General features: G+C 52.7%; 1 protein-coding gene, 2 long non-coding RNA genes and 1 other non-coding gene across 7 annotated transcripts; 3 read left to right on the forward strand and 1 right to left on the reverse strand.

Annotated features, from left to right (window-relative positions):
* The first annotated feature begins 6,411 nt into the window (after window positions 1-6,411).
* On the forward strand, window positions 6,412-6,517 carry LOC115936320 (U6 spliceosomal RNA). The gene has a single exon (XR_004071822.1). It is a non-coding gene; the product is annotated as a U6 spliceosomal RNA (small nuclear RNA).
* A 4,537-nt stretch (window positions 6,518-11,054) lies between these two features.
* Window positions 11,055-79,427, reverse strand: NECTIN1 (nectin cell adhesion molecule 1). Of its 2 annotated transcripts, none has more exons than XM_031016186.3 (6): window positions 78,576-79,427; window positions 28,531-28,881; window positions 27,671-27,973; window positions 27,218-27,335; window positions 25,272-25,423; window positions 11,055-15,377 (listed from the first exon to the last, which is right to left on the reverse strand). In XM_031016186.3, the coding sequence occupies exons 1-6, from the start codon at window positions 78,652-78,654 to the stop codon at window positions 14,830-14,832; spliced, it is 1,551 nt and encodes a 516-aa protein (XP_030872046.1). In that variant the 5' UTR covers window positions 78,655-79,427; the 3' UTR covers window positions 11,055-14,829. The 2 variants fall into 2 exon arrangements, with proteins under 2 accessions (XP_030872046.1, XP_030872048.1); XM_031016188.3 differs by lacking the exon at window positions 11,055-15,377 and adding an exon at window positions 19,524-24,760.
* On the forward strand, window positions 55,170-56,849 carry LOC129525309 (uncharacterized). 2 transcript variants are annotated; one of them, XR_008669528.2, is made up of 4 exons: window positions 55,170-55,544; window positions 55,770-55,949; window positions 56,272-56,349; window positions 56,696-56,848. It is a non-coding gene; the product is annotated as an uncharacterized lncRNA (long non-coding RNA). The 2 variants fall into 2 exon arrangements; XR_010129206.1 differs by lacking the exon at window positions 55,170-55,544 and having other exon boundaries at window positions 55,551-55,949; window positions 56,696-56,849.
* A 221-nt stretch (window positions 79,428-79,648) lies between the features above and the next one.
* On the forward strand, window positions 79,649-96,896 carry LOC101145504 (uncharacterized). Of its 2 annotated transcripts, XR_175866.4 has the most exons (5): window positions 79,649-79,907; window positions 83,816-83,909; window positions 86,971-87,082; window positions 89,694-89,951; window positions 96,371-96,896. It is a non-coding gene; the product is annotated as an uncharacterized lncRNA (long non-coding RNA). The 2 variants fall into 2 exon arrangements; XR_008669601.2 differs by lacking the exon at window positions 79,649-79,907 and having other exon boundaries at window positions 82,387-83,909.
* The last annotated feature ends 44,322 nt before the right edge of the window (window positions 96,897-141,218 follow it).

Genomic DNA, 141,218 nt, shown 5'->3' on the forward strand with positions numbered 1-141,218 from the left:
GCTTTGTGTGAGTAACAAGGCTGTTTATTTCACCTGGGTGCAGGAGGGCTGAGTCCAAAAAGAGAGTCAGTGAAGGGAGATAGGGGTGGGGCCATTTTATAAGATTTGGGTAGATAAAGGAACATTACAGTCAAAGGGCGTTGTTCTCTGGCAGGCAAGAGTGGGGGTCACAAGGTACTCAGTGGGGGAGCTTTTGAGCCAGGATGAGCCAGGAGAAGGAATTTCACAAGACAATGTCATCAGTTAAGGCAGGAACAGGCCATTTTCACTTCTTTTGTGGTGGAATGTCATCAGTTAAGGCAGGAACCGGCCATCTGGATGTGTACGTGCAGGTCACAGGGGATATGATGGCTTAGCTTGGGCTCAGAGGCTTGACAGAGGTCTGTGCTCCTTCCCAGTGCTGTGTATTCTACAACTTCTCCAGATCACTTCTGTTCTACTAAATCATCTTCCATAGCATCTTTTCCAGGAAGTCTTTCCTCATGAGCCCGGCCTGCCTCTGATGACGCCATTTGATACCAAACACCGTTCCCACGAGCTCAGGTTTCACCCTACCTGGGGCATTTGCTGATTCATGGGTGTACAAAAACTTGTATGGGGCCTGGGATCCCCTGTGGAGTTAGGCTGGTGCAGTCTCCTTCCTCCTTCCCTGATGCCAGGGCATATATGGCTCTGCCCTTCACAGTTTCTATGGCAGCAGGCAGAGGGTAGGGTTGCAGAGTGGTTAGAGACACGGATTCTGGGGCCAGACTGCCTAGGTTTAAAGCCCAGCTCCTCAGTGGCTAACTGCGGGACTTTGGGAAACTCTCTTCATGTCTTCATGTCCCTGTGTTGGGAATGATAGTAAGAGTAATAATACCTACCTCCAGGGCTGGAGGTGAGGATTCAGTGTTATAAAGTATATTGAACACTGCCTGGCACTTAGGGAGTGATATTGTTAGTCTTAGCTGTTTTTAAAATATCCTGAGTCACTTTGTAATTTCCAAACATCATATAAATGTAAAGAATTCTTACTGTTGTTAGGCTCCTGGGACTCAATTTCCCCATTTGAGAGTTGGGGAGAATGATCTTTGAGGTTCCATCAGGTTCCAAAGGCCTGTAATTCTTGGATAGGTAGTTAGACTTCTTGCTTGGGGTTTGCATGAGTTGAATTACAGGGACAAAAGAATAGGGCGTGGAATAGGACACCCATGAGCCCAGGCTTTGGAAGGGAGAATTTGACCTCTGGGAGGTAACAGCAGAAAACAAGAGGAGGCAGAGTGTTTCAGAGGGAGAGCCTTCCCAGTCAGGGAACTTTGGGTACTGTTCTTATCCCAGAGCCTGCAGGAAGGCCAACACCAGCCAGCTGGGGGCTCCAATTCCCATTGGGGCTTGGGTGTGTCTTCAGAAAGAGTATCATGTGAGAGACCTATGGTTTTCATTGATCAAGCCCCCAGATCTTCTTAGGGTGAACAGATACTTCTGTGGAGGAAATCCTGGAGACGGACAGCCCCAATCTTTCCTGGGGGGGGGTCTGTCCTCGCCACCCCATACTCCTTAAGTGGGCTGTCGGAGGAGACATGGGGAGCCTGGTCCTACCGTGGTTTTCCCTGGAGCCCCTTCTCTGCTCCCCTCTCGTGGGGGCTTGGATTGTTTATTTCGTTAGCAGGGGAGCTCCTTCGCTTCTCTGCAGGGAGGGCAGAGTGGGTCACTCTCACAGTGAGGGATGAGACCATGCCCACCCCAATCCCCCCATTCCCACTGCAGCTGCCGCACACCAGGCTTCTCTGGAAGCTGCCCTTGGCCACTATCACCCCAGGCACCTGGGCTCAGGATCAATTGCAGTAGATCACGGAGATGGAGTGGGGTGCGGTGATTCATCACTGTCAGGGCTGTCTAAGAGCTCTGGGGCGGACCTGCTACCCAGCCCTGCTGCTTTGTCTTCAGGAGCAACTTGGGAGAGGCAACTAGGCGCCCATCTTCCATTGCCCAGGCTCTTTGTTCCACATGCAGAGAGCGGTCATGGAATCAGAGAGGCAAAGGGCCTTGCTCAAGGTCACCTGGTGAGAAGTGGCAGAGCTGGTTGCAGAGCCCAGCCCCCTGCCTCCTAGTCCAGGCCTCTCGCCAGCATATTACCTCCCTCCCGTCGGCTGCCATCCAGCCCTGACTGCCTGCCCTTCTCTTCCTACCCATTATAGTCAACAGGGAAAATCCCATTTGGTGTGCCTTGCTGTCCCTGTCCTTCTTGTCATTAATGCCCCAGGAAATTTCCATTGCTTAGGGTCAATTGTGGGGACCAGAGGAAGGTTTTCCAGTGAACCCCACCCGGTGTGGTCACCATGACACCTCGCGGCCTCATGCCAATCACTCTGTTGTGCCCCACGACTCCTGTTCCCTGATGGCTGGCTTGTCCTTCCTATTCTTCTGGGAATCCCCCAGAGCACATCTCCTCCCCCTCCTCCTCTGGCTTCACCCATCCTGTCCCAGCCTCTCCAGTGCCTCCTAGGCCACTGGAACAGGGATTTCTTCTAGGAGGGCCCCCACCTGGCAGACCAGATACACACCAACCCTTCCTCTTGAGCTCCAGGGAATGTATGACAATAGGCCTTCAAACATTCTCTTTTAAAAGCCTTGGAAACTTTCAAAATCCTACATCTCTGATAGTCATATGGAAAAGTGCTCAACATCCTTAGTCATGGGGAAATGCAAACCGAATCATAGTAACATACCACTGTGCCCTTGCCAGAAAGACTAAAAGATAAAAGGACGGATGGCACCAAGAGTGGGCGAGAAGCAGAGCCATGGGAACTCCCATACGCTGTTGGTGGGAGCGACATTGGCACAACCACTCTGGAACACTGATTGTATCTACTAACCCTAGTTCCACTCCCAGCAGAAATGAGGGTGGTGGGCCCCAAAGTTACATACAAGAATGTCTGTAGCAACTTTAATTGTCCCAAACTGGAGACTGCTCACATCCCCACTGATGGTACAAGAGAGAGGCACACTGTGGCCTTTTCACACTTTGGGATAATAATACACAGCAATGGACAACAGACCTCACGGGTGAGGCTCACAGACATCATGTTGACTGAAAGAGCTGCAAAAATAGTATACTCGATTCTATTCTATGAATAGAATAGACTAGGTATGACTCCATTTCTGTGAAGTTCCAGAATGGGGGTCATGCCTGGGAGGGCGCATGAATGACTCACAGTCTTGATCCGGGGGTGGTGACATGGGTGTGTACAAATGGAGCTGAACCCCTAAGATCTACGCACTTTACTGTTGTTACCGTATTCCTCAATAAAAAAGCTTGGAAATGAAAAATAACAAAGTACCAAAACCTTACACAGGATCCCGGTAAGTAAAAATGATCATGGTTGAGACCTATCCTCTCGCTTCCCATGTCAGGCGGCTCCTGGGGCATTTCTGTGGATTAAACTGTAGAAGGCACTGGAAGCCTTTGCTCCAGGGTGAATGTGGCCTCACGTTCCTGCAGCTGGCCTCAGTGTCCCCTGCAGGACGGTGGCCCAGTGCGGGGATCCCAACCCAGCCCTGCCCTGAGGGACACATCCCCGTTCCTCCAGACCCGCGCCCCTCCAACAGTCTGGTGGGTCGTGGTGCGAGACGACGTCAATCAGAGAGAAAATAAGGGAGTGGTGCTCACCACGTAGCCAGGAAGGCACAGAGCTGGGATCCTACCTGGAACTTGGCAAGTGTCTTACTTCTTGATGTTGTTTCCATGACGAGTTCTGTTTCCCTGCTTAGGGCAGATACCCAGTGGTGAAAATAACAATAAGTAAGAATACTATCCTAGTTCAATGCAGCTGAGCACTCAGTCTGTTCTAGGTGTTCTGTTGAGTGCTTTACAAGGAGTCAATTCTCCTTTAATCCTTATAGCCGTCGGTGGCAAGTATCCCTATTACCTGTTTTACAAATACCTTACTCCATATATGAACTATCTTTATTCATCCCAGCAGTCTACTCACGTAGATCGAGAAATAAAATTCAGGGAAGGCAGGCACCTTGCTGAAGGTCTGCAGAGCTGATAGGTGGTGGAACAAGGGATTGATCAAGGTCAATTTGACTCTAAAGCCCTGTCTCTTTCCTTTCACCAGGTTTTCTATAAATGTCTGCCGTGGACTGAACTGATGGAATAAGCATCCAAAAGGAATGCCACAGGCTGAAATGCTGACCCTCATCACCAAGATAAAACATTGCAGAGATGCATGAAAATTACATTTGGGGAGTAAATAGGCAGCCCAAGTACAGAGTGAAGAAGACCTGCTTAGAGGTGGCACACATGAAAACAACTCAAAGGTTTACTTGCCCATCCAAATATCCATCCATCCATCCATCCATCCATCCATCCATCCATCCACATATCCATCCATCCATCCATCCAACCATCCAACCCCCTCTTGCCCTCAGAAGTTTAACCACCAAGATTGAGCCCTTCTGTGTGTGTCCCATGCCAACCTCCTAAGGTCAGATGGGTTGGCTGTGCCCACTGTGTAAGAGGGGGTAGGCCAGGTTCAGGGAGGACACACAGACAATTCCTCACCCCTCCACCCCCATTCCCTGCTGGTCAGACCAGTTCCAGGGATCAGTATTTAATACCTGGCCCTCAGAATGGGAGGGAGATGGCAATGTGTGTGTGTGTGTGTGTGTGTTTCTTCAGGAACACCTTTTTTTTTTTTTTTTTTTTTTGAGATGGAATCTCGCTCAGTCGCCCATGCTGGAGTGCAGTGGCACAATCTCAGCTCACTGCAACCTCCGCCTCCCCAGTTCAAGCAATTCTCCTGCCTCAGCCTCCTGAGTAGCTGGGACTATAGGTGCCCACCACTATGCCCAGCTAATTTTTGTATTTTTAGTAGAGATGGGGTTTCCCATATTGGCCAGGCTGGTCTCAAACTCCTGACCTTGTGATCTGCCCACCTTGGCCTCCGAAAGTGCTGGGATTACAGGTGTGAGCCACTGTGCCCGGCCCAGGGACTTTTCTTTAAAAATAGACTTACATTTATTTTTTATTTTTTATTTTATTTTTGAGATGAGGTTTTACTCTTGTTGCCAAGGCTGGAGTGTAATGGTGCGACCTCGGTCCACTGCAACCTCTGCCTCCTGGGATCTAGCGATTCTCCGGCCTCAGCCTCCTGAATAGCTGGGATTACAGGCGCCCACCACCACGCCTGGCTAATTTTTTGTATTTTTAGTGGAGATGGGGTTTCACCATGTTGGCCAGTCTGGTCTCGAACTCCTGACCTCAGGTGATCCGCCCACCTCGGCCTCCCAACGTGCTGGGATTACAGGCGTGAGCCACCATGACTGGGTAACAGACTTTTTTTAAAGAGCAATTTTAGGCTCACAATCAGATTGAGTGGAAGGTACAGACAGTCTATGGGAAATAGACTCCCTACCTCCACATAGGTATGGCCTCTCCCACTATCAAAAATCCCATACTAAAAATAAAAGAAAAAACATTCTACACCAGAGGCGTCCATTTGTGGTAGTTGGTGAACACACACTGACATACTGCGACTGGTCCGTAGGTAAGTGGGGTTGTTTGATGTTGGTGTGAGGGCTTGCTCTGAGCTGGCCATTGTGACAATGCTTTCCCACAGCTACTGATCAATGGACTCAAGACTTGAAACCGGGTTTGCCTGACTCTGAAGCCCAGGCTCCTAACAGCTGTGTTGCTAAGTGGCCTGATGACGATAGCATAGGTTTAAATATCTGAAAAAGTGGTTTGATGAGGAGTAGCCATCTTCCAATATTTGAAGGACTATCCCAAGAAGGCTAGATGGAGTTATTCTGTGTAGCTTCCCAGGGAAATACCTAGACCAATGGGTGAAGCGTAGGGAAGGGAAATTTTGTCCGCATAGAAGGGTAGCCCTGTGGCATCAGGGCTTACTTTGAGAGGTAATGAATTGCCCAGCACCAGAGGCTGGGCACATTTGAAGGAAAACCCCTGTCTTGGGGAAGGTTGGGCTTCACCACCTGAAAGGTCTCTTTTATTTTGATTTATTTATTTTAAAACACAAGATCTCACTCTGTCGCTTATCCTGGGGTGCAATGGTACAATTAGAGCTCACTGCAGCCTCCAACTCCTGGGCTCAAGCGATCCTCCCACCTCAGCCTTCCAAGTAGCTGGGACCACATGTGTTCACCACACCTGGATAATTTTTTAATTCTTTGTAGAGATGCAAGTCTTGCTATGTCACTCAGGCTAGTTTCAAACTCCCGGTCTCAAGCGATCCTCCCACCTCAGGTCCCCAAAGTGTTGGGATTACAGGCAGGAGCCACCACGCCCAGCTAAAAGGCCTCTTTTGACTCTCATTTTGATCAGTTCAATTTGGTTCAGCCTCTGTTGAGCACCCACTCTTTGCTAGCTCTGGGCTGGGTACTGGGGATGAGTAACACATGATCCCAGTGCTTGCTTCGGCAGCACATGTACTAAAATTGCAACGATACAGAGACGATTAGCATGGCCCTGTGCAAAGATGACATGCAAATTTGTGAAGCATCACATTAAAAAAGAAAAAGACAAGATCTCAGTCCTCAAGGGGCTGCCAGCCTAGGTTGGAAGGCAGCTTGTGCCGTTCTGTTACTTGCTGTCCCTTTTTGCCCTGGATGCCATGGGGGCTTTCAGGGATGAGGGTCCCAGGAGTGTTGCAAAATGAAAAGAAGCTGGCTACTGAGGGGATGGTGGGCGTGAGCAGGAGGTCAGGCTGGGGGACCCTGGCCAGCTAGTCTCTGGGTCAGTCATCCCCAAGGAGGTCTTTACTCACTGTGGAATGGAAGAGGCCTTTGTTAGGGATCTTCAGGCCCATACTCAGGCAGAGAGCGGAGGACTCAAAGAGCACAGGCCCTGCCACCCTCCCCTTCCGCCTCTCTCTGAGGGTCCTCCCTCATCTGCCTAACGGGGATATAGGGGAACTGCCGCCTTCCTTCATGAAGCACACTCACTTCTCCTAGGTTGACAGCAACATGGAGCCAGGAGCTCCACTCAGAGAGGGCTATGGGACCTCCAGCCTGGGCTCTTTCATAATCCCTCTTCCCCTTCTGACAGGTGCCCAGGGAACAAGCGCCTATAGGTGGTCTAAACCCCAAAAACCTGCTTCACGAGGATTACGGGTGTGGCTCCGACCTGCCCCCTACTTGCCTCAGGTGGTGACCTCCATTGCAGTCATTGTCATCCGGGATCCCAAGTCTCACAGGTGACGATGATGATGAATACGAAAGTGATGGATGACAACAATAAATAGCATTGTTCGGCACTCAAACCCTATGTGTGTTAACTCACGGAATAACCCAACTTCCCACCCCTTCAGTCCTATTTTCCTGTCTCAAGACCCACCTCTTCCTCATGACTGACACCAGGGGCGGCCTCTGCCTCCACGCTGGCTGTCTATTGGAATCTCCTGGGTAGCTTATTAAAAATACGCCTGTTAGGGCCAGGTGCGGTGACTTACGCCTATAATCCCAGCACTTTGGAAGGCCGAGGTGGGTGGATCACAAGTTCAGGAGGTCGAGACCATCCTGGCCAACATGGTGAAACCCTGTCTTTACTAAAAATATAAAAAATTAGCTGGGTGTGGTGGCACGTGCCTGTAGTCCCAGCTATTGGGGAGCCCGAGGCAGGAGAATCACTTAAACCAGGGAGTCAGAGGTTGCAGTGAGCCGAAATTGCACCACTGCACTCTAGCCTGGTGATAGAGTGAGACTTCGTCTTAAAAAAAAAAAAAAAAAAAAAAAAGCCTGTTACGGGGCTCACACCTATAATCCTAGCACTTTGGGAGGATTGCTTGAGGCCAGAAGTTTGAGACTAGCCTGGGTAACATAGGGAGACCCCTGTCTCTATAAAATAATAATAATAATAATAAGACTAGCTGGGCATGGTGGCAGGTACCCATAGCCTACTTGGGAGGCTGAGGCAAGAGGATTGCTTGAGCCCAGGAGGTCGAGGCTGCAGTGAGCCGTGATTGTACCACTGCACTCCAGCCTGGGTGACAAACCAAGACCCCGTCTCAAAAAAAAAAAAAAAAAAAAAGTCTGTCTAGGCCCCATTCCCAATCCCAGAGGCTCTGACCCTATTGGCGTGGGGCAGGGCCTGATTTTTAAAAATCCCCAGATGATTCTGGAGCGTAGCCTGGGTTAAGTTCTCTGCGCTCAATGGGGCCTGTGATGTATGTTGATGATGCCCTGTGGCTGGTTCTCAAGCCGAGCGGCCAGCTATGTGCTTTTCTCCATGGAGCTCAAGATGAGCTTGGATGCAGAGTTGCCAGAGGGGCCAGCATAGATGAGGCCCCAGCTCCTGGAGTGTGTATGTGCTGTGTGTGTGCTGTGGGAGGTATGCTTGGCAGAGGGGAGGCTGGGGTAAGGACACTGACTGCAGTGCCTCATCTGGGAGTAGTTCTGGGGATAGGGAGTGGAACCGCAGTCCCCCATAGAGCAGGACTTGGCCTGGCTCTGCCATCAAGCCGGTAAACCTGGGGAGAGAATAGGGTCTGGGGTCCAAGAAGCCAACAACTAGGTAGAACCCAAGGACTGCTCTGCATCGTGCTGCTCGGCATAGTGTCTGGAGGATGTGGGGACAGAGCCTCCAGCTGTGGGCACCGGTACAGAGGTGGTTTCAGAAGCAGGTCTAGCTGGCACTGCCCTCAAGCGTTCAGAGGGCTTTCCTCCTCCAACTTTCCCACTCAGTCCATGTCCTTCTCATTCTTCAAACCATGTCAGATAGCACCTTTTCCAGGAAGTCTTCCCCGATGAGCCCCATCTGACTCCGACAACTCCACTTAACACCAAATATGGATCCTGCAAACTCAGTTTATATCCCATTGGGGGTTCTTGCTACTTTGTAAGGGAACAGAAGTTTGTACCAGATCTAGCATCCCCCCAGGAGTCAGGCCGGTGTCACCCCTTCCCCTGGGTTCCTCCCCTCCTGCTGCTCTCAGGATGTGACTGTGCCCTTGAGCGTGATTGGCGCATGCATGGGCCAAATCATAGTTTCCTCTCTAGATTTTCGTTCTCCATGTGCAGAATGAGTGTATTGGGGTAGGATGATCTCTTTTAGAACAACTACTGTAAGATGGTAAATTCTCAAGGCTGCCCGAAATACTCTTAACAGATCTCTGTCTGGAGAACTCCTGCACATCCTTCAAGGCCCAGGTGAAATGTCACTTCAGATCCTCTCAAACACAATGACCCACTCCCGTCCTGTGCTACCCCAGCGCTTTACACACAGCTCTGCGACAGCCTGTGGCCATTTTGGAATCGGGGATACCCAGCATTCGGAATTCCTTAGAGCTGGGATGCTGGGTGTGGCTGTCACAGCATTGCAGTGCCAGAGTGGCCAAAAATGTGTTGTAAGTGAATAAATGAATTCCTCAATTCATCAAGTTTATCTCCTTAACCATCTGCAACCAGGAGTGGGTAGGATTGGGAACGGAGAGAAAGGCCTCCACAGTCTCCAGAGAGGAGAGGGATATGGTGGGCACATCCCGGGGGGGGGGACCTTAGACACTCAGACAGGTGCTGCTTCCAGGCCTTTGGTCCTCTGCTCTGCTGAGGGTGGTGCGGGATGGAGGCAAGGGTTGTGGTTTGGGCAGAAGGAGCCACAGCCTGGCAGATAGTTCTTCCAAGGCCCAACTGGACTAGAAGACTGAGTATGCCCTTGGACTCCCAGTATCCTTTGGGCCGGGATGTCTGTAAGGGGACATCCTGGCACCAAGGCCTGGGGAAGGGACTGAGTCTGGCTTCTCCAGCCCAAAGCTCTGTCCAGAGGGGTTGTGCCTGAGACTAATTGGCTTGCCCTCCTTCCGCTGCTGGAGAAAGTCTTGGCTAATTTGCCGGAACGCTCTAGTTAAATGCCAATTAGGACGTTCTGTCCACTGCTCTCTTCCAATATATTAATAATGTAATTACGCATTTATTGCCTGCACAAATTAAAAATTAACTTAAACGGACAGCCTGGAAAACTGAGGAAGTGACCGCTTAAACAACCAATTTGCATCTCATTCGAATATCAACATCTAAACACAGCCCCTTCTAGGATGCTGGGTTTGGCCTTCCAGCGGGGGGCTCAGCCAGCTGCCAACAGCTGCTGGCTTCTCCTTCTGCACGCCTTCTTCTGCCCGTCCAGCCCCAATCCTGGGTGTGGAGGATGTGGCCCTGCCCACAATGGGCAGGAGGGTTTTCCGCTAAGCAGCCATCTTGGCTCTATCGTTTCTACCCCCTCCCTTTCCCAGGGGTCGTTGGTGTGGATTTCAGTGAAAGGAGATGCTACTGGGTGCGGGGGGTGACGGAGGGATGGCTGGGATGGGGCAGTCTCTGAAGCCCCTGCCACTCCCACCCCCAGGATCGATTTGTCCTGCATTCCAGCCCAGGAGATGGGAAGCAGATGGTGCTGGTGGGGAGAGTGGGGAGGTAACCAGGGAACAAGAAGACCTTCTCTCCAAACAACCAGCCCCCTGGAGAGAAATGGGGGGCACAGGAGGGGTGGGTCACAGGGAGAGCTTGCAGGCGATGGGGCGGGGCAGTATCTTCAAAATAGAAGATGAAAGGATAAAGCTCTCAGCTCTTCTCCGTCCCCAGGGACCTAACACGGCAGGCGTGACACTGCTGGTTTTCTTCTCCAAACAGCCACAGGAGGGGACGTGGCAGGAACAGGACAGCAGGAGTGGGTGATAGGGGAACTGGAGTCTGGGGCAGGAGGCACCCGTACCCCCAGGAGGGCACCAGCCGGCACAGGGCTTTCCCTCTCTGCTGTGTGCAACCCCAGCCCTCTCAGGCCTTACTTTCTTAAAGGCCTCCCTCCTGTGTCTGTGGACACCCACTCCTCCCTCTGCGATGCTGTCGTCAAAGTCCACGGTCTTCTCACTTGCATGGAAGATGGTTCCGGGGCAGCCTGTGAGCAGTCTCCCTCAGGGCTCCTGCTCCTCTGGAACCCTGGAACCTGGACATGGGGTGGGGGGGTCCCTTCCCCTCACTATCCCTCTGTGCCATCCCCTCCAGCTCCACGCCTTCCCCGCCCCCACTGCCATGGAGCAGGGCAGTGATGGGATGCAAGCCAGTTTGTTTTAAACACTTTATTTATAAAAAAGTACATTTTTAATCCTCAGTATATTTTCAACCCATCATTTTTTTTAATACAAGTAAAAGGGGGTGATGCAAACACCCCCAGGTCAGAACCAGGAGGATCTGCTGGGCTGTCCCTGGACCAAAGGCGGAAAGGGCGACAAGACGCCGAAGCAAGGTAGCGCATCACGCTGGGAGGGGAGGGTGGCAGCTTCTCCTGGATTCTTTTCATTTATACAAAAAGGGAAAACCAATTTTTTCGACCAAGAATCCCATTCCTCACAGCAGGGGTCAGAAGAGCAGCAGCACCGAGTGGGACAGGGGCTCCTCCTGGCCTCACAAGCTGGGCAGTGTTGGCAGCAGTGGCAGGAGCAGAGGCCTGGGCACCCTCACCACCTGGGCCGCAGCAGAGGGGCCTGCCTCCTGGCATCCCCGGTACTGGGCAGTGTGTGAAGCCTCCCTGTGGGTGTGGGGACCTGGGGCGCACCCACCTGCCCCTCACTAGGAGAGGGTTTCTGTTGGCAGTCAGGCTTTGGGGGTCTCTGTCTGGACTCCTGAGGCCTGGGAGCACTACCCTCCTCCCAGAAGAGGGGACACCCGTGTCTGCTTGGCTCAGCAGAGCTGCCCACACCCACCTAACACAATTCCCAATTTCTCTGCTCTGAGGAAGGCAGAAAAGTTATTGCACCAGTGACTTGGGCAAGTGGGGGTTGGCTGGCAGAGGAAGCGCATGCCCAGGAAACAGGGTCCCTATAAGGCTCTCTTGCAGCCCGGGCACTGGGAAATCTTCGTTTCTCCTTAACGGCTTTCAGCAGGATCAGACCATTCCCTCTGCCACATCTGTGCTGAGTGGCCATCTGGCTGTGCATGCATGCGTGTGTACATGCGTGTACACATGCCTGCACGTGGGTGTGTTGGAGGTGTGAGTGTGTCCACTGTGGGCACACGTACTGGGTCTGAGGTGGTCGCACTTGCAGGCCTGTGTTCACCTACTCTGTGCTGCTGCTTTTCAGACCCTTCTGATAAAAGGGGACTCGGCTGGTTCTATTACACATTAGAACAATATCAAAATCTGTAAGGAAACAGGGGCATGGGTTTGGGGTGGGGGGCAAGGACAGGGAGGGCAACAAGAGGCAGGATGACAACTGGGGAGGCCTTGGCACAATTCATACCAAGTTTATTTCATTTCCAGCAAAGCACAAGCTCAGCTCATGCTGTGGGCATGAAGGAGAAGCAAAATGTCCTCATCTCTCTGCTGGGCTAGACCTCCCTTTTGCCAGCTGGCTGTGTCTGTGGGCCCAGCAGTAGTGCCCACCTTCCCACAAACTTGGGGCACAGAAAACCTCACATCCCTAGGTCCAAGTGCTGACCCCTGCCTCATGCTGGCAGCTGCTCGGTGGGTATGCTGAGGCTGGGCCCCTGGCAAGTCAGGAGCCTCCTACGTGGCCCATGCTACATGGACCCCAAAATTTGTGCTTTGCTTGTGGGGAGGGTGTGGAGGTGTCTTAAGGGGGAACTCAGTGCTTTGGCTGGGCTTGGGGCCTTCAAAGTCCATCACAGAATGGGGAATAGAGGGTGGCAGTGCAGGATAAAGGAGATGCAGGAGGAGACAGGGACAGGAAATGCCTCTATCAGGCAGGCCCCTGGGATTGCCTCCTGCCTGGGGGAAAAGGGGACCAAGCAGAGGGGCCAGAGTGTTGTAAGGTGAGATGGGGCAGTGATGTAATGTGGAAAAGGTCCCCTGTCCTGGGGGACACTAATACTGCTGGGAAAAGCAGCCCAGCTCCTCCACCTCCCTCTGCCCTGTGGCTGGAAAGACTCCACAATTTTCTCCCCTAACTTCACCCTATCCAGTACCCCAAATGTGTAGAGGGGAGAGCCGCACCAGGGCTGGCATGGCTTCAGACTTCTGCTACGTGGCTACTGGGCAGCCTGGGCTGGGGCCAGGGCAGTGAGGGCCAGACAACGATGACCCACCTGCTGGGCCCAGGGTTGCCGGGGCAGAAATGGAGCTGGCTGGGGGTTCAATAGCAGCACCAGGGAGGGGAGGGGAGGGGTTGGGGGGCTCCCTTAGGAAGCCTATGGCAGGGTGGGTCAGTGCCCGTGGGGCACAGAGTGGTCTGCCTCCCTCCTCCCCAACACTTGCCATCCTGCAGAGCCCCTGACACCCTGGGGTGAGTTAACTGAAATCCCAGTGGGCAGGCATGAAGGGCCGCGAAGCCTGCCTCTCCATCCCAGGGTCCTTCCCATGGGCATGCCTGTCTAGAGTGCCAGGGGATCTGGGAGCAGATGGAGGAACTGAGGCACTTTGAGCTGGGGGACTGAGAGAGGGCTGGGAGGGGTCTTCCTCCATTATATACATGGGAAGACCCAGTCTGGGGTGGCTGATAGGAACTCAATGTCCCATTCAAGAAGGGAATCTGCACTGAAAGGGAGGGCTTCTCCCAGGCCCTCCCCTCATCCCAGAATGAGGACCAGGGGTGGCTGAGCAGGAGGTGGCCTAGCGGCCCCACCCCCCTCACTTTCTGCCAGGCCCGAGGCTTTGACAATGGCCTTTGTGTGTGAGGCATTGTATGGACTCCTCAGTCCCTCGGACTGTGTTTGCAGAGCTTCTGCCATGTGGGCTTCCTTCTCCACTACCCTCCCTGTGGATGCTTCTTTACCTCTGACTCCTGCAGGTGGATCCCCCTGGGATCCCAGCCCTGACTAGCCAAAAGAACCAAGTGTTGCTAGATAAGGGAGAAATCAGAGAAACCTCCACGCTGTAAGAAGCAGTTTGGGGTAGGCCTGAGATCCTAGGGTGGAGGCACCGGGGACCCAGTCTCAGCTGTCTCTGGAAGCTTCTATAGGCAGACCCCATTCTCAGCTTAAAGGGGGAATGAGGTGGAAATAGACGGGTGGGCCTTGGGCAGTGTCTGGATGGGGCAGGGCATGGGACTCCAGGGGAAAGCAGGCAGAGAGGAGCAGTGTGTGCATGTGTGTGTGTGTGCACGTGTCAGCAGAGGCAGAGAGCAAGTGTGGGCTGGAGCCCACCTGGAGCCCCTAATGGAGGGGGCACATTGGGGATAAAGAGGGGACGCGTCAGAGCTAGGCCAACTCCACTCTCTGTGGGCCAATGAGGAAAAAAAATGTAAAACCACCCTCAGCAGGAAAACACTGCCCAAGGCCCCGCTTAACAAACAAGACTCCCTGGGAACTGGGGAGAAGCCGCACCCCTCCCCCTACCTCTTGGGCACACCGGCTGTCTAGACCCAAGGTCCAAACTCCCAGCTGCATCAGCTTTCACTGGTGGGTGTTGGGTTCCCTCTAGCCGGGAGGAGGAGCAGCATCTGGGGGTGTGGGGAGCTTTTCCCTCTTAGAGCCCCTTGAGCCCTCCACCCCCAGTGAAGAAACACAAACAAATTCCAGTGTTGGGGGGCGGGGGAGGCTGGCTCCCCAAACCCTGGAGGGATGCCCAGGTACACAAGACGAGAACAGGGCTCCCTACACAGAGGGCAGGCAGGTGGGGCCCGTAAAGGGAAGATACAGTAACACTAAAGCCACAGTCGAACACCACACCATGGGGAAGGGCGGAGGAGAGGGAGGAAATAAAACACAAAGCCAAGTCGTGGCTGCCCTGGGCTCCCCTGGCCCCCTAGGAGTTCGGGGCTGGCTTTGGGCAGCTGGGCAAGTCTCTGTTCAGCTCCTGGAGTGGGAGGTGGGGGGCGGGCAGGGGGCGTGCGGGGAGGGGCTGGGGAGGAGCGGTCACAGACAGAGGCTCTGGAAGGGGGGCTACACGTACCACTCCTTCTTGGAAATGAAAGACCCGTCGTTCTGAGAAACCATGTTCTCAGCCAAGTCCAGCTGCTCAGGGTCGTACTGGTAGCCCAGAGTCCGGTCCCCGTAGCCGTCCTGACGGGCCTCGGCCTCATCCACGGTGAAGTAGGGCCGCTTGGCGTCCTCGTCATATTTGGGATGGGGGCCGCCCACCTTGCGCTCGCCCCCTCCACCGCCCTCCTCCTCCTCCTCCTCCTCATAGCTGCTTCCACCCAGTGGGCCGGCCTTCTTCTCGTCGTCTGAGTCGTCGGGGTACTGCAGGTTCTGTGCCATTGGTGGGTGGTGCTGGGGGATGCCTGCCTTGCTGTAGCCGTTGCCATACACGTGCTTCTTGGTGCTGTAGTCACCCTTGAAGGTGTGCCGGCGCCGACGCAGGGCGACCACGATCCCGCCGACCACAATCAACACCAGCAGGATGCTCCCCGCCACGCCCCCAATGATGGCCGTGGGCACCGGCCCGGCGCGCCGCCCATGTTCGGGAGGAGACGGGGTGTAGGGGAATTCTGGGTGAGGAAAAGAGATGGAGGGGACAGCATCAGCGTGTGCTCCTGGGGTGTAGAGGGGGTGGGAGGGAGGCAGGGAAAGGAGAGGCCAGGAAGGAGAGGCTGTCTGCACCCCAGGTTTGAGCAGCTCCAGTTTGAGGCCCCGCAGCACCCCACCCATCCTGGAGCCCTAACATGCCGCAGCGTTGGTAGCTGGAGTGAGAGACAGGCAAGAGGAGAGGCAGAAGGCAGTACCCACAGCACCAGGGTCTTCCATCCCCACTGTCCTTGGTGTGGTGCTGGCCCAGCTCAACCCCTATTCATGGTGCAGTGAGACACGTGTGCCAGTTCCAGCTGCAGCACACTGTCTACTCCATGCCATTCACAGCCACAACCCTGAGGAGGTATGCCATTCATTCTCATTGGATATCTGAGGAGCTGAGGCTTGCAGAGGTTAAAGAACTTGCCTGAGGCCACCCAGCAATGATGCAACGTTGCTTCTCCTGCACATAGAACATGTGCAAATGTCACTGATACCCCTCTGCCAGACACCTGGCAGTCACTCTGCCCCAACACTATCAACTTGGCTTCCAAGACCCAGAACCAGGAGCCACCTAGGTGTTCTGCACCTGATTTTGTCTGCCTGCAGGGCACAGGGAAAACAGGTTCCCAGGCACTGGCTCAGGAGATGCCCCGTGAGTGCCAATCAGCTGCCAAGGTGCCAGAAACCAGGGCTGTGGTTCTTGGCTGTGGTCTGGGCCTGCAGGGCAAGGTGGGGGCCTGGCAGTGCTGCCAGCCTGGGTTATAAGTGTAAGACACCAGCATGGCAGGGCACAAGCACAGGGCAAGGACGGCAGAAATGGGGGTGAAAGCATGTGCGTGTGTGCATGCATGGCAATGTCGAGTACACACAAGTGGGCACATGCACAGGCACACACGCTTGCCGTCATAGCAAGCCTGCCACTCAGAGAGCACATGCTGGGAGGGCCTGCATGCCTGTGCCGACATGATGAACATGAGTGTGCAAATCTGTATGCTCCGTGGACACAGCCGAAATGAGGAGGCAGGAAAGGTGAAAAGAAGGGAAAGGAAGCAGGTGGGACAGGAGAGAAGGCTGGGTGGGTGGCTTTCTGTGCCAGTGGGGCCGGGCCACAGTACTGTTCTTTGGCCAACACTGCCCCTTCCCTTGCCTTACAGGGCCTGGGAAGGTGGCTGAAACCAGGGCCATGCCACGGGCCAGAGGCCCTAAGGTGAAGCTAAGGGAAATGGTTCCAGGCACCACCACAGGGTGGCACCGGAGACCACAGCTGGCCTCGGTCAGAGGCACTAGGCCGTGGGTCTAGGGCAAGCCCAGAAGGCTGACCTCAGCCGCTCAGGCCCTCCTTGCTCCAGGCCCACGTAAAGGGCCAGTTTGCCCGTATACTGTTTGCCTGTATACTGCTGTATACTGTTTGCCTGTATACTGCTGCCGGCTCACTCTCTGATTCAGTATCTCTCACTCCATGGGAATCATGCTCCTCCCTGAGCCCACTCCCTCCTCCTGGGGCGTGTGTGAGGTGCTGTCCCACTCGGCAGGCTGCAGCAGGGTGGAGATTCTAGGAAAGAGGAAAGGCCTTCCAGGAATTTGGGCGGGAAGGGCTGACGAAAACACAGGGCCCAAGGAAGGGGAGGCCACTCACTCATCCAAGGTCACGCGGCTGAGCAGGGACCGCCCAGGGGCTCCTATACACGTGGGCACTGGCAGAGGAGCACCGCCATGGAGGACCCCACTCCCCACCTGCCACCACCATCCTTGGTGCAGGTCAGCCAGCAGCTGCCCAGTACATATTCACGGGATCTTTGTCCTGACCACCTGTCTCCGCAGCAGCCTCCCTGGAACCTCAAGCATCTCCCGGCTCACCAGGTCTCATTTGTTTACCGCCCTCAAAAGGGCCCCACAACTGCTCCCCACAAGATGGGAGCAGCCTCCACCAGGGGTACCCCAGAGGCAGCTGGGAAGAACCTAGCCTCCTCTGTACTCAGCCTGCCTGCCCCCCTCCTCAGTTCTCACCCAGATCTGAATGATCTCTCCTGTCTACACCTGCCTTCCTCTCTTCATCCATCCCTCCCATCAGCAAACATACTGAGCATCTATCCTGCTAGTCACAGGATATGAGAAACTCACAGCCTCCCCGGGGAAGCAAAGGACACTCAGAGACAGCACATGCAGATGTTAAGGGAACTGGCAGGGAAGTGCAGGGTGCAGGGGAACGGGGTGGTGTGTCTTGGCATTAGAGAAGGCTTCTTGAAGGAGGCCGGACTTGGAGAGGCCAGGAGGATAAGGAGGGATCCAGATGGAGGGAGCTGCCATTTTTCTGAAACATGTCCCTTGCCTTCCCATACAAGATTCCGTGGTTCTCGGCTTTCCTCTCTGAGTGCTATCTCCAGCTGTGTTGCTCCTTTTCTCTGTTCCAGCTGTCTCGCTGGACGCTTTGTCCTGGGACCCTCAGCCTTGACCCTCTGCTTTCTTTCCTAGTGACAGACTAGTATCAACTTCTGTAGTCACCCTTATCCTGCTGGCTGTCCAAATTATTTAGGGTATATAGTTCTTGCCCAACTCTGGGACTGTATCTCCACAGCATCTCCCAAACTGTGGCCCATGGAATCTCAAACCATTGGCTCAAAGGGTCAGCAAAAATAGGGGGGTCGAAATGTTGGCTTAGATAAAAGCATCAGAGCCTGTTACCTTCTCGTGCACACTGTAAACTATTAGAGGGACACGTCAAATGCCATATTTCCCAACATACTGGAACATGAACCCCATACCTCCTGCCTCCAAGACAGTCTCACATAACTGATATCTAGGTGGACACATTAGAAAAACTGACCTCTAGCACATCCTCATTTGGAATTCTCACCACCACTTCAAAACCCATCTGTACCAACCTGGTTTGCCATCTTCCTTCTAAACCCTCTCCATTCGATACAACTTCCTGTCGCCACTGTCATCACCATGGAACTTATGCCAGGTTTTACTGCTGTGGTCGATTCCTAAATCTTCCACTTTCCTTTTGCCTCTGCCTGCCTTGAATCACCCCACCCGCAGTCACCAGGTTAATCTTCACTGTGTAGACACAACCATTCGCTTTCTCAAAGACCAGCAATGGCTCCCCAGTTGCCCGTTGGGCTGTGCAGTCTGGCCTTCAAAGCTTCCATCATGCAACTGTATCTTGGGTTTGGTCAACTCACCTTCCTTGCTGTCCTTGTTATCCAAGTTGATTCCTTACTGCAAGCCTTTACACATGCAGTTTGCCCCGCCAGGAGTGCCTTTCCTCATCCTCCCTCCCCACCGCTTGCACTTCTCCAGCCCCTTCTTCAGGAGCCTTCTCTTCTCCAGTTTACCGTGATCTTTTTCTCTTTCGAATTTTTATGTACTAATGGTCTGCACCTCTCATTCTGGTTGCGACAATTGCTAAGGTCATTCCATTAATCACATACTGACATAGCATAGTAAAGCCTGTATAAATTGCAAATAAATGCAAATTAGAAGTTACCATGGCTGGCTCTGGTCCTTCTGCCAGTTTTCAAATGGCTAAAGTTCTTCTCTTCTGCAGGAATGAGGACAGGGTTTGAGGAAGTGGCAGCCTCATGATCATTTGGGATTGACTCATTTCAGTGTGTTGCAGTAGTCTATAAGCTCACTATTGTTACTTTTGTGCTTTCTTCAACAGCAGAGACCCAATAAAAAATAAAGCTCTTCTACATTTTCCTCAACTAGGTTGAATTTTCTGGACCTCTCAAGCCACATCATTGCAGTATGGTAGAGTGTACAGTCTTATCTGTTTCACAGGAATGACTGGTGTCCCAACTAGTTTGTAAGTTATAATTGAAAATGCAGGCTGGGCACAGTGGCTCATGCCTGTAATCCCAGCACTTTGGGAGGCCGAGGCGGATGGATCACCTAAGGTCAGGAGTTCAAGACCAGCCTTACCAACATGGTGAAACCTCGTCTCTACTAAAAATACAAAAATTAGCCAGGTGTAGTGATGGGTGCCTGTAATCCCAGCTACTTGGGAGGCTGAGGCAGGAGAATTGCTTGAGCCTGGGAGGTGGAGGTTGCAGTGAGCCAAGTTTGTGCCATTGCACTCCAGCCTGGGCAACAGTGCAAGACTCCGTCTCAAAAAAAAAAAAAAAATGCACCTTGAACCTGATCTCTTCTCACCATCTCCATCACTACCACCCTGATCCAAGATACTCTCATCTTTCATCTGGATTATTGATTGCAATAGCTGCCTAACTGCTTTCCTGATTCCACCCTTTCCCTCTGTGGACTGTTTTCCACACAGCAGCCAGACAAATCCTGTTGAAGTGTAAGTCATATCTGCTCAGAGCCCTCCAATGACTCTCCCTAGAGCCTTAACATGCTCTGCGTGCCCTACGCCCCGCCCCACCTCTGAAGACATCTGTTCCCGCTTTCCTGCAGGCTTGCCCTACTCCTGGCACACACTGCATGGGCTGCCCTGCCCCCTGGAAGCCACTTCCCCAGGGGCCCCAGGTTCACTCCTTTACCCTCTTTGGGACACAGCTCAAATAGCCCCTTCTCATCAAGACCTTCCCCAACTACCCTATTTAAAACTGCAGCTCATAAGCCCACTCCACCTGTGTGGTCCCCAGTACTTGGGATCCCCTTACTCTCTTTTTTTTCCTCCTCAATGTCACCTTCAAAATTACTACTTTTTTTTTTTTTTTTTGAGATGGAGTCTTGCTCTGTCGCCCAGGCTGGAGCACAGTGGCACCATCTTGGCTCACTGCAACCTCCGCCTCCCGGGTTCAAGCGATTCTCCTGCCTCAGCCTCCTGAGTAGCTGGGATTACAGGCATGTGCCACCACGCCTGGCTAATTTTTGTAATTTCAGTAGAGACGGGGGTTTCACCATGTTGGCCAGGCTGATCTCAAACTCCTGACCTCAGATGATCCACCCGCCTCAGCCTCCCAAAGTGCTGGGATTACAGGTGTGGGCCACCGCGCCCAGCCTACATATTTTTTAAAAATGTATTTTATCTATTGTCTTTCCTCCTATGCGAAAACGTAAGCTCCACAAGGATAGGGACTTTTTGTCTGTTTTGCTCATGGATTTATACCAAGCACCTAGACTGCTTGTCATGTGGCCAATGTTCAAGAAATATCTGTTGAACGACAGAATGAATTCTACAATGGCAAGATTATGTCTTAGAGATAAGCCTTGTTCTAGGCAGAGCAAGTATTATAAGGAGAGACTCGAATAAACCTGCATGGGGCCCACTGGGACCTTGTTTCTCTGGAGTGGGTGACAGGAGGAGTGGTGTGGTGGCTTGGGACCAGATGACACTAGGCTTTTTTTCTCCTCCAGGCCTTCTGTTTAATTTTTTTCCTAAGTCCTTTTTTTTTTTTTTGAGACAGAGTCTCGCTCCATCGCCTGGGCTGGAGTGCAGTGGCACAATCTCGGCTCACTGCAACCTCCGCCTCCCAGGCTCAAGCAATTCTTATGCCTCAGCCACCTGAGTAGTTGGGACTACAGGCACGCACTGCCACACCCGGCTAATATTTTGTAGAGACGGGGTTTCACAATGTTGGCCAGGCTGGTCTCGAACTCCTGATCTCAAGTGGTCTGCCACCTTGGCCTCCCAAAGTGCTGGGATTACAGGTGTGAGCCACCACACCTAGCCAACTTTTTTCCTTAAGTCCTAAGGAGGTTTACTCTTTCCTGGGGATCTTTTGGGACCAAAGAACCCTGGTTATTTTGTTTAGGGCTGGGCCTGTGTAGTAGCAGCAGAATGGCTGGGATGACCTTCCAGCATCAAAGACTTTCGAGTGAGGATACTGAGTGAGGGAGAGAAGAAAGGAGAAGCATGGGGATCTAACTCATTTGCAAGCAGAAGGGGCTGTCTGGCGTGGAGTGGAGCATCCTCCCCTCCCCCTCCATCCCTCCAGCTGTTACACTCAGCCAGTAGCTCCTGTCTCTGTGCCAGGAGCAGAGCTGCAAGGGCCGCAGCTGGGAGGAGAGAGAAGAGCCAGGCCACAGGGTCATTTGTGTTTGCTGGCAGGGGCCCAGCCAGCCTCCCTCACATCCTCTTACAAAGGGAGCAGCTTGTCCCTATTCCTGAAGGGTTGTAACCTCTCTTCTGGGGTCCCTGGCTGGCCAGGACAGTGGGGAAGTGGGGGCTCTGCATGCCTTTGGGGTCCTGGTTCTCTGACTGAGGTGGGTGGGCTGGTGCTGGGGGCTTTGGATAGATCTGAGGTGGAGTGAAGTGTTAGGGCTTACAGTCTGGATCTAGGATCTGGAGGTTTGGGGTCAAAGAGAATGTTTGGGTTTGCCTCCAAAACCAATGCCTGGCGCTTCCTCAGGCAGGAAATGCTCCGGCATCAGATTAGGCCTGGAAGCTGCAAGAACTACACCTCCCAGCATGCAGTGCAGCCAGCCACAGGGAGAGTGGGGAGGCCTGGGGTCCACCTCTGGGAAGCCCTTCTGTCCATCTGCAGCTGCAGCAGCTGTGCCTCGTGTCAGACCATCAGGCAGGGCCTCGGCAAGCTGGGGGAGAACCGAATCCTCCCAGAGGCACAGATGCAGCTGCCTTCTCAGACCTCCCAACACACTGCCATTCGCTGGCTCAGAGAATGGCACGTTGCCACGGCACAGCCACGGGCTCCCACATGCACACTCAGCATGCTGACGGAGCCTGCTCACACTGGTTCACATTTACATGCCCAGAGACACATGTCCATACCATGGCTGGGCATGCATACTTGCAGGCTCACACCTGCCTCCCTTCCAGGACACTGGCCTTCAAGGCCCGCAACTCTGGGTCTGAAGAACTCCAGGACTGATGGGCAGACTGTGACCCTCACCCGCAAGGGATGAGCCTGGGCTTCACTGGAAATGTGAGTTGGGACAGACGCCTTGCACCCTGGGATAGGAGTGGGAATGGACATCCTACACCCTGGCAGCCTCCCTGTCCTGCTCTTGGGAGTGGCGAGAGGCTGGGTCCCAGCTGGAGAGGCCTGGCCTGTCTCCTCCCGACACCCACAGGGATAGAGGCTGCCTCATTTGTTTTTTTTCAGTCTGGTGGAGGCTGCACCCTGGGCCTCTCCTCACCTTGTCTTACCCCAGAGGGAGAAGGGAGGAAGCTTCATTTTGTGACCACTGGGCCCACCCCATGAAACTGCTCCTCTGTGTAAGGGCCTCTGAAAGGGGTTCTCTGGGGCCTGTGCCCATGAAGCACACAGATTCTGTCTGGTCCATCTCCTCGGTGCCCCCATCGCCACAGCCACGGCCTGGGCCTGTTGTTTCCCACTAGGGACTCACTCATGGTGGCAGCTCCTAACGGGTGTCCCGGTGCCATCCACACAGCCCCCTGAGTGCTCAGTCTAACCCACACACCTCGCCACGGTGCTTCCTGGCTGAGAGCCCTTCAGAGAATCCCTGTGGCCAACAGAGAGAAGGCCTTGCTCCTTCCTCCCTGCCCACTCTGCTCCAGCCATTTTCCTTCCCATGCTTCCCTGGCCTGGGCATCCCGCCCTCTAGCCCTGCCTACTCACTCATCTCCCAGCAACCACTCAGTGCTCCTTCCTCAGGGGCCCAGGTCCCCAAGAAGCCATGCCAAAGCGAGTCTGCGCAGGTGTGCAGTGGCCCAGCACACACGTGTTCTGCATATGCGTGTCCCTCCAGCACACCCCCTGCTGCCCACCTTCTGCCCTGCCCCAGTCACTCCTCATTTCCCTTTCCAGATGTGCCCAGGGCAAAGTTATTACCCGAACGAATGCCCAGAATGAAAAATTAAATTTCCACTTATCCCTCTCGCTCATGCATTCCCTCCGGACCAGTGGGGCTTAGAGCAAGGGCATGGCTGTGCCCTGCAGGGTGGGCTTCCCAGAGAATGTGGCAGGCACGGGCCGACGTGGGATGGAGGGTGGTGAGGTCAGCTGCTGCTTGGAAATTGCCTGAGAGCACAAGAACAAACAGCCCTGAGAAGGCTCAGGCCAACTCCCTGAGTCCTCTGGAGGGGGCTGAGAGTCCCTTCCGAGAGAGGCCAGCCGCTCAGCGCCTGGGCCTATCAATGATTCAGTAAGTGCCATGCGTCCCTGGCTCCTGCCTAATGGGGCTGCCAGCGAGAGCCATGTTGTGTCCCTCTTCCAGCTGGGACCCTAGGTGGCCCAGCCCTCCTGCCCCCAGCCCACACCCCTCACACGTTGATAGCCCACCATCAGGGGAAGGTATCACCGCACAGGGAGTACTGCATGATCGTAAGAAGCCTGAGACAAGTGTGAGTATCCCCATATCAGAGGTTAGGAAGCCAAGGCTCAGAGAGGTGAAGCACTTGCTCAAGGCCACACAGCTAGGAAGAGCCAGTGTGTGAACACTTAGGCCGGGTCTGTGCTGTCCCCCATGTGACAGTGCCTCCCTGAGGGGTGGTCATGTTCCCTATGGCCACTCCACATGGAACACAGGCCCTGCCCTTCCCACCTCCCCCTTGACTCCCCCAGTATCTCAGAGCTGGAGCTTGGGTAACCATGAGGCTCATTTCGAGCTCTACTTGGACCTTCCCCGCTGGGGAGAAGTGTGTGACACCGGCCCCTTCCACCTGCCAACCCGTGGAAACCCCCCAGCTTTCCCCAGGCTCCAACCCTGATGCTCCTCCTCCTATGACCAGTCTCGGGACCAAGTCCAGAGATTGCAGACAACAGCAGGTGGCTCCACACTCCCGCCCCTGGGTGAGAGACGTGACAGAACGGCTCTGAGGACAGGTAGGCGCAGACCCTGGACAACTTCACATGGCTCTTTCTGCAGCTGTGTCCTAAATATACCCACAAATGAGGTCTCCCACTCCCGAGACACTGGCTCAGAGCTCATGAATCCTCGTGGCTTGCAGGTGTGCAGTGGCTTTGTGGCCGGAGCCCAGCAACTGCCGACCAGTCTTCTGTGTCCCTGAGCATGTTACTTCCTATATCTCAGTCACAGTGGGACACCACTTCCTTTTTTAAGACACTCGGTCACCTTGTCACCCTGCAGATAGCTCAGGTCCACTGTAAAAGATGCTCCCCCTGTGAAGTTGTGATGGCAGTTTACCCCTGTGTGGACTTGTTTTGATGCTTCCATTAATAATAATGATAATGATGGAGGTCAGGGTAATAATCACGGAGCATTGGCCATTTATTGACAGACTGATCTGTGCTAGGTGCTTGACCTACATCACGTAGAATTCTGACAACAGCCCTTCAAGGTACATCATACTGTCCCCGTTTTACAGATTGGAGGTGGGGGGGCCCTGTCCAGGGTCACAGCTGTCTGACATCAAGCCCATGCTCCTTTCACGTCCCAGGTGAAGCCTCTCCTCAGAACATCCTAGCTCTTGTCCTCCCTTTGCCCGGATAGATAAGTTGACAGAAAGCTGCAGGGAAAGCTCAGTTGCAGGGCACACAAAGCACTATGGCTTTGGGCTACATCTTCGCTTTCTCTCCAGTCTCCCTGCTTGAGGTAAGCCTCACTTTCTGGCCCATGAAGAGGTCCTCAACCACAGGTGCAGAGCTTGGAGGAGATGAGCTCCACCTGCAAACCTATCCCCACCATGCCAGCATCCCACAGCGTGTTCTGCTGGCAGATCCACAGGCAGGCTCTATTGGCCCCCAAAACAGCATTGCTGTAAACAGCACTTCCTTCTTCCCTCTCGGAGCCTTCCTCCTGCCCCTCTCTGATTGGGGGTCACCCTGACTGTCTCATTTGCACCCTTTAATGAAAGAAAGAGAAAAGCAAAGCAAAACCGATGGCCAGAGCTCAAGGGAGAACTAGAGAAGCAGGAAAAGGAGATAATCTTCCTGCAGTGGCATTGCTCAAAGGTGAGGGATGCAGGTGGCGAAGGAACCCGTGGGTGCGGAGAGGCTGGGGAGGATGCAGCTTCCTACCTGTGATATTGACCTCCACCTGGCCTGAGCGTGTGCCGATGGGGTTGGTGGCCTCACAGATGTAGGTCCCTGCCAGGCTGTAGTTGATGGGTCCCTTGAAGAAGAGGGTTCTGTTCTGGGCCTCCACACCCTTGGGGAGAGAGCCATTCAGCCTGTGGGAAGTGGGAGACACAGCGTAGGGTTATGACTCTCCAGCCTCAAGAAGCTGTTCCTGGGTCACCCACTTGGCTCCAGGCACCCTAGACCTTTTGCTGAGCTTGTGTGGTAGAGTCTGTCTTTGAAGGAAGAAAAATAATAATAATAATCTCTTTCACTTGGTAGTTTTATATTATTCAGCTTTTCATATTTGATCATAATATGGGAATATAGGCAGGCTAGGTAGGTGCCGGTCCCACTTAATAGATGAAACCTGAGGTTCAAGGCCAGGGAACCACAGCTAGCAGGCAGCAGCATGGGAGCTCCAGCCAAATCTCGGGACTCCTGGTAAAGTGCTCTTTCTACTTTCTATTCACGTCTCATGGTTGTTGGTCCTTGGTCTCCTGGGCAGCTGGTTAATAATACAGATGCCAGCCGGGTGTGGTGGCTCACGCCTGTAATCCCAGCACTTTGGGAGGCCGAGGCAGGCGGATCACACGGTCAGGAGTTTGAGACCAGCTTGGCCAATATGGTGAAACCCCATCTCTACTAAAAGTACAAAAATTAGCTGGGCGTGGTGGTGCACGCCTGTAGTCCCAGTTACTCGGGAGGGTGAGGCAGAAGAACTGCTTGAACCTGGGAGGCGGAGGTTGCAGTGAGCCGAGATTGCGCCATTGCACTCCAGCCTGGGTGACAGAGTGAAAATCCGTCTCAAAGAAAAAAAAAAAAAAATAATAATACAGATGCCTTGGTTCTAACCCCAGATCTCCTGAAATAGAACCACTGGGGCAAAGACCTGGGAATCTGTATTTGACAAGCCACTCAGGTAACGAGATAGGAAGTATGTTCCATTCCACTACTTTGTGTTTTTGCTGGGAATGTCACAGGACCTTTTCATGTGGGAAGTGACTTGCAAATTTGCCAAGGATAAAGGATCTTCTTCCTTCCTCCTGACCCTCAAAGGCCACAAAGCTATTCTGTTGAACCTAGCAGCTCCTGGGTCCGCAGAGCTGAAACCAGCCAGCAGGCTCTGCCCACTCACACCTTCAGAAGCACTTTTTATTCCAGGAAGTGGAGGATCATAGGTAGGGCATACCAGTGCCCTCTGCTCCCCAGAAAAAGAAGACAGACTCCTTCTGGGCAGCTGTCTCCTGGCCACCCATATCAACCTTCTCCTTGGTTCCCCACGTCCCTGTCTTTCTGTGTGTTCCATCCAGCTCTTCTCTGGGAAGAGCCTTGGCCCCAGCTGTCAGAGCCGGCTGGAGGGGAGAAGGCGAAGGCAAGGCAAGGTGAAGGCCGTGAGGCCAAGAAGGGGATGGTGGGCCGCAGGGCACATGCTCCATAAGCACAGGCATTCTAGGCTGGCTGCTGCCTCCTCCCCAAGAATCTGGGGGTGCCAGAGAGAAGGAATAGGAACAAAGAAAGAGCTGAGATGCTCCAGAACACCGGCTTCCCTGGGGACACCTCGATAAAAATAAATACCGGGGGGTTGGGGTGGGAGTGACTCAGGCTGAATCACCAAAGGAAAATGACAAAACTCTTTATTAGGAAGAGGGAGGGAAGCAGATCACAAGGGAAACCCCTCTGGCAGAATGGCTTGTTCCATTGACCCTGACACTGTCACACATGGACGTAATGTATATGTGTGTGTTGGGGGTGGGGGTTGTTCTCTCATGGCCCCGCTTCTTACTGAGCCCAGACCCTAATTTCTTCCCTGCCTAAAGGCTCCTGGAGGTAGGGTGGTTGCCCCTCATCACCCGTGGTCCCGTCAGCTGTCTTCCAAGGTGACTGGTCAGCCCTGCAGCACTTACGTGGTCCAGTGGTACTCAGTGGCTGGGGGGTTAGCATCAGCTTTGCAGGTGAGCTTCACGTCCATCCGCTGCAGGTACCAGTTGCCATCAAACCCCTCAATGGTTACCTCAGGCTCATCTGTGGGGCAAGGGATGTTTGAAGAGGGTGAGGTCAGGAGAGCGGGACTTAGAACAAGGGAACTTCAGCCAGGAAGGGATGGAAGGAGCAGTGGCATGGAAACAGCCAGGAGAGAGGGAAGTGTGGGTGGGAGGGTGGCGATCACAGAGCCCGGGAGTGGAAACAGGAGGGGGACAGGGAAGGAGGAGAGAAAACGAGCAAAGGGAGGAGATAGGGGAGACAGGAGGGGAGAAGAAAGCACCCCCAGAAAGAGAAAGGGAGGAGAAAGGAGAGGAGGAGGGAGGAGGGACAGTGGCGCCCACCCCAGGAGGCCCCTGGCAGCCAGCCCTGCTCACACTGCACGTTGAGAGTGAGGCTTTCCTTGAAGCGGTCCATGTGGTAGTTGACGATGCAGGCCAAGGACTGCTGGTGGGCTTCCCTGCTGGGCACCAGGCGGTAGCGGCTGATGACCGTCACTGTGCCATTGGGGTTCCGGATCTCCTGGTACTCTGCCTCACCTTTTAACCGAGTTTCCCAGGATACCACACTGGGAGGCTTCCCATTGGCTGAGGTGCAGGTGGCCACCAGGACCTTGTCATCCTGCCCCTTCTTGGCTCGAAGCACTGCCTGGGTACCCTCTATCCAATTGGTGGGTTTGGCTGCGAGGAAGCAGAGAGAGTGATGGGACTAGCCCTGTTGACTTGTCCAAGATGCACCGGCCAAAAGGGTGTGGCGTCCGTCAGGCCTTGTCTTCAGGTCCCCTTGGCCATCCCTGCCTCTCAGCTGTGCTGCACCAAAGACTGTCCCAGAACCTCTTGCAGGAAGTTCATCATGTCTAATGTTATGTCCTCCCTGCCCTACTAGTCATATCCCTGTCATCGAGCTTAGGCCTCCTAGAGTCCCAGCATGTCTAAGGCAAGCAGCGCAGGTGGCTCCTTTCCTTACCGTGGTGTCTGATGCTGCTGCCAGCACAGTGCCTTGTGGGCTTCAACCTGAAGAATCACGTTCCCCACTGTCTAGAGATAAGCCCCTGCCCCTAATCCCTAGTGAATTGTGGGGTGGCCTGGCTAGAAGGGACTGGAAGCCTCATGCCTAGAATGATGGCAGCATGCCCACCCAAGGGGGATGTCTGGGGTCATTGAGGCATCCTGAGGATGGCCATGCCCCGAGGTCACAGGCCTCTGGATGAACAGGGAGGGGGCCCAGGGCAGCTTACCCATCACCGTGAGATTGAGCTGGCTTTCTCGATTGCCCGTAGGGAAGGTAGCAAACTCGCAGATGTAGACACCCTCATCCTCCAACTCCAGGCGGGAGAGGCGGATAGTGCCATCGGTGAAGGAGGGCCGCAGGAATTCCACACGCTCGCGGTAGGGAGCCAGCACGGACACGCCCATGGATGGGTTGTAGATGGCCACATTCTGCTTGGAGCCATTGGTGGACTTCTGCCATGTGACCTGGGTGATCTTCACGCTGGGAAGCGGGTTGGCAAAGCTGCAGTGCAGAACCACGTCTGTGCCAATGAAGCCATACATGGAGTCGTTCACCTGGACCACCTGGGAGTGGGCGCCTGGCCAGGAGGATGGCAGGAAGTGGTCAGTGTCAGGCACAGCCTCCCCCCACCCACACAGTTCCCTGTGCTCTGGCCTTGTCTTTTATAGCAGTCATTATTGTTTTTATTCTGATTGTAAAAATATTAATTACTTGTTATAAAAACACTCTAGGCAACACTGAAAAATCATGAGAAGAAAGTGACAACATCCCATGATCCTTCCGCTCAGGATAATCTTGAAGGATCTATCTCCTTTTACTTTATATCTGTGTATATCCACATAACCATCTATCTATTTTAAAAAGTCAGAATCATGCTGTACATATTATCCCATAAGCTGCTTTTTTACTTAGGGATAGATTATAAACATCACTCTGTGTTAGTAAACATACGTCTGCACCCTCGTTTTTGGTTGCTTTTCGAGCAGAGCCCCAGCCTAGGAGCCATGAACTGGCTGCTTTGTCTTCCTGAGCCTTGGTTTCCTCCTCTGTTAAATGGGGTGGAGAATCCAGTCCTCTCTACCTCACGAGGTTACTGGGGGAAACAAATGGCGTGATGGACGAGAAGGTGCGTCAGAGGCAGGAGGCTCTGGATGAGCTCGAAGGCCCACGGTGGCTGTCGTCATGGCCACCCCTGCTGTCTTCTTCCTTGCAGCTGAGTCCCCATCCCCTGGGGTGCACTAGCTGGGCCCCTCTTACCCAGCTAGGCAGAGGGAAGCGGGCACTGCATAAGGCCAGGCCTCCGCTGGCTCCCCATGGCCTTCACAGCCAAATGTAAATGCCTTCTCTTGGCAAGACCTCCTTGCACCTGCCTCTTGTCCACATCTCTCCATCAGCCACACTTTCCCACCGTACCAGACTGGGCCCATCCTCAGAACATGCCATGTTCCCGGTTTCCTTCCCTCTTCCTCCCATTTATTCAGCCACGATTTGCCGAGTGACATATTCCAGGATCTAGTGTGAGCATTTGGGTCATATCAAGGAGCAACTGAGTCCCGGCCTCCATGGAGCACAGAGCCTATCCACCCAACACTCCTAGACTCTTACCCAGGCAGCTCCCTCCACCTAGATGGCCCTTCCCCTTCTCCACCTGTGGATGGCCCCCTGAGGCCACCTCCTCCTGGGAGCTTCCCTGATCTTCCCCACCAGAGCTAACCTGGCCACCTCTAGCTTGGCTCTTTCCTGCCTCGGAAGGTGGTGGTTACACATCTGATTTCTCCACCAGACTGTGAACTCCTCCAAGGGCAGGGTCTGTCCTTTCCATCTCTGTATCCCCAGTGCCCAGCGCAGCATCTGGCACGTAGTAGATGCTAGTAAATATTTGTTACTACACAAATTGCAATGGAAGTCAAGAGAGCAGACATTTGCAAGAAGGAGGGAGTGAAATTCCCTCCAGTCTCCACATGGGTTGTGTTATCCCCTTTAGAATGTCCTTTGTTTGGGCTTCCTTACCCCTGAACTTGGCTCAGCTCCCTTAACGTGGGGCAGCTGTCCTCAGCACTAGGCTGTACCCTCCAGCTCTCTCCTGAGTCCTGCAACTCCCCACAAGCCGTGTCCTTGCTGTCATTTGTATACTTCATGTCTTTGTATCCTTACTTCACTCACTTTATTGAGCGTCATCAATAGCATTAATAACACCAGGACCTGTACTGACCCAAGGCAGGGGGAGGATCTAAATGACCCCCCAAGGGAGTCTCGGATCCAAGAGTGGGAATCTGGGGCTTACGCTCACTCACCTCCTCAGCGTGACGGGGATATTGTAGCAACACAGGCTCCTCTGAGGGCCCCAAAACCCATGGTCAGTGCAGTAAGTTGCTCCCCTCTCTTCCGCTCGAGAGGCCACAGGCCAGGTCTCTAGGTCACTGCAGTATCCCTGGTGCTCAGCATAAAGTAGCTACTCAATAAATGCTTGCTGAATAAGTCTATCTTTGGCTTCACCAAGCCAGGCCCTGCCGTGTTCTGAAAGTTTCCCTGAGGTTCCCCCTTCTCTGTGCTGATTCACATCCACACAGCACTTCAAGGTCCATCAGGCCTATCCCCACCCTCACTCCTCCAGCTGTTCCCTCTGTCAGCCTGTGGGGTGCTTCGGAGCTGATGCTTCCTGGGCAGAGGCCCCATGGGTTGGGAATACGATGGGAGAAGTATCCAGCCATGAGTTGGGAGGGCTGGGCTGTAGCCTGCTTCTGCCTTTAGCAGGCAGTGGGACCGTGGCCAGTCACCTCCCCTTTCTGAGCCCTATCTTCCTCCTCTGTAAGGCAGCAGGCTGGCCTCCCGAGTCCCAGTGGTCCTCCTGGCCCTAACTGTCTGATGGCAAGCCCAGTGCAGCTGTGGCCCCACTCCAGATACAGTTCCATGGTGAGGTCAGTGGGCCAGACGGCCCAGCACTCTTGCTGACGGGCTAGTTGGCAAGCAGCTAAGCCCTAGGCCCTCTCCAGCAGGATAATTGGGTGCTCCCCACCCCTCCCCCAGCCTGCTGGAGGCTGCCCAGTGGCTGAGATAATGTGGGCATAATTGGGGAACTTGCGCCACACAAAGCTAGGAACAGGAAAAGCCAGTTGGGAGGGCTTGGGCCCCAGGTGAGAGCGCAGGGAAGGGGTGTGGGCTCCAGGAGCCATTTTGGGATTGGTGCCATGCATGGTGGACCTGCAACGGGACACGGCCCTCTGAGCCCCTGCAATCCTGTCTCCTCTCATCCCCTGAAGGTGTGGAGGCAGGCAGGGCACAGTCCCTGGGGCACAGGCTGACATTCATTGTCTGAGTCTTCAGTGGTGACCTCACCCTCAGAGCTGTGTCAATGCCAGGAGGGGAGACGGCTGATAGCGGCCAGGCATGGGGTGGGGAGGGTGCTGCAAGGTGGCCGGGCACCCCAGAGGCCCCCTTACATCTACCAATCCTCACCAGGCAGGGGCGGCCCACGTCTATGTTGGGGTGGAGGTTGCTCTTTTCTGTCCACTGTGGCACTCCCAGAAGCAACCACATGGTGGGGAAGTGAAGGACGTTCCTAGCCTCTCTCTTACTGGGCACCAAGTGGGTGCCCCTCGTCCTGGACATTTTTGCCCTGGTGATGGGCAGGGTGGGGTGGGGCAGGGAGAATCTTTAAGGAGCAGGTACAGACTCACTTTGGTGTTTGCCTCTTTGCTACATCTGACTGCTAGCAGGGCCAGGGGAGGTGACCCAGGGGGTGAGCATAAGGGAGCTCTTGGAGCAAGGGGCTTAGGGTCATTGAGGGTGGGGACTGGATCCCAGAGTTCTAGAGTTGGGAGGTGCTGGAAGATTGGAAAGGCCTAAAAACTCCACTTCTCCACTCCAGACTTAGGGACCGGGAACCCAAGCCTCTTATTAGGGGCTGCCTGCCTTGGTCCAAGGACTCAGGGTCGGGGAGAAGGACCCTCATTCTTTAGATTGGGAGGTTTTCAGAGGGGGAGCAGAGTCCAGGTGACTCTAACAGGCGGGTTAGAATGTTAGAGTCAACAGAGGAGCAGGGATCACCACCGGAAAGAAAGAAAGAGCTGGATGGGGGCAAGAATCCTGGAACAGGTGGGCCATGAGAAGGGACCAGGATTGATAAAAGGCAGCCTGCTCCAGGGACAGGCAGCAGAAATAGGGGCTTAAAGACTGCACAGCCCCTCTCCTTGCCAAGCTTCTCCAGACACTGCAGCCTTGACAACCTGAAAGCTGAGCTAGCGTCTCCCACCTTCTGAAGGGCTGTTCTGTCACCGCCCTGTCAGGCAGCATGGTGGGGCTGTTAGGAGCCCGGCAGTAGGGGGTTGCATTCCACCTCTGCCACTGATGAGCTGTGCAACCTTGGCCAAATGACTTAACCTCTCTGTAGCTCAGTTTGCACCAAGGTTGCACATCTATAAGATGGGGATTATAATAGTTAATACCTGCCCTATAAAACTGCTGTAAGGATTAAAAGAGGGAGTCCATGGGAAACTCAGAAAGCAGCACTTAGGACAAATGAAAGGCTCATTAGATGCTAGCTTCCATCATCATCATCACCATCATCTTTCATCTATGAAGCAACAGGCCTCCCTCCCTGGAACTTCATTCAGCAAATATTTGCTAAGCACCTACTCCATACTGGACACTGTAGGGAGTGCTACTAGGCGCCCTTCTTCCAGGACGCCCTTGTGACTGTCATCTCTTCCTACTCAGCTGACAGTTCTATTAATACCCCAATAACATGTAACACTGACCTGTACCCCTTTATTTTCTACTTCCTGGCATATGTGTCTAGCCTGTCTACTGTCTCCCAACCAATTGTAAGCCCCTGCAGGAGATGAAAGGAGCAGGCCTGGCCTTGGGTTGAGTTGACCATGTCACGCCTGACACTGGCAGGATCCAGGGCTTGGGGAGTTCCCTGCTGACTTTCTCTGATTCCCTAAGCAGTCAGGGCTGGTCCACAGAACACATCCTGTCTCCTTCCCCGCAGGTTCCCTCTTACATGAGAAGCAGAGGCTGGCCCAGATGTGGGAACTGGGACCACTAAAATGGTAGCATATTGGAGCTTGATGGATCATGCAATCCATCATTTACAACGACTGGAGGGATTAGGTCACCTGTCCAGGGACACAGAACAGCAGCACCCAGCCCAGTGCTTTCCCACCCTGCCACAAAAACAGACTCTGGCTCAACCTAACTCCCTGGGGCCTCCATTGCCCCTTGTGAGAAATGGCACAAACAACAGCTACAATACTGGGGTGGCCACTGCATCTGCAGGTCACCTGACTGGGTGTCAGGTGATAGGTCAGAAACAGGGGCTTTGGGGATCCCGGGTATGTGTGTGTATGTGTGTATGTGTGTGTGTGTGTGTGTGTGTGTGTGTGTGGGCACTTGCAGGAGGCTGCTATGTGCTGAGCAATAAGAGCTAGAGAGGTGGGGAGTGAAGGGCAGAGGCATCCATAGAACCTGTGCCCTCAGCAGAGGGGCTCTTGCATCCCACAGATATCAAAAGAATCAGTCTTTTTTTCTTTTTCCTGACCTCAAGCACTGCCTATATTCTCCCTGACCACCCTATGAGCTCCAGGATCTGGGACCCATGCCCCTGGGGCTTGTTCTCAAGTGCCTCAGTTTCCCCACTAGAGCTCAGGTTGGGCAGTCCAGGCTGCCTCGCTTCCCAGAAGTGCTGAGCCAGCATGACGGGCCTCAGGCCGGCCCCCTGAGACGTCACAGACCTGCAAACGCCTGAGCTCAGCAACAAAACACAAAGGCTCCTCAGTTGTGGCGGACAAACCTGCTCCCCAAGGCCCTGCCTGCCGTGGAGCTCATCCGCAGGCCAGTGCCACAGGTTCCCACGCAGCGGGGTGTGGCACACTTCGCTCCCCACATACCCACTTAAAGCAGTTTCTCTTCCTGCCCTTTTAAACCCCAGACCCCTCTCTTCCTAGCCAAGCAGGCTGGAACTGGGCTCAGGGGTAGGTGAAAGTGGGTACCTAGGTGAGGCGAGGGGGATTCGGGGCTTCCTGGCATAAACTACTTCTTTTGTCCTGGCTGTGCCAGCCCACCCCAGCCCCTCCTTTCCTGAGACTCTGCCTGGGGGCCTTGAAGTGGCTGGGCAGGGGCAGCCAACTTGGCCTGGAGTAAAGTGGCGGTACATTGCAGAGAGGGAGTGGGTCTGTGTGCACGTGTGTGTCTGAGGTGGGTGCTGGGCTCCCCCATAAGGGCCTCTGTGAAATCGATATACTTCGGGATGCATTTCTAGGGCTTTCCAGGGATGCTCCCACCCCCACCCCAGGAACTGGCAGAAGGGGACAGGATGTCCGGTGAGAAACCGGCTAAGTGGTAAGTGGGAGTGACTCACCCACTGGGAGGGGCAGGGCCTCCATCTGAAACCCTGCTGAGGCAGCACAGTGACCTAAAGGTTATAGGCCCCCTCCTCCCAGTGCAGGCGCTTCCCCGAATGTCAGCTCCCAGGGCTGGCCAGCTCCATACCTTCTGAAGCCAAGGCCAGCTCCGCCTGGGAGAGAGGCCTGTGTGGAGGAGTGTGCAATCAGGACACCCATTCCCTTTCTGGGGTCCCCTCCTTTCACAGGTTTTGCCAATCAGTGTCACCTAGACTCCGATCATTCTGTCAGCAAAACCCAGAGGGACATGGCTCTCACTGAGCTTGTCCTGTCTCATTTCCCCATTAGTCCAGGAGATTCACGGGTGCCCAGGCTGCCCCCTCCTGCCTCCAGACTCCCCTCTACACTCAGGATGGGGAGGAGGGCTCAGCAAGGAAGCAGAAGCAGACCCAGCAGACCCAGTTCTTGTCCTGGTGCTCCAGCCACCTTTCCCTGGGGCTAGGCACAGTCTGGACTTGAGTCCGGCCTGGCCTTGCACTGCTGTTAGTCTGGCATCTCTGTCTCCCCTGCTGCCTGCAGTGCAGAGACTTTGGCTGGTGGGAGGTGCTGATAACATCCCATGAGCCCACAGTCAGGGGCTAATTGCTACCATCCAAGTCAGTGCCTCCGCCCCTCCTTTGGGGTCACAAAAACTGCCGATGTTTTCCTCTTGCCTGATGACCCCCCAACTCCCCACATGGAGCTGTTTAATGATGGGCTGTGGAGCTGGCACCCGGCGCCTTGGGCGGGTAAGCACAGTGCGTGGGAGAGGAGGGGGCACGGCGGCCTGGGAAAAGCCCCGAGAAGGAGCCAGCGCGGGAGCCCAGGATCTTCCAGACAGGCCAGGCTGGCCCCGCTCTGCTGCCCCGGGGTGGCAGCAGTGATGGGGGTGCTCTGGCAAGTCCCACCTCCCTCCAGCAGGACAGGCTGGGGTCAGAGATGAGTCAGGGAGCTGAGTTTTGCCTTCTCCCACCAGGTGGCTGAGGACACCTGGATTCTGTCCTGCAGGCCTGTTTCATGCTGGCTGCCCCATCGCCATGGCCCATCATGGGGCCAGTCCTGAGCCAGCCTCTGACTCCATTGTGGCACCCCAGGAACACAGAGCCTCTCTCTTGGCCCTGCCTGCCTCTAGCCTTCAAGACATCACCTCTTGGATCACTCTCCTGTACCTGCCACCTTTGCTCTGTTCACCTGGACACTGAGAGAGGCGAGCTCTGGTCCCCACTACTTGCTCATTGTTTTTCTGTATGGCCTTGGATAGGGTGGTTTCCTTTGCTGTAAAATGGGGAATATTGGCTCTGATGACCTTGGGGGACTGCACTTTGGACATGACCTGTCCAGCTCTCTCTGACCCAGCTGTGCCTTTGCCTTGGATCAACTTCTGGGGACCTATCTACCAAGTGGCTGCTCTGTCTCTCTACACTGCCCAGCTCTTCCAGGAAGACCTCCCAGGTTAAGTGGGATGCCAGGAAAATCCAGGCCACAGCATGGCAAAGCTGGAGCACACAGGGACTCTCCTACAGTCAAGTAATCACCAAGTCTTCCTGATGCCAGCTCCTAAACAGCTTTTGAATTCCTCTTGATTTTCCAGCCCCGCTGGTCCTGATTCAAACTTCCTAAGCCTTCTCCCACTAGTGCATACCTCCCTCCACCTCACCTCCGGCAGTCTCCCTTTCTTATTTTCTCAATACTCACAGGCTGGGACTTTGCACTAGCCCTTTCCTTTGAACCTTAGCACCTGCCATCTCTTGCCTCCCTCCATTTCCCCAAGCCTTGCCCCTTGTCCAGGCCAACATCATCCCTTCCCTAGTCCACTGCTGCATCACGCTAAGTCTACAGTCTCCTGCCTCCAGCTCCACCCTGAAACTCCTTCACTCAGCTGCCAGAGGAATCTCTGTAAAATGCAAATCACTTACTACTTCAGACCCTCCCATGGTATCCTGCAGCCCTCAGGATGAAGTTTTTCCGGGCTCTAGACCCTATCTTGGGCATCCCCAACCTCCAGCCACTTCCTCTCCCAACTTTCTCTCTCTTCCTTGCCACACTTAACAATCCGGTCGGTTGAGGTTGCTGCCTCGGCGAAAACAGCACCACTCCCCCGTTACCTGCGCAAGTCCTTTTCATTCCTCCCGGAATCACCTTAGAGTTGACTTTCAAGGGGGAGGCTTCCCGGAGCCTTCCTCTTCCCACCTCCATGGATTGCGTGTTCCTGCACCCCCAGGGTCCCAGTATCTCGGCTCACACCTGTCCTAGCGTTTCTCATACTGAGTTTGGAAAAGGCCAGGACTTGAATGAACCCAGTGCCTGGCACATGGGAAACACAGGGGGCCCAAGCGGCAGGTGGAAAAGGCTGTGAGCAGCTGGGGGCCTGAGCCAGGGTTAGCCATTTCTCAGGTCTGACTGCAGCTTCCTGGAAACTGCATATTACCCAAAAGGCAGAAATGGAAAGTGAGGCCTCACACCTGCATGGAAGGGAAGCAGGTCAGGGTCCGAATCTTCTCCTTCCTTGACTGAAAGCAGGAAGCCACATCCTAACAGGGGGAAGGTTGGCCCGATCCCTCGCCCACCTCCAACCCCACGACTTCTGCTTGCTTCCCTGAGACATTTCTCCATTGCTTTCCTCTCTCCTCTGCCCCAGTTCCCAGCACCTAGGCCCTCTTCCTTCCTCACGCCAGACCATAAGGTGACAAACATTTTTCTCACCCAAGCAAACTCCATCCCTGAGGCCCTGCTCTGGAGATCTTAGCCTTGTTTGTGTCTGCACTCCCTGGTTCATCACCCCTCCCACCACCGCTGGGGCTTCTGCTGTCCCAGCCTTTCATGGTCTGGCCAACCTGGAACCCCCTGGCTCTGAGGCCAAGATTCAGGCAGGTCCCATTGTCTGCCGCTGATGCCAACCCTCTCCACCCCAGCTGCAGCAAACGACACTGTCTTGTAGCAGACACGGCAGCCTGGATTTCCCTCGGCAAGTGTGCATTTTTAATGACACATTTTGGGGAGTGTAGGCAGCAGCCTCTTTGGAAGGCTAGTGTGGGGGTGGGAGAGGCGGGGGGCTGCCGAGAAAGCAGAGGGAGAATTCCCCAGGCTTCCCCGGAGAATCTTTTAAAAGCTCAGTATTGACATCTGCATTGTCTCAGCCCTGCAGGCTTCATGCTGATGTTCAACACCTGTTTGGAAGCAGAGGGTTCTCGATCTGCCTCATCCCAGGAGGGGCCTGTGGGACCACCCCAGCGCCCAACCCTCCCGATGCCCTGTCCAGCTATGGGCAGCTGCCTGCTCGGATGGCCGGGGGGGTGAGTGGAAGGCAGTGGGGGAAGGTATACAATGCCTACCTGCAGGGAACACTCATTCTAATAGGGATGGGGTGGGAGCTCTAGGGGTTGTGTAGAAGGCCTGACAGATGAGAGATTAAGAGGAACATGGGGCGGCGGGGGACAGTAGAAAGTAATCTGTGAGCGCTGACTTTGAATTCAGATAGACCTGGGTTTGTGTCTGCTGCTTTTTAGCTGGTTGACTTTGAGAAAGGTGCATTAATCTCTCCATGCCTCAGTTTCCTCATGTATAAAATGGGGCCAATAATAGTACTATCTCCTAGGGCTGATTTGAGGATCCAAAGAAATAATTCAGTTTTGCTTTTGGCGTAGTGCTTGGCCCATAGCTATGCTACACAAGCAGTTGTATTATTTGCTAGGAGAAAGAACCTACCTAGAAATCATGTGCTCTGGTTCCCTGATTCCCATCCCGGCTCTAAGCCCACCCTGTGATCCTGAGCAGACCCCTGCAGTGATGAGGCTACTCCCCCAGGGCACGAATGAACTCTGCACCAATGACATTTTGGAGGGGGGGACTGTCCTATTGTGGGGGGCTGTCCTGTGTGTTGCAGAAGTTTAGCAAGATCCCTGGCCTCTACCCAAGTGCACCCCCTCCATTTGTGATGACAAAATAACCACAGACATTGCTGCATCTCCCATGGCAGGCAAAATCATCCCTGGGTAAGACCACTGGCCTAGAGGAAGGGAGTAAAGCTCAGGCAGGGATGGTGGAGCTCACGAGGGACATGCAGGGCTGGCTGTGGCAAGCTGGTGCAGAGAGGAGTGGGAAACATAGTTGGGGGGCACTCTGGTGGGGAACTGTCCTTGTTTGTCCAGGGACAGAGGGTCCAGAAGTGGCTGGGAACAGGGCTGGAGAGCCTGGGCTCTGTAGGAGGGGCAGTGAGTTGTGTTTGGGGGAGACAGGTAGAGAGAACAGGGTCCTCTGGGGAGCTGGCTGTCAGAATATGGGTTATAGAGTGGCATGTGTGTCCTCAGAGGATGCAAGAGGGTGGGTAGGGGCAGCAAGGGGAGGGACACAGGGGACACGCGGTGCGGTGTTGTGAGCACCTTTAGACAGGGAGGGGAGGGAGGCTGCCAAGGTAGGGGCTGCGCTAGGTTTCTAAGAGCTGAAACAAAGTCAGGCAGCGTCTTCCTTCGGCTGGTAAACTGCTATCATTTTGGAAGGATTTTCACCTCATTTGGTTTCTGCTTAAGTGAAATCCACAACATGTGTTCTGTGCATTAGTGGAGTGTTTGTGCTTAATTAGTGGCAAATTCTTTCATATTAAAGTCATTAAGTTTTGCCGTTTGTGCTCCTCACCCTGGGCCTGGTTCTCCTGGCTTTTCTTTGAACACAGGAGGGCCTGATTGCAGACTTGCAGGTGGTTCCAGCCTCGCAGCCTCAGGAGCAGCACACACACGTGCACGCGCACCTTCCCTGTGGCATTCAGACCCTACAGCACCAGCCCTTGAGCCCGTCCCACCCAGGGCTGGCATCTGGCACTCCCAGCACTTCCATCCATGCCCCAGGCACCTCCTGCTCCTAGGCAAGGCTTTGGAGTCAGAATTCTGCCTGCCCAGAGGCACTCTGCTGTGGGAGGGAGCTGCAAAGTGAGGGACTATGGGTTCAGGCTTCAGGGTGTGGGTGGGGCCCTGCTGCTGAAGGGGCAATGAGGAGAAGGCAACCTGACTGTTCAGAAGGTTGGCCCTGCACATTCCAACCAGGCAGCAGGGCTAGGAGCTCCGTGCACACTGCCAGAGCAGCAGGTGGGGGCCACTGGAGCAACATTGGGACGGAGGGCTCTCGACCCCATCCCCTCAAGAAGGCCTTGGTCTCACCAATCCCCACTGCAATGATCCCTGAAATAATACTTTGTAGCCACAGCACAGTGGTGACCTTGAACTCTTGGACAGCGAGTGGGGATCAGTGACCAGGGCCCCAGAGCAATCTCTTCCCTCCACCTGCTTCCAAAGCAGCTTGAGAAGGAGGTATCTGCATAGGCACCAAACCTGCTATTTCATTTCTGGGCAGAACTCACAGGTCTAGACCCAATGAGCGATACTGCATTCAAATTGCACGTAAGGTCTGGGTTAGACATAACATTCCCAGGTGGGGCTGGGCCTTCTGCTGAACCCTTCCCTGTATGGATGATACAAGAACTGCACCAGGCCTTGGCACAAGGTGCTCAGGGCCTCTTCTGTACCTGGACTTAGGCGGTGCCAGGAAAGGGAGCTGTGATGCTGGAGGAGACAGCCGGAGCTCCTTTCCTCGCAGCCCCTCCTTGGTGAAACGTCACCCTGCAGTGTCTCATGTGGCACAACCATGGACTGAGACCCCAGCAGGCCAGCCTCTCTTTCCATGTCTCCTGGCTCAGGGCTGTCTCCATCCAAAAAAAAAAAAAAAAAAAAAAGGCTTCCTTGCTTCCTTGCCACCCTGTGAGCTCTGCTCCTGGATCACAGACCTCAGAGCTGGGGGGTGGCAGTCTCTATCCGATGTGATTCAATGACCAGGGGCTGGGGCCAGAAAAAAAAGGGGATGGGAAACGGAACTAGCAAAGGCTTAAAGTTGAGTTTTCTCTTGACTTCTTCAGCTAGTGTGGCCCCACGAGCCCCCACCAAAGGGTCTCCAGCAGTGCTGCTGGAGGTAGGCCAGGAGGGCAGGTCCCCCAGGCACCAGCAGATCAGGGCCTCAGGACTGCTGGGGTAAGAGGCAAAACCCCGGCCCTGTGTTCCCTTGGCTGATGAAAGAACCCAAACCCCACAGAGGGCAGACCAGCCCGTGCCCAGATGTTCAGGCTTATGTCTGAGTAGCATCTGGGTGGGGCCTGGGGTGGGGAGGGTCCCACATCACAGGATGCCACAGAGGTGGGGGAACTCGGGGACAGGGGCAGGGACTCTGAGTGGCCCTTCCATCACTGCAGAAGCCACTCACTTTTCACGCCGCCCCCCACCTCAACCTACCTTCCGGCTCAACTACCACCCCAACCCCGATTCTCTCCCCTGGCCAATGGTCCTGTGAAAATGGGCAGTTATCCTCCAAACATAAGCAATGGCCTTTTGTTCAACTAGTGCTGAGCCTCCCAAACTCATCCACCCTTTCTCAGGACACCAGCCTGAGCTGGAATACCCCAATTCAATGTGCTTGCCCCAGTGTTAACCACCAAAAGCATTCTCCCCAACCACTCACAGAAACCCCAAGAGTAGCCCCCGCCCAGGTCTCAACATCAGTGCCAACCTAGACCACAACACAAACCCGGGTCATGACCCCAACTCTAGTGTTAACCTCTTCCTGGTTTAACCACAGAACGAAGCAAATTCCATGCATGGCCCTCAGTGCAGCAGCAGGCCTGAGCTCAGCTCCTCTGCAGCTCCAGGTCTAAACCCAGCCCCAGCTTGGGGTCACCCTGGAGGGCAGGCAGCCACGGCTCACAGTTTTCTTTCCACCTGAGAGTCCCCCATCCTGAGGTGGGCAGGGAAAGTGGGATCTTCAAAAAGTTGTGACATGGGGTTTTGGGGAGAGGCCAGCTGAGCTGAAGGCTGCTCCGTGGGTGGTCTGCCTGCAGGGGGCACGGTGCTGCCCACTCTCTGCCTTGCTCTTGCCCCGCTACAGCAGGGCCTGTGGACACATCCAGGTCCCTGGGCTGTCCCTTTCCCTAGTGCCCAGAGGCTGAAAGGGGTGGTGGGAAGGCAGAGGCTTCCTTGTTTTTCCTGGTGCTAATGTCAGCCTTGGCACTTAACTAGCAGTAGGACCTATGAACAAGTCTCATAACTTTCCCGAAACCCAGCCTTTTCACCTGTAAATGGGCCGGAGCACATCCACCTCATTTGGTTGGAGGGAGAGCTCCTGTATAAAATGACCTCCCCAGTCCCAGGAGTCTTCTGGGAGCCCTCCTGCCTGGCCTGGCCTGCCCTGCTTCCAGCTCCCGGCTGTCATCCTCCCTTCCTCCCTCTTTCTCGGCAGCACTGAAATCATCACTTGGCAAAATGCTGAGGGGAGCACATCCCTCCTCTGCCACGGCCTGTCTTCTTCCTGCCCCGCCGGGCAGGGGCATGTGGGGTGAGGGGCCTGAGAGGCAGAAGGTAGAAGCCCTGAGCCTGGCCGCATGTCCCCAGCCCCACCTGCTCCCTCCCAGCGTCCCCAGTGGTGTCAGAGTTTCGAGAGTGGGGTCTTTCCCATGCTTCCCCCGCCCGACCATCCCTCTGCCCAACACGAATCTATCAGGAGCCTCGCCCAGCCCCGCTTCCAGCTCAGACTTGTCGGGGTTTCAGGAGTCACTGGGTAGGGGTTGGCGTGCCAGGGCCTGCTCCGCACCCTGCCTCACGGAGGAACCAGCACGTAGGCTCGGGGCTCGCGCCCAGCTGCGGATGCAGCTCAGCCTCGGTGGCCACCTGCTTCCCTTCCCTTCCCTCCTTCCATTCCCATGCCCTCTTGGCTCTGTGCAGAGGGGCCCCTGAAAGCCGAGAAGTGGCTTGTGGCAGTGATGTGTGTGTGTGTGTGTGTGTGTGTGGGTGGCGGGGGTGTGAAGTGGACCCCATGTTTGCCACCTGCCTCCTTTCGGCCACCCCAAGGTTGGGCCCATCCCCTTAGCAGCAGCAGAAGCTGGGGCTCAAGTGCTCCCCTCCTTCCCTCCCTGGGGAGAAAGTACAAAAGGGTCAGGTTCCCTGCCAGGCCCCTCCCAAAGGATGGCAAGAACAGTTAACACATGTGCACTGCTGATCTGTGCCAGGCCTGGGGCTGGATATTTACATACATTAATTCACTTAATCCTTACAACACTCCAGGAGCGAGATTGTCCCCGTCTTAGAGATGAGGAAACTCAGGGAGGTCAAGTCACCTGCCCACGGTCACACAGTCTGCAAGGCTGATTCTGATCAGGGCAGTCTGTCTCCACAGGTGACGTTCTTCACCACACTCGTGGCTCCACGGTCTCCCTCTCTCCCCTTCCTGGGGAAAAGAGCGGCCAGCACCCTCTGAACCAGACCTGGGTGAGCAGCCCCTGCCTGCTGGCAGTGCTGGCCTGAGGCTGACGATGGGGCTGCTGGGAGCACCTTGTAGAGAGGGCAGGCACCATCCCTCCGCCCCTGCCTCTCCTCTTTCATTCTGCGGGAGGCTGAGCTGACACCTCCACCTCCCCCAGGACTACAGGGGCTAGCAACCCCGGCAGCCCAGCACAAGGATATGACTGAAGACTCCAGACATGAAAAGCCCCCATTCTTCCCCTGTTCCCCTTGCCTCCTCATCCCAGAGCTCAGAGACTTGACTTCCAGTCCAAACCCTGCCACTCTTGGGGTGTGTGTCTCTCTCTCTGCCCCTCAGCTCCTCCACCTGTGAAACCTGGAGGTGGCACCTGCACCCTTTGCCTCCTGGAGCTGTGGGGTGGTGAGGACCAAGTGAAAAAGGAATGCTGAGCACCTCTGAAAACTAAAGGGTGAATGACAGCTGCACGCATCAAGCACCTGTGATGTCATCCATTTACATATAAAATCTCATTTAATCTTCACAACTACCCCGAGTGGGGAGTCCCCTCAGCCTCGGGCCAAGAGAGGAGAGTGACTGCCAAGCTCTGTCCTTTCCCAAGGCCCAGGAGTGGAAGGTGCTGTTATTCTTTTCCTTGTTTTTCACTCAGCCCCTCCCACTCTGGGCCATGACCACCATGAAGCCCAGGAAGTGGCAGCAGGTGCTCATGAAGAGTCAGCAGAGGCTCTTCACACCCCTCCCTGAGTTGGGGCACTGGGGTCCTGGGAGGCCCAGCTCAGCCTCCAAAACACGCAGGGGGCTCCAACACACCTCTAATGTTGGACGGTGAAGCCGGGCTTCCCCAGCAGAGGCTGCTGGGATAGCACACCAAATTAGCTTAATGAGTGAGGCCCAGCTTTAGTAGGGGTCCTCCATGTTGCAGCGCTGACTCCTGCTTTCATTTTTAATGCTGGGAAAGGGTGGGTTTTCTTTTTCTCTCTCCCCCGTGCATTTTCACCCTAGCTAATGACTCCTCACTCAGAAAGGCCCCTACCACTGCTAATTAGATTTAATTACTGGGGTAATTAATGATTTGATTGGAAAACTAAAATATTGTGGGTGAATTTTGTGTATAAATACGAAAGTCAAAGGGACAGGGAACTCAGGCTGAGACCAGTCTGGGGCAGGAGGAAAGACCAGGCTGAGCATTGGTCAGCTAGCAGCTCTGAGACAGGGACTGTCTGCTCTCGACTCCCCATTCACAGAGGGGGAAATAGAGGGGCAGAGAAGGAGAGCTCTTCCAAGATTGCCAAGAAGTTGGTGGGAATCAGGGGAAGCAGGAGCTGGCAGGGTCGGACCCAGGGAGAAGAGGGGTGGGAAGGAGTGATCTGAGCCTGGATGGCTTGGCTCCATGGCTCGGCTGGCTCAGCAGTGTGATCATGGCTCAGGAGCACCTGGGCAAGAATCGTCAACTGAACACTAGCCCATAGAAATGTACTGTGGTGGTTTCTCTTGTGGTTACAAAGACCCTGCCTCTGGGTCACCAGATAAGCAAATAGCTCAAGCCAGGAGGCAGCCAGTTGTGGCGAGAAGGAGCAGTTGGCAGTAGGCGGGCAGTTGGGAGGCCTGGGTCCCCTGGAAGCTCACTACCTCTCATTGCAGAAGGTTCCTGACCTTCTGTCTATTTCCTGCTTGGCTCACAGCCGCCTGCCTTGGCCTGAAGTGATGTGGGCTGAAGAGGGCAGTGTGGGAAACACGTTTGCTCTTTGAACTTGATGGTGACACACCAGTTTTGTATTACTCTGGGGAGGGGAACCCTGGAGGAAGAAATAGGGGAGAGAAGGGGATGGGGATGCTGATTTGGCCCATGGTCCACTCCAGGGCAGGCCCTCAATGATACCTCTGTGCTGAGGGCCTGAACCCAGGTGTCCTGCTGCCCCCCCAGGCATCTTGCCCTCCATGTGCACTGAACTCCTCTCTCCAGCTGCTCCTTCAGCCCTACCCCTCCCAGGGCCCAACCATAGTTGCATCAATATAGCCCCTTGACTCTCCTTCTGAAGGTCTAGAATACAGCCCTTCAGCTCCCTCAGCTCCCTGCAACTCCACAGGGAGGTGAGGCTCCTACTGTCTCTTATCTGGAATCACAGTACTGAAAATATCACACCTTTACTGAGCACCCACTGTCTAATGGGTATTACGTTAGGTAATCCGTCTCCCTAGTATGCTGAGAAACTGAGGCTCAGGCTCGTGAAGCGATCTGTCCAAGCCACACTGCTAATAAGTGGATTTAAATACAAATCAGATCTTGTTACACAAGTCCCCAGTCACTCTCCACTGCCTTGGGGTAAATCTAAACTACTTATCAGGCCTTCACAATCTGTCCCTGCCCATATTCCCATCTCCCTCTCCCACCCCTCCCAGGTCCCCACCCTCCCCACCAGTCCCCGCTGCCAGTGGAAAACTCCTACCCACCCTTCAACACTCAGGTCCCACACTGGCATCAGCTCTGACCTCAGGTTCCCACAGCACCTGGCTCCTTGCTCAAACAGCTCTCCCTGGCACACAGTGTTGGCTGTGCCATGAAGACAGATGTGCTCACCCCCGACGTCCCAGCACACAGCCTGACACCTGGCACGCGGTAGGCCCTGGATCCAGGTCTGCTGGATGAACTGAGAGCCAGAGTCAAATCCCAGAGAACAAACTCAGGGATGGGGGTGCCTGGTGGCTTCTCAGGTCACTGTGATCTTTTAATCAAGACTTCTTAGGAAGCTGAGTGATCAAAGAAGGACCAGAATCCCTGGTGAGGGCCATGCTTATTTACCAAAATGAGATTCTCTGTAAGAGAAAGGCTGATGGGCTGCATATGTGGGGGCTGCATTCAATTCATGCCTCCAGTGGGAAGTGGGAGCATCCCGCTTTGCTCCCCAGGTTGGTTTGCAAGTGCTGATCCCATCACGCTCCTCTAGCCCCCTTTACCAGGAGGGTCCTGGATCCTGGAATAATCAAGAGGAAGGCGCTACCTATTTTGTAGATGTTGAAATTAAGACCCAGAAAAGTGAGGTGTCTTACATGAGGTTATATAATAAACTAATTGAAAAGCCAAAAAGAATCCAAGTCTCTTGACCCTTCTTCTACACTCTTGGTGCCAAAGGGGTGAGGAAGAGGCAACAAGGCACAGCCTTACAGTCCTGGTGGGTGAAGGTGTCTGGGTAAGTCTATATATATATTTTATTTTTTAAATTTTTGGTAGAGCTGGGGGTCTTGCCCAGGCTGGTCTTGAACTCCTGGCCTAAAGTGATTACCACCTGCCTCAGCTTCCCAAAGTGTTAGGATTACAGGTGTGAGCCACTGAACCCAGCCCAAAGGTAAGAGTCTGTCTTTGGAGGGCAGGTTGGTGCCCCCCTGCGCAGTGCTCAGCGACTCAGGCTGCCTAGAGTAAGGTGAGGATGGGCAGCACCCCACCCCCAGCTAGACTTCAGCATCGCAGAGCAGAGTGGGCCTCTTGTCAGTGCAATCAGGAGGTGTTCTGGAGTTCAACCCCGCCCCCCCTCTGGGGTGGGGTTGGAGGAGGGAGGGAAGCTGAAGAAGCAGGTCAAAGCAAATCCTCCCCAGCTGCCCCACCCCCACTGAGAGCGGGCAGAGCCTGAGCCTGTAGGACCAGAATCAGGTGCCCTGTCCTGACATGTCCCAGAGACACAACTTGAGTGGGAAATGAGGGAGGTGAGTCAGGGCTGGGTGTTGGGGGCAAGAGAAAGGGGCAGGAGGTCTGTCCCATTTCTGAGGACACAGGGACCAGGGCTGGCAGGAACCAGGAAAGGGTGGGTTCCCCAGGGTGGGAATTGCACAGGGTTGGCTCAGTGGGTCTTTGGCCCAAGGCCTCCACCTCTCCTGGGTTACAGGCTCAGGCAGGCCCCGGAAAGCAGGACTGCTGGCGGCATAGGGGCGGATGGGGCGAGGCTGGAAGGCATCTTGCCACATTGTCTAGGGAAGAACCAATGCTGAGGCCTGAGAATAGTGAGATAGCCGCGCGATGTCACCTGCACAATGCACCTAAGATCAACAGGAGACCTGGCAGGGGAGGAGGGAGGGCATCCTGTCTCTCCAGCCCCCTCCCCGCCTCCTTTGAGGCCTGCCCACTCTGTGTGCTGCCCGCTGCAGCGGGCAGAGGCCGGGCCTGGGAGGGGCAGCCTGCGAGCAGCTCAGGGAAAGGCCCTCTCACCCACAATAGATGTGGGGGGCGGGGAGGTCGTGGTGAGGATTAGGGCGGGGAGACGCTTTGAACCCCAGAAAGACTGGTGGGAACTGGTTCTTGACTCACAGCCGAGAGAGGGGGGTAGGGAAAGGCAAGGGCTTGCGCTTTATTATTTTTTCTTTTATGAGATGTGAACTCAAGCAATTAAAAAATATGCATTTTATTTTTGCACAATTGGCCCTGCTGTGTCTCTTCATCTCTGCTCCAGCCCTGGTCCCATCAGCACGGTTGGCATTTCACAGCAACTTTTCATCTTCAAAGTGATTAGACAGATTATGTGCCCAAGTTTTTATAAGGCTCAGCCCCTCTCCTTCACAGGCTCCCGCAACCCTAAAAATAAATACTGGTGGTCAGTATCTGTGCTTCCTGCTTCCCAGAATTCTGGCAGCAAGTTATTTTATTTCCACCACTATTGGCTGAATACCTTCTATCTACCAGGCACTCAGAATCTCCTATTTTTCACTTCCATCTTCTGGAGCAAGGACTGATAGTCCCATTTTACAGAGGGAAAAACTGAGGCCCAGTGGTTGAGAAATTTGCCAAGTTGCATAGCTAAAGGGTGGTGGATCCAGAACCCGAACCTGAGTCTTCTGGTTGTGGTCCACTGTGCTCCCTTTCAGACTAACACTGCCCCTTGGTTTTCTGTCTCCTCAACTGGAACCCTCTCTTAAGACCAGATTCCAGCTTTCTAGGCAGGCAGTGCCTAATTACTGGTGTGCACATTATAAGTTCTCAACAAATTCTGGAGAGTGATTTCCCCAGAGGACAGGCAGGATGGGCTGCAGAGGCTGAAGCCCTCGGTGTCCTGCCCAGCCTGAGTCTTCTCCCAGCTCCTTACCAGGGACAGGGAAGGGGAAAAGAAAGAGCAAAAACTGGGGTTTTGGCATGGCAGAGCTCTCAGTGTGGATCCAACTAGTGCCCAGACAGGTAGCTGGGGACCACACCTGCCCAGGCCCAGGCCCTGCCCTGCCTGACATGCCGCCCCAGGCACTAGTTGGCAAAGGCTCCCAAGTGGACTTGGACAAGAAAGTTCTTGGAAAAGCAATTCCCATGCTGGACCCTTCTGGCAAGGTGGCAGCAGACAGAGGTCATACCCCACCAGAGTTGGGGGCCTGAGCCTCTAGACTTCCCCAGCTGAAGGGTGCTGTCATAACTACCCCCGACGCTGGCAAGGTTTTACTCCAAAAAAACCCACCCAGGTGATTAAATTGTCTCTTCCCCTTCTTTCACGGTCTTCAGCATATGAGATTCTACGATTTCCCCCTGGGAAACTGCTAAAGTGTTCTATACCCTTGAGTAGTGGAGAAGTTCTTCCTGATACCTACCCTCAATTCCTCTTATTATAAGGGAAGCACAATCTGTCCCGTGGTGTGCTTGGGCCTGTGGGATCAGGTACCAGGGCTGGGGATCAGGTAGTTCCTCCCCATAAGGAGAGAGCAGTGGGGAGTAGAGAGGGAGTTCGCCTGGTGGACAGACCTGGAGCTGGGCTCTTCCACTCATTGGCAAGTTGCCTTACCCTGTGAGCCTCAGTTTCCTCATCTGTAACATGAAACCCCAGTTTTTAATACTTTATCACAAAATGGCTATAAGGATTCAGTAAAATAACGTATGTACATGGTTAGCCAAGCGCCTGACACAGAATAATTGCTCTGGAGGTGGCGAAACTGATACGTGGGTACCCTAGGATCACGGACAGGGCTGCAAGCTGAGACCATTCCTCAGGGTCAGAGCAAGACCCTTTCTAGCATCCCAAAGTGGGCTCCAGGCCCTCCCCAAAGGCCACAGCTACTCCCATTTGTGTGGATTCTGTAAGCTGCCCTGTGCCAGCCTGCAGAAAAATGGGCAGCCTCAAAGCTCCACAATGGGTGTCAGACAGCTCAATTGTTTCCTCGAAAATCAGCATCCTCACTCTGGCCTGTGGTGCCTGCCCTGGTCCTGGAGTCCTATGTTTTTCAGGTAGGGGCCCAGGAGAGCTCTGCAAAGAGCTAGGATCATCATCTCTGCAGAGGATAAGGGGAAGTGCCATGTGTCTCTGCCAGCCGGCCCCCTGGTAGGTACCAGCACAGGCCTGTGTTTATACTGTGGCATGTGATGAGCCCTAAGGATGCAGGAAAACAAGGACCAGTGCTGGAGCTTTGACCTGAGCTGAGGGGACTTTTCCCAGTCTCCTCCCTGAGTTCCTGGAGCCTAAGAGTTCCGACTGTCCTCAAGGGAACTCTGGGACTCTTTCCCACGGCCGGCCAGCAGACGCCAACTAGCCCAGCTCCTCCCTCTCTCTGCGTCCTTCTTCCCAGGCCGGCCACACCCAGCTCTGTCAATGCCCAGCCCCGAGTCCTGGAGAGCAGAGGCCCCCGTCCCAGTGGCCCGCCCCACCCCTGCACTCTGGCCCCTCTGGCGGGCAGGCACGGCTGGGCCTCGAGGCCTGGCTGGAGTCACAGGATGACTGGAGGGCCTGTTCCATCTCTGCCTGCTCCCTCATCACCCACAAACATGCAAGGGAGAGTGGCAGGAGCCTGGGGTAGGGCCTTTTGAAAGACGCTCGGGTGCATTCCCTGGAGTGCTCATGAAGTCCTCAGCCTTCCAAGGCAGGTGTTAGGAGACAGCTGAAGACATCGAGACTAAGTGGCATTCGGGGTTGCCAAGGTCACGGTTAGTGGCAGAGCCAGGATTCAAAGCCAGGTCTCCTGACTCCAAGTGTAGTGTGTACCCCACCAGCTCACCCTTTCTCTCCAAGGCCTCAGAAGATGGGGCTGCTTTCCAGACCTAGCTCTGTGGAAAAATCACAACCTCTCTGGGTCTCTGTTCCCCCTCTTAAAGTGGGAACCACCACCACCCCAGCCCCTGAGGTTTGGGGAGACCATCAGATGAAACAAACTGTGGAGAGGGAACTGTGTTACTGGAGAAAAGTCACTGTAGCTACAACCGTGTTCATGATTCGAGGCCCTGAAACAGGACCCTATGTCTCCTGCTGGGGTGAGGGCCCGCCTGAGGGTTTTGCCAGAAGGCCTGGGGGAGAATCTGCCCTTGTGGTCACTGAGGCAGGGAGGGGGTGTGGTGTGACCTAGCACTGGACGCTGACCTTTGGTCTGACACCATTGGCATACACCCCACCTCCCTTGGAAGGTTGCCCGTTCTTGGCTCTGAGAGTCCCTAATGGGACAAATTCATTTAGTTACAATGTCATTTGTCAAGTGCGGACATCTAGTTCATGAAAGGGGCCTGGCTTGGGAGTCAGGAGACCCAGGTACTAATACCGTTGCTACCAAGAGCCAGTGAACTGTGTGGCTTTCTCTTTCCAAGCTTCAGTTTCCTCATTTAAAACACAGGAAGGCTGCTCGGTTGATCCTTCCTTCAGGTTCCATCTGGCTTGGCCAGTCTGGGGGTCTCTGCTCTGCAGCCACCCTCCAACAGGCTGCCGGTGTGGAAGGCAACAAGCTCTCAGGCCTGGGGGTGGGACGGTGGGTGGGGAGTGTTCACTTCCACATTCCCAGGGTCCTGTAGCTCAGCGGAAATGAAACCTCTAGGATGTGATCACAGCATGGCGGGATATGAAACAGAATGGATTTTGCAACCCTTCAAGGTGTTGTATGCAAAGCGTGGCTCTGTCAAGGGCCTCTTGCGCCTGTTGAGAGGTGCTTCTTAGAGTTGGTGACTCTCTGAAACCAGTGGGCCCCTTTCTGGGATGGGGGGTATATGAGAAAAGGCACCAACTCTGCGAAACAAATCCAGGCTCTTGCCCAAGTCAAAGAGCAGCCCACAGTAGCACAGGAGCTTCTGTGGCTTGGGGTGGCTCCTGGGCTGAGACCTTGAACTTACACCCAGGAAGTGAGGCATCTGTTAGTAAGTGAGACTCCCAGCCGTGAGTCAGGTCTCTGCAGTGGGGCAGATGTGGGGGTACGGGTGTGTGCTCAGGAGGGGAGGCTGGGGAGCAGGGTGCTTGCTCAGCTAAGCACTGATCCTGCCACTGCCAGCCATTCGCTGTGTGGCCTCGTAACGTATGTAACTGCTCTGTGCCTCAGCTGTGTCATCTATGAAATGGGAACACCAATTATTGCTTGTTATAGCTCTTGGGATTATGGCTAGGGTCAAACCAAAATGACCTCATGAGTATGAAAGAACTCTGAGAACCTTCCAGAGCTTTACTGAAGTTCTGTCTCTCAAAATAATGAGAGCTGACTTTTCTTTGAGCAGTGCTTGTTGCAGGCCATCCTCCCACCAACTCTGAATGAGGTGGGCACTGACTCTGTTTCACTGAAGTGACACAAACACAGAGAGGTAAAATGCCAAGGGGTGTCTGGGGCTCAGAACCCTAGGCAAGTGGACAAAATGCATTGTGGGGGCCCTCTCAGCTTGCAGTCCCTAGAACGGGACCACAGACCCCCTTTGAGTGACACCTCTTCTGTCCTTCTCTGCTCTGGGGTTGGTATTGTGGGGAGAGGCCAGGGCTGGGATTCCAAAGCCCAAACCTGGCCTCTCCCAGACTCTTCCCTTCCTCCTGGCTCTAGGGGGCATCTGGAGAGGAGACAAACCTAGGGGAGATGTTAATTAGTTCTGACAAATTAATAAAGAAAGCCTAATTTATTCTCCAGATCTCATTTCCTTCCCGGTGCTTTATTTTCCTGCCCAACAAGCTGCTGCTAGGGAAATGGAGGGGAAAGGTGGTGGGGGGTGGTCATTCTCAAGACAGGGGCAGCCCAAATCCACCTGCCTCCGCCTCACTGGCTCCCGCCCCGTCCCTATCCCTCCACTGCTCCAGGAAGCCAGCCCCAGACATTAAGCTGTCAAACCACTCCCAATTATCTCCCTCTATGCCCGCCGGCTCCAGGGGCGACAGTTGTAGCAAGCTGACGTTGACTCATTCTGTCACCGGCCTGCCCTGCTCTGGGAAAATGCAATTTAATGAAGTCCGATGGCAGGGCTGGGGCAGACAGGGTCCCAGGAAGAGGGTGGCACCAGCCTGGGGACAGCTGACAGTGCCCTCTTCCTGTGGGACAGTGTTTTTGATCTGTGTGACGTGATCTCATCTCTACACACTGGAGGGGTCATCCTGGACCTCCCCCTGCCCCACTCACCTCTCCAGCAGCTCTGAGCAACCAAGGCATTAACCTTTCCCACCAGGGCCTCCACCTCCCTCGGCTGCCTGTTTTAATAGCGTATGGTCATGACAGCTGGGAAATTCGTCCTGTGGTTTCATCTCAATCCCTTCTGCTGAAGAGCAAGTCCATTTCCCTAAGCCTTTTGATACAGAGCCTGGGAGTGGGTCAGCCACTGTCAGATGCCATCAAGGCGAGTCCAGGGCTGTGGCCGAGGCCATCTGTGTACTGCTAGGCTAACTCTGCTGCTGGGAAGAAGCAGATTGTTCCTTCTGCTTCTGGTTGGGCCTAGCCTGGCCCTTCCACTTGCCCCCCTCTAGTCCTACCTCACCAGGGGCATTTGCTGAAGATCCCTGTTCTCTCTAGTTATACAGCAGAGAAGCCTCTGACTCCAGGCTCCTGGGTTCAAATCCCAGCTCTGCCACTTGCAAGCTCTGTGACTTTTTTTTCTCGTCTATAAAAATGGAGAGAGAATAATCACTCCCTCAAAGGCTGTAGGGAAGATTAAATAAAGCTCTATAAGCAAAGCCCTGAGAGCTGACCCTGGCACATGATGGCTCAGTAGATGGTAGCTTTTGGCGCGGTGGCCCCCACACCTTTGGCAGATGCAGGGCCTTCCCAGGGTCTCTTCCTTTTTTTTCCCTCTTTCTCCATGGCCCATTCATTCTTTGTGCCTTGAGTAACATCTCTTACCCTGGGAGGCATCCCTGTCCCCCAGTATGGGTTAAACCCCCCTTGCTCTATGTTCCCACCAGGCTCAGGCCTTTGCCACACTTAAAAAGCATATTCAGTGTCTGGCCCCCACCAGCCTGTGAGCTCCACGAGAACCTGCATGGCACCTGTTTTGCTCAAAGCTGATGCCCAGCACCTCCCAGGGCCTGCACATGGGAGGTGATCAACAATTAAGAGGTAACTGACACACGGCATGACCAGGAGACCAAGGTGCCTCAAAGCTTCCCCAGCTCCAGTGGGAGGGGTTGGGACCCACGTGGGTTTGAGAAATGCTCCTGGCAGAGGATCTGACCACGAGTTTCTTCTGCCTGGCCCCACTCTGTGTCCCACATGCTGGAGGCCCAAGTAGTCAGGAAGGGCCTTCATGCTGGCACCAACGGGACAGATAAATGTCTTTCAGCAAGGGGCAGTCAGGCATCTCCAGAGCTCACAGGCTGGCTGGCCCTCAGAAGTCACAATAACACGCTGTCTTGTACCCTTCTTGGTCTTTGCCTTGGACTTGTCCAAGTGGTAGGATTATAGTAGCTGGTCCCACACAGATCCCCTGTGCACCCAGGATGGGCCAGGAGACTCCAAGAGCTCCCCAGGAGCAACAAGCCCAACCTACTTGCTGTACAGATAAGGAAATTGAGGCCAGGGAATGCCTGAGGTGACCCAACCCACAAGTGGCTGAGGCAGGACTCCCAACGACAAGGCTGACGCTCTTTCATGAAAGCACACCTGGCCCACGTTAGCAAAGAGCCTCCTGTCTGCCTCGTACCCTGAATTTCCATCACCCTGGATTATTGGTAAAGTCCTCTGCCACCCACACTCTTCATGAGATCCCAAAAGGACTGATCATGGAAAATGCAAGGTAGCTTATTGCTAGAGTAATGAGATGCGCGGCTCAGCCTGTTCAGCCTGTCAACTCCACTGCATCCAGGGTGCCGGGCTCGGAACTGGCACACAGGTGCTCGGGAATGGCGTTCACAGGGAGAGAGTGTCCTTTATCATGCCCATCCTGTCACACTCGGAGTACGCGTTAGTGTGCCTTTTTGCCACCTCTTCTCCAAGACAATGATTCCTCCTGGCAAATCTCCCCAGCTTTACCCAGGAACATGGTTCTCCGGGCAAGAAGCTGCCTCAAAGGCTCACCCAAGGTCACACAGCTGGGTGCACCCCTCACGCCCCACCATCATTTTCCTGCACACGAACCTGCGGGCAGGGGCTGTCTGCTTCCTCCTTCTGGGTCTACATCCACGACCGCCCCAGTGTTTCCTTTATTTTTGTATTTGAGATGGAGTCTCACTCTGTCGCCCAGGCTGGAGTGCAGTGGTGCAATCTCGGCTCACTGCAACCTCCACCTCCCAGGCGGGCAATTCTTATGCCTCAGCCTCCCAAGTAGCTGGGATTATAGGCACCCACCATCATGCCCAGCTAATTTTTATATTTTTAGGTAGAAATAGGGTTCATGTTGGCCAGGCTGGTCTAGAACTCCTGACCTCAAGTGATCCACCCGCCTCGGCCTCTCAAAGTGCTGGGATTACAGGTGTGAGCCACTGCACCCAGTCCACCCCCACGTTTCTTGAAATGGAGAGCCCAGAGCTGGAGGGAAGGGCTTCCTAGAAAGAGGCTGTGGATTTCAGCCCCTTGCCTGAGGGTAGGAAGAGGTCCACTGGGTGCTCCCAGCTTCTACCGCCCCATCTGTAACTTGGTTTTCTAAGTGTTGGGAGGGCTCAGAATGAGTCTCCCTCTCCTCCGTGGGGTATGAGGCAGGCCTTGGTGGAGGTGAGAATGCCCCACTCCACCCCGGGAGGCTCTCTCCGGGCAGGTGAGCAGATGCAGAAAAAGGGCTGAGAGCTCAGCCATGACTGCTCACGCCAGGGAGGGGGAACCAGGTGTCCTGGGACCTTGGGCAGCAAGGGGGACAGCTCTGGCTAAGATCTGGTTTGAGTCCTGGCCCTGCCACTTACATGTGGTGTTATTTTCAAGTAAATTAGTCATTAACCTCTGAACTTTCTTTTCTTAAATGTAAACCAGGGTGATAGTCCTGACCTCAGAGAGTGCTAGGAAGATAAGGTGAGAGAACTGTGTAGATGTCATAAAGCTCTGCAGGATGATAAGGCTCTACGGGAGGCCAGCCCACATCACAGGCCAGGGTGGAACCATAAGGGAGATGCAGTGTGTGCTGGCCAGGCAGGGCTTGAGATTAGGCCTTCATGAGCAGGAATTTCAGGGAGACTTCATGTGATTGCATGCAGAAACAGGGTGTGCAGGCAGAGGAGGCAGCAGCTCTCCATTAGGGTATTCATTTATTAAAATATTCCTGCTGTCATTTAGTACCTATTAGGTCCCAGGCATACAGCACTGCAAAGCAGAAAACATTCTCTGTCTTCATGGAACTTATGTTCTAGCAATGGCAACCAGACAATAAAGAAGATAAAATGTGTGTAGGATTAATTAATTTTAGATCAAAGATGCCCAGAGAAGATCTCACCGAGAAAGGAGACATTTGAGCAAAGAAAAAAACAAGGTGAGCAAGCCAACCATGTGGCCACCTGGGAGGAGATATTCCAGGCAGAGGCAGCAGACAGCAGGTGCAAAGGCCCTGTGGCGGGAGAGCGTCTGGTAACTGTGGCCGCTGTAGCTAGACAGAGGAGACTGATGCAGGGGCCAGGCCTCTCCCCTGAGCTGGACCATGCTGTTGGAGGCCACGAGTAGAGGGATGAGATCTGTGACCCGGTTTTGTTTTAACAAGACCACTGACAACTGCTGAGAATGAACAGGAGGGAGCGCAGGCCGGGAGACTGGTGGAGGCGACTGCAATCATCTGGGGCATCTTGGCGGCCCCTGCAGAGCTGGGGAGGGAGCCCCAAGGCCAGAGGCGGGGCAGGGGCTGCATCAAGGTCTACGGAGCCCTCCTCTCCCACCCCTCCAGGTGAGACAGCTGGCAGCCCACTCCTTCTCCCTGCAGACAAGCTGTCTTCCCATCCTGGGCCTGAGAGGGAGGCGGGGAGGGGCAGAGGTGAAGAAGAAGCGCTGCACAAAACAATGGCCTTGAGCCAAGACAAGAGAGATGCTTGTTCCCCTTTATTTATGATTGTTATTGGGAGAAATAAAGCCCTCAGCTGCAGCCTCCCCTCGGCCGCCAGCCAGGCCCTCGCTCCTCTCTTCTTCCACCTTCCCCTTCCGTCCCCACCTCTTCCCTGGGCACAGGCTTTCCTCTGACACACAGAGATCAAATAACTTTTCACTCAAAGGGAAAGATATGATCTCCTTTTACTATTCAGCACCAACACCAGCGGACCAACAGCCCAAGATTAAAGGCAATTAGACAGGTTTGTTTTTGTAGGGGCAGAAGGTCTGTTTGGCACCCTCCTTGGGAACTGGATCCCACAGTGGGGAGGGCCAGTGGCTCCTGTAACTCCCAGTGGAGAAAGCTTTGGGCCCACCCCAGCTCACCCCCCAGCACCAGGAAGGACCCATTTTCCTTTGCTCTGAGAACTGCTGATTGCCTAGGAAGAGGGAGGGACCTTCTAGCCAGGCACCACTGTATCTTCTCTCTGCACGCATTGCACCCTTGGAGTAAGGGTGGAAGCTAAATTTGTGTTTCCCCCTAGAAAATATAGTATTGATTGCTTTCAAGTCGATTTCAAATAAACAGCATGATATTGCCCCTACCAGGGCTTCTAATCGCTTGGAAATGTCATCAAAGACAACAGCACAAAAGAGGGCAGGGGCCTTGGTGATTCCTTCAAACTGGAGACCCTGGGCCTCTGCTTCCTTCCTTGTCACCTTGTCCTAACAGCACACAGGAGAATAAATGCTGGAACAGCCCTTTCGGAACATTTGTATATACTCTTATTTAATCCTCGTGAACTCCCTCTGGGTTTATATCATTATCCCACTTTTGTCCTCAGTGGGTCAGTATTCACGGAAGAAACTGAGGACCAGAATGTTGGTGTAGGGCGTCCAAGGGCACAAAGCTAGTATGTGGCAGGGAACCCAAATCTGCCCCTGTCCCTCAATTCTCCCCCTGGAGCTGGGTGAGGAAGGAGAGGGGTTAGAATCTATCATTTGCCTTCTGGTAGCTTCCATCTGGCAAGGGAAGTAGGCCCACTACTGCCCCTGCTGGCTGGGGTGGACAGGGAAAGGCCATTTCATCCTTAAGTGACCCTTGAAGGACAGGGAGGTTTTCATCAGACACAGGTGTAAGGGCCACCACCCTCGCCTTGTCCTAAAGCTCTCTGTGTGACCAGGCTGCTGCTCACTCCACCAGCCCAACCTCACCACTGCCCTCTCTCCCCACCCCACGCTGGGCTCCACTCCTGGGTCTTTTAGGCACTGGCTCTCACTCGCCTTGGGGCCTCTGCACAAGCGGTTCTGTCTGCTGGGATCACCCTCCCCTGTACCCACCACTCCCCTTTTCTTGCTAAAGGTCACCTCCACCTTCTCTTTTATGGCCGTTCCCCATTCTCCTCCCATCCCTGCCAAACCTTCCACCCCATCTCTCATGCTAGTGACCACCATGACACCCCACAAGGTTGTCGAACAGGGTGAACGACCCCTCCCCACCGTCTCCCCACTCCGACTGCCCATGTAGGCAGTTCCCAGGTCCAGTCATACCCCACCTTGTCCCTGCTATGCCAAGTTGCAGAATCCTCTCCCTCCAGGTTCCTCTATAGGGTTGCCTTTCTCAGACTAGTGTACTGTCTCTGGTTCTTCCCCTTGCTTTTATTTTTTTGGATTTTTAATTGATATATCATAGTTATACATATTTTGGGGGTACATGAGCTTCCAGCCCTGATTTGATAATGACACATTGTAGGCAGGTATCAAAATATCAAATCAGGGCTGGGCTATCCATCACCTCGACACTCTTCTACCCCTGCTTTAATTCACAAAGCATTACCACACCTATACAATGTGTCAAGCATGGTGCTGGCATCTTTTGGGTGAAAGTGACAGTGGTAGTGGCAAGAGGAAGGAGCGTGGAGGAATAAGAAAGACTAAGACATTTTCTTTTACCTTAAAAGCTCTGTCTAGCAGGGGCCCCAGACATGAAAACAAATAATGACTGAGTGATAAACGCAGTTTTTGTTTGTTTCTGAAAAATACAAACCCAAAGCAATGGGAGCTCAGAAGGGGGAGTGATTCTGTCTGAAGGTGACGGAGGCGCCACAGAAGATGTGAGATTTTTTAGCTGGGTCCTGCAGGATAAGCAGGAGTCCTTGAGACAGACAGAGACAGAGACAGACATAGAGACAGAGACAGAGACAGACAGAGAGAGGGAAGGGAACAGGAGGGGAAGAGGAAAAGAGGAAAGAGTGTCTTTAAAAGCTTGGATGTGGCGAAAGCACTGGATATTTGGGGGCAGAGGAGAGGGGAATACAGGGTGAATGGAAAGCAAAGTAGGAGCCAGTTGTAAAAGGGCTTTGCATTAGATGAGGGTCTGAACTTCACCTTGTAGGCAACTGGGAGCCACTGATGCCTTTTAAGCAAAGTGGTGACATGGTCACATCTGTGCTTTGGAAAGAGGCACATGGAATGCTAAGTAGAAGATGTCAGTCACAAAAGGCCACATACTGTATGATTCCATTTATATGAAATGTCCAGGATAGGCAGATCCATAGACACAGAAAGTAGATGAGTGGTTGCCAGGGGCCGGGGGAGGGAAAATGGGGAGTGACTGCTAATGAATACCGAGGTTCTTTTCGAGGTGATGAAAATGCTGTGGATTAGGCAGTGGTGACGGCTGCACAACCTTGTGAATATACTAAAGCCACTGATCGTATACTTTAGGAGGGCGAATTTTGTGGTTTGCGAATTATATCTCAACAAAGACAAAAGAAGAAAAGAGGCACATGAAGAAGGATGGATGATGGCAGGGCTAGGCTGGAGACAAGCAGGCTACCAGAAGACCTCTGCAAGCCTGCAGCACCCCCAAGCGTGGGGGCCCTGGCATCCCACGGCTCAGCGCAGCTGCTAAGAGCACCGGCCTTCTGAAGTCCAAGACTCAGCTTCCCTCCTCAGGACTGCCCAGGACTGATTCTGCCCAGGAGAGATCCTGAGACACTCTACCCCCCACGCCCGCCCACATAGCCAACATATCGCACATATCCTGCATGAGATGCCTGGGACCAGAGCGACAGACGGTCACCTGACAAGCCACACCACCTATTTTTGAAGACAGGCGGGTCCCTTGGTAATAGAACAGGCACAAAGAGGCTTTGCCATAGATGGGAAAATTAGGGCAGAAAATAACACCGTGAAAACATAACTGTGTTCAGAAATAAGAGACCCCCTCACTCATATCCCCAGTGTACCAGGGCCTGTCTCAGCCCCTGAGAATCTGGGATCACCAGCTCCACATCCGGGCCCAGGGCGCCTCTGTCTGCCACGCACTTGCCTGGGCCACTCTGCTACCTGGGGCCGGGGGAGAGCCTGCAGGGGCAGGGGCGCAGAGGAAGCCGAGACTACCCTCTAAAGAGTCCTTTCTGTGGGGCCCTGAGCGTCTGTAACCAGGCTGTGAGGAAGCACTCATTTCCAGGGGTGGAGGTTCAGGGGTTGGGGAAGGGAAGGGCTAGCTCCCTAGTCTGTAAGGGCAGAAGGTGCTCTCGAATGGAAGCAGGGAGGGAGGGGAGCCCCGTGTGGGAAGCCTGAAAGGAGCCTGGGAAAGACTGGGGCTGGGGGCTGGGGGCTGGGAGAGGAGAGTGATGCTCGGGGACTCCCCAACTCTCAGGCAGGGAACAGCTTTATTTTAACTCCGGGTTTGTGGAGAGAGGGCAGGGCGAGGCGGAGCGGGTTTGAGGGGGAGGACCTAGCTGGTTTTTCCCAGCATCCCCCAGGCCACTTCTCTCACCACAAACCTCAGTCTCAAGCCACTTGGTTGTCATGGAAACAGGCCGGAATAGAACAGATGGTCTCCACTAGCCAAATTCCAATTAAACAGGGCAGAGATGGATAGGGAAGGGAGTGTGATGTGACGAGGCCGCAGAGAGCTCAGCCCCCAGGATGGACGGGAAACCCTGGGTCACCGTTCTTGGAGGGGGGCATCAGGTGGGTAGAGAAAGCTGCCTGGGGGAGGTCACCACCCAGTCACCCCTTCAATCCTCAAAGGTGGGGGCGTGGTGCTGAGGGAATGTCAGCTTGGGGAGGGGCAGCCACAGCTTTCCATTTACAGAAGCGCTGAAACAGAGCCACATGCACGCACACACGCGCAGCCAAGCACACATGTGCAGCTGAACGCTGCGGTATGCACACAGGTCGACATGCTCAGGAACACGCGGGAGCAGTGCGGGAAGGTCAGGCAGAGTCATTGCACAGACACATTCCTCTAACACAGTACAAAGAAAATGGTTTGGAAAACCAAGCAAGCAATTTATTCTCATTTATTTAATAAACAAGTATTAAGAACCTACCAAGTGCCTGCCAGTAGGGCTATAAACACACACACACACACACACACATACACACACTGCATGCGTGTGTATGCATGTGAAGGATATCAAGGACACAGGATAAATTCACTGACATGATCACTGCTACGGTAGGACTGTTCACAAAGTGCCATGATGATACAGGAAGAAATGATGAATGTGGGGAGGAGAATTAGAGAAACAAGAGGTGTCCCACAGGAGGTAAAATTTCACTGGGCTTTGAGGGATGAGTAGGAGTTTGCCAGCTGGTGAAGTAGGGTCCTCCAGGCAGAGGAGACAGGAACAGCAAAGGCATGGTGGACTGAAAGGTCAGAGCTTATGGAGGGGATAAGCCCAGTGTGAGAGGAGTTTGAAGTGTAGAGGAGTTCATGGGAGAGAAGACCCCATACAAGTCCTGGTGTGGAGAGTATAATTTCTGACTCAAACACTAACACCCCACACAAAGAACTGTGCCATCACACAGCGCCCGCCTGTCAAACCACACATCCACGCACAACTTCACACACACATAACCGCAGACCTTCCTGGTGCTGATAAATGTTGAGCAAATGGAAAAAAGATGATTTTGTTTACTGCAAACAAAATGAGATGGGAGGGGAGGTGTCAAGTAAAAGGAAAGCATCAGAAGTTTTCCTTTCTTGGCTTGGGGGTTAAATAGGGTTGCCAAAAAAAAAAAAAAAGAAAAAACAAAAAAAAAAAACCCAGAAAGAAAGGGGCACGGGAGGCTGGGCACGGTGGATCACGCCTGTAATCCTAGCACTTTGGGAGGCCGAGGCAGGTGGATTACCTGAGGTCAGGAGTTCGAGACCAGCCTGACTAACATGGTGAAACCCTATCTCTATTAAAAATACAAATATTAGCCAGGCGTGGTGGTGGGTGCCTGTAATCCCAGCTACTTGGGAAGCTGAGGCAGGAGAATCGTTTGAACCTAGGAGGCAGAGATTGCAGTGAGCTGAGATCGTGCCACTGCACTCCAGCCTGGGCAACAGAGTGAGACTCTGTTTCAAAAAAAAAAAAAAAAAAGGCATGGAGAAGGAAACCTCACAGCTTATCAGGGTTGTGAAGCCAGCCAGCTTCCATCGGTGTACTGTACATTTATGGGACACCTACTGTGTGCAAGGCGCTGAGCTAGGGCCTGCAGAGATTTTAAGGCTGGGTCCTATCCTTCAAAGAGCTCAGGTGCTGGGTGAGGGGAGGAGAGAAAGTAAATACTAAACAACACAGAAGGGGAAGGGGGGCTGGTGTCTGGGAGCCTCGCATTTCACAGGTGGGTGTGTTGGGGCTCAGCCATCATCAGGAGCCAAGGCCGAGGAGTGCACTGGAGAAGCCAGGAGCAGTTTATTTTGACTGGAACCTAAAATAGGTCCGTGTAAAGTTGTGGGAGTGTAGAGCAGTCAGTGGAAAAGCAGTTTTGGAAAAAGAGGCTGGTTGCAGTGAAGGCCTAGACCAGTGTTTTCTCAACTGGGGTGCTCTTGTCCTCCAGGGAACATTCAGCAATGTCTGAGGACACTTTTTATTGTCACCCTGCACAGGAATGGCTGGATGGGTGTGGTGGTGCTAGGATTGGGGAGGGGTCCTGCAGAAATGGGATAAGAACTCACAGCAAATCAGAGGCAGGGGTGAAGGAGGGAGCCAGGGCTCCGGTGCACAGCAGAACTGGGCTTTCATCACAGAAATGGGAAGAGCTCAGGGAGGGCTGTGTCTTGGGAAGAAGAGGACAAGGGTGGCTTTGGACAAGTTGGGCTTGGACTGTGCACAGGTCAGGCTGAAATCAGAGAGAACAGATTTGGGGGTTGTTCTTTTCAAGTCCCAGTCCACAGGCTGCGGAGGCGCTGGTTTTCTTCCAGGCATGCTCGTGGCTGGGTCTCCCTTGGCGGTCCTGGTCACGTCCCAGCCCAATCCTTCTCAGCCTCCAGGTTTCAGAATCAAGGTCACGGTCCCAGAGAAGCCTCCCCTCCCCTCCCCCAGTTCAGGCCCCTGTGTCTCCACCATAGCCCCGGGCATAGTTTAATCACCTAAGTAAATCTCTGGGGGCTTTGTGCAAAGATCACTTGGGAGACAGGGGCCTCACCTGTTTTGAGGACAGTTCATCCATCACTACTGTACTCTCAGCCCCAGCACGTGCAAGGCTTAGGACAGGAAAGGGACCTCTCATTCTTTTGCCTCAACCCTTCAAAAAGAGGGAAACTTCAAAATCTTCAAAAAAAAAGGGGAAGGAGGCAACTCCTTTCCCCTTTTCTTCCTCCCTCCCTTTCCCCAGCCACCACAAGGCTTACAAAAGCAGATCTCTGCCCTTGGTGCAATCTTGCAAAAGGGACAGAAACCCAGCAAACGGCCTGACCTTTAACGGAAGCATCCTGGAGTTAGAGATGAAAAATGCCCAGCATCCCCTTTTCTCCTCACCCTAAATTGCCAGTCCTGGAGTCTCCTGGTCTTCAGGTCCCTGCTCACGTGCATCAGGCTTTAACCTCATTCCAGTTGCTTAAAGTATTTTTTTCTTGACACATAGTGCCTGGTACATAGTAGATGCCCAAAGAACATCTGCTGACTGACCTCACCTAAAGCATTTGGGCAGTTACCCACAGGTGCTCCATGACACCTTTTGGCCAGCAGAAAGGGCCTGCAGCCAAGTGAGTCAATGGGTGGGGCGGGTGGCACCGTCAAGGAGGGCACCTGGAGACGCTCTCTGGGTGGCCATGGGGGCCTGCCCTTCCAGCAGGGAATATTTAGGGGCATCCAAGCAGCCTGTGGGGGAGGGTGGTGAAAGCAGGTCACTAATCTCTCTTGGAGATTAAACACCACACTGGCTTTGGAGACCAGAAACCAGCTGGGGGAGGGGGCAGAGGCCTATGGAGGGCTGTGGAGGGACAGAGGGTGAATCTTGCCTGGGAGGTGACAGCCCAGGGCAGGGGTAGGTGTGGGGGCTTCTTTTCTGAGGACTGGGCAGAGCCTAGAAGGATCTCTAGGGTTGTGGGGTGGAAGGAGAAGCTGAAATTAGGAAGAAAAAACCATCCATGATTTATTAACCAGAGTCACTAATTATTAACCAGTTAGACTCCTGGACTTGAGGCCCCAATTCCTGGCCTCCCCTAGCTTCCCGAGTGTTGAGCTCCCCAACGTGCCCCGCCTCCCCCCTTCCCCTGCCCCCTCCCCACCCTTACCCCCGACTGTGACTGTCTCTGCCTAGCCTTGCCCTTATCTCCTCTTATCTCCAGGTGCCCTGGTGGCTGCTGCTACTGAACACCAACCCCTACTCCCAGCCTTGGGGGTGTCAGGAAAGAATGGGATCGCAGTGATTGAAACTTATTTGGGGCAGGAAGCTTGGCCTGGATGACCTGAGGGGCAGTCATGTCCTCTGGCCCACCCAGTCTTCACTTCTCACCTCCTCACCCCCCACCCTCTGGAGGGCAGCTCCCATCTCTCCTGGGTTAGCCTCAGAGTTCGGCGAGGGGAGGCACCGTTTGGGGCTACAGTCCTGGGCCCGGCGTTGCTTGCCAGTGAGATGTCTGATGCCAGGGGGGTGCCAAGGAGCAGCAAGCCTGGGGACTTGGGGAGAAACTCTAAACAGAGTCTCCTGGGCTTTGGGGGCAAGGGATGCTGCAGACCCTGAGTGGCCCCCACCTTGGTATTCAGGACAGAGGCTTCTGAGTTGCTCTGAGGGTACATCGAAGCTCAGATTCTCCAGGGGTAAGAGATTCTTTCAGCCATTGCTGCAGGAACCCCAACTCAGTCAGTCCCACCAAAGAAGCAAAGAGGAAGGAGCGGCAGCCTCTGGGTGGGCCCCTTTTGAGGGGCAGCCAGGGCCTGCCTGGGGGTTGTGTTAGTGCCTGGATGGCACTCATGAGCCACCTGTGGGGTGGTGGCCCCTGGACTTCCAACTGCAGAATGTGCCTCTGTATCCTAATGCCAAAAGCGGGGTGCCTCACCCTGCCACATGCTGTGGCTCGCCCTCCCAGGGCCATGACATGCCACAGAGCCACTGCACCATGGCACGAAGCAGCAACAGGTGACACCGGAGGCTGCCAGGTCACCCCACCTGCAGGATCCCTGTGATGTACCTCCTTCCACGAGTCACCACACCCATCCCCAAGCAGCCCCACATCCATCCCCCATGACGGTGCAGGCAGGTGGGGAGCACAGCCCAGCCCACCGCAGGGTGAACTGATGCAGGCAGAGGGGAATGCTCCACATCCCCGCTGTCCCCTGCCCTGTCCTGCCCTGCCCACGGTCCCTCTGCATCCTGACCCTCTGCAGTATGCTCCCTCTCCCTGTCCCCTCTCTCCCCATCGCCAACTTAATTCCTTAATTCCTACTGGAGATAAGCGGATCTTTCACTGAAATTTATCATTAATCCTAAAGAAAACAGGGGTGGGAAGGGGGTGGGGGTGGGAAAGGGGTGGGGGTGGGAAAGGGGTGGGGGTGGGAAAGGAATAGAGGGAGGTGGGGAAGCTTGGAGGGCCCACCCACACTGCCTCCTCCTAGATCTGGGACAGCTGTGGTGGCTGGGAATCCTAGGCTGACATCCCTGGGCGTGGCAGCCCACATATGGAGCTGTTACTGGCGATCCGAGGGGAGCACCTGAGATGGTGAGGTGTGTGAGACTCAGGAGAGGTGAGACGGGGCCGAGGCTGTCTGTAAATGCCTGCAGGATCACATGAGCTCCATGCGATTCCAACACTAATGGGAGGGAGCTTCAGGGGGAAGGGGGAGCTGGGGGCAGTCAGGGCTGTCCTGGCTTCCATGGAGGGTGGTGAGTACCCTGTCAGTGGAGGGATTCAGCTGCAGCTGGAGGATGACCAACAGGCCAGAATGTGGTTAGGGGTTTTAGGAAGTGAATGGGGTGCTACAGCATTTGATTTCCCTTCCAATGCTAAGACTCCAGGATTCTCTGACATCCTCTCCACCTTCCCCTGCAGGGCAGGGAGGTACCTTCAGCTGCAGGCCCAGCTGGGAGGCTCTTTCCAGACCTGGGTCTGGGAGAGGAACAAGTGGGCTCAGGTTAGTTTTTTATTTTTATTTTTTTTTTAAGATGGAGTTTCACTCTTGTTGCCCAGGCTGGGGTGCAATGGAGTGATCTCGGCTCAGTGCAACCTCCGCCTCCTGGGTTCAAGTGATTCTCCTGCCTCAGCCTCCTGAGTAGCTGGGATTACAGGTGCCCACAACCATGCCTGGCTAATTTTTGTATTTTTAGTAGAGACAGGGTTTCACCATGTTGGCCAGGCTGGTCTCGAACTCCTGACCTCAGGTTATCTACCCGCCTCGGCCTCCCAAAGTGCTAGGACTATAGGTATGAGCCACTGTGCCCAGTGGGCTCAGGTGTTTAACACATCTTTGCAGAATGAAGGAGAATGCAGGCCCCTGCCTAGTGTCACTGTCCCTTCATGTCCAAACAGGATGGCTTAAAGAGACTGAGGCCTGACCCACAAGGCCCTAGCTCCATCTCTCCACCATCCACCCAGGCCTCAACCCGACTAGCATTCCTGCTTGAAAGAGCTGACACCCTCAGGGATCACCTGCTGTGTGTGAGGTCAGAGGTCAGAGCGTGGATGCCATGCAGTGCTGGACTGGATATTATGTTTGTTGCTGTCTACAGCTCCCACCTCTGTGCCTGGCACATGTCGAGTGAATGCCGGGATGAACCTGTCTGCCTCTCCCACAACACATCCAGGGCAGTGGGATTCCTACAGGGACTGGCACTGGGCGCCTGGGGCAGCCAGAATTCTGCACCTTGAGTGAAACCCTTGCTTTCCTTTCAGAAGGGAGCACAGGAGGCACCTGCCCAGGTGATCATCTGGGTTGGGTGGGGGAGGGGGGGATCTCCAGTAGCCCAGGGACCTGAGACTAAGACATACCCTGCTTGCATTGACCACCCTGGAGAAGTCACAGGAGCCCAGCAGAGGGGCTCCCCACAGCGTTCTGGGGCACACACAGCCAGGAGGGTTCCTGGGCCTGGCTTCCCCAGCCCCAGGGAACGGACCCTCCTTCTCCAGACTGGGAGTCCCTCCCAGTGGTAGCTCACAACAGTCCAGCGGTGCGAAGACTTTCTCTGGATCAAGCAAATTATTGCTTGTGCTAAGCACACCACATATGTTATTCGCCCCTTCCAGCCTCTTATCATCTCATCCCATTGTACAGCTAGGGGAACTTGTTTAGAGAAGACACAGATATACCCGCTGACACAGGTAAGTCATAAAAGGCTGAGATCATTTGACTCCAAAATAACCACTGGGTTCAGTCAATTTCTTGGGGAAAAATAGTCAAACTAGTTGTTTGTGACCCTGTAGACAAAACAATGATCTAAGACTGACCTTCGCCGGTTCTCTAACTGGCGGCTGGGGGGCAGTGTAGACCTTGCCCGGACAGTCATCATCTTTGATTGGCTCCCCCTCCTTCTCCACCCACCCTTAGTAGCCAGGCTGTGCCCCCAACCCCAGGAGGGGGGTGAGAGCCCCCTACTTGTGTGTGGGAGAAGATGGCGATCAGAGTCTAATCAGAAGCAGGCGCGTGCACACGCGCGCGCATGCACGCACACACACACACAGCATGTGACCTCATACACGCACACACACCATAAACCTTCCTCATACACACACAGAGGACATAAAAACACTTGTAAAGAAACACATAAACCAGCACAGATTATCATTACAGCGCAAACTGTGTACACAAGTGCCGAGGGGCTAGCAGTAATGGAGTGATGGGAGATGAGACAGGGTAACGGGGATATTTCCTGGGAAGGGTGTTTGTGAGCAGAGCTTGGGGAGGAGGCCAGAAAGATGCTGCAGCAGCACTGAGAGGTGGGCGCCGAGGACTGATGCTCTCTCCGTCTTCCATCATCACCGCCCCTTCAGGACTGGCCACGAGGCCCATCATCTGACCCCTGGGAGGGTGGGGAACGGTGCTGTGGTCAGGGCAGAGGCAGGCCGGGAGCAGGGGGCTGTCACACACGTTCCCCCAAAGGCCTATCCATCACGCCAGTGGAGACCATCAGAGTGCTCTGCCAGCCCAGGACACTGATGACTCTCCAAGCACCATAAAGACAGGGAATAAATCTGGGAAGTTGCTGGGTAGGAGGGTGCCTCAACAGCAGGGCTGGCCACCCTGCCCGGGAAGGGAGAGGCAGCCCCTCCATCATTCTGAGAGATGCAGCAATCTAGGCCAATGAGATCGGGACAGTTCAGGGGGCGGGGGAGGTGGGCAATCACGATAAAATAATCCAGTGCAGTGTGGCTGCTCCGCTCCAGTGTTATTTACAGTGTTATTTACACTCAGGGAGATGCCTGTCCCTGCCTCCGCTCCAATTTATGCCTAGGAGTTGCTGCAGAAAGCCTCTGCCACTGATTCAAAACCCTCAAAGGGGCCCGGTCCCAGAGGGCAGAGGAGAGGGACATAAAAGTGGCTAAGCTTGGAAGCCCGGCAGGCACCTGCAGGCCCTGGGGTAAGGGGGCTCTGGGCAATGCTGGTCCCCTTGTGCTGGCTGGGCAATGCTCCGGCTTGGATGGGAGTCAGGCAGATCCTATGCCCTCCTTCCTCCTGTTGCTTCCAAGCACTTCCTAGGTGCAGGGCAGATCCAGCCCCAGGAGCTGATCACATAGCTCTGGCTTGTGTCTGGGCCACAGAGGCCGCGCGGTAATTCAAGCTAACGGAGCATGGATAATCTAGAACAGCGGAGGGTCTAGGAGGAATTTCGCTTTGGCGTCGACACAGATCAGATGACTGTTTTGCAGCCGAATTACCTTCCTAATTAAGCAAGAGAGTCTGTGAGGCCTGAGCCTGCATGGTGACCTGCAGGGTCAGGGTGTGCTGGGAGGAGCATCACCCTGGGTGACCCTCGAGAGGACAATCTGCACAGGGACTGTCTGAAGTCAACTCCCAGTCCTCAGCCACAACCCTGGGGAAGGGCTTTGATTTTTCTGCCCCCGTGATCTTCTTCCCTGGGATAGTTCTCTGCCCTTGCCTATGAAGCTGAGGACGCCTGGACCCAGGATCAATGCCTCTCTCCCCAGCTTGCTGTCCTGATCCTGCCTGGGGCAGAGGAAGCACCAGCCCTTTCATCCCAGGAGATCAAAGCAGCCGGCACAGGAGAACACCCTAAATCCTTTTCCCCATCCACACTCCCTGGTAGGGGCCCTCCCTTGCCATCTTTTGGGATCTCTGGGTGAGGGCAAGAGGGCCTGAAACCTTCCAGAAGTTTAGAACAGGCTCTGGCATAGGATCAGCTTGCTGAGCCCTGGATCCACCCAGGATCTGGGGCTGGCCTGGGAACACGCACTGGGGGAGCAGGCAGATTCTCTCCGAGGAGCTACTATACCTGCCTCTGGTCTCACCATGAGACATGGTGTGTGTGAGGGGGCCCAAATGGTATCAGTGATGCCCAAAGACTCAGGAGATGCAACAGTGATAACATCAAGACATTCCACTCTGGCACAGCCACATGAATACTCCCAAGACACAACAGTGTCTGTGGCAGGATATACCAGTAATACAGGTTGAGTATCCCTTATCCCTAATGCTTGAGACCCAAAGTGTTTCAGACTTCAAATTTGTTCAGATTTTGTAATATTTGTATACATGAAATGTTATCTTGGGGATGGGACCCAAGTCTAAACATGAAATTTCATTTCTATTTCATATACACCTTATACACATAGCCTGAAGGTAATTTTATACAGTGGCTTTAATAATTCTGTGGATGAAATAATGTTTTGACTGCCTTTGGATTGCGACCCTTCAGGAGGATAAGTGTGGAATTTTCCACTTGTGGCATCATGTCGGCGCTCCAAAAGCTTCGGATTTTGGATTAGGGATGTTCAACCTGCGCCAAGACTGTCTGAAGATTCAGCACTAAAAACTCCCCAAATGCATCAGGCATGGACAACTACAACACCAGGTTATCGCTGCACCATTGAAGGGACAGGAATGTGAATAAGAAGGTGCCATGCAGGGGTGGGAAGAGATTCTGGAAGCAAAGTCTTGTGAGGACTCCAGGCTTAGGACACGGTTTTCCTCCATCACCTGTCTGCCACCCGCCAGGAAGAGAGGCAGCTCAGCCACATGGTATAATCATGGACATGGGGCCTGACTTCTGGAATCAGAATCCTGGCTCTGCCACTTACTAGCTGCGTGACCCTGGGCAAGTTACCTAAGCTCTATCTGGGCCTCATTTTTCCATATATAAAACTGGGGAGAACAGAAGTACCTTCCATATGAGTTGTTATGAAGATTAACTAAGTGATTACATGTAAGATGTTTACAACAGTGCCTGGCATCCATACAAGTGTGTTATTATTATCCTCATCAATGGTTCAAACAAGCAAATGTCTATCCACCCAACATGGCCTACTGGTCCCCTATGCCAGGCCCTGGAGAAACCAAGCCTCATCAGCAATGGAGCTCTCAGTCTTATGATGAAGATAAATCCCAGGCCCAAGTGACTGGATAGCAGGATGGAGAGTAATTGGTGGCAGGGGGTGGCATGGATGAGGCGCTGGGGGATTTGAGATGACAGAAGTTATCCTTAGCTTGGTGGGGGGCGGGTCATGAAAGCTTCACAATAGAAGTGGCTCTTGACTTCAGTATTTAGATTTCATATTTATGGGAAATAAGCGGGAATGGGGGAACAGCATGTGCAAAGGCACGGAGGCAGGAAAGCGCTGGGCATGGAAAGCATGGTGTGCGGGGGAGAGCAGTGCGGGACCAGTTAGGGTGGTGCTGTGCCCCCTCAGGTGTGCTTTAGGTGGATTCACCCAAGGAGCAGTGTGGGCAGACTGGAGCAGCAGACTGAGGATGTGCCACCATCCTCCCCTGCAGTGGGACCCACATGACGTGGTGGCAGAGCTGGCTAGGACCAGAGGCACCTCCTCCACTGCCCTTGTCCTAGCAGCTGACAGCATTTGTCCACAAGACGCCGGGACTGAGGGAGAGGGTGCATGGGGCACAGAGAACAGTCACAGCAGCTGCCTCCCCAGTCCTGCCCGGGGCATGTACCCCAGACCAGCTGCCGGCAGGCCCTCACAGGGGCACTCCACGAGCCCACGCAGTCCTTCAGTCCCCCTTCCTCCACAGCAGGGCAGACTCACATCTGCCCCAGCAGATTGGCGCTCCCATCTCCACTGACTCATTTGGCGGGCACCTGCGAAAGCGTGGGCTGACCCGTGTGACCCCCCCATGGGAGCACCCCGAGTGAGCCTGTGTGTGCTAAAAGCCAGTTATTTGGGCGTGGTGCTCATTTTCCTTCACAAGCCTGAGGCATCGAGAAGGGACACGCTTGCCTTGGCTCCTGTCTTGTTTTTCACAGACACCTCCTTCAAGCCATGGCGGTGTTCTGATGACCAGCAGGTATGCAGGCTTGCAGGGGAGGGACGCAAAGCAGAGGGGAAGGTACAGGCAGAGAGAAGACTGCTGGTCAGCAGGCACCAGAATCTGCTAAGAAAGAAATCCTCCCGTCTTTGGCGGGAAGAACCACAAGATGGAATCCAAGGCCCCAGCACAATGACTGAGGACAAGGTACTCGAGCCGGGGAGGGGTGGGACTAGGAAGCCCCTGCCAAGGCTACCTGCTGGCTCTCCGTAGTGGCTGGCTCTTTCAGCCATCGGTGAAACTCCCTCTATAGGTGAGGGGAAATGCTTCCTCTCTAGGGTCCCCAACTCCCTACATTTGCTTTTCAGACAGAAAGACAGGCCGAGATTCAGGCCAAGGCTATTGCGAGGACTCCAGAGTCCATCTCTGGTGCTAGGGCGTATATCTCAGAGCACATCCAGATGTACCGAGTGTGGGAGGCTGTTCTGTCCCCTGTCCCCAAGGGCCTTCCTCCATGGAATGATGATTTGCTGAGTTTCCACCCAGCTCCTCCCAGAGAAGGCTGGCTCCCCAGAACAGCCCTGGAGGGAGCCGTGTCCTCCTCTTCAGGCAGGGGGCAGAACTGAGCATCCAAGTGGGTGGGCAGGACACGCATTTCCAGCTTTGGGAAGCAAGAATTCCAGGACTTTGTGGGGAGGGACTCCATTTAAGCCCATAGCTTGAACTCAGACTCCCAGTGGGACATTCTGGTGCCTAAGGCCACTGGCCTGTTTTGCTGCCTGGGCCACACCCACAGCTGTGTCCCAACTCCCGAAGCTGTGTCCCTGTGGAGCCACCAGCCAGTGGAACTAATGTCCTCTAATGAGATCCAGGCCAGAGTGGCCAGGAGGGTTTTATTGTGTGTGGTTTGGTAATGAGACTCCTCATAAACTGAGAATGAAATTGGGGTCTGTGCTGACCAGAGTGGGTGGGGGATAGTCCAGGAGAGGGCCAGCCCCCGTGCCTCTCTGCTGCTCTGTCTAGTCCATACCTGCTCTCTGCTCTGGGCCAGGCCCACACCCTGGCACTGTGCCTGCCTGTGCCCCAGGGCTCCATGCTCACACCTCAGGGGCCCTGCCCATGTCTCAGCCCAGATACCCAGAGAGAGATGCTCCAGGACACTGCTTCCCTGGCCCCCAGGAATGTTCCATTGTTAGGCATCCTCTATTCTACACCAACCTGGGCTCTGTGGTCAGCTCTGGCTGGGCCACCCTCCAACCTATATCCTCAACTTATTACTCACTTCCCCAGGGAGCTGCCAGGCTCTGCCCTGCTGTAGGAGGAGTGTGAGCTGGTGGTGGCTGGTAAAGTGGAGGACCGTCCCATGGACACTTTCTAACATCCTACTGGCCTGGTTCATCCTCTTCTGTCTGTCCATTCCCGATCTTTTCATCCTTCTGGTTTACTGGATTTGCAGTCAGAAGACCCAGTGTCTAATTTGGCCACAACAGCATAAGATGGTCAGCAAATTACTAAACCTAGGTCTTACTTTCCTCATCTCTAAAATGGAACTAATACTACACTAATGCCATTCACATGGGGCTCCTGAGAGGCTCAGCTGAAACTGTGGCTATAGAGTGCCACAGACAGTATTATGACAATTTGCAAAAGGATTCAGTCTGTAACAGGAGGCTGAAGGGACTTTCTGCCAGTGAGAAGGAGGTGATCCCAGCAGGGATTCTCTACCCATCTGGCTGATACCATCTCATGGGGTGAGTGGAGTCCTGGAGGGAGGGTGCTGTTGTCCACCTTCCCCTCAAATGTGAAAGTGAAAGAAGGCAGGGGCTGAGTCCCAGGCCCTCTCTATGGCCACGGCTAGCCTCCAGATGGGCAATGGTGCCCCAGCTGGGCCACAGCCAGGGAGCGAGGCAGGTGCCAGGAGAGCCCTCAGTGACAGGCGGCAGAACAAAGGCCACCCAGCACCTGCTGCCTAGGTAGCCCTCAACCACTTCAGCTGAACCTATGCATTACCCACAGGCAGCCAGGCTCCCGAGTGGGGGCAGGGACTCGCTTCCCAAGTAGCACCTGGCTGGGGACACGGGAAGTGAGGTCAGCAGTGCGCAGGCAGCTGAGTGGCTCTTTCTCAAGGGAACACGAGTAGCAGACTCAGAGGGGCCAGGACCATTGAGAGGGAAGGCATAGGGGATAGAAGTTCACTTCACTGCATGTGCTCACATGCCTGGCAATGTGCTATGCACTTTTCGTACAACATTCTCAATCTCATCTTCACAAACCTCTTTGGGAATCTGTATTAACAAAAACCTATTTTAAAGATACGAAAACTTTGGGAGGCTGAGGTGAGCGGATCATGAGATCAGGAGATTGAGACCATCCTGGCTAACAGGGTGAAACCCTGTCTCTACTAAAAATAAAAAAAAAATGAGCCAGGTGTGGTGGCACCTGCCTATAGTCCCAGCTACTCGGGAGGCTGAGGCAGGAGAATTGCTTGAACCCAGGAGGCAGAGGTTGCAGTGAGCTGAGATCTTGCCACTGCACTCCAGCCTGGGGGACAGAGCGAGACTCTGTCTCAAAAAAAAAAAAAAAAAAAAAGATGGGAAAACTGAGGCCTATAAAGTGACTTGACCAAGGTCACTCAGCTAGTAATTGGTAGAGCTGGGATTCCAACCCAGGCCAGTGGGCCCCAATTTGCAATCTCATTATGCTGGGCTGCCAAGATGGAGTGATCATCAGGTTGTAGGGAGAGGAACTGAGCTGTCTGCTGCTCTCCCTCCACCAGGGCCTGGGACCACTGCTGCTCTGCTCTCTCCTGGGAGGCTGTGAAAGGCAGACCTCCCACTAGCTGCCCCCGCCCGAGAATACATACCTATTGCCTCCCCAGCCCCCACCCAGGGCAAACCTGGGATAATCTATTGCCCTGAAGATTCTACAATCTGCTGTCAGAAAGTCTGTCTTTGTGTCCATCTCGGGTCTCTCCTGTTACACTGAGTTCATCTCTCCTTGTGGAATGGGGTGAGGTACAGATACTCTGTTCCGTGTGTTTTCTCATATCTCTTCCCTTTCTCCGTCTCCTAGCCCCCAACAGCACGAGAGAATCCAGAGCTTAAAGAGTTAACTGGACTAAAGGGTGTTATCTCCAGCTCAGGGCATTCCCTCTGCAAGGTGATCCCTGCTCAGATCTTAAGTTACCTCCTGCCCCAGCCAGCACATCTGCTGCTGGCTCTGCAGACCTGGTCTCTGTGGACAGCGGTGGGCATCATGGGGAAACGTTTTCCAGTTGGGCTTGGGCACAGGGTGCTGGGCTCCCAGGACCACCCTCTTCCCCACTCCTTGTCCCTTATTCCCACTTCTTTTTCCAATAAGGAGGCTCCTGCTTTCTGCTGCATGAACCCAGGATGCTTCCAGGCACACGTATGTTGCTCACCTGGGCACACACAGCTCTGCAGGGCCCTCATGGAGGACCAAAGCTCATGCTCACACCCTTTTTAATTGCCCAGAGTATGCTATCTCCCCTCCCCACACACACCATGATTCTTTTTCTTAAGTACCCGTGTAGGAAGCAAAGATGCCAAATTAGGAGCTGAAAAACTGCCTCCCTTTGCCCCTCCCAGCCGTTCATGGATCATGAGAACTTGTGGGGCAGGCCAGGCCCCAGGTAATGCCAGGTTCCAGTGCTGCTATGCCTGCCAGGGAGACAACAGAAGGCTGACAAGAGAGGAATATCTCTCCCGGTGTGGTCAAGGTCTTCATCATCTCCCTGCGAGCAGGCAGAGGCCCAGTCTAAAGCCAAGGGCAGAACAGAAAAAGGAAGCATCATAGAGGCTTCCCACCCTGCAGAGGACCCGGTAGTGTGTCCTAGAAGAGCTAACCAAGGGCAAATCCTAGGTGCCCTCCCAAAGTCACCCTCACCGACACTCTGACACATAAAATAGGCATTCTCAAGTCTGGACCACTCACAAAGTCCTAGTCAGAAAACTCTAAGCAGTCAGTTATATGTGAATATACATTCGATGTTATATATTTATGGCCCTAGTCCCATAGTGACCCACAGACACAAGCACATACACCTTCTACTCCTAGTCCCCATAGATGCACACACGCACAGTGAATGGTAGATCACCAACACAAACACACAAAGCCCTGTATACCTGTGTGCACACACACACTTTATACTAAAGGTGAGACCCTATGCAGACTGTCAGAAATGTCACAGCTTAAGTTCCACAGCTGGCTCATGACCATTTTAGCCTGGCACACTGGCTAATGTTTAAAGTTTTTTTGTTTTTTGGTTTTTTTAAATCAGCAAAACAGGTGAATATGCTGACACCTCTCTGTCTGTCCCTCTCTGAGGTAGGAGGCATTCAATTCACCAGGTTAACCAGGAAAAGATACAATCGGAAAAATTGAAGATACATTCACACCTCCCTTGGGTATTTTCTGTTTGTGCTGAACAACGAACATTAGTCAGCTGCTAAACAATGGCAGTATCATAGACACAGCAACTGGAACTGACCCTCTGCCCCCCAAGCCTGGTCCACTTGCTCAGTCATCAGCACTAGGGTTCTGGCCGGCTCAACCATCCTGACAACATACAACAGAGTCCGGGGGTCAAACAGTAGCCAAGGTGGATTCATTGTACAAAGGTGAGTGGCTGAGAAGGGAACCGATAACACTCTTAGCCTCAGCCAGCCTCAGGCAACAAGGGCTACCTGTCCCATATGCTCAGAAGTTCAGGTTCAAGAGATGCCTTCCAGGCCACTCAGCCAGGGCAACTGGGCCCAAGCTCTGCAGTATCTCCTCTTCCCCTCCAGCCTTGAATACGGAGGCCTAGAATCCAATTCCAAGGCACTCCACAGTGCTGCCTTATAAATGGGTAAGGAGATTCCCATTTATACATGCTGCAAACCCCAGGCCAGCAGAATTGGTTTTGCCATAATGCCTTGCCCAGCAAGCTGAAGCACACCACTGTATGTGAGAAAGAGAGAGAGGAAGGAAAATAACCCAATAGCCCCGACACTTGGAATTTCAAAGACCACATGGCAGCAAGCTCTGCACAAGCTGCAGAGAGAGGCTGCAGAGAGGGGTGTGCTGTGACCCGACAGGTCTTCCGAGGGTGTGCATGACACCTGGGGTGTGTGTTCTCTTTCCAGACAAAAGGTGTGGGGAAGCCAATTAGGGAGGGTGTGGTGTAGGTGGGACAACAGCTCAACACACCTGCTTCTCAAGCAGGTCCTCTGCCTCCTCCTCGGGCTCCCCCTATCTCTTTTTGGGATGTAACCCACCTGCCCCACTGACCCTCTCCTCTAAGTTAACAGGAAGAAACTGTGGATTGTCATCTCAGGAAACAGAGGCCTGTGGGGCTTCACCACACTGCTTAGTAAAGTCTGTGTTGTTGAAAACATACTTCTGTGTTTACACTTCAATAGCCAGATTGGGAGTGTTTTGAAGTTGGGGGCAATCACACACACTCCAGGCCCCTCCCTCTTCCTCTCCTCAAACCCCCAGACCCAGGTTCCCTGTCACAGCCCAGGAAAACCCTGAAAAGAGCATCAGACTGGCAAGTCCCTAGAGAGACGCTATAGCGGGGAATGGGGAGGAAGCCAGCAGGTGATGCAAAGTAGGGTGTGGGCTTGCAACTTCTGGGCCAACCAGCCTCCATCCAAGTGTCAGACTGGGCACAACCGTATCCACCTGCCTCCCTGCACCCGTGGACCCTAGAGCAAGCAAGCAGAGAAGGCACCAGGAGCCCAGCCACTGGGCAGAGGAGCTGGGCGGTCCGGGAACTTCGGTGCACGGATGCTACCCATCAGTCAATTACAGTCAATGGAAGAGCATTTATTAAGTACCTCTCTCAACCCTGGTTCCTTTCTCTGCATCCCACCCTTTCATGTAGATTTTTGGCAGGGGTTGTATCCACCTTGAGCCAGGTGAGTTCACCTCCCTGCTCCCACTTCCTGAGTGGGTGGAGCACAGCAGGCCTCTAGCCCCCAATGAAGGAATTAACCATGAAGGAATCACAAAGCTGGGGAAAGAGAATAACAAAAGGAAGGAGAATAGGGTGAGTTCCTTCCCCTTCTCCCAACCCTTCCCACTACCCTTTGTCCATCCCAGGATTACGTTAACCCCTAGTGTGCTGGACCAACCAGAGCTCTGGGAAGCTCTCCTTTCTCTGGATTCCGGATGTGGACATATGTAATTGAAGGGTTCCTGGAAGCTCAAATCCCCATGGCCAGGCAAGTCCTAGAGCCCGAACTTCTGTATCTCTGGCTGGCTTCCCAGGCCATCCAGTGTGAGAAGACCTCTCACTCTCACCAAGACCACCCTCTGGGGGCAGGGTGGGCAGTGACACCTGTGAGCCCTGGATTTTCCCCACCCCCCACATCCAGCAGGGCAGCACCCCAGGCTTCACGGGTGGAGGCACCCCAGTACTGGCTTTCACAAACTGCTCCCAGACATCCACCACTCAGTGAGATTGGCGGGGCCCTCGTAGTGAGCTGGCTGGCAGCAGAAGAGGCATAGAAGGGAATGGGGCCAGGCTTCTGCCTTCCAGGAGTGCACCCTAGCCCCGGAACTAGGCAGCCAGACTGGTCCCTCGATAACAAACTGCCTGGCCATTCTGCGGCAAAGCACATTGCAGGAACTCGGGATCTAATATTCCTGCCCCACGAGGAGATGGTCTCTGTACACTGACCCCCTATTCTGCCACCCCAAGGCGGGGACCACGTGCTCCAGTCAAGATCCTCTCCCCTCCCCAGAATCCCATCTTGCTAGAGCTGCAGGTCGTCTCTTGTTTCTACCCAGAGAGCTGGAGGAACTCCCCACACCCCTTGACCCACGCTTGGTGTCCAGTCAGCCGGCGAGCTCGGCAGCTTCCCCAGGGACACAAAGGGTTAAATCCAGGCGAGGGGACTCGGTCGGATTTGCCTCCTAAACGCATTTTCCAGTTCATTCCCCAGCACAATATGCCTGGGCTGGTCCCAGCCTCCGTCCCCACCCCACCCGTCAGAATGGGCCACCAGGGCCACCCCGGGGTCGGGCGCGAGGTTAACCCCTCGGCTGCCGGCAGCCCGCACCTCGAGGAAGGACACGCGGGGCACCCTCGGGAAAGTGGGTCATGCAGCTACTTGGATGGCAGGAAGCCCGCGGTGTCTCCTCCAGGGAGAGCCCCCAGAGCTGGGAGCAGAGTTCCGAGGGGGAGCCCGGTCCCGCGCCAGGCCGGGAGGAGGCTGCCCCGGCCTCACCCTCCAGGAAAGGAACCGCAGGTGAGCGAGGAGCCGCCTCTGCCGCAGCAGCCGACTGTCCGCGCCCGCTGTGGGGCGGTGTGGGGCGGGAGGGGGCCCGAGCGTCCTGAGCCGTCTGGCAAAGGGGCCGCCGAAAGAGACGAAGCCCCCCCGCCATACTCCAAACCCGCAGCTCCGAGACTGACGCCCTCCCCCTGGGGCTGTTGTCTCCCACCCCAAGACGGCGATTACGGTGATTATTTTGCATTTATGTAACACGCAGTGTTTCCAAACTGCTTCCCGAGCAGAGAGCTGGTTATTAAATAAATAGAACGCTATTACATATTATTATTTTTTGTGAAGAACTGAGCGGAGAAAGTGCTTTCATGCTACATACAGACGTGCATCTGACTGCTTCCCTGCAGGGCAGGCGGTTCGGCTTCTCAACCTCTTTCTCCGCCGTGCCACCTCCCACCCCCTTTACCCAAGCCGTGACCCAACTTTTCTGGCTCCTTTCACTCCCCACAACCCAGTCGTGCCCGCCATCCGGCTCCCAGCCCCGGGGAGGCACTGGATGGGGGTGGGGACAGCAGAGGTGAGCGCTCTTACCTGGGAGGAAGAATGCGGTCAAGCCGAGAGCGAGTCCCCACCAGCGTCCAGCGGCGCCCGCAAGCCCCATCCGAGCCATCTGGGGCCGGGGGTCCGGCGAGAGGGGCGGCGAGGGCAGCGCTCCTCGCGCAGCAGAAACCAGCCCGGAAGATGAGGGAAGATCGCTGGCGGTCGGCGGGCGCTCGAAGGATCCAGGTCAGCTGCAGCCGTCGGCCGGGGCGGGGTGGGCTGGGTGGGATCCGCGCGGCCGCAGTCCGGGCCCCGGGCCGCCGCCGGCTCAGAGGCTCGGCAGATGCCCGCCGCAAGTTGCACGAGTCATGCCCCTTCGCCTCCTCCGCTCTCCTCCCGGCGCCGGTCCCCGCCCTCTTCTTCCACGCAGAGCGGGGCTGGGGAGAGGGACCCACCCCCGGCGCGCCCGGCTGCCCGGTTGCGCGGCGCGGGCTCCTGGCCCCAGCGCGCTCACACCCTCCCGCTCGGCTCCAACTTGCAGGCGTCCATGGCCGGCCGTCCTCCGAGGGTGGCGGGACGCACCCGGGCGGCGCGGAAGGCTCGGGGCCCAGGGGGCGGGCGCGGGGCTCGGCGGTCGGCGGCCCGGGTGGCTCTGGCTGCGCGGCCGGGCGCGAGGAGAACGGGTCGGAGGCGCCGCGCGTCCCAGCCGCCGCCGCTCTGCCGGGTACCGGCGATCCGCAACAATGTGGAGCCGCGCTCGCTGCTCTCGCTCTCTTTCTCTCACTCGCCGAGCTCCAGCCTCTCACCCGCTCGCCCGTGATGTCAGCCAGAGGGGAGGGGTTAGCGTTAACCCCCTCCTGGCCTCGATGCGCGCCCGCCGGGGCCCGGTCGGAGCCCGAGCGCACGCGCCTTCCCGACCGAAGCAGAGGCGGATCGCGAGCGCGGGCTGCGGGGTCCGGCTCAGGACCCTGGCTCGGGAGCTACCCCTCGGCCGCCTTCCAGCTGGGGAGCCGGCTGGAGCGCGGGCTGCCCTCCTCCTTCGCTGACAAAGGCAGGCAGTGACCCCTAGCGGCCGGCGGCGCCGAGGCGCGGCGGGTGGGGGTGGAGTTAGGACCGGGCCGGGGGCGGCGGTGGAGGAGAGGGCGGGATGGAGAATCCCGGCTAGCAGCGTCGGAGCCGGCAGGGCTTCTGCAAGCCCTCTGCTCCCACCCTGGCCGCATTTCACAGACGAGGAAACAAAGGCCCAAAGAAGAGTTCCGCCCGGGACGGAACGTGGCATATCTCGCAACAGAACCCAGTCTCCGGAGATCCCTCTCCTCTGCACCACTTGGACGTTCCACGGAGAGGCAGCGGTGCGCGGGGCGACGGGGAGCTGCCAGAGAAGTCAGTGGTGGGCATGAGTGGGTGAGACGGGCCCACTGAGGTTTCTGGTAGAGTTTCTTTTCTAATCCCTGCTCCCTTCGGGGGTTCCTTTTCCAAAAATTGAAGCACCCCGCGCCCCGCCCTTGCCCAAACATAGCCTGAAAACGAGCTCTCCTCTAGTTTCCAGGACCTTAGTTTTGAGAGATTTGTGGGATTCCCGCGAAAGTGGATCGTCCAGTCAGTGTCCCTGGCAGGGCAGGGACTCTCCGCCCCATCCCGTTCACCACCCACCACATCCGGGTGTGGTAGGATTTCTGCCAAGGCGACTGCGCCCTCCGGGCCTGCCCTCTTCCCCTTACTCTGGTCCTCCTATCCCCATCCCCTCCCCCTGGGGGAAGAAGACAGATAGAGTTTCCCACTAAGGAGAGCCGAATTCTCCCCAGACCCTGGCCGGACACTGCTCCCTCTACCCTTTGCCCAGCCCTCTAGGCGGGCAGGAGCAGAGGTGAAGTGGCTGTTTCTGATAACATGTAAATTCTGGTTCCTCACTGGAGAAGGGGCAAAGACAGCGCCATATTCCCACTGTCTGGAATCCGGCCCTGGAGTGTCTCGGTTTCTCGCGGAAGTAGTCAGATCTGGCATTGTCATGAACACTCACCCACTCACTGTATGGTCTTTTACATTTAACAAATGTAACCTGGGCTTTCTTTGTGTCAAAACACAGTGCCTGGCTTGGGGATACAGAGACATCATCATTGTCCTGAAGGAACTCAATCTAGTTGAAGGGTGGGGGAAGACAGACATAGAAACGGATGTCGTAAACAAATATTTAATATGGGATTGTGTGGGTTTGGTGGGTCACAGAAAAAGTGCCCAGTTTAGCCCGGGGTGGGGTTGGTGTAAAGGCTTCAGGGAGGCGAACACAGGGTCTCGGTGAGTCATCTATCAGACCAAGGTAAGTGCTGGAGGGCAGAGACATAAAAGAGACTGGATTTAAGGTGGAGGGTCAGCACGAGCGAAGGAATGAAGGTAAGCAATAGTCAGGTGAGTAGGGGGCCCACAAAGGGTTGACTGGTATAGCCTGAGCCTAAGACTTGAGGAAAGGAGAGGCCTGCAGATTCGTGAATCATGCCCGGTAGCTGCTAGGAGGGTTTTAAACTGGGGAACACGCTATCAGATTTAGTTTGTGGCAGCTGGGAATCTCCCATCTGGCTGCTGAGTGCTTTAAGGGCCAGGGTTGAATTGAATTCATTGTGGTGGCCTTCAGCTCTGTGCCAGGCACATTGTAGGAGCTGAAGGCATGGTTTGAAGGGGCAATCCCAGATGTACCAAGGTCTTCTTGTTCCCTGCTCTTACCCTCCCATCGTCTCCATCTTTTATTTTATTTTATTTTATTTTATTTTAATTTTATTTAATTTTATTTTATTTTATTGAGACAGAGTCTTGCTCTGTTGCCCAGGCTGGAGTGCAGTGGCACGATCTCAGCTCACTGCAACCTCCGTCTCCCAGGTTCAAGTGTTTCTCCTGTCTCAGCCTCCCGAGTAGCTGGAATTACAGGTGTGTGCCAACACGCCCGGCTAATTTTTGTATTTTTAGTAGAGACGGGGTTTCGCCATGTTGGCCAGGCTGGTCTGGAACTCCTGACCTCAGGTGATCCGCCCTCCTTGGTGTCCCAAAGTGCTGGGATTACAGGCATGAGCCACTGTACCCGGCTGCACTCTCTCCATCTTTAGGTCAGGCTTCTTTGATCCTCTGATCTTAAATGAGCTTCCAAAGAGGGTGTGGCCAGCAGGGAAGATGTGGCTGCCTGGGGATTGGTTGGGTGGAGAAGATGGAAGCAAGTAAGTGATATAGTATGGTTGTTCACTCATCATCTTTAAACAAGCAGGGAAGGTTGCTGGGGGAGGGGACATTTAACTGAGACCCTGAAGGACAGATCAGATTTGGACCAAAAGAGGCAGGAGAGAGACTCTTAAGTGGAAGGAACAGCTTGTACAAGAACATGGAGGTGCGCGGAGGTGGGAGAGGTGACACCTGTGTTAGGACAGTAGGCATTCCAGTTTGTTTTGCGTTTTAGAGATGTATAAGAGAAAGGGACAGGTAGGCGCAAACAGAAGGCAAAAGGACCAGAAGATTTCCTTTAGTGACAGGGAAGAAACACAGGACTAAGCAGCAAGAAAGCAGGCTTTGGTTCCTGCTCTTAAGCTGTGAGCCCAGGAGTCACTCTTGCTTCTTACCTCTTCCTGAACCACCATGTTCCAATTTTGTTGATTCTGCCCCTGAGATATATATATATATATATATACTTTATATATATACTTTATATATATATCCTTTATATATATATATCCTTTATATATATGTATCCTTTATATATATATATATAGTCTAGTGACATTGATATGCCCCTGATATGCCCCTGAGATATATATATATATCCTTTATATATATATATATATATCCTTTATATATATATATATATATCCTTTATATATATATATATATATGTATATAAAGTCTAGTGACACTGCTCCATTTCTCCTGTTATTAATCTAGTCCATGCACTCATGATTTCTACCTGGTCTTTACAATACTTTCTGACAGTATAGCCAGTCTGCACTGAGCTGGAGAGTAAAATGTAATGGTCCAGCACATGGAACTCTGGAGAGCTCATCTGCCTGGATTGGAATTCTTAAACTCCAGCTCTGACACCCAATAGCTATGTGTCCTTGGGCAAGTGACTTAATTTCTCTGTGCTCAGGTACCTTCTCTGTAAAACAGGGAGAAATAAGAGCACCTACCTCTTGAAGTTGTGAGGATTAAATGAGCCTTGAGCCAAACATGTGAAGTGCATGGAACAATGCCTGGTGTACAGTAAAAACTGTCTAAGTATTAGTCATCATTATTATTGTCATCTGTCTCTCCACATCCAGTTTTCCCCTTCCTGAAAATGGTTTATATATATTTTACAAGCTTTATTTTGAAATAACTTTGGATTTGCAATAGAGTTGCAAAAATGGTACAGAGTTTTCATATGCCCTTCATTCATCTTCCCTGAATGTTAACATCTTATAGAACCATGGTACATCTATCAAAACTAAGAAATTAGTGTTAGTATAATACTATTAACTGAACTACAGAATTTATTCAGATTTCCCCAGGTTTTTTCCCACTAATGTCTATATTTTGTTCCACAATTTAATCCAGGATACAACATTACATTTAGTAGTGGATTATTTTCAGATGCAAATGGTCAAGTTGCAATGCCCAGGAACAATTTCTTGGCCTGCCAGACTCTGAGACCAGTGTCAAGTCCTCAACAAGGCCTAAGGGGCCCATGCCTGCTTCCGCAGCCTCATCTCACCCTGCTCTGAGGCTTCGAGGAGGAGCCACTGGGATTTCCAATCATCCCCTGCTATAGACTTTGCATACTTGGGACCACTTTCGTGATGGTTTATAGTGCCTGATTCACTCCCCATTAGACTGTCAGCTCCTCCAGGGCAGGGATCATGTTGCTGTTGTTCTCTGCTATATCTCTAGCACCTAGAACATGCCTGGTACCTGACAGGCTTGTAATGAAAATGTGTTGATTAACTCACATCCTGTGCCACTTTCTGCCAATCACTTCCCCTCTCTGGACCTCAGTTTTCTCATCTGCAGACTGAGGAGTTTAATTTGTTCACTGGTTTTCCAGTTGTGTTTTGGAAACCCTAGAATTTCCTGGGCTCAACAGGAGCCACATTTAAAGAGCATATGTTTTCATGTGCTTGAAAATTGGGCTTCTGAGAAAGATATCTCTTAATGGATTTTGAAGATTCTGCTGCTTAAAAAGGTTTGAAAACATGACAGATTATTGTATATTATGAATTACATATAGTTGCATGATTTTACAACTCCATTATTATTTATTTATTTATTTATTTTTGCAGGCAGTGGGGAGCCATGGAAAGTTTCTGAACAGAGAAGCACTTATTGGGAACTGTCAGAGCTATGCTTCAGGAGATGAATCTGGCAACAACGTGGGTAGGATGGACAGATGATGATTGGTCAGTGAAGGAGGAGGGGAGTGAGGAGAGAGGGTTGTCATGGAAGCCAAGTGAGAAGAGGATTTAATAGAGGAGGTGGAGGAGGTTGCTAGCAGTGTCTGATGCTGCAGAAAGCAGGTGGGGATCAGAAGGGGTCTTTGGAAGCAGTGGCAAAACCACCAGTGACCTTTGAGAGAGGGATGTTGGTGACTAGGCAGGGGCTGAACCCAGATCAAAGTGGGAGGAGGAGCAACTGGAAGGTGAAAAAGCAGAGGCAGCAGGTATCCTCTCTGCTTTTGAGAAGTTTGGTGGCGGACGGAATGAGCAGGGTGGATGAGAAGCTCGGAGAGGGTTAGCAAGACAGACCAAGAGGCTTATTTTCTCCTTTTTCATCGGAAATCAAAAGCTACTGAGCATCTTGTAGTCAGAAGGAAAAGAGCTAGTGGACAGTGAAGGAGTGGAGAAGCAAGTGTAAGAAGTGAAATAGGGTGTCATTTATGGAGCAATCCTGGGTTGGGGGGCACTGAGGGTGGGAAGGGGTCAGCCTTGGAAAGGAGAAGACCCATCTTTCTCTGAGCCTGGAGGGAAGGTGAAGAGAATAGTGAAGGTAGAAGTTTTGGGGTGGAGTAGTGAAGGGGGGAAGTTTATAATAAGGTCATTGCAGTACAGTGGGAGCTGAAGTTATCTGCAGAGAGAGGTTGGAAAGTGGCTTCAGACTTCACAATTGAGAAAGCCAAAGGGAGTGTTAAGTGGTGTATGACTACCAAGCTTCCAAAATCTATAGGGAGAAAGGAGCAAGCATCATCTGTGTGTCTTCACAGGGAAAAGTCAGGACCAATGGGCATATTTTTGGGGGAGGTAGATTTCAGTTTAGTCTAGGCAAGACTGTTGAGGGATCTTAGTTGACCGACAATGGATTGACCTCCCAGTCACTTTTCAGACTCAGGCTGCAAGCCCGTTCATCAGGCATGCTGTGCATGGGCTTCTTGCCCTGGCATGGAGCATGGATGCAATGAGGTCCGTGTTCCCTCCTGGCCCTGAGACTTGATAACTGCAGGAATGACAGCCCACTTGAAGAGCCGGCAGTTGGGCTCACCTTTCTCACCCACCTCAGGGCTGGAGGCATGAGGTGGGGAGACTAGACAAGAGATCAGCCCTGGGGAACGTACCATCCCTAGGAAACTCTCCTCTGAGCCCTCCCTTGACTTCCACAGGTTCTTTCAGAGAGGCGGCTGTTGGGCTTGGAAAAGGCCCAAAGTCAATACAGTAATGCCTTCCCCTCCTGGTCATATCCCAGGCCCCTCTGTGTCATTCAGAAATTGGCTAATAAAGTTCACTTTGATGTGAGAGGAGCCCTATTAAGAATTCCCCAAGATTCCCCAATCCCCTGAAATCTGTCAATAGGAGAAGATATGTTGGAGTGGCATGCTGGATGGGGGTCACCCCCTTTTGTGTCCCCAGTCCTTACCCTGGTGTCAGTTGAGGCTGAGAGCAAGAGGGGGAGAGGAAAGGAGGAGGAATCCCATGAAGAAAGTATGGCTGAAGCCTTAGCCAACCCCAAAGAGGACCCAGCTGGCATGGCTACCCTCTTGCCCTAACCTGAGGCCAACCTCACCTCAGGCAGTGCTCCCAGGGTAGATGGGAAGCCACAGCACCTAATTACTATGATCATCACGCTGGTGGCTGTGGTGATTATGATGGTGCCTCTGTATCCCACAGCGCTTAGCAACATTTAATTACTGTTATTCCTATGGAGATCACTGCAGAGTCTTGGCTGCCATTGCTCTTGGGGATGGAGCAACTACACACAGCTGCACCCACTCCCCAGTCCAATGATCCACTGTGTTGAAGTGCTGCCAAGATGGTTAACAGACACCAGCCTCTCCCTTGTGGGCCGTGGTGTCCCAGCGATCTGCATGGCTTTTGGGGCTGAGCTCTGAGAGGTGATAGGAAGGCCCAAGTTCCATCTTGAACCATCTAACTCTCCAGAAAGAAGGGAAATTGTTCTATGCCTTGTGTCTGTTCAGAAGGCCCTCAGTATACTTCTGTGAATCATGACGTCCCAAATCCTAAAGAATTCTGGTTGTGAGTAGAGGCGGCATTCCTGATTAGGGATGGGAGCACTTAAAACTCAACGGTGATACTGAGAAGAGGGTTTCATCCAGGATCCGCATAGACCAGAGAGCTTAGGTCATGAAGATGGGAAGGGATGGAGTGGAGCTTCTGTGTGGAGCATGCCTTATGTAGAAAGATGAAAGGGAAAAGGGCTTTGAGAAAGGAAGATACTCAACCTCCCACCCACACTTTCCTCCCTTTGATGATGCTCTTATAACCAGGGATGGGTGTTATGGTCAGGATAATTATCAGGATGGACTACTTGTCTAGAGGAACCAGATTTTTCTTGCAAGTTATGTGAAAACCAAGAAATAGAAGGTATTGTTAGGGAAGAGCAGAGTTCCTGGATCAGCCCAACCCCAGCAGAAAAAGCTCATGGTTGATGCCTGCCTGGGAGTGGGGAGGTAAGGCTCGGGCTGTGGAGCTGTGGGTCTTGATTCTTTGATCTCAGACCTTTTCGGGACCTGATGAGCGCTGTGACCCTGAACACTGCACATACGCACAAGGACAGTGTTTGCATGGCAACCTGCTGAAGCCCAGCTGGGGCCTTGAGTTAGGAATCCCTGCTGAAGAAGGAGTGCTTTGGGAAGGAGGCAGCCCTGAGCCCAGACTCCCTGTGATCTGGGCTAATGACTGATGCTAATGACATGGAGAACCCCAAATGAGGAAAGTCCAACCCAGACACTTCTATAATATGAAGTGAAAAGAACAAGTATTATCCAGAGACTGCATTATAATTCTGTAAAAATATACACTTATAAAGAGAAAAATGTGAAGGTGACATGGAGAAATGAAAATAATTTGTGGGTGAAGAGTTTTTATTTTATTTAAAATTTACTTTAATATCATTATGAGGCTACTTTAATAGTAGATTTAATTTTATTTCTCTATTATGTAAAGTGCTTTTCCTGAAGAAATGAGCTTTCAAATTATATTTGATTTAGGTTAATATTAATGCCCTGTACATCCTGAGTACATGTTTCCAGAAAGAGGTGATCCAGGAGGCTGCCAAGTGGCCTGCAGGTGACATCCAGAGGGCAGAAAATGCCCATGCAGGTAACTGAATTCTGAGGAACATGAGACCACGTGCTACCCAGGAGGCAGCCAAGGGAGAGGATGCTGTGTTCTGGAGTTAGGTTTGAGTCCTGGACCTGCCATTTACTAACCGTGAAACCTGGAGTTGACCTGGGGCTGAGGAGGGGGTGGTTCCCAGGACACGGAACTTTCAGTGCTAAAACTGGGAAGGTCCTAGGCAAAGTGGGACAAGTTGGTCACCCTATTAATAAGCTATTAATACCTCTCTCAGCCTCAGTCTCCTCACTTGTAAGATGACACTGACGACTCCCAGGATCTTTGTAAAAGCATTTTGTATGCCATCTTCATACCTGTTGGGGATGATGATTATCATTGGTGGGGTGGGATGGAGGAGGGGTGTGGGGAAAGGGGTGCTTCTCCCCAGCCTTGAGATCTGAGAGACCAAGAGCCTGTCTGGATGGGTATCATGATTTGTATATGGAGAGCTTAAGACAACTGGTCTCTCACAACTGGCTTTTAACGATAATTCATTCAAGAAATGTGTACGGACCACCTACAGTCAGATCTGTGCTAGGCATTTGGATATTCCGTGAATGGCTGCAACACGCTGTCTTCCTTCCTGGGACCAAAGTCTAATGGGGGAGGCAAGGATCCATAAGGAAGTGGACAGCAGGGAAAGTAGGGACTTCAGGAATGTCAGGTGTGCAGGGACCCTTCCCTAGTCTAGGGGGTCAGGAAGGGTCAGGGCATGTTCCTGCAGAGATGAGTAGAGCTCCCTTGAGGGATGAGGACTGGCTGGCCAGGGATGTCATGTTGTAGAGAAATCAGGCACAGGAGAAGACAGCAAGAAGGCCCAGAGGCTGGGTGCTCCGAAGGACTGAGAGTAGTTCATTCAGTCTGGCTGGTGCGGTGCAAGAGGTGAGTGTTAGAGAGGGGCCTGGGGAGTCACGTGCCCATGTCATGAGGGCCTTTGTGCTGCATTATGGAGTTTGGACTTCATCCTGAGGGTCACAGGGAGCCGTGCATGGTAGGGCTGTAGCCCAGCAAGCATGTTTTATACTTGGCCACTCAGCAGCCCCAACCCGTATTGTGCTCAGATGGCATTCCTGGTCCAGGCACTGGTTTGCCTGTTAGGCCCAGGTCCTCTGGGCTCTGTCTGTCTTGCTCTAAGGCTCTGAGCCTAGCCCATCTGTGGAGCGCTTCTGCAGCTCCAAACCTGGTGTAGTCAATCTGGACATTCCCCTGGCAGGGGTCTGCTGCCTGGCACAGACTGTGACTCCAGAGAGCAGAGTGGCACTCCCTCCCAAGCATGCTGCTGTCACCACAGTGTGTCTGTGTGGGTTTGATGGCTGCGTGGCAATGGCGCTCAGGGCATGCCGGGGGCTCACACAGCCCAGGCAGCTGATGATTAACAAACAATTATACTAATCGGCCTAGGAACAGGAAGGCAGGTGTGCACCCCTATGCATGTGAATGCACACACATGCATGCGCACACACATTCAGATTCACTGACATTTATGCCCATCCTTTCATTGAAACTCAGGCGAGCACATGGAGAGATTCCCTGCTACCTGGATGAGATGAATAGGCATTGCATTAGTTTACATGCCATTACCTTCATCAGAGACATGCCCTTTCACCACTGACACATGGATGTCACAAATGCTGTATACACAGCCTCACATAGATGCCCGCACACCTACACTGGCCCAGACCCCTTCTCATGCCTTTACAAACACATTACAAGAATTAAAAAGGAGCATCCATATCAAGTGTCTAGCACAATGCCTGGCACATAGGACTATTATATTCTATTTTAATATGCTATTATTATATTAAGACACTTTAATACGTGCACATGTACTGATACACTCATAGATGCACACACATTGCCCCATACATTCTTTTAAACCCAGGTGCACACACAAGAGCTCGACCCTTCTGCAAACTGACACATACACTTCCGTGTACACAAACAAGCTCACTCTCAAAGACGTGCAGGTTGCCATAATGTGTTTTCCCATTTGCACCTACACACAATCACCACTGCAATAATAATAATAGCAAAACCAGGGTGGATGATTGCTTCATATTTTTCAAAGGGCTTTCAGGCCTGTAATCTCATTTGATCCTCGCAGCAGCCCTGTGAGACGGGTGGGTGGAGCAGGCATTATTACCCCAGGTTTATGGTTGAAGCAACAGAAGCTAGAGGGGTGAAGTTCGCCATCTGGGAGGCGGCCTGAAACTCAGATCTGACTTCTTGGTAGTGAGCTTCCCATGCCTATTTGACAACTTCCAGCCCTCACTACAGAAAACAGCAGCCAGGGCAGGGGCCTGCTAGATTCTTGATTCCTGGTCAAAACATTTCCCCCAGTCAACCCCAGCTGAGAAGTGGGAATTGGAGGCTGATAAAGGGAAACCGCCATCATTAGAAATCCCATAAATTCTCATTTACAACTCCCTGCCAGATGAAAGGAGCAATTGACTGCGTTGGAGGGAAAAGCAAATACCGATTTCCTTTAGGACTGCCCAGCCTCAGACAGCTGGTCCTGGAAGGTCCTGAGGGTGGGGGGATCCTGTTCCATCAGGGCTGTCCTCAACTCTGTGTACTTTCTCTCCCCTCTGTCTAGGTCCATGTGTGGGTCCTTAAGCCCCTTGAGGAAAAGGGAGGAGAAAAGGACAAAGAAGGCTCTCCCTTTACCTTGGATCCCCTTCTGCTCCCACATGCCTAGTGGGAGCCTCCCTCTTCTGCTTGAGCCTTCAGGACAGGTTCAGGACCCTGTCTCCTACCTGGCTGGGCCAGAAATGAGGAACATGTTGCAAGCCCTCCTCCACCTGACTTGCCAAGTCCATACAGGCTGGGGCCTTAGATCCAACAACTTAGAAAGGTAATGAGGACAGCTTCCTTCAAAGGGCCATGTTCAGTGGGGAGGTTGCCTGATGATGAATGGAGAAGTGGAGTGATGGCCCCTTAATCTGCTTCTGATGCTGCTGCTTCACTCTGGTTTCATCATTATTGTGTGCCTTAGTTTCTCTATCTGCAAAATGGGAATGGTAACACCAAACTTATAGTGCTACTGCGAGGTGTGTAAAGTCCATGGCACAATGCCTGGCACAATGCTGGGCCCCACAGGGTCAGGCCCTGTTGCCTGCCTGGGCCGCTTCTGGAGGAATGCCTCCACTGCCAGGGCTGGAGGGGTGGTGTGGCAAGAGATGCCTCCCCAGCCTCCTGGGTGTGCCAGCTCTGGCTGGGAGGGAGGGGCAGGGAGGGGACATCTGTTTGACACTCTTATCAGCATCCATTACCTGGTGTGTATTTTCCCAGGAGCTGATTACATTACAGCATGTGTTGATAAACATTTGGAGTCGGAGTACAGAGGAAACTGAGCAGAATGTTAAGCGGGTGGTGCTTTGGTCAGGAGATGCAGAGAAAGGGCTGGCTGTGATGAGCTGGGAGTGGTGATGAGGGCCCCAATCTGGAGGCTTCTTCACCTGCCCAGCCCCTTTCTCTTTCTGATCTCCCTCCACCCTACTGCTCTGGCCCTAGCAGGGCATCCAGACGTGGTCCTAGAGGCAGGCTGTTATAGCAGAAGAGGTATGGGACTTGGGCCTGAGGTGGTTATGGGGTCCAGTCCCAGCTCTGTCATAAACTGGTTCTTGGCACTCTGGGCCAGTCTCTTACTTCCCTGGGCCTCAGTGTCCTGCTCTGTAAAGTAGGCTTAACATCCACTCCACAGAGTGGACCGAAGGTTAAAGGAGTAACCATGCACCATGCCCCGCACATAGAATTAAGCGCTTTGTCTCCAGGCTCTTTTCCTGTGGTCCCCAGTTTACCCCCGAAAAATGGTCAGTCTTGCCTTGACTGTGCCTCAGATGTTAGACTACTGCTTTTATTTCAATTTTGAACTAAGAGGAAGTGATTTATGTTCTTCATAAGGCAAACACCCCTACTTCCAACCCTAGTTAGGGCTGGAGCAGGCAACCCAGGGCGAGGGTTGACTCTTCTCCCCTTTTTCTACACCTGTGCACGTGCAAGACAGCTGTAGCTAGGGAATTATTTGTGTAGTTATCTGCCTGATGTCTTTCCCCCACTAGTCCATAAACTCCCTGAGGACAGGTCACAATTGAGTGTCTGAAGTCCAGCCCAGGGCCTGGCACTGGCAGGAATGAATGACTCTCCCCCATCTGATTGGTCTGGCGCAGAATGGTCAAGATAACCCATCTCGGGGTTCTGTGCTGTCGAATTCCACGGTTGTTTCTGAACTTAGCGCAGCGGGTATACCTCTCGCTTGGCCTTTGCCATAGATGACCTTGGATTCACTTTTCCTGTGGGGTATCTCTCTAGTCTCTCTGAGGTTTGGGCATTTAGACCTTCAAGAGAAGGATATGCACCTGTCCCTCTGTCCGACTGTCCAATTTAGTGGGCATGGACAAATGCACGAATGAATGAGACTGCGGGAATGCTGCCCCCACCTCCTCTCCGCCTCCCCAGCTCGCCTCCAGGTACCCTGGGCGCCTGGGACCCTGCGGGGCCTCCTGGAGGCGGGACGGGCACGGCGCCACCTAGCGGTCGTGGGCCGCGGAGAGCGCGTCCCTGTCCTTCCCCGTGTGGGACCTGCAACCGCCCCATAGCCCAGAGTCCGGGAGGCTCCAGCCACCGCCTCTGTCGGCCCCATTCTCTAGGTCCACAGAGGGTAGAGACACTCGGGGAACGTACTTTTACTGGGGTACGGGGAGCCCTGCCCCACGGCTGTCAGCTCGGGTCGGGCGCGCCGGGTGCCCAGGAGGCAGCCTCCCACCCTCCCCCGCACACGTCGTTCCAGTCCCTCCGCCACAAAGACCATTGATTGGGAAGAGCGGCCGGGTTGTGGTAGGAAGGCTGGTGGGGACACGCACGCACACACACGCGCGCACACAGAGGCATACACACACACAGAGGCACACACGCACACACAGAGGCACACGCACACACAGGCACACACACACAGAGGCACACACAGGCACACACACACAGGCACACACACACAGAGGCACACACAGGCACACACACACAAAGGTACACACAGGCACACACACCCAGAGGCACACACATGCGCACACACAGAGGTGCACACACCCAGAAGCACAAGCACACATATAGAGAGGCACACACACACAGAGGCACACACACGCACAGAGGCACACACAGAGGCGCACACACAGAGGCACACACAAACACACATGCGCGCGCACACACACACAGGCACACACAGGCACACGCGCACACACACAGAGGCACACAGGCACACGCGCACACACACAGAGGCACACACAGGCACACGCACACATATACAGAGGCACGCGCACACGCACATGCACACACAGAGGCACACACAGGCACACCCCGCCTCCTGCCGCGCCTGACACTCCGCAGGGCCCGGGGGTGGGTGGGCAGGGGTGCGAGGGGGCGTGGGGCTGGGCGCGCCGGCCTGGGGGGAAAGCCCCGCCTCCCGGATGTCGTCTCTTCGCCCCCTACTAGCTCTTGTCTCCTCCCCAACCCCTCGCCCCACCCCCTGCCTAATTTTTGCCAGTGGATCATCGGCCTTTGGATGAATCCGCAGCAAATGGCTCATTCGGGGCGGGCCCGCCTCCCCATCCCCCCAGTGTGCGGTCTCCTCTCCCCAGCAAAGATGTTCGGTGGCACTTACGGCCCCTTTTTAACACCAGGCGAAGCCAATATTGTTAGGAAGGAAGAACTGCTGTGGCAGCTGCTGCAAAGACAAATCATATGCAGTAATGCATCACGGGCTGAGGGAGGGTCTGAGTGTGCGGCAGCGCGGGCTTATCAGCGCGGAATGGCTAATGGGGGCGCGGCTCCCAGCGGAAGGAGGGCTGGAAACTGTGCGCGGTGCGGCGAGGAGAGGAGAAGGCCAGGGCAGGAGAGTTTAGGCAGCAAGGATTTTCGCAATCTCTCTTCTTATGCTACCCCTAAAAGGAAGCTGCTTGGACCTGAAGGTGGAGCTGAATTTGAGCCTTTGCTGGAGGTGGGGTGCCCGGCCCTTCTACAAACGCCTGCTTGATTCCCTCCGTGATGGGCAAAGGCCTTCCCTCCCACAACACCTGAATTCTGGGCACCCTGATCTTTGGAGGCCAGGACTTTCCCAGGTTCCCTATCAGTCCACCCACATGAGAAGTAGAACGAACACCCTACTATCTAACCCGTTCCTGGCTCCTGCCCCCAGCCCTGCCTCGTAGCTGGCCTGTGGTGGGTGGGGTGTGGCTGGCAGTTGGTACCCGTTAAAAGAGAGCTAGGAGTGATATCTACTTGGTACCTCCCTCAAAGCTCCCGCTTGCCACCTGGATGCCTGTGTGCACACAGGAATTGGCTGGGGGCCGGGGAGAGCATGGGTGGGGGTGCTGGTTTGCTTGGTTTGTAACACTTCTTGCTCCTCAATGCCAGGGCAGAGAATGTGCCCCTGTACATGCGTCCTCATTTGTGGGCAAGGCTCTGTCCATGCGGGTGCCTGGAGATGTGGGTTTACTCACACATTCCCAGGCTCTCAGGGTTGGAAGGGACTTTGGAAGAGGCCTTCCCCCTCCTCCCTCACCTGTTCTGCCATATCCATGCCAAATGCTCATGTGGATTCTGCTTGATCACTCCCAGTGACTGGAAGCTCACTTCTTCCCCAGGCAGCCCATCTCTGCTGACTGCTGGAATACTGAGCTGGAAACTGTGCCAGCAACCTGGACAATTCCCCACCCCCTACCCCATCTGCATGAAAACGGGACCAGGACAAGATGCCAAAAACACAGCACCCTAAGATAGTTACAGCTCATGCTTACAGAATACCTCCTTAGCCAGGCACTGTACTAAGTGCTTTACGTATCTTCACTCTCATAATCTTCATGAAACCCTGAGGTCATGTTTGTTGTTATCCCCGTTGCGTTGAAAAGAAAACCGAGGCACAGAGAAGTTAAGACACTTGCCTGAAGTCCCACAGCGAGGAGGTGGCAACGCCTGATATACAATCAGGAAGCCTGGCTCTGCCTGAGTTTAATTACCACATTATATTGCAGGCACTGCCCAGAGAGAGAGAGAGAGAGAGAGAGAGAGAGAGAGAGAGAGATGGAGACAGAGAGAAAGACACAGAGAGAGCAAGTAAGAATGCGCAGGCATGAGTGTGTATCTTCACCACCATTTCTGGGAAGCAGAGCCCAGTGGTGTTAGAGGCAACTGGGAAGACTGGATATGAAATTAAGACATCACGAATTGCCTTTCTTCTTCCTCCTCCCCACCTTTTCCTTCCCCTCCCATCCCCTTTCTTCTTCATCACCACTGCCCTCGCCTTCATCTGAATTAAAAGCCATCTTCTCAGCACTAGTGTGTTCAGGGGTTCCTTGCAAGCTGGAAACTCCATGTGGGTGCTTCCAGGCCAAGACAGATACATTGGCCTAGACAGACATACGGGCCATACTCACAATGAAGTAGCATGAGATTAATATGGTTGGTAGATGGGTAATAAATAGGGAAGATCTGTATTTACGTTCCACACCAGCCAAGGGTTAGGTGGTACACAGTTCAGAAAGTTTTATGTTCAATTTTATGTCTAGACAGAGCTTGAGATGAGGTTATCATTTCTCTTCTAATTAGTGCAAGAAGGCTTCCCTGGGCGCTGCTTTCATGGGTTCTGCTGTCTTGGCTTTGCCATTTGTTCCCAAGAGTGAGACATAGGTGGAGTGGGGAGAGGGAATGAGCACTGGATTGGGAGTCATTATACCTGGATCTTCAACCTTGACTGTGCCACCAGCTTGCCATGATACCATGGATAAATTAGCCCACTCTCCTGGGTCTCCATGGCTGGGCTGTCTATCAAGGCACTTCAGTGGGTGCACTCCCTGAGTCTGTCAAATGGGGCTGCTGTGTGCAGGTGGCTAGGTTGTGCACTGTGCAAGGACACCTGGCCAAGAAAGAGTTGGGGGCTGAAATCCAGCCTATGCTTTTCTCATCAGGCCTGCATCCACCTGGAGAAAGAGGCATCTTTTCTAATTTGCACAAAGTTATCACAGGGACTAGCAGTGGTCCTGTGATTGGAGTTGGAGTTGAGGTGGGGATGGGAAGGGAGTTTCTTTAGCAGAAAGTGAGACTGTGAGTTCGGGGATGGAGGATAAGGGCTATGGAAGGAGGATCAGGGAGAAGTGCTGTGGTTGGTGAATGTGGAGGTGGGGCAGAGAGCAGTGGGAATGTGTCAAGGGAGGTTGGTGGGGAGAAGGGCGGGTTCATGCTGACAGTGGCCCCTTTAGCTGCGTTCAGGGTACCCCTGGGAGTGGTGGTTCTCCTGCCCCCCAGCCTTGCTCACTCCTGTGGTGTAAGCAGTGGTCTCTTTGGAGTGGCTCTTTCTGCCAAGTTCCCCTCTTGGGAGAAATGGCAAGGGGTTAGGTTTTCTCCAGGGCCCTCTCTGAGAGGCTGCAGGCTCTGTAGTGGGTGTTCCCTTACTACCGTGGGCCTACTAGAGAGGCATGGACCCTGCCCTCAGGGAACTTGCCATCGAAGGGAGCTTTTGTGCACAGGTCTAATGCCAGTGGCCCTTGTCTCCTGGGGCAGGGTCTGTGGGTATTGCAGACAGTCTGGTTTCTGTGTTGGGCTCAGTCTGGTCTGAGGCGAAGGCTCTTACCCTAGGACCAAGGACTATGAGGAGTCACCAAACTGGGCCTCGCTGGCCCTTCAGAGGTAGAAGATCTGTTGGGGACAGATTTCTGAGGACCCCCAGTAGCCAGGGAGGATGTGGGAGCCACTGAGGAGGAAAACTCGGGACGAAAGGCTTCTGCAAGGATGAAGGGGAGGGGGGCAGGCTGGAGGTTCTGTGGGAGCAAAGCCTCCCTTTCACTTGGTCGGGGGGTGGCAGAGTGAGGGGACTGTAGGAGTGGGCATTGGGAGGGGCTTGCTCTGTGTGGGGGACCCACAACCCATCAAGGACTGGACCTCTGGAGACCGTTTTGTCTGCCTGGCCCCACTGCCAGCCCGCCACTGTTCAGAAGCAGCCCTTCCCGTTCTCTTGGATCTTCTGAGGAATCCCACGTTCCTTCTGTCTGACTCGAAGTCCTTCCTGCTGTAGGCCTTGCTCATCCCCCCATAGTCCAGCTGGCACAACGTTTGGATGGCAAACCATTTAAATGGCCAAGCCTGCCCCAGCCACTCTGTCTCCTTGGTAGTCCCAGTTGTGTGAGGATGGGGTAGGGTGCAATTAAGCCCTGAGGCTGTCCTCTCTGCACTGACAGCTGTAGGAATGTCATCATGCCTATGCCAGGTACTCCCACTGCTTTCTTCCAGGGTGCCCACACTCCTGTTCTTTAGAAGAAAGGGACGGCAGGAGTCTGATCATCTGTCTGATGCCCACACAGTGGCTGTGCTGAGTGACGTGTTGTTTTGAGGATGTCCCTACCCCCTGGTCTTGCCGTCGGTCTCCAGTACCCAGCGAAGCAAGCTGTGGGCTCTGAGGAGCTCACACCAGGGAGGAGCTGCCCTGGAGTGGAGCAACAGCCTGTCTTCTCCCCTGTGTGACTGCAGTGCTATAATAATAATAACAGAAAGCTGGCATTTCTTGAGCTCTTACTGTGTGCCAGAGACACCGCTCTAAGTGCTTACACATATGTATTCGTTTTCTGTAGCTGCTGTAACAAATTATCACAAACTTTAAACATTGAACTTATGGCATAAAGCAACACAAATGTATTATCGTGTAGCTCTGTGGTAGGTTAGGAGTCTGACACAAGTCTCACTGGGCTAACAATCCAGATGTTGGGGCCAGGCGCGGTGGCTCACGCCTGTAATCCCAGCATTTTGAGAGGCCGAGAGGGGTGGATCACAAGGTCAGGAGTTCGAGACCAGCCTGGCCAACATCGTGAAACCCCGTCTCTACTAAAAATACAAAACATTAGCCGGGTGTGGTGGTGGGCACCTGTAATTCCAGCTACTTGGGAGGCTGAGGCAGGAGAATTGCTTGAATGCAGGAGGGGAGGCGGAGGTTGCAGTGAGCCAAGATTGTGCCATTGCACTCCAGCCTGGGCGACAAGAGCGAAACTCTGTCTCAAAAACAAAAACAAACAAACAAAGATCCAGATGTTGGAAGGGCTGTGTTCCTTTCAGGAGGCTCCAGGGGTGATTTCACTTCCTTGCCTTTTCTGGTTTCTGGAGGCCACCATCTTCCTTGGTTTGTGACTCCCCTCCCCACTCCATTTTCAAAGCCAGCAAATAATGCATCTCTCTCTCAGATGCTTCTTCTGTTATCACCTGTCTCTCTAACCCAGCCAGGACGGGGTCTTTGTTTTAAGGACTCATATGATTAGGTCGGGGATACCTAGAGCATCCAGGATCCTCTCTCCATATCAAGGGTCATTCTCTAAACACATCCGCAAAGTCCCTTAGCCACGCAGGGCAATGTATTCACAGGTCCCAGGGATTAGGGTGCTGGCAGCTTTGAGGTCCATTATTCTGCCTACCACGACATATTTGAAGTTTTTCACACAAAAGATGGATGTAAGGTGGGTAATGTTATTACCTCCATTTTAAAGATAAAGACACTGAGGCACTGAGAAGCTAAGCAACTTGCCCAAGTTTACTTTGACAGCAGCATATTCAGGATTCAGATAGAGGCAGCCTGACTCCACAGTTGTACCTCAGTCACTGTCACAAGGAAATGTCCAAATTTCACATGGTATAAGGCCGAGTCCCCTGTAGGTCAGCGGAGCAGTGGAGGATCAAGTATTTATTGAGCACCTACTATGTGCCAGGCCTTAGGAGGGGCTCCCAGAGGTACATGACAGAGCTCCAACCTGAACCCAGGTCCCAAGCACATCATCTGTCCTCATTCTATTGTTGTGTGAAGGGCTGCGGGACCCTCCTGCAAAGGTGAAACAGGAGAAAGGACGGAGCTTCAGTGGGGGCTTGTGGCCCAGGGTTCTGGATTGGGCCCAGGAAGAGGAGGAGAGAGGTGGGTGCCCTATACCTTGCAGGACCCAGCCGGGCCAAGTCAGAGCCTGCAGCGGCTGACTCAACAGGCTGACTGTGCCTGCCCGTCCATCACAATGGGGAATGGGCCCTCCATGAGCCTGAGACCTGCAAATCATAGAAATTAAGAGCAATTAGAGAGGGAACCAGCAGCCCCTGGCAGCACTTCCGGCCACAGAGGCAGTTCGGCAACTTTATGGGATGTTTCCTCCCATTTTGTGGTCCAGCTGGGAGGCAGAAACAAGCCAGCTCAGCACAAGGCCTCCTCAAGGTGCTTTAGTGCAACTTGAAGGTGGGACCCACAGCCCCTCCACAACCTGCCTCCCGCCCTGCCTTCCCATCCTGGGGCCCTGTCCCAGCCTTGTCCTGAGGGTTTCTTTTTGTCTGTGCATCGGCTCTGTCCTCTGCACTAGACCTCTGGAGAGCTGTGTCTGGGGACCTGCAAGAGAGAGAGAAACAGTCAGGGTCACCTTAACGGGCTGTGGCACGTGCTGCCTCTGCTCCTGCGTTCTCTCCCTCTGCTCTACCTCACCTGGCCCAGCTGGAGGGGTCTTTCCACTTCCTGGCCAGGGGCAGCTCTTGAACAAACCTTCCTCTTATTCCCCTTGCCCCCTAGGGAAGAGGTGGCTCAGCTTGTGGAAAACATGCAGGCCAAAGTGGTGGAGACCCCCATGGGTTTCAGGTGGCGGCACCAGGATGGTGCCATTGGCTAAAGGCAAAAGCTAGAGAAATTCTCTAGTTTCCCAAGTACTTTGCTGCCTTTAATCCTTGCCCCTTGCCTGTGTCCTTCACCCCACGCCCTTTCCTAAGCTGTGGTGAGAAGGACAGAGAAGGGCCTGTGCTCCTGGGAGAGGGACTGGCTCTGAGAAGGGCAGAGGTGTCTCTGGAGTAGGTGGAGGGGGGAGAGGAGGTGGGGTATCTGGGACAAGGAAGAGTCGTGGTCTGTACCCTTCTCTGGGTGGAAGCTATGATATTGCAAGGGCACCCTTTGCCCCTCTCTGGGGCCCGTTTTTTTAGGATAGGCCCACTGTGCTGGGTCAAGGTCATCTGGAGAGAGAGACCCGAGTGGAGGGGCTCCTCTGCTGCTCTCCACCACCCTTCCTGAGGCCTCTGAGCTGGCCATGAGCTGACCCTTCTCCTTCACCTCTTCCATCACTGTGGGTGGGGCAGCCTTGGACTCGGCCATACCTGACTCCACTGCCGAGGGGTGTCTCTTGATGGGGGCAATAGGGCTGGGTGAAGAAGAGATACGGAGTGGGACAAGGCAGTGCCCTGCCCTCACTAGTGTGGGCAAACTGAAGGGGGAGGGAAGGGCAGACTCCAAGGGCAACCTAGACCCCTGCATCCTTGGAGACAGATGGGTCAGAGAGGCAGCCTGTGGAGCAGCAGGCGCCACCAGGGGTGCAGGGTTGCAGGGTTGCTCCACCACAGCCTCAAGTCTGTCCCGTCCTCCCCCTGGGCCTCTGACTGAGGGCTGCTAAGGCCGTTCCCAGCGCCACCATTCTCTGACTCTCCTCATGGTGACTCTGCCTTATGCCCCATCTAACTGGCCTTGGGCAGGTGGCTTAGCCTCTCCGTGCCTCAGTTTCCTCACCTGTAAAATGAGAATAACAATAGCATCTACCTCATAGGTTTATTATGAGGATTAAATGATTTAAATATATAAAGTTTATAGGCTGATATCTGTCATGTAGAAAGTGCTATAGAAGGATTGTCTATTATTATAGTCACTCATGTTATTTCAAAGATCATAATCAAGTAGACCTGGGTTGGAGTGCTAGCTGTTCTACTTAAAAGCTCTGTGACCTTGGGAAAGTGGCTTATCCTTTCTGAGTCTGTTTCCTCACCTGTAAAATAGGTATAATAATAATAATCACAACACTGACTGCATGAAGTTGTGGTGATAGAATGAGATGCCTGGAAACATTTGCTGAGCAAACAGTAAAGCACCTCGGACAATCCATTGCTTCATCTTCCCGGCTTGGGATCAGATTGAGGACAGTCTCTACGGAAGGTAGTAGGACTCCTGAGGTGGAGCTGGGACCTTCGAGGTGGCCAAATTGTGCCAGGAAATCCCACAGGAAGAGTGCCTGTTCTTGACTGGACAATGTGAGGACTCGAAGCAGGAATCCTGGTTCTGTTCCCAGGCCACCTTGGGACCCAGAAGTGGGGTGGTGGCAGGTGGCAGGTAGCATGTAGGAGCGTTGGTGCTGCCTGGGCTTCTCACGCTGAGGATGTGAGCAGACACATGCTGTGGCCAGGCCTGTGAAGGGCACAGGCTGGGCTTTGTCCCCACTGGGTGCCTGCTGACGCTGATGGCACCCTCAGGATAGTCAGACATGGCAGGGACATGCGTCACCCCCAAGAGCTCCTCTCCGACCTGCAAATCTCAGTTAGTGCCCTACAGGTCCTCAGGGCTCTGCGTCCTTGGTCTTTGTAGCTCTCGTCACGTTATATAGGGACATTTTTACAGGATTAGTGAAAGTGTGTCTCTCCCATGAAACTGTAAGCTCCGTGAGAGCAGAGGCTGCATCTGGATGGCTCATTATGGGATCTGGAGCCTGGAACCGACCCTGACATATGTGCTCAATAATTTCTTGATGACCAAGTATGTGACAATAGCAGCTAGCACAAGCTTAGTTTTTATTACATGTCAGCCATTATTCTAAGCACTCGACATACACATATAAACCTCGCAATAGTCCTGTGAGGCAGCTATTGATAGTTGCTATTTTACAGATGAGGAAACGGAGCTATAGAGAGGTTAAGTAAATTGCCCAAGGCAACACAGCCATTAGTTGGTGGAGCTGGGATTCAAGCCAGACAGTTTGGCTCCAGAGTCCATGCTTTTAGCTGTTGTGCTCTACTACCTCCTTAGAGGAATGAAGGAATGAATGAAACACTTATTTATTTATTTATTTATTTATTTATTTATTTATTTATTTTGAGATGGAGTCTCACTCTGTCACCCAGGCTGGAGTGCAGTGGTGCGATCTCGGCTCACTGCAACTTCCACCTCCTGAGTTTAAGTGATCCTCCTGCCTCAGCCTCCTGAGTAACTGGGATTACAGGTGCATGCCACCACACCTGGCTAATTTTTGTATTTTTTAGTAGAGCCAGGGTTTCATCATGTTGGCCAGGCTGGTCTTGAACTCCTGACCTCAAGTGATCCACCCGCCTCAGCCTCCCAAAGTGCTGGGATTACAGGCATGAGCCACTGCACCCAGCCCACATTACATATTTATAATGTATGCCGCTTTTGACAAATGAGTTTTGGGGAGGAGTGAATGGTGCAGCTCCTCTGCATTAGATCACGTGGTGCTGATGAGCAGGACACCCCTGGCTCCTGATCATCTGCACAGGGAAAGGAAGCCCATGAAGAGCCCTTTGGAGAAAGCCTCCTTCCTATTCCCGTCTCCTCCCCAGTCAGGTGCTGAGGAGTATGGGCTGACTGTGCCCTCAGATATGTCTAAGTTGGGGGTGGTTCTTGGCTCCCTCTTTTTGGAATGAAGGAAGTGCAAGGAGACCGGGCATGAGCACACCAATCCCTGAATTCCCTTCCTGACCTCTGCCTCCTCCCAGGCCTCCTGTGTCCCTGGAGGCGCTGCTGATGGGGCAGGGGTTTCTTGGTCACTGCAGGAGGAGACTGAGGAGGTGAGTCTACTCATCTGGTCCCTGGTTCCTGTCATATCGGCCCCCAGCGGTGCCTGCTTCCTGCCTGCTTCCTTCTCTGCATCCCCCTCCACATTTCTCTTCCTAGCTGCTTGATTCCTGGACCTTCAGGATTTCAAGAAGATGCCGCTACCTGGGAAGCCCCTGGGACTTTTTAACAGAAACTTACCCGATTGGAGCATGACTTAAAGAGACCAGGAAGGGAAGTACCTACTTTATGGTTGGCACAATGCCAGGGGCTTCACATTCGTTAACTCATTAGCTCATTTGATCCTCACAAGAACCCTATTCTTCTTCTTCATTAACAGAAGAAATGGGGGCTTGAGAAGGCCTAAGCAACTTGCTCAAGGTCGTGTGGTATAAGAGGCAGAGGTGAACTTTGATGTCAGGATTGTAGGACTCAAGGTCTGTACTGGATCCACTGCTTGGAGACAGAAACAGGTGAGGTGGGGTTGGGGTCTAGGGTTGGAGCTGTACCAACTGGGATGCCATCCATTGTCCCCAAAGCAGAGATTATTGTCCCAGGGCTGGGACTGTCATATTCTGGTGACATTAACTCCTGGGGAGGAAGAAGGAAACTCCCTAGCAGAGGGGCAGGGTGGCAAGCGTGGGAGGCAAGGGCAGGAGAGGACCTGGGTAGTAGCTGGGGGTAGGGGGGCTGTTAGAGAAGATCCCTGGAAAGGGACAGTGGGGAAGCCTGGCCCCAGAAGTGTGGGAGCATGCTTTTGGGGGTGTCCAGTCCTGTGGGCTGTTGAATGCAAGGGTGCCCATGGTCTTCTTGCCCTCCAGATTACTGGGGCATGCACCCACACTGCACACATGCACAGACATGCTCCGTCGTCCTCTGTCATAGCCTGTCATCACAGACAAAAACAGGCCTGCACCGGGCTCACTCTTACAGCCCTTCACCTCCTGGTGCTCCCCTTGGCTCTTCTGTTCCCAGCCTTATCCACATCCAGTCTCTCTCTCTCTCTATGTGTGTGTGTGTGTGTGTGTGTGTATGTGTTTGTGTGTGTGTGTACGTGTGTGCGTGTGTGTCTCTTCTTCCTAAGCCTGCATAATTTTCTGCTGTCTGTTGGCCTCTCTTAGGTTTGCACAAACACATGTACATAGTCTGATAACTCTGTTGTGTGTCACACACACACGCCCAGGCATACACATGCACACACAACCCTCAGTCTGTCCCTCCCTCTGCTTCTTAGCTGCTTATCTTCTGGTCTTTCACTCCAATCCATGCACAGCTCTGGGGCCTGGAGAACCCCACTGATCTTTAAAGGGTCTGGGCTATTTCTTCTCCTGTTTCTTTCCCCACTGCCTAGTGCCCTCTGCCTTCCCGTGAGCTCTGACTGTTGAGGGGGCTCTACCAGGCCTGCTACTGACCTCTCAGTCTGTATAGCCTTTTGGGTCCCCTTCCCAGCCTCCATGCAGGCTCTCCCAGCTGGGTACAGAGCTGGGCAGGCCCCCTCCTGGAAGTGGCAGCCGCAGGAGCAGCTGGCCAGGGAATGGCTACGTGGGTGGGGACAAGCAGGGCTGGAAAGGGATTAGTTTGCCTTGGATTCTTTTCTGTGAAAATTTTTGTCCATTTGCCATGATCCATTGATTTCAGCTGATGTCATTCTGGTATGTGGGAGAGGCTTTGACATCCATCTAGATCAGGGGGCAAGAGCCTGCACCCAGGAGTCAGAAACCCTGGTTCTTGCTCCAGAGGAACCTCAGTTTCTTCATCAGATATATCAATTTGGAATTAAAGGTCTTTAGTTTAAATTTTGAGCATCTAGGAGACTTCTACTTTATTTAGAGTCTAGCTGCACCCTGATCATTCCAATCAAAATCTCCCTCTCTGTGACTTATTTGTTTATACAGACGACAGATGTGCAGACATGCGGACACACACATACACATGCACATGCAGATGCAGCTTTAGCTACTCTGGGTTTTCCAGGAACTTCCCCAACTCAGGTGGGACCTCGCCTCCTTCTCAGGATGGGGGCTGCCTGCAGTGTGTGCTCACTCCACTACACTCTATGGCACATCTCTGGGTTGAAATGTGCCTACTGATGACAGTGACCTAGGACAATGACCCACCTCTCCATCCGTCCCCACACCCCCTCCCCTAAGATTAAAGACCCAAATCCTGAGTCTTGCTCTTGCTGCACCCCTTCTTGGCTGTGAGAAAGAAAAGGGAAGTAGGAACAGCCCAGGAGAGGTGTGGAGTGATCATGGGACCCTGGAATGTCAGAGCTCGAAGGGACCACCCTGACTCCTAGCCTAGTCAGCAGGTTTCCAAACATTTCACTTCATGCGTGGAACGTTGGCTCTGACCACGCTTACCTGGACATGCAAACAGACAAAACTGATTAAAGCCAAAATGCCTGCGTTAAGGTGGGTGGGAGCTCTGCACAGCACCCTCACCCCCATGACCACTTCTGCATGCCCCTGAGTGAGCAAGCATCCTGCAGCCCTTTTTAACTCTGACAAATGTGGCTTAAAATCCAGCCAGCCAGCCCACTGGTTCCTGGTGTGGTCCCCGAGACCAGAAGCATCAGCATCACCTGAAGACATCTTCAAAATGCAGATTCTTAGGTTTTGCTGAGTCAATAATCTCGGGGTAGGCCCAGTGACTCATGTTCAACAAGCTCTCTGGGTGACTCTGACGCACACCCCAGTTTGAGAACTGTTGGTCTAGTACAACCCCCTTGCCTTACAGATGAGGAGTTGAAGCCCAGAGAGAGGTGTGCCTTACCCAAGGTCACAGAAAGTACGTCACTGTCAGGTTATGACTCTGGGCCAGACTGCCTATCTGTGGATGTCTTTTTGGTGAAGCCATGGATTTTTTCACTTGTCCTTCCCCTTAGCTGGCATAAATACTCAGGGATCAGGGATCCAGAAGCCAGAAGGTAAGAGAGCCTGGGAAATGCACAAAACAGGACAGGGAACAGCAGGCAGTGGATCTGGGAGCCACAGCAGATGATCAGCACACTTGTTCAACCTTTCACTCCCTCACTCATTCATTACATTTCTGGAGCACCCAGGTGCTGGGAAGAAAATGACAAGAATTCTGGGTCCCGTCCTCGCCAAGCTTAAAGCCCAGCACTGCCCATCCCCTTGGCCAGGGGCACTCGCTCACTTCATCTGTGGGTAAGGGGGAGACCTTTTCCCTCAGGGAGGCTATGCCGAGTGGTGACCAGCGAGGGACCCCTGGGCCTGGACACATGGGAAGGGATGTGGAGAAAAGCCAGGTTGAGGGCAGAGACCCAGGGTGTGGCTGGTCATCATTTGTGTGTTATGTCTGGGAGGTCTCCTTGGAAGAGGCAGATTCCAGGAGAGGACACAACTTTGGGAAGCAGAGGTGGGTTGAGCACAGGCCAGCATGAGGGAGGAGGGGTGAGCTTCACGTAGAGGAGCAGCCTTCAGAGGGGACCGGGCTGAGGTGAGGCTGGCGTGAGGTGGGGTGAGCAGGAATGGAGGCACCCAGCTCACCGGCCCTGCTACCAGTTCCCCAGAAGCCTGGGGACTTCTGTGAATTAGGGAGCGTTTAACATCTCCCACTGATTAGCCGCTGCCTGCTACGGTTAAGCGGGGAGAGGGGAGAGGGCAGATTGGAGCCTGGCAGCTTTGAAAGGCAATGCTGCTCCTTGACAAAGCCGGCCTGGGGAGGTTTCAAAGGCAACTTCTGAGCAGCCCGCACGTTTTATGTTCACTAGATCCTTGCTTCCCAGGCTCCAAAGACAAACAGTAGGATTTAAGGGGTTTTTTTTCTCTTTTTGGAGACATTGTGTTCCGAGCTGAGCTTTCAGCTGAGGAGGAGGCAGAGCCGGCTGGGCTCCTTGCTCCACCACATCCACAGCCTAAGCACAGCCCAGCTCCATCTTCTCTGTACACTGGGAGCTTCCCAGGGGCCCCCGGAAGCTTTGCAGCAGCCCTTGCCCCCAGGCTAGGTGAGAGGGTGCCCTTGGCCAACAGGGATGGGCAGTGAGGGATACAGTCCAGGCACTGCTGGCCTTAAGCTTGGTGAGGACAGGACCCAGAATTCTTGTTTGTCATCATGTCCCCAGCACCTGGGTGCTCAATAAATGTCGACCGAACAAATGAGGGAGCGAAAGGATGAATAAGTGGGCCGATCACTTGCTGGTGGCTCCAGATCTGTCTCCTGTTCCCTGCCCTGCCTGGTGTTGCTGGGAGCTGCATTTCCCAGGCTCCCTTACCTTCTGGCTTCTAGATTGGTTCAGCCAATCAGAGGAGGCACTGGAAGAAGGTGGATTGTGGGAGGAGGGGAAAAGCCAGGATATATTTCTTCCCTCTGTCTGTTTCAGGCCATGTCCCTGCAGTATCTGTGTCTCCTCTGGCTTCTGCTGATCAGCCCTGTCCTGCTGTGCAGCTCCCTGGGGGGGGCCTGCGGTGGCTCCAGTTTCTGTCTGATGGCCTCAGCATCGAGGCTCCTAGAGACATTGCCTCCTTCCAGCCCCAGGAAGGGGACAACTTCCTGCTGTTGCTAATCTGGGTTGCTCTACCTATTCTGTTACCTGTACAACCAAATCCCTTGTTTAAATCCCTCTGCTTGAAAGGCCTAGAGTGGTTTCTGTTTTCCCAGTGGACTCAGTGGAATGAAGAGTGAACACACTGCTTGCTCCCTTCAGAAAGAAGATTGTATGAGTGGCCAGGCCTGAGTGGGTTTGATCTGCCTGGGCCTGTGAATCTTATAGATATGTGCTGCCTTGCCCTGGACAGGACACCCCATCCCACTGCCAGGGCACATGCCTCTGCATGTGAGTGCTGCTCTAGCCCTGGGGACACTGCCCACCTATGCCAGTATTGTTCATTTCCTCTGAGCTTGGCTCTACTGCGTGATGCAAAAATATAAGACGTGGCCCACCTCACACCCATGAGGATGACTACTGGCAAAAAAACCCCAAAATGACAAGTGTTGGTGAGGATGTAGAGAACCTGGAACCCCTGTGCGCTGTTGGTAGGAATGTGAAATGGTGCAGCTGCTGTGGAGAACAGTATGGCAGCTCCTCAAAAAATTAAACATAGAATTGTCATGTGACCCAGCAATTTCACTTCTGGGCATATGCCCAGAAGGACTGAAAGCAGGGTCTTGAAGAGATATTTGTATACCCATGTTCATAGCAGCATTATTCACAATAGCTAAAACACAGAAGCAACCCAGATGTCCGTCAACAGATGAATGGGTAAGCAAAACGTGGTCCCTACATACAATAGAATAGTCAGCCTTAAAAAGGAAGAAAATTCTGACTCACTACAACATAAATGAACCTTAGGACAGTATACCAAGCAAAAGCAGCCAGTCACAAAAGGAAAAACACGGTATGATTCCACTTATATGAGGCAGCTAGAGTAGTGAAAATCATAGAGACAGAAAGTAGCATAGTGGTTGCCCGGAGCTGGGAGGAGAGAGAACAGGGAATGATCATTGAATGGGTACAGAGTTTCAGTTTGACAAGGTGAAAAGAGTTATGGAGCTGGAGAGTAATGATGGTTGCACATTACGTATTTAGTACACTTACTAATGGCTAAGATGGTAAATTTTATGTTATGTGTATTTTTGTGTTATACTGTATATACCACAATTTTTTAAAAGTGAAAAAAAAAAAAGCATAAGACATGGCATAAAGGCACAGCAAGAGGCAAGGAGGAAAAGACCATCTACCACCTGTCAGACCCTGTTCAGGCCTTTTAGCCTTTATCTCTGCGAATGCCCACAATGACCCTGTTGTGCAGATTGTCTTACCTTCATTTTATACAGGCAGAGACTGAGACTCTGAGAGCTTAAATGACCTCTTTCCTCTCTCACAGCCAAATGGTCACTCGGTTCTGCCCATTCCATGTCATGCTTGTGCCTCTCCTCGCCTGCCTGCTGTCCTCACTGCTCTGCCCACTGGATGCACCTGAGTCCCTCACCAGCCTCCAGACTGGTGTGCTTGTCCCCAAGCTCACCTTCTCCCAACCCAACCTCCACACTCGTGCCAGGGCCATTTTATAAAACACAGATTGAATACATACTCGATTGCTCAGCATCCTTCAGTAACCCCTGTTGCCTAAGGAATAAGGTCCAATCTCCCTGGCATGGCAGTCAGGGCCCCTGGGATCTGGAACCAGCCCCCATCTCCAGCTGTGTCTCTTTGCCTCCCTCCACCTCACCTCCCCCACCCATAATTCAGCCCCACGAAGCCATGTGGAGTTTCTCCATGCACCCACATGCTAGAAATATGTGTCCTAGCTTTGGGATGGGGTGTCCTGTCCAGGGCAGGGCTGCCACATTTGTAAGATTCCCAGGCCCAGGAAGATCAAACCCACTCAGACCTGGCCGCTCATATAGTCTTCTTTCTTTCTCTTTTGTTTTCTCTTGAGATGAGGTCTCACTCTGTCACCCAGGTGGGAGTGTAGTGGTGCAATCATGGCTCACTGCAACCTTGACCTCCTAGGCTCAAGCAATCCTCCCACGTCAGCGTCCCAAGTAGCTGGGACTATAGGCACATGCCACCATGCCTGGCTTTTTTTTTTTTTTTTTTTTTTTTTTTAGTTTTTGTAGAGATGGGGGTCTCGCTATGTTTCCCAGGCTGGTCTCAAACTCCTGGCCTCAAGCTATCCTCCAGCCTCAGCATCCCAAAGTGCTGAGATTACAGATATGAGCCACTGTACCCAGCTTGGTCTTTTTTCTGAAGGGAACAAACAGTATATCCACTCATTCATTCCACTAAGTCACATCTCCTTGCCTTTGCAAGGGCTGTCTTCTTAGCCCCAAGGGCCCTTCATCCCCATGTCCATGGGAAGCTACTGTTTTTTCTTCAAGACCTGGCCTCAGCATCTTTCTCCCAGGATGCCTTGCACAGCTCCCTGGATGGAGGCTGTCTTCTCATTCCTGTTGCATTCATCTGTTTATATCTTGATTTCCTTGCCTGGACAGCAAGTTCCACGAGGGCAGGAGCTATGTTTTATTCAGTCATTCATTTAAAAATATTTACTGAGCATTAACTTCATGCCAAGTACTCTGCCATACCCTGAGATACTTGGCTCATGTCATGGAATATATGGTCTAGTGTAGAATAATCACACCAAAAATACATATACTCTAGGTTATGAAGGAAAGGTAAAAGATGTGCCATCCCCAGTGTCTGGCACTGGTAGGAATGCAATGCATGCTACTTTTTGGCCTCTGCCCCATCCCCAGGCACCAGTGGACCCTAAAGGCCCAGCATAATTATAGTGCTGCTCCCTCACCGGCCTGTGAGCTTCCTATGGGAGAGACTTCGTCTCTTGACTCATGTCCCCAGAGTGTGGCACATAGGAAGTGTATGATAAATGTAGGTTGAGATAAAGATGGAATTGCCCCCTTGTGTGTGAGTCAGGATAGGCCTTGCTATCAGAAGGAGCCCAGGCCACCGGACAGTGGGGTCAGGGTTTTGGACAAGGCTGCCCTTCCTCTCTCTAAACACTCCCTCCCCCCTGCTATGGGAAACCAGAAAATGGGAGTCCTTTAAACTCTGTTACTTACTAGTTATGTGACCTTGGGTGAGTCATGTAGCTTCTCTGAGCCTCAGTTTCCTCATTTGTAAAATGGACGTAATAGTAGTATTAGGTTGGTGCACATGTGATTGTGGTTTTTGCAATTAAAAGTAATACTATGTCATAAATTTGCTATGAGCAGGTTTAAGTTAATATTACAGAAAGGATTAGCGCAATTCCTGGCACAGAGTGCCTGCTCTGTAAATATGAGCTATTGTTATTTTACTGCAGGTTCCCAATGAGTGCCCCACTGTCACGCACATGCATTCCCCCGGATCCCACACCCGACCCAGCTCCCTCTGGATGGGCACACCACCAGAGTCCTGCCTTTTCCTCTTGCTCAGAAGCTGTGGGTAACTGGGGCTTAATTAAGCACGCTTGGCTGGGGTGTGATTAGTGGCTGCTGTATGAGTCAGCAGAGAGGGCCAGGGTTGGAGGAGGGTTGAGGGGGCTGGAGAGAAAATGGAGCAGGAGGAAGGCTTCTGGTGCCCGGGGCTGTATTTCCAGGCTCCATGAACCCACTTTGTTCAACAATCGAGGGGGATAGGGTGAACAATCCCTCAGTCTCTTGAGTTGCTCTTATAGCTCCCAGCAGACACTCCACCTTCGCATTGAGAGCTGTAGCTATGTCGTTGTATGATTCATTCATTCTTTTCTTTGGCACATATTGCTTGCTTGCTGTTGCTGGACATTGTCTGAGGTGCTGGAAACAGTGTAGTGGACAAATGGACACAGGTCATTGCCCTCATGTAACATACAGACTTGGGGAGGGCACAGATAAGTACACAGAGATTGTGACACCCTTTGACCCGTGCCACCATGTGTTGGAGGGAGCACACAGAAAACCCCAGAATAGCTTGCTTTTCTTTCCTCTGGGTGTCCGTCCTGCATAGCCTCCCACTATGCATTGAGGTGACATGATTTGCTTACCTGTCTCCCCCACCAAACTGCAGGCAACTTGACGGCATGGAGCATGTGATGTTTCCCTCCAGGTCTTGGCACAGTGCTTGGAGCATAGCAAGTGCTCCAAATATTGGTTGGCTGATTGAATGAACCCCAGCTCAGGAAGCAACTGGCTACATGTTTTCCTAGAACAGAGTTTGGCAAACTGTAGCCTGGGGGCAAAATTCTGCCTGTAACCAGCCTATTTTGTGTAGCCCTTAAGCTAAGAATAGTTTCTACATTTTTAAAAGGTTGGATTATTTAAAAAAATCAAAGAATAATATGCTGTAGAGACATATATGCAGCCCGCAAAGCCTGAAATATTTACTCTCTGGCCTTTTACAGAAAAAGTTTGCCTACCCTGCTCTGCAAGCCTGTCTGCACCGCGCTCAGTTTCCTCATCTATGAAATGCGAGGCCTGAGTTAGATGCCACAAAGGGGTGAAGTGCTGTAAGTCTGCATCCCACAGTTCCCGTCTTTGTCCTTGATTGTCCGTGTTGCCCTCATCCCCATATTGCAGGCATCTTCCCCAATACCCCACGCACAGCAGGTGCTCAGGAGATGCCGGCTGGCAATATGGGGGTGTGGCCACCCTCCCTCCCTAGATCTCCCAGGAGGGGCAGAATAGCACGGCTCAGACACAGACAGAATGGAGCCCATGCTGGTCTCTGGAAACTTCACGGCTTCCCAGTCCAGATCCTCTCTATTTAGGAGGTGAAGCATCTGCAGGGCTCTGTGAGGAACGTCAGGGGCATTAGCGATGCATATGGGGTTATGGTGGCTGGAGAGGGGCTCAGAGCTTGCTTCTGTTGCTACACAGCTGTGTAAGCTTAGGCAAGTTATTTAGCTCTCTGAACACCCCCATTTCCTCAACTAAAAAATGGGGATCATAATTCACCACCTACCTTCTAGGGTTGCAGTGAGAATTAAGGAAGGCAATTAAACAGGCAGGTGCCTTGTAATTCTACAGGGTGTCCAAATGCTAGTAATGATTGTTACTGTTATCACAGGACATTATGGGGACTCGGCTTTGTTACTTGGTTCCACTGGATACAATGGAACATATCAAGTGGTTCTGGTAAGAATGATGGTTTTATTCTTGAAGGTCAAAGTGGATTCTAAAGCTGCTCATCAGAAAGGCCCAGGGTGAGTGGGGTCGGGGTGGGGTGTTTATGGCCCTGAGGTACCCCCTGCCTAATCTCTGCCTGCTCCTTCAGTTGTGAAGGCTGAGAAACACTATGGGAAGAGACTCTCCCAAAGTCTTGAGCCCCTGTAGACCTCAAGGTAGGGAATGGGGCCAGACCCACATGACAATCTCAGCAAGGCCCCCCCCGCACCAACCTCTGTCTGCTGGGAGGGAGAGTTTGGTCCTGCTGCCTAGCCCAGCTGCCCCTGGCCACCACTCCCTGGTGGCTCATACTGCCACAGGCTCCAGCTTCATCCCTCCACAACCTGGACTGACCTCTGTTTAGCATTTCCTTTTCTTTTCTTTCTCTCTCCCTTCCTTCCTTCCTTCCTTCCTTCCTTCCTTCCTTCCTTCCTTCCTTCCTTCCTTTCTTTCTTTTTTTTTGATGGAGTTTTGCTCTGTCACCCAAGCTGGAGTACAGTGGCACAGTCTTGGCTCACTGCAACCTCTGCCTCCTGGGTTCAAGGGATCCTCCTGCCTCAGCCTCCCAAGTAGCTGGAATTACAGACACGTGCCACCACACCTGGCTAATTGTTTTGTGTTTTCAGTGGAGATGGGGTTTCACCATGTTGGCCAGGCTGGTCTCGAACTCCTGGCCTCAAGTGATCCACCCACCTTGGCCTCCCAAAGTGCTGAGATCAGAGGTATGAGCCACCACGCCCGGCCAGCATTTCCTTTTCAGTGAGCTCTCCTGTATATCATCCCCTTTATTTTCCACAAGAACCCTATGTGGTGGGAATATTATTTTCTCTGTTTTATAGATGAAGATACTGAGGTTCAGGGAGGTTAGGTGATTTACCCCAAGGGAGTGTCCCAGCTGGGATGAGACCTGGGCTGCTTTCTCTCAGGGCTTTTTTTATGGCACCAAACTGTCTTTCTTCAGCTGCCTCAGTTGTCCCCACCCTGAAATCTGCCTTCTTGCTCCACCCACACACCTTCCCTTTGCCCCAGCTGACTCACAGGCCTGGGAAAATCCCTTTCTCCTACCCACCTGCGCAGGTGTAGGTGCATGCCAGCCCCTGCAATGTAAACCCCCTGGACCATAGCGAGTCTTCAAGGCCATCCTTTGGCTGGCCCTGATCTTCCAGGGTCCTGGGGTAGAGGAGGCTGGGAAGGTGTGTGCCGAGGGCACCAGGGAGATGTCAGACTCAGTTACCATGATGTGGACTATCCACGCTGCCTTGGGGGCTTGGTGTCACACTGCATCAAGTGGGCACTCAGGGCTTACTCCCTCTCGCTAAGAGATCCAGCCCCACTTTCCCTTCTCCCTGCTTGAGACCACTCAGAAGCATTCTCTATCCCTGGGGATGCAGTCAGGGCCTCCTGGATGTCCAGCCTTTGGGAGGTGCCACTCCAAAGGGACTGAGTGTTCAATGTGGGGGGCGGGGGTGGGAAGGCTTTTCCCTCAACAGTTTCATCTGGCCTCCCCGGGGGGCCAGGCTTCTATTTCATGGTTTGGTGGGGAAGAGTCCAAGCTTTGAGGACCCCTGTCCATGGGCTCAGCTCAAAGGTGGTGCTCAGCAGAAGCCCAGATGCAAGGGTGGGCTGCAATGGGGAGAACCTCAGATCTTGCTTCTGAAAGGAGACCCTCCTAGGCCTGCAGGGAGACCCGGCAGCCCATTCCTACCACGGTGGCCACCGCTGTACCTTGCTCATCTCCTGTTTTGTCTCTGCAGCTCTTCCCATTTCCTCCATACACAGCATTAAGTTGAGGCTGGAGGTTGGGGCAGCAAAGGGAGGGCAGAAAGGACTTACGTTCATACCCCTGAGGGAAGGATGTTTTGGGCTCTGTGGGGTGCCCAGCATGCAGAGTGAAGGGTGGGAGCAGAGAGCATGAGCTGGGCACAAGCTGAGCCCCAGAGTGCAGGGGCCAGAGCTGCCCCACAGGGTCTGCCCAGCACCCTCCTTTCCAGCTCCGTTGCTCTAGACCTCACGGTTGCCCATCAGGACACAGGTCTCCTCAGTGCCCCCGCCTCCCACCTTACACTCTGGACCCCATTGCATCCACCAGGCTGCCGACACCCTAAAATGCTGTCCAGGTCTCCTCCTGGACACTAGCTCCCCATTGCTGACAGAACGACATATGAACATTTGAGCACAGTACGCGCTGCCTGTCTGGCGTCATGTTCCCTGTGTTCCTCTGCAGCCCGCCTCTCCCTCCCCACATTGAGGGCGGTTCTCTGGCCATGAACTTGTGCTGCCGCTGATGTACCATGCTCCCTTGGTTCTTAAGACCTTGGCCTGTGCTGACCCCTCTGTTGGGATTGGCTGTACCCGTTAGCCACTGAGAGAGATTCCACGCATTCTTTGCATCTCCTCTGAGATCCACCTCCACTGAGAGGTCTCCCAGGCTTCTGCTCCACTGAGAAGTCTCCCAGGCTTCTGCCTCACTGAGCTGGCCACACAGTTAGGCACATCTTTTTGTTTTAACAATTAACTGCTTATGGTTTGGCTTTTTTTTAATTGATGTTTCTCTCTGACCTTTGATAGTGAGCAACTGAGAGTGGAGGCCATGTCCTAACCACCCAGCCCCTCAGCAGTAGCACTGTGCTTGACCTGCCCTGTGGATATTTAAATGTTTGGAAAATACATTTTTTTAATTATTTTTTCTCTTTCTTTCTTTCTTTCTTTCTTTCTTTCTTTCTTTCTTTCTTTCTTTCTTTCTTTCTTTCTTTCTCTTTCTCTCTCTCTCTCTCTCTTTTGCTTTTTTCTTTTGTAGAGACAGGGTCTTTCGATTTTGCCCAGGCAAGTCTTGAACTCCTGGCCTCAAGTGATCCTCCTTCCTCAGCCACTGTGTGAGCCACCACACCTGGCCAGAAAATGTTTGAATTCACAAACTCATTAATGACTGAAGTCATTGGAGAGGTACTTGAGGAGCTCTTCACATCTGCCTGGTCCTTCCCCAGTGTTCCTGACACCTCCCCACAGGACTTGGGAGACAGGCCTCACAGCGCACAATGCAGGCTGCCCTTAAAAGGGCTTGAAAACCAGATCCAGGTGCCCAGAAGAGAATAGTGTCTCCAAGGTGCTACTAGTCCTGCCCTTAGTCCTGCCCCCATCTTTCTCTGATATCCCTGTGGACAGCATGCTATTCAAATTTCTGGCATTTAAGCTGAATCCAGCCTCAGAGCCAGCTCGCTAAGCCTCAGTCTGAGGAGCAGCATTCTCTGTGACATCATCCTCCTCGGCTGGCTCTCAAACTAGGTCAGGGCCTGCTGGCAGGAGCCGGCTAGCACTGACTGCCTAGCAGCCTGCCACGCGGTTGCAGCTTCTGGGTAGACAGAGCGCAGGGCTGCTGAAGTTGATGGGGAGGTAACTGGGAGTGGGGCAGGGCAGGAGAAGGTCTAACACTGAGGCCAGAGCAGGTGGGAATGTCTTCCTTACCTCCCTTGCTCCCGTGAGTTAATATTAATAGCTCATCAGCCATTCATCCTTTCACTTGCTTATTCCACAAACAGGTGTTGGATGCATGCCTTGTGTCAGGCACTGTACTAGGTGCTGGGGTAGGAAGAAGAGATCTTTGTCCAGAGAGGGAGGAAGACATAACCAACCACAGGTGGCTAAGCCAGAGGGTTCTGGGTATGTCCCAGGTTCTCTGGGCTGCCCAGGGGAGGGAATGATGGAGAGGGTCTATGGAGGTCAGAAGGCAGCCACATCCTGAGGACCAGCTGCACACACATATGCAGGACCAGCCTCGAAGCCCCCTTTTTCCACCACGCCCCTCTCACCAGTATGTGCTCTAGACCCTATCTCAAAACCAGATTTCAGAGGCCCCCTCCCACCTCCACTGCCACCACTCTGGCCCCAGCCTCCTTCTCCTGCCTGGTGACTGTAGTAGCCTTTCCATGGAGCTTCCTGCTTCTACTCTTATGCATTTGCAATCTATTCTCCATATGACAGTGAGAATGATCTGGTTTTAAATATGTATTTTATTTTTAGTAGGTAATACATGCCTTTTATACAAAATAATATTTTATACAAAATAATATTTTATACAAAATAATATTTTAGTAGGTAATACATGCCTTTTATACAAAATAAAATGATTTTTTAAAACTCCAAATAATCATGAACAGATCATGTCACTCTTCTATTTAGGATCCACCCAGTGGTTTCTCACCTACTTAGAACATAAACCAAATCTCCTGCCTAGTCTGCAAAGCCCCACTATCCTGGGTTCGTCTGCCTTTCTGACCCCGCCTTGCACCACTTGCCCCTCCCTGGAAATGAACCTGTCTCTTCCTCAAACAGGCCAGTCTCCTTCTCACCTCCTATGGCCTTGCCTGTGCTGTTCTGCTGCCTGGAATGCTCTTCCCCAGACCCCCGCTTGGCTGTTACTTCTTGTCAATCAGAGCTCAGCTTAATGTCATCGCCTCAGGGAGGCCTTCCCTGATGAATAATCTGAAACGGCCACCAGATGCTCTATCCTATCACTGCATTTGTAAAAATAGCTTTATTGAGGTATAACTGACACACAGTAAACAGACGTATAACACTCAATTGGAGACATTTTGACATATGCGTATACCTGTGGCCATCACCACGATCAAGATAGTAAGCATAGCCATCACCCTCAAATGTTTCTTCATCCACCTTTGTAATCCCTCCCCTTCTGTCCACCTACTGCCCCCCACAACCACTGGTCTGCCTTCTGTCACTATAGATTAGTTTGCATTTAATAGAATTTCATATAAATGGAATTATACAAGATGCACTCTTATTTTGGAGGGTCTGGCTTTTTTCACTCAGCTCAGTAGAGATTTATCCATGCTGCATGTGTCAATGGTTTATTCATTTATGTCTCTGAGTAGCACTCCATTATATGGACTTACCACCATTTTGTTTGTCCATATTCACTGGCTGATGAACATTTGGGTTGTTTCCAGGTTTGGCTATTATATATAAGGTTGCATGAACATTTGTGTACAAGTTGGTTCTCTTTGGTAAATACCTAGGAGTGGAAGGGCTGTATTATACTTAACTTTTTTTTTTTTAATTGTATTTTTTGAGACAGGGTCTCGCTCTGTTTTCCAGGCTGGAGTGCAGTGGCGCCATCTCAGCTCACTACAACCTCCGCCTGCCTGGCTCAAGCGATTCTCCTGCCTCGGCCTCCTGAGTAGCTGGTACTACAGGCATGCACCACCATATCCGGCTAATTTTTGTATTTTTGGTAGAGACAGGGTTTTGCCATGTTGGCCAGGCTGGTCTTGAACTCCTGACCTCAAGTGATCTGCCTGCCTTGGCCTCCCAAAGTGCTGGGATTACAGGTGTGAGCCACCACACCCGGCCCATACTTAACTTTTTAAGAAACTTGCCTGTACTGTTTTCCAAAGTGGTTGTACTATTTTACATTCCCTCCAGCATCCTTGTATGTATGAGAATTCCCATTCCTCCACATCCTTGACAAAAATTGGTACGGTCAGTCTTTTTATCTCTAGCTATTCTAATAGCTATGTAGTGATTGCTCATTGTGGCTTTAATTTGCATTTCCCTAATGACTAATAATGTTAAGGATCTTTTCATTTGCTTCTTTGCCATTTGTATATCTTCTTTAGTGAACTATCTATTTATATATCTTGCCCGCCTGTTTGAAATAGTTTGATTTCTTACTATTGAGTTGTAAGACATACTTTTAATATCTAGATACAAGTCTTTGATCAGATATGTGATTTGCAAATATTTTCTTCAGTATCTGGTGTGTCTTTCCATTCTCTTAATAGTGTCTTTTTCATTCTCTTAATAGTGTCTTTCAAAGAATCGAAGTTCTTAATTTTCTCGAAGTCTAATTTATCAATTTCTTCCTTTATAGATTGTGCTTTTTGGTGTTGTATCTGAAAAATCTTTGCCTAACTCATGGTCATGAAGATTTTCTTCTAGAAATTATATAGTTTTAGTTTTAGGCTTTACATTTACACATATGATCCATTTTGAGTTAACTTTTGTATTTTGCATTTATCGTACAAAACAATTTTGCATTGTGAATATATGGTATCCTGTACGGATAGTTCTCTTTTGCATGTGATAGCCAATTATTCCAGCACCATTTGTTGAAAGGTTGTCCTTTCTTTACTACATTGCCTGTGTACCTTTGTAAAACAGCAATTGACCAGACAGGTATGAGTCTATTTCTGGTCTTTCTATTCTGTTCCATGAACCTGTCTGTCTGTCTTGATGCCAATACCACGATACTGTAGTTACCTTAGCTTTATAACAAGCCTTGAAGTCAGGTAGTATGAGTCCTCTAACTTTGTTCTTTTTCAAAGTTGTTTTGGTTCCTCTAGGTTTTTTGCATTTCCATATGAATTTTAGAATCAGACTGTTAATTTCAATTAAAAATCCTGGTGGGATTTTGGTTGGGATTGCATTGAATTTATAGGTCAATTTGGATAGAATTGATATTCTCATAATATTGAGTCTTTTGATCCATTAACACAGTATATCTTTGTTTTTATTTAGGTTTTCTTTAATTTCTGCAATGTTTAGTAATTTTCAGTGTACCTGTTTTGCACATCTTTGGTCAGATTTATCCCTAAGTATTTCATATTTCATGATGCTATTGTAAAAGATATTTTTTAAAGTTTCAATTTCCAAATGATTGGTGATGAAATACAATTGATATGTGTATTACTGAGCATATATCCTGCAACCTTGCTAAACTTGCTTATTAGTTTTTGTGGATTTTATTGGATTTTCTTTTCTTTCTTTCTTTTTTGTTGTAGCCCCACTCTCACCCACTATTGGATTTTCTACACAGATTATCCTGCCAACTGTGAATAAACATAATTTTACTTCTTTCTTTCTAATCTGGATACCTTTTACTTCTTTTTATTGCCTTATTGCACTGGCTAAAATCTCTAGCACATTGTTAAACAGAAGTGGTGAGAGCAGATATCCTTGCCTTGTTCCAGATCTTAGGGGGAAAGCAGTCAGTCTTTCACCATTAGATATGATGTTAACTGTATTTTAAAAAATACATAGGTGCATTTTATTGGTTTGAGGAAATTTCTTTGTATTCCTAGTTTGCTCAGAGTTTTTTTTTAAAATCAGAAATAGATTTTGGATTTTGTCAAATGCTGTTTCTGCATCTATTGAGGTGATAATATGGTTTTTCTTTTGTAATCTATTAAAATAGCAAGTTATGTTACTGACTTTTTAAAAAGAGATGGGTCTTGCTGTGTTGCCTAGGCTGGAGTGCAGTGGCTATTCACAGGCACAGTCATAGTGCATTACAGCCCTAAACTCCTGGGCTCAAGTGATCCTCCTGTCTCAGCCTCCTGAGTAGCTGGTATTACAGGCATGCAACACCATACCCAGTTAAATGATTGATTTTTGAATGTTAAATCAATTTTGTATTCCTGGTATATACCCCATTTGGTTATGATATATTGTCTTTTTATATATTGTTGAGTTATATTTGATAGAATTTGGATTAGAATTTTTGCATCTATGTTTATAAGGGATATCAGTCCATCATCTTCTTGTAACCTTTGTCTGGTTTTGTATCAGAGTAATGCTGGTCTCATAAAATGAGTTTTTAAGTAGTTCCTCCTCTTTAATTTTTTGTAAGTGTTTGTGTAGATTTGGTATTATTTCTTCCTCAAATGTTTGTTAGAATTCACTAGTGAAACCATCTGGGTCTGAGGTTTTCTTCATGGAAAGGTTTTAAACTACAATTTCAATTTGTTTAATAAATATAGGACAATTCAGCTTAGTTTTTCTTCTTGAGTGAACTTCAGTAGTTTATCATCACACTATTATAAATTATTTGCACAGCCCTTTGTATTATCTGACAAATTCTTGTTTTCTTAATTAATTAGTTTTTAAGTGTTTCTCTCCTACAAGATTGAATTCCAGGACAGGGACTGTCAGGTTCATCTTTGCATCTAGCACAGAGTATGAGCTCAATGTATAATAGTGGAGTGAATAGATGCTATTTTAATCTTTCTGAAAATACAGAAACATGGATGTTCTCAGGTTATGCCTGTGAAAGCTGAGGTTTCGAGAGAGAGGTTAAGTAAATTGCCCAGTACCGGATAACCTACAAAGTGGGTCAAACCCATGATCTTTCTCGTACATGGTTTTACCTCTTGCTCAGTATTTACTTGGTAGCAAAGTATGAGAGTGATGGCTGCAGAGAAACTAGACAGGGCTCTCAAGCTTTAGTGTGCATGAGGCTTACTTGGGGCATTTATTAAATGAGCCAGGAATCTGTATCTTTGACATGGCCCCCAGGAGAGTTTGATCTACATCATCAAGAGACCACAATTTAGGAAGCTCTGACCCAGCCTGTGCAAAATGCAGGGGAAGGGAAAATGCTACTCTGTTCGGAGAGGGAGGGGACATGGTATGGGTGGGCCTCGGGTCACTTTTTAGGGGGTGGCTATGAATTCAGGACCTCAGCCTGAGGTGGGGCATTTGCAGACCTGTGCAAAGAAGCCCCAAGGGCACTAAATCAGCCCCAGGAAGTTCTTTTTCAGGGTCAGTGGCTTATGAACCAATTCCTTTCCCCTGTACCCCTGTTTCTCAAGTGGCCAGAGGTAAGGCCAGTGCAGTTTCTCTGCTTTTAATAAAAGGATAAACTGTAGGGGTCTTTCAAGCTGTCTTTGGTTAAGCTTTCAGAAACGTCACTGCCCCATCTAGTCCCATTCCTTACTTCTCGTCTGGATCCATGGGGAGGTGGGACCAGGATTGAAAGAAGGAAGGCAGGGAAACAGAGAAGTCCTGGGCTACTTACTAGAGGAAGGTGTAATTAGCAGATGTCTCTCTCAGGGGCTTGGGGACAGCAGCCCTCTTGCCATATTCAGGGCATGGGGGAGTGGGTAGGTGAAGAGACTCCGGGCCCTGGGGACTGTGCATAGGTTTCCTCACCTCCAGAAGTTCGCCCTGCTCACCCTCAGCCTGTGTGAATCAGTGAAGGAGCTGGGCTCCACACAGGAGGAAACGCAGGGCCTGGGGGAGGTGCTTGGATAAGGGGATAGGTCACGTGCTCCACCTGCACACCCTCATGTGCTCCACCCACAGGAGGTTTCTCTTCTGGAAGCCTAACCAAAGAGAGCTTCCCAGGGCCTACGTACAGGACATTCCAAAGCCTCTGCCGGTTTTCTGCCCCCTGCCCTCCAGTGTCACATTGGCTGAGACTCCTGATGTGCTAGGGCAGAAGTGGCAGGCAGAGGCAGAGAGGGCTTGTGTCCCAAAGGGCAGGCATACAGGGAGGGCAGGAGGGAGGACACAGAGGCGGAAGGGCAGAGGGCAGGCCTCTGAACTGGGTGCTAAGGTGCTCCACTGTGGAAGGTGGGAGTGGGACACCCTCCTGGAGGCAGTTGACATAATGCCTGGCTTGGCTGTCAGTTGGCCTGGAAGCTAATGGAGCCATTTGCCTGCCATCACCACATTGGCTGGGAGAAGTGGAAGGGCACTTGTCCCCTGGGGTAGTCTCTGCCATCCTGTGTTGGCACTGGGCTGGACAGATGTGATTGCCTTCATGTGGGAAAAGACAGCCTGTCCTGGGTAGAGGAGCCACTGTCTTTGTGGCCTAGTCTCAGCGATTAGGGTCAGAGGGAGGGGTCCTGGTCAGCTCCTAAATAGCAGGCACGGCAGAGCACTTGTACTTGGCATCAGAGAGGACCCAGACAAACTCCTACTGGAAGATGCTATTTGGGTGGTGTTTTATTTGATTAGATATTAGTGTTTATTTTATATGCCTGAGTAAGGAATGACCACAAACACAGCAGCTTAAAATGACATCCATTTTATCACCTCACAGTTTCTGTGGGTCAGGAGTCCAAGCTCAGGTCAGCAGGGTTCTCGCTCAGGATCTCCTAAAGCTGCCGTTCAGGTGTCGGCTGGTCTGTACTCCTCTCTGGAGCTTGGGGTCCTCTTTCAAGCTCATGTGGTTGTTGGTAATATTCAGTTTCTTGTGGTTATAGGAATGAGGTCCCATTCTCTTGCTGGCTGTCATCCCATCTCTCTTGGCTTCTAGAAGCTTCTCAGAGTTTCCCACCATGTAGCTCTCACAGGCTTCCTCGCCTGGCAGCTCACTTCTTTAAGGCCGCCAGGAGACTCTGTCTGTCTCCATTCAGGAAGGGCCGGTTCCTCTTTTAAGGGCTTTCACCTGTTTAAGCCAGGCCCACCCAGGATAGTATTCCTTTTAAGTGACTCAAAAGAAACTGATCTGAGACCTTAATTACCTCACCCCATCATACTCACGAGGCCCACCCACACCACAAAAAAGGGGATTGTGGTAGAGCATCTACACAAGGAGGCAGGAATCCTGAAGCCATCTTAGAATTCTGCCTTTCACAATATTCAACTTCATTCGTTCACTCATTCATTCATTTATTTTGAAAGACGAAAGGGGAGAGAGAGAATATAGACAGAGAGTATGCGAGAGAGAGATAGAAAGAGAGAGAGAGAGAGAATGTGTTTGGATGTTTAAAGATGAGAGGGAGTGGCCGGGAGCGGTGGTTTACGCCTGTAATCCCAGCACTTTGGGAGGCCAAGGCGGGCGGATCACGAGGTCAGGAGATCGAGACCACCCTGGCTAACACGGTGAAACCCTATCTCTACTAAAAATACAAAAAAAATAGCCGGGCATGGTGGCGGGCGCCTCTAGTCCCAGCTACTCAGGAGGCTGAGGCAGGAGAATGGCGTGAACCCGGGAGGCGGAGCTTGCAGTGAGCAGAAATCGCACCACTGCACTACAGCCTGGGCGACAGAGCGAGAATCCATCTCAAAAAAAAAAAAAAAAAAGATGAGAGGGAGTGGTAGGTACTTGCTCCTTGTTAGCAGAACAGAAGAGCTGTAAAGAGTCCACCTGCAATTCTGTGCTGCTCTGCTCTCCCCTTCCTTGTTTATAATGAAAACAGTTGATAAATCAGAATTTTTATTATAAACTGTTGCATGGATAGGAGCCAAAAAGAGCATTTGCTGTATGTGCTCATTTCTTACAGGGAATTGGTGGGAACCAACTCAACCAATGACTATTGCTGGTGGCCATCTGCTGGGACATGCAAATAGCTTATAGAACCAGAAAATCACAGACTCTTAGAACCAGAAAGGGCTCTGGGGATCTTGTAATCCAACCTAGTCACTGCACAGATGATGGAACTGAGGCCCAGAGAGGAGATGTGAGTTGGGCAAGGTCACACAGCTAGCGGGCAGCAAGTTTTACTGGGAACAAATCAATGCCTACTCATTCAGCAAGCAGGTCTTGGGTGAGGATTAGGAGGGGGCACACATGTCCTAGGCCAGCTCATGTACTTTCCACTACAACATTTTGCCTCATTACACAGTCTCTGCTTCTCTAATGGGACTGGCTTCATAGAATTCTTAATGTGTAAAATATTAATCAGCAGTTGCCTTCCTTGTCCTCCTGGCCATGGGGAGTAGACAGAGGGGGCTGCAGCCTGAGCACAGATGGGGTGGCAGCAGGAGGAGGGGGCTCTGCAGCCTGTGGAATGGCAATGTTTGTGCGTGCGTGCGTGCGTGCATGTGTGTGTATATCCAACTGAGATTAAGCCCTGAAAGCAGGACTCAACCTTGCCTCCCCCTCCCCCATGCAATCACATCCTGCCTGTGACTGTGTCACCTCCATCCCTCCAGCAGCCTTTATCAGTATCATAGATGCTGATTCACAAGATGCAGGTTGCGATGGAAGGTGATTAATGATGGCAGCTATAGTCCCTCTTACTCTCCCAGCCTCCCTGACCTTGTTCTTCCCCTCCTCTTTCCACTTCCCCTGTCCCCATCATCCCATAAGAAAAGAGATAAACATTCAAGACATGAGGGGAGTTGGGTCTTTCTGGAGCAGCTGCTATGAGCCAGGCACTGTGCCAGGCTCTTTTGTTTGTTCTCATTTAACAATGGACATAGAGAGATGCTGTGGGATGTCATGGGATGGGAGGAAGGCAGTGTTCTTCCCGTGTCTCCATAGAGGGCAGTGGCAGGCTGATTTCCAGCAGACAGGTTTGGCATCCTTTGGCACACATGTTGTTCATGTTGTTTCTGATGTGTATGTTGTCAGTGTGCCAGGCTTCAGGGTTACACATGGACTTGCCCTCTGAAGCTGGGCATGCTGACAACGTGCACATCAGAACCAACATGAACGGCATGTGCCAAAGGATGAGGCTGTCAGGAACTCTAGCAATCATTCACTTTACTAGCAGGGTGAGATGGAGGCCCACAGGAAACTTGACTTGCTCAAGGTCATGCAGAGCTGGCCTCTCCTGATTCCCATTCTAGAAGCCATTCTTATATCCAGCTTCCATTTCTCCTGCTGCACTTTTACTCTACTCTGGAAGCAGGGGCATGGTCACTGAGCATCTCAGAGCTTGCGGGTGATAAGGGCACAAGTCTTTAGTGAAGGAGATTTAAGCCACAAGGACAGCCTCTCCCAATACCATCTCTGAGCAGCTTTGCCCAGTTTCCTGTCCAAGTGATGGGCCTTGTTGTCATCATGACTGGAATGGATTGCTAGCCTATTGACTGGGTCAGGGATGTGGCAGAGCCTCTGACACTGAGGCAACCTCTATACGATGGGCTGTTTCCTCTGTCCCTTTCATTGTGTCCATGTGTGCCCATGTGAGTGGAGTGGGGTGGGCTGCAGAGTGTGTATGGCTGAATTACTAGTATACATGCAGAACTCCAAGCCCAATTTCTGATTTGTAAGATATGACAGTGGGGTCTTCCCTTCCTCTTATATTTTTGAGATGTCCAAGGAATCATGTAAATGAGTGACAGACTGTAACTCAGGAGGACCCAGGGGTGCTTTTTCCTGCCTCTGTTGGCTTCCTCTGGGTCAAGCTGGGAAGCTGGGGAAGAGGGCTGAGCCCACCTCCTGTCATCCTGCCATCTGTTGCTTGGTCCTTCAGTGAGTTTGGTTGAGGGAGAAATTAGGTCAGAGGAGATAGGTCTGGGAACCCAGATCTGGCAGATGTGAGAATGTGGGCTAAGGTCTGTGGGCTCTGTTTTCTTGAGGCATATTGGGTGAGGTAGCAGAGTCAAGCAGTATTTCTCTCCTTTGGAGAAACCAGTCAGCTCAGTGAATTCAGCACCCTGGACAGAGCCTAAGAAGGCAGGGAGGCTCTTCATGCCCTTTGGTGCCCCCACCAGGCTGCAGGCCTGGTGGTCATGGGTGCCAAGGCCCAGAGTTCCCAGGTGTGGGCCCCCAGACTACAGAGAGTATTGGGCTTTCCAGACTAGACTCTCAGAAAACTTGACTGGCTAGGACTTATCTGCAGGCAGGCGGGGGTATTGGGGGTTGGGCTGTTCCTTTGAGGAAGACTCATGGACTTGATGCCAGGGCTGAAATGGCTGGTCCTGGGTCTGGAAAGGTCAGTGCACAAGCACAGAAGTCTTCTGTCTGTTTTACTATCCCACTGTGAGCCCCTTGAGGACAGGAACCCAGTAGATCTCACTGCTGTTCCCCGCACAACTAGCAGATGGCCTGGCTGGGGGTAGGTGCTCTTCAGTGACTAATTACCGACTGAATGTTGAGGAAACAGGCCACAGAGAGTGAAGTTTGGATGGAGCTGGATGGGAAGAAAGCCAGGCCCTTTGATGGGCCCCCATTGGGAGCTATCCCCCCATTCCTTTTCTCCTGTCCTCACCTGCCAACTCCTTCCCCACCCAGCCCAGTTTTCTCAGTGCACTTCACTCCCCCCTGCCATGAATGGCCACCTTTTGACATTTCCCATCTCTGCCCTTGCCTTCAATGCTTTCCCCAAGGCCATCGCCCCACCCCTTCCTCACACTGCAGTGGGCCATCTCTCTCCTAAACGTCTGGGTGCTGACTCTCTGACCCCTTAGCACTAACAGGGATTTTGTCTTTGTTCCACAATTGGGATGCCATAGTTAAAATGGTTTTCTAAAAATTTAATAATATATTTTATTTAACCCAGTGTATCCAAAATAGTGTCATTTCAGTGTGTGCTCAATATGAAAAATGTATTAGTGAGCCAGTTTACATTATTCTTCTCAGAATCCACGGTGTATTTGGTACTTGCAGCCTATCTTATTTCACAGTGCTCCAGGAGCCCCAGGTAGGGTGGAGGGCGTGTTTAGATAGCTTTTGGCTCTGGGAACTTGCCATCTGAGTGCATGGCACACGAAGGTTTACCCCTGGCCTCTTTTCTGGGTGTCAACAGGTTAGAAAGCCCCAAGAGGCAGAATCTCGGATTCCTGCTTCATCTTTGCTGTTCCTCACTCTATAGCTATCTGCTGGGACTGGTCCTCATTGCTTCTGTCACCTGCTCCTGAGAAGGGGGTGAGGCGAACATTTCTGCTTCCTCTCTGTAGCACCAGAAGGCTCTAACCTGCTATCTCAGGATTCCCACAAATAGGAAGTGCTATATTTTCTTTTGCATAAAAGATCTTAACCTATATGGCCCCACCTTCTACTTGCGTCACCCTTCCCTCCTCCCATACCATCCCCCTCGACAAGCTGTCCTAGAATATCAAGACACTCTCATTCTAATTGGAACTGTACACCCACCGATGGGTGCCCTGAGTGGTACAGAGCTCTCCATTACTGGAGGTGACCAAAGTTAATACACTCTTGTAGCTGGCCTGACACAAAGGGAATCCTGCATGGTTGAGAAGTTGAGCAGGAGAACTTTAGGAAGTCACTTCCCACCTTTAGATTCCATGATTCCTTCAAGTACCTAGTATGGAGCTAGACAATGGGAGAGACTTTGGAGAGAATTGAAGTGCAGTCTCTGGCCTCAGAGTATATGCAGTTCACTTGGGGAGATAAAACAAATGCATAAGAGATCCCTAGAAAAATCTGGGGCCGGCACAATTGCCCTAGGACACAAAGGAGAAACCTGGACAGTGGGAAGGCATGGGAACCCTGGAAATAGCACAGAGTAGAGGTGAAAATGAGTCAGACCTCTCCTTCCTCATACAGAGTTGAATCTGGCCTCTCCAAACACTTCCCAGTGCCCCAGGCTGCTGCCTTGGGTCACTCAGAACAGAATCTGCACATTACATCTGCAATGGGCTGCCCCAGCTCTTGCCACTCTGCCTCTTCCTGCTGTAGGGTGAAGACTCCCTGTTGTCTGCTAAGCTCTTCTTATGAGGGTGGCAGCAGAGCGTGGGTTTAGGAGCATGTGTTCTGGAGCCAGATCTCCCAGATTGGAATCTTGACTGCACAACTTCCTAGCAGGATGACCTTGAGCAAGTTATTTCAGCTTGCTGTGCTTCAGCCTCTCATCCCCACAAGTGGGCTGATAATGGTGCCTGCCTCACAAGGGCAGAGTGAGTTAATAGTTGTGCTGGGGACTTGAAAGAGTGCTCAGGATACAGCGTCACATGTTTGTAAAATTAAATACAGGACATGACTTTAGCCCCTTCCCCCACATGCTTTCATTGTTCTCCTGCAGAGGTGCTGGGGGCGTCAGTGCCTCCTTTATGGTGGGAGAGCCGGGACTGAGCACGGAACTTCAGAGGCAAAAGACCTTGACCTCGCTCCGTCTGGCCAATATTTTATCAGTGCAGCCCCACCCAAGATTCTCATGTTTAGATGATAGTGACCTCATCATGTTCTTACCGTGTCTCAAGCTGGCTTTCAACCAAACCCTGAGTCTATTTTCCACGTGTTGCAGAGAAACGGGCTCCACCCCTTCTTGTACCTGTACAGCCAAACATTTTTTCCCTGCTTTATTTTTATTTTTTAATCTTTGTTTTAAGTTCAGGGGTTATAACAAATGTGAAGGTTTGTTGTATAGGTAAACAACACGGGGGTTTGTTGTATGGATTATTTCATCACCCAGGTACTAAGCCTGGTACCCAATAGTTCTTTTTTTCTGCTCCTCTCCCTTCTCACATCCTCCACCCTTAAGGAGACCCTAGTGTATTTTGTTCCCCTCTATGTGTCCATGAGTTTTCATCAGTTAGCTCTCACTTGTAAGTAAGAACATGCAGTATTTGGTTTTCTGTTCCTGTGTTAGTTTACTAAGGATAATGGCCTCCAGCTCCATCCATGTCCCCGCAAAAGACATGATCTCATTCTTTTTCATGGTGCAGCCTAACTTTGTAAGAATAGAATTGTCCCTTTCCCACTCTCTGCTACTGTGGGACATGTGAACTGCTACCCCAGCCTGTCAAGGTCTTTTTGGGGTCCAGGTCCTCCTGTTGGCCATACAGATGGGGTCTTCGTGCCCAGGAGCATCTGAGAGTCTACAGACAGTGGGCCACTGTGCTATCCTGCTGTGCTCACCACGGTCTTAGACAGAGAGAGGCCTCTGGGCTGGGGTGGTGCTGAGAGAACAGACCCGGTTTTTGAGGTCTTCTGTTTGGTCCTGGTGGTCTGGAAACTTCCTTTGCCTTTACCAGAAAGCTTTACATCACTCACAGATCTTGTTCCAGTGAGGGACAGCCCTCGGAATGTTCTTGTTCCCTTGAGGTCTTTCTGGCAGGTGATGACATGGCCTGCCTGCTTGCCACCTTCCCTGTTCCCAGCTGCTGGGCCTCGACTCTGGGCTGATACAAGTCTACCCTCTTCAGTCCCAACCAGCTCCTCTCTTGATCCTCCAGCAGCTTTTGGGGGGCTTTGAGCCCTTGGCAGAGAGCCTCCCCAAATTCAGAGGACCATGACCAAGCTCATCACTGCCCAAGAGGGCAGGCCAGGCATGGTGGGGGTAAAAAGCTCAGCTCTTCTCTTGCTGCTTCCAGGAGGTGGACATTGCTGGATCTCCCAGGCCGAGCAGCATTGAGTATGCCCGTTGTACCCCTGTCTGCTCCTCCAGCCCTCACTTAGCCCAGCCATCTGCAGTGCTAGGTGTGCAGCTCAGCCTTCAGCAGGCTGTGCGGCCCGAGGCTGTCAGACAGCGGATTCTCATCCCGCCTTCAGAGGTGCTGAGGAAACACGAGATGCACCACCCACCCACGCCATGGTGACATATGTGGCTCTTCCACATGCCAGCCTTGGGATGCTCTAGTCTGGACACCCTGGGTGTGGGTACCAATATAGTGACTTCCCTACCTTCCAAGTGGAAGGATCTGGTGCCTGTAGGGTAGCCAGAAGACAAGCAGGGTGAACTGGAGTTTTCTTCTGCCACTGGCTTCAGGATCACAGGCTCAACTTGACCTCAGCGGGGAAGGCAATAGCGGGCTTGTCATGCTCAGCAGGGAGTCTTCCAGCTGCTGAACATCTGCAGGGCCCACCAGATACAGAGCACATTTGTGCAGGGCATGTCCTTAAGAAGACCCTGACTTGGCATGGTTGTGGCCAGGGGAGTGACACCAGGGGATGAAAGGAATGACCTCTCAAGGCGCCTCCTCACATGAGGTGCTCAGGTGGTGCCCGGGCAGATTCACGCCTGAATCTGTCTTGCTGGGGGAGTAGAAAGGTTCTGGGACAGACAGGGACACATGCTTCCCAAGATAGCACATCTGCCGTCTGAGCACCGTTCTGAGGCAGGTCGACACAGATTTATGCTGGCACACAAATTTAATAAACACCACCAGCCTCCTCCTTCCTGCAGGCAGCCTGCCTGGGAGGCTGAGGGCTCCACTGGGGTGAATTGGGACCCTGAGGCCTCTGTGGGAAGGGCACTTGAAGGATCCAGGTTCCAAGGGTAGGATCAAAAAAGCTGATGTGGCTCCTGCCTTCAGAAGTCCTGTGCGTGCCTCCGAGCAGGCCCAGATCTGGCTGGGTCACCTTGTGCCCTGTCTGCTCGACTGTAGCTCCAGTGCTTGTAAAATGAGGCTCGGCATTTACAGTCCCTTCCTCTGTGGTCACTCAGTGTCCTGGAGTGATCCCTACCCATTTTCTTGTCCTCTTTTCACCCCACAGAGCCCTCTCAGCTCCTGGATGGGCCGGGTGATGAAGACAGAACCATCCCATCCCGTCCCTCCTCTGGAGATTGTCCAGGGGCTCCTGCTCTGGAAGGGGGCAGTGAGGGCAGACCCCCTTGCAGGCCCAAGATCTGCCCATCACTGGACTTTCTCTGTTGTGGGCTGGTGGGGTGGGGTGTGAGCAGGCCTCAGAAGTATCTGTTACCCTGCACTCAGCTTGCTGTTGGCGCAGAGAATCTGTCATGTCTGTGCTGCACTTCAGCCTTGTCATTTTACAGATAACGTGATGGAGGCCAGAGAGGGAAAGTGACTTGCCTGAGGCCCCAGAGCTGTCACAGAGTGGCAGAAATGGCTCAAAACCTGGGCCTCCTGGGTCTTAGCGTGATAAGCTTGCTGCTGTCCTGGGACGCTGACTGTGCCTTCCTGCCCCGGGAGGGACATAGTTCTGGCAGGGGCACTCAGGGCTGCTCTGCTTCCCACCAGAACAGGGAAGCGGGGGGTCTCACTCTATCCAGCCCCCGCCGCACTCCATCCTGACATCACTGGCCTGTGCTCCCTCCCCCTCTCACCTGAGGCACCTGAGCTCTGGAGTTGACTATCTCAGAGAGGTCTGCGGGGAAAGGGTGGGTGTGCATTGCAAGGGGTGGGAACTCTGGCAGTGTAAAGGGCAGGGGTAGAAGCAGTGCCAGGGCATCAGGGCTATGGAAGCCCAGCATGCTATGCAGAGGCTGCTCCCCCAATTCCCCTCCAGACTCCAGGGCCAAGAGCTTCAGATGCCACAGCTGCTGCCCTGCCGGGTGCCCCTCGCCTGCCGCCACTGATTGCAGTATGTGCCGTTCCATTTTTAACAGTCCTGCCCGGCCCCGACTGCCTGAGCCGATCCAGAGGCGGGCCCTGCTCTTGATTGCGGCGCTAAAAATACCGGCGAAGCCTCCGATGAGAGCAGGGGCTTGGTCTCCCCTTTGCCTGCACATCAGCTCTTTGCTGCCTCCCTGCAGAGTGGCATGGGGGGACCCTGGAGGCAGGGGCTGTGGGGCAAGGAAGCTCCATTACTCCCATGACCTTTGCAAGCATCTAGATAAAAAGCAGAATGGCTATCCTGATATTTGGAGACATGGCATCTGGGGCCTTTCTGAATGTTGGGATTCCCAGGTGTTTTGTGCTGGGTAGACACAGTCTCATGGTGTTTTGAGACTCCATGTGTGTGGTTTCCTGAGTCTGTGCTGGGGAGGGAAAGCTGGAAACTTTTCCAGGCCTCCAAGCTTTTTCCTCCTCCTCACTTCTCATTTCTGGTCAGTGGCCAAAATCTGAGGGTTCCACCTCCCGCATAATCCCTCCCACCTACTGCCTCCTTTCCAGTCCTGCTGCCTCCGCCTGGCTCTGACCTCTGGCTGAGCTTTCCCCTAGCTGCTAGGAGCCCCTCCAATTGCCCATACCTGTGCATGTCACCTGCTGCTGTCAGGATGATTTTCTAAAGCCCAGCTCCCATCAGCCACTGCTTCAGTCCAAAACCTAACCCCTTGGCCCAGCATATAAGACCCTCTATGATCTGAACTTGACAGATTGCTCTAGTCTGATTTCTTTTCTCTCTCTTTTCTTTTTCCTTCCTTCCTTCCCTCCCTCCCTTTTCTTTTTCTTTCTTTCTTTCCTTCTTTCTTTCTTTCTTTTTTTTCTTTCTCTTTCTCTTTCTTTTTCTTTCTTTCCTTTCTTTCTTTCTCTTTCTTTCCTTTTTCTCTCTTTTTCTTTTCTTTCTTTCTCTTTTTCTTTCTTTCATCTTTCTTTCCTTTCTTTCTTTTTCTTTCCTTTTTCTTTTTCTCTCTTTTTCTTCTTTCTTTTCCTTTCTTTCTTTCTTTCTTTCTTTCTTTCTTTCTTTCTTTCTTTCTTTTCTTTCTTTCTTACAGGGTCTCTCTCTCTCTCTCTCTCTCTTTCTTTCTGCCAGGGTCTCACTCTGTCGCCCCAGCTGGAGTTCCTTAAAACTCATTGAGTGACCTCCCTGGGCCGGTTAGAAACAAGCTGTTCTCCCCGCGGGTGTCCAGGCCCTTGCCAAGGTATCTCAGGTTTGCTATCACTGGGCATGGGGGTGCTTCAAGGGAATGGGACCCAGGATCCACCCCTTGTTGGATTAACATGTTCACAGAAAGGGAGTTGAGTGAATCTTACCAGATGGGGCTGCCTGGTCTGGGGATAGTTGCTCGTCTGACCCAGGCATGGTGTTTGGGAAGCTGCTGGATAATATTCTACTATGTAAGCACTCCACTCCCCAGCCCTCCCCTCCCCACCTGCAAGCACGGACCCTAGAATGCCAGAGCTGCCAAGGCAGCTCCCTCTTGTTGACATATGAGAAAGTGAGGCCCAGAGGGGAAAGGGGATTTTCCTTTCTTCTTTTTTTTTTTTTTTTGGAGTCTCACTCTGTCACCCAGGCTAGATTGCAGTGGCACAATCTCGGCTCACTGCAACCTCTGCCTCCTGGGTTCAAGCAATTCTCCTACCTCAGCCTCCCAATTAGCTGGGATTACAGGCGTGCACCACTACACCCAGCTAATTTTTTCATTTTTAGTAGAGATGGGGTTTTGCCATGTTGGCCAGGCTGGTCTCGAACTCCTGACATCAGGTGATCTGCCCCCACCCCACCTTGGCCTCCCAAAGTGCTGGGATTACAGGTGTGAGGGGGCTAGAAAGGGGATTTTCTGAGTCAAAGAACTAGAGCTACAGCGAAGGCCTCCCAGGTGCTTGTGAAGTGGATCTCCCAGCCCCACCCCCCACCATGGCCTCCTGCCTCCTTCATTCCCTTATCTAGAATCTCCTTCTCTCCCACTGAAATCCTGCCCATTCCTTAAGGGTTTGTCTGTCCCGTGAGCTACTAAAGCCCCTTTCTGTGTATCCTTTGGTAAGGGCTCTCCACTTCCCATCTCCCCTGCTGGACTGTGAGCTCCCGAGGACAGGGACTGCATTGGTTTCAAGCGTGTAACCAGTTCAGTGTCTCCATGCATGTTTCCAGGGCTGCGTGCATGTTTCTGGAAGGAATCAATGAATAATCCAAAAGTCTGTTCCACTGAACTTGTATTTGATGGAGGGTGTGGTTCCTCCTGTAGGAATTCACCCCACTTTAAGACCAGATGATGCAAACGCAGGCAGTAAGAGCCGCGGATGCCTCCCATCCCCTTCCACTGGCTGTTAGCATCACTGCCTGGACACTGCAAACACCAGCCCAAAGAGGGCTGCCCTTTCTGTGAATGTGTTGTCTTTCCTGCTCACCTCTGCTCTGAGGGACAGGGAGGGTAATTATCTGCCGTGGTGTCAGAACTTTTATTTCTGCTGCTGCTGGGCTTCCGCCACAGGGAGAGTAAGACGGAACAGAGATACCAGAAGAAAACATCAGCACAACAGTTAAGTGCCACATTTTATTTCTTTGGATTCGCTGGGTGTAAAGAGTATGTGTATGAATGTAGCACTTTCAGCAGAAGGTCCTCCCTGGTGGTGTTGAGAAGAGGCCGTGGTTCCCGCCATCTCTTCTGCCTCCTTCAGGTCTTAGGCAGGGTCTGGCAGCCTGGAGAGAGCAGCAGAAGCCCTCTTAAGCTTGCTGAAGGCCTGGGGGATTTATCAGAAGGATGCGGGAGTGCCTTGTGGGACCCACGGCCAGAAAAACATCCAGGTCTCAGGGGAGCTGAGAGGCTCCCAAACCTAGTGAGCTGCCTTCCCTCGCTATTTTCCCTCTCCGAGGCCACACTGGGTCTCGTCCCTGCTGCTCCCTCTGCTCCATTTTCCTGCCGTGCTCTGCAGATCTGCTTTCTTTGCTTACTCATCAACACATGGTCCTAAAATAGCTGCCTGGGCCTCCCCCAGTCTACCCTGGCTGCCTGACCTCCGCTTCGGGCCTAGCCACAGACTGACTCCCCAGCCCTGAGCCCCTTAGTTCTAAGATCTTAAGACAGAGTATCTGATTGGCTGTTGGTCACCAAGAGGCTGTCTCCTGCTGGAGCAGGTATCCATTGGTCCAATTGTCTGAAGCTAGCAGGCAGGGGCAGGTGGCCCTGGGGCTGCCTCCTCGGGATGGATTTGTTGGAAGGAGAGGCTAGGCAGGCAGGCCTCCCCTCTGCAGCCCTAGTGTCACCCAGGCCCACTAGGATCCAGTGAAAGACAGCATCTTAGTCTCTTTTGTGCTGCTATAAGAGAATACCTGAGACTGGGCAGGTTATAACGAACAGAAATGTATTTCTCACAGCTCTGGAGGCTGGGAAGTCTAGGATTGAGGGGCCGGCATCTGGTCAGGGCCTTCTTTCTGCATCATCCCATGGCAGAAGGGCAAGAGAAGGAGCCTGTGCCCGAAAGCCCTTTTAGTAAGCCCTCCCGTGAGGGTGGGGCCCTCACAGCCTAATGACCTCTTAAAGGCCCCAGCTGTTAACACTGTTACATGGAAATTAAATCCCAACATGAGTTTTGGAGGGGACAAGGATTTAAACCACAGAAGGCAGTTTCCTTTTCAGACCCAAGAGTATTGGCAAGGGTACACCTCAACATGTTCCTGAAACTCATACCCGGGCAGACATGGAGCCCTCCTCCCCCTGAGCTATAGGCAGGGTGGCCCTGTGGCCGGGAGTGTGCAGTACCCCAATTCCTCCCCAACCCCATGCTCAGGCTCGAGTGAAGGCAGCCTCCTGGGATACTTGGCCCCTGATCCAGGGTAGCACAAGTGGCGTGATGATGAAGGCAGGAGTCAGGGACTCTAGCTGGGGTGAAGAGCCCTCCCAGGTGCTGTTGGGAGGGCCTCTAACATGCTGGTCTTGACCTGCAGGCTGTCTCCTGGGTCTGTTCTGAGCTCACCCATCTGAGGGTGTTTAATCCTTTTGTGGTGATTTAAAATATGTATGCAAATTATTTGATGTTCCCTTTAAAAGATGGAGCCAATTCTCCTCCCTTGAGTGTGGGCTGGACTTTGAGGCTCAGTTTTCACAAATAGAATATGGCAGAAGTTATGCCATGTGACTTCTGAGACTAGGTCATAAAAAGTATTGTGATTTTCTCCTGGCTCTGTGGGAAGCAGCTGCCCTGTTATGAAGACACTCACACAACCTCCTTATGAAACCTCCCCGTGGTGGGGAACTGAGGCGTCCTGCCCACCACCATGCAAGTGAGCCACCTGGGAGGTGGATCTTCCAACCCCAGTTCTGCCTTCAGATGCCTGAAGCTTTGGCCAACTTCTTGACTGTGGCCACATGAGAGGACTTGAGCCAGAACCACCCAGCCAACATTCTCTCACAGCCTGTGACTCACACAAACTGAGATGATAAACATTTCTTTGTTTAAGCCAATAAGTTTGGGGGTAATTTGTTACACAGCAATAGATAATGAATGTATCCCAAACTTGTTTGTTTTCCTCAGGTGTTTGGCAATTTGTAGGAAGGATTTTAACTCACTTTCCATTTTCTGCTAGGGGGAAATCAATGCCCATGGTGGCTGGGGCCCACCCACCTGTTTCATAAGGACCTGGGAGGCTGAGAGGGGGGCCGTGTTACCACTTCCCCCTCCAGCGGGTGTCATCCTCCACCTTTCCAGCCCTTCGAAGCAGGGAAAATTCTCTGTCCTAACCCTAATGCCAGCCGCAGCCTCAGCCCTATCTCCTAGGCACATGTGTTATCTGAAGGCCTTCAGCCGTGTTCACCCCAAACCCTTTTCTTTAGTTGAAAGAAAAGGGCCTCAGCTCTTAAAGCCTCCACAAAGCCTCAGAGGTTCCTTGGACTGCTGGGTTACATGCTGAACCCGATGGATCCCAGCAGGCAGGGGTGTACGTGGCAGAGTGGAAGTCCAGTGGGGGGAAAATACAGATAGAAGTCAGAGAGCTTTAGTTATGCTGCTCGCGAGGTCCCGTAGAAATTGCACAATTTCTTTTACCCTTTCGGGCCTCTGTTATCTCATCTGTAAAATGGGGCCTATAGTATTTGTCCTGTGTACTTACAAGATTGCTGTGGGATCAAATGAGAAAATAAATGTAAAAGTGTTTCATAAACTATAAAACACTTGACAAATGTGAGGATCAAAAACAAACAATTACAGAATTGCAGGTTTAGTCATCATTTGATCTAGCATTTTGTGAATACTTGCTATGCACCAGGGCTTCACATGCATTGCCTTATTTAATCTTGACAAGCTATTGCTGACAAGGTGCTATTATTTCCATCTCCCGCTTTTGGATTAGGAAACCAGGGCTCAGTGAGGTGAACAGACTTGCTTGAAGCCCATGCACCCATTGCCACATTTCCTAACCTGGGCCATGACATGAATGACCACTCCTTGAAGAATTCAGAGAAATGGTGAGGCCCATGAATAGCCCTGGGCTCTGGCCCCTCAGTTCCTCTCCCTGCCTCCTCCATCTGTCTGGCAGCTCCTCACCATCCTAAGTGTTTCCTTGGAGGCAAGACCCAGCCGAACATGCTTTATCTTGGGTGTGTCCTGGGGGAGCAGGAGCAAGATGTCTGCATAGCAAGCAGCAAACTGGCTCAGATTCTCTCAGGAACCATAAACCAAGCCCTGGTTTAGATGTGGTTTAGAACTACAGGAGGAGGCTGGGTGGGGTGGCTCATGCCTGTAATCCCAGCACTTTGGGAGGCCAAGGTGGGTGGATCACCTAAGGTCAGGAGTTCGAGACCAGCCTGGCCAACATGGTGAAACCCCATTTCTACTAAAAATGCAAAAAAATTAGGCAGGCATGATGGCACACACCTGTAATCCCAGTTACTCGGGAAGCTGAGGCAGCCGAGATTACGCCACTGCACTCCAGCCTGGGTGACAGAGCCAGACTCTGTCTCAAACAAACAAACAAACAAAAAGTATAGGGGGAGACTTGGTCTGTGAGAAGTTAAAAGCTCAGTTTGCAGCAGATAAGTTCTGGGAGATGGTCCCAGAGAGAGGTGGGTATCCATTAGCACTTGCGGCTTTGAAATCAGTGGTTTCCTGGGGTGGGGGATGGGGAAGGATATAAGGGAACTCTCTCAGGTGACAGAAATATTCTGATGGGATGGTGGTTACACAGGTGTACATGTTTGTCAGAATTCATTTTCTATACTCTTAAAATGGGTACACTTTATGTAAAGTATATGTCAATAAAAGTAATTTTTGAAAAAGGCACTTTTTCTCTTCTGAAATGAAGATAGTTTCTATTACTCAAATAAACAGACCCATCATTTGAACACGCACACACAAAATAAGACAAAAATGGGTTGCGATTAGATATGTGTGTGTGTTTTCTTTTCTTTCTTTCTTTCTTTCTTTTTTTTTTTTTTTTAAGGAAAACCCCCTGGCCTCCATCTGGAGACAAAATTGAATGGGAACAGGTGTGAAAGTGAGAAATTATCACACGAGTCCAGGCAAGCCAGGATGTCGGTGTGGACTCCAGTGATGGTGTGGATGGAGAAAGGGAGACAGAGGAACTGCTGGGACATGGAGCTTCCTTCCCTCTGATCTAGGGACTATCCTTGGCCTTCCGCTGGGCTCAAGGTTGGAGACTGGTCCCAGGTGAGACCAGGGGCTGCAAGGGAAGGACTCACATTCTGCCAAGCGCACATTTGTGGGTAGACACGCTCCCAGGCCCCTGCCCTTGCACTCCTTGAGCCCAGGCAGCCGACAGGCACATGGGCCTTGCCTTCCCTCCTGCTGCCATGCTTGCTGGCTCCTTAGCCCAGCCACACCTCAGGCTTTTGCAGCCTAGAGGACTCGGGTTTGAATCTGACCCCCTCCCTTGTCAGCTGTGTGGCCTCAGTCAGTGGCAGTCCCTCGAGCCTCATTTTTCTCATCTGTAAAATGGCAACAACAGCCACAGTGCCTGCAGGGTGCTATGTAGATTGGCCGAGCCTAAAGGCAGAGGTAATTCATACCATTCCTGCATGTCACAAATGCTCGGCCTGATGATTTGCATTTCACATTCACTCTCTCTTTCACTTACACTCCAAAATTAGCAGAAGGTGCAGCAGGGAAGGGTAATTCATTTCTCTACAGAATCGATCACTCGCCCGGAGCACCCCTTCCTGTCCTGGGGTCCCCGCACCTGCTCTAGCCCCACCTCCCTTCTGGCCGGACCCTCCTGGGTTTGCCCAGGAGCCCCACTCACCTTGCTCGAGTGGGCATCAGCCCACCCTTCATCCTGCGCTCGTGCAGGTGGGCAGGGCTGGAGGCGCAGAGCACAGCCCACCCATGGAGGGCCTGGCTCCCTCATCAGCCCATCCTGTAGGATTGCACCTGGTCCCCAGGAGCCAGGCCCGCTCCCAGCCCTCCTGGGAGGCCAAGGTAATTGGCTCAATTAATCAGCTCAATTAGCACCTTCTGGGTGAGCGAGCAGCTCAAAGCCTGCCCAGCCTCAGTCAAGGGTGCCCAGCCTGCCATCAGCTGCTGTGTGCCAGACCCAGTGCTGGGCGTGACAGTAGAGGCAGAGGGCTCCCTGACCCTCCCTAGCCCCCACCAGCCACTGGGGTAGGGGTCAAGCTACCAACAAGAGAGCACCTCAGGCCTCTGTCCTTGGAGAGGGCTCCCCACCGCTGCCTGTCCTTGTCCCCACCACTCCCCTGCCAGTCCCTGCCAGCTCCTTTGTCCTGCTTGGGTCCAGCAGCCTCCCATGCTGAATCCCCAGTCTCTGCTGGTCTCTGCTCTGGGACCCTCGTTGTGCATTCAGAGGTCAGCTGTGGTAGGAAAGGTAAACTGCTCATCCCTGATTCCTGTTCCCTGCCCCCTGCCAGATGGATATACAGATTTTTTTTTTTTTTTTTGAGATGGAGTTTTGCTCTTGTTGCCCAGGCTGGAGTGCAATGGCAAGATCTTGGCTCACTGCAACCTCCACCTCCCTGGTTCAAGCAATTCTCCTGTCTCAGCCTCCCAAGTACCTGGGATTACAGGCATATGCCACCACGCCCAGCTAATTTTTGTTTTTTTGTTTTTTTTCAGTAGAGACAGGGTTTTCACCATGTTGGCCAGGCTGGTCTTGAACTCCTAACTTCAGGTGGTCCATTTCACAGATAAGGAAATAGACTCACAGACATTTGACATCTCACATCACAGCACACAGCTAATAGGTGGGGGCTGGGAGGTTGTGGGGGCCTACTGGGCTCTGGAGTGCCCCAGCCCCAGGGGAAGCTGCCTGGGCCTCTGGTCAGCACCCTACATAGAGCGCTGCCCACCATCCTCACTGGGTTGGCTGAAGATAGACAGAGAGGAGGAGCCAGGGCCTCTGCTTGGGGTGAGATGGGAGATGGGGGAACAAAGGGCAGAGGAGATACTTTCTCCTCCGGACACTTTTGCTGAAAGTGGCAGCCAGGGGCCCTCTGTGGCTTTCGCATCTGATGACTTATGACTGGCTGCACAGGTGACCCCTTAGCAAGGCCTTCTCTCCCCTCTGAGTGGGACACAGACCCCAAGTCTGGCCACCCCTGTATCTGATTCCGGTTTCCCTATCCAAAGAGGCCCAGATGGCCCCTCAGCCTCCTCTCCTGAATCTCTAACATGCAGCTGAGTCTTGGAGGTCTAGGTACACAGCCAGGGAGATGAGGTGGGCTGCCCCATGTGCTGGCCTTGGTCCCCGACTCTCCCCACTCCTTGGCCATGTCTCCTTTATCCAGAAGAGGGACCCTGCACCCCAGTCTGTTGAGAGACTGTGACCCCCCCGGATGCTGGCTGCCTGGGCAGAGTGGAGCCGAGAGCAGGCAGTCCCCAGGGAAGGAGCAGGCAGACCCTGCAGGGCGAGAGCCAACATGGGCGGGGGTGATGACATGGGCCCTGGAGGTGAGGTCCCCTGGGGTGCCCACAGAAATGGTCCCCATGTGTTCCTGCTCTCCCAGGTGTATTCTCCACCCTCAAACTGCTGCTTCTTCCCAAACTTCAGAGATCTACCCTAGCGTCAGGACACGGAAGCAGAGTGGCGAGGATTGCTTGGTTTCTTTTTTTTTTTCCTTTTCCTTGGGGGCTGGTTGGGTGAGTTATTTCTCATCTCCTCATGTCTCCAGGAGTCCTGCGCCCTGGGCAGGTGGGATGTTGACAGCTCCTTCGGTTGCCGAGGCGGCTGGGCTGAGCTCATGGCGGCATTGGGAGGGCCTGCAGGAAGACTCATTTCCTGACTGACTGACAAACAGAGGCGATACAATCTCTCTCATCCCTTCCCCGGGGAGCCCGCTTACAGAGGAGTTCAGCCTGAGCCATCTCTGCCGTCAAACGCACCTCTCTGTCCCATGGAGATAAACTCATCACACTTGAAGGCAGGCAAGGAGTCCTGGGAGGGCTGTCGAGGCTGGCGTGTAGGGGGCACCACCGCCCACGCACCTGCCCGCCTCTTGGCCCTGCTCTGTGTGCCTGGCGGCTGTCAGGGTGGAGGTCTTACCAAGAGCACTTCTCTCCTCTCCTCTGTCCTTCACAAAGGTCGTGGGAGGATGGCTGATGGTAGGGCTCCTCACCCGTACTGGAGGAGTGGAGGCGCAGGTAGGAAGAGGAGGGGGTGAGCTGTCACCCCAGGAAGGGAGACAGAGACAGACAGCAGCTCAGCGTGCATGGGTCCACATGGCAGGCCCCTCTCTGGTCCTGTCTGGATCCCTAGCTGAGGGTCCAAGGCTGTCCCCGGGAACTGGACTGAGAGGTGACCTTTCTGGGCCTCTACTTGCCTCAACTGAAACATGAACGGAAAATGTAGGACGGCAACTTTGAGCTTTTGGGGGTCATGGATCCTTCTGGAATGAATGTGACAAAGGCGACAGAGCCCTCCCTGTCCAGAGGCTCCCGGTGCATGTGCGGAGACGGGCGTGTGTGCACACAGGCACTTTGGCCTCCTATCTCTGGGTATGCAAAGACCCCCCAAAGGCCCACCACAGTCTCCAGCTCAGTAGTGCTAGACTCCATGGCTTCCAGTCTTGCCGAACATGTGTGCACTGTGTGTGTGCAGCAAGACTGCTAAGGAAGCTGGGAGGCCTGGGCTGGCTGGGAGTCTCAGGTTGGCCTGGCCCAGCCTTGCTTTTGCTGATGGCATCTGTGTGTGCACAGGCTGGGGTTGGCATGACTCCGTGGGGCACTGACACTTGCCATCAGGGCTTGTCCCCTCTTTCTAGCCACAAATCCTTCCAGCCCCCTCACACTCATTCCTGGTGGCCACACTAAATGTCCCATGGGCCACAGATATGCATTTGGGAGGTTGAGGCAGCTGGGGGCCTGTTGGAGCTGTGCAGGAGGAGGGGCTTTCTGTGGGAGCTAGAGCAAGCTAGCATGAGGGCTGTCACCATCCTGGGTGTGTCCCCGGCCCCGGCAGAGCTTGCCTGGGCTCCCCCTGTCTTGCCCTGAATTAGAAGATGACATTGCCGGAGAGACTGGACACTTTGAAAAAGCTCCTGGCTTTCTGAGCTGAAATCTGTCCTTATCTACATCATCTCTCTAATCTTTTATGAAGGGACAGTAATGGAAATATTGTTAGAGAACGCCTGCTGGGTACCATGTTTTTGTTTAATTCTCACAGTGACACTACAAGGGAAGCCCACCCGGAGCCCAGGCACAGAGGCAGGGAGGGGCTTGCCTGACACCATTTGGGACAAGAGTCAAACCAGGTCCATCTGATCACACACCAGTGTCGTTAGCCGTGCACTGTCCCAGGAGCTTCTGTGGGGACACCAGGGAATGACTGAGGCCACACTCGGTCACCCCACAAGCTAGTACCATCACACAGATGCCGACAGGACAGCAGAATGATGGCATCAGACTGAAGCTGGAACATGAAGGCAGAGGCCCAGCACTGTGTGTGCATGTGGTGGGGGGTGTGCACGCTTGCATACACACACACACGCATAAGTGCATATCTGCATCTATTCTTGCGTTTGCATATGTGTGTATTGTGTGTGTGCAAATCTCACTTGAATACTAAAGAAAATGTTAATACCCAATTCTACAACCATATATGGTACTGCAGCTATGCCCCCTTAAGAGGAGGGAGAGAGGGCTGCCTGGACAAATTCTGGGGAGGCTTCTGGGAGGAGGCAGTGCTTAGGCAGGGCGTCAGGAATTGGTGAGGATCAGGGCTGCAGCTAAGAGTCTTTT

Source organism: Gorilla gorilla, chromosome 9 (assembly GCF_029281585.2).
Source record: "Gorilla gorilla gorilla isolate KB3781 chromosome 9, NHGRI_mGorGor1-v2.1_pri, whole genome shotgun sequence".
Lineage (NCBI taxonomy): Eukaryota > Metazoa > Chordata > Mammalia > Primates > Hominidae > Gorilla > Gorilla gorilla.

Coding starts and splice junctions, on each gene's coding strand:
- NECTIN1 (XM_031016186.3), bottom strand. CDS start 78,654: ATGGCTCGGATGGGGCTTGCGGGCGCCGCTGGACGCTGGTGGGGACTC. Junction 28,882..78,575: donor GACCGCATTCTTCCTCCCAG/GTAAGAGCGCTC, acceptor CCTCCTGGCCAG/GCGCCCACTCCCAGGTGGTC. Junction 27,974..28,530: donor GCTCAATCTCACGGTGATGG/GTAAGCTGCCCT, acceptor GCTTCCTCGCAG/CCAAACCCACCAATTGGATA.